Here is a 128,602-nt window from a genome sequence, read left to right as displayed (position 1 = left end):
GCCACAGTAGGCACTGTGTCAAGGGCCTACTCACTCACCCAGCCACCCACTCACCCACCCACCAGGGCCGTGTTATCCAATAGGCCACAGTAGGCACTGTGTCAAGGGCCTACTCACTCACCCAGCCACCCACTCACCCACCCACCAGGGCTGTATTATCCAATAGGTCACAGTAGGCACTGTGTCAAGGGCCTAATCACTCACCCAGCCACCCACCCACTCACCCACCCACCAGGGCCGTATTATTCAATAGGTCACAGTAGGCACTGTGTCAAGAGCCTACTCATTCACCCATCCACCCACTCACTCACTCACCCACCAGGGCGTATTATCCAATAGGCCACAGCAGGCACTGTGTCAAGGGCCTACTCACTCACCCACCCACTCACTCACCCACCAGGGCCGTGTTATCCAATAGGCCACATTAGGCACGGTTTTTAGGGCCTACGAAAACTAAAAGGGCCTACAACTAAATTTGCGTTCTTTTCATTTGTATGTATGTTAAAACATTTGAGTAACCAAGATATATTCTTGAATCAATATATTTATTTAGCAAGGATAGGCGCAGTACAGGGTGCTTACATTTTTTTTTACTTCTGAGAATTTGCAACAATACCACAAGAAATGTGCCTCCGGGCTCTGGAGACCACCTGGAGAAAATTCCAGGCATGTGTTGACAAAATGGTGAACAAGTGGAGACTCTTTGACTTTTTGAAGCTATGTGTTGACAAAATGGTGAACAAGTGGAGACTCTTTGACTTTTTGAAGCTATGTGTTGACAAAATGGTGAACAAGTGGAGACTCTGACTTTTTGAGGCTATTAAGGTACATTAGTTAACATGTTACAGTGTATAATCCGTTCTTTTTCCATTAAAAATCATAGTATCATATAAGTGTTAGCATTTTTTTCAAGCACCCTCTATATATAAAGAGGTACAGTCATGTCAATCGTTTTTGTTTTCATAAGGTGAGATCAATTAACACCGGAGATGAACTTTTCCAGATTGTTTTAATTGCAAAATTTGCAATAACATCTTCAAGTGGTGTTTTTTCAAATAAAATCTGCTAATCTGCGGCACACAGCGCGCTTCCGTCGAATTAGGGCAGAGACTAAATAGTGAACGTATCAGCAGCAACAACATCTGTCCTTTAGCTGGACGAAGTACGCTTGAAACAAGCGGAGTGACGGCAGAGGTAGTGACATGGGGCAGAAGTAACAACTGTAGAAAGTTATCACTGAAGGCCTATGAAACAGAGGTGCCTAGGGCCTACAAGAACCTGAATCCGGCCCTGGGCAGAGGCTCATCGGCCTTTTCGTTGATACTCTGGTGGGGAGTTCCTGGAGTACATGGGCTATCTTGTTTTTGATCTGCGAAGCCGACTCCGTGGATCAGATGTTCAGTCCAGCTTCCCCTTCCAGACGAAGTTAGACCACCCTGCTTTTTTTATTGGGTGCAATTGTGAACAATAGCCATATCAGACATTGGTACATCTAAGCAGCATAATCATTGGTTCACTGCAGCTCAAAGACTCGGTCCCTACAAGGAGTGTGGTGAAGATGCCCATGTGCTCGGCATTTGAAGGCCTGAAGACCAGAATCTGTGATTTCGCTGACAATGTGTATCAGGGAGTCTGGAAGTTCTGTGGGGCAGTGATTGAAAGTGCATTTTGCACAGGACTCTTGACAGCAGCGACTTGCAGGCTGGAGATGGTGAGGTGTGTGCTGGCGATGGCTTCATCAACACCGATTATTTTCAGCCCATTCTTCTGGATTTTGTCGAGAAGGTTGAGATGAGTTGGTGGGGCGTTCATCCAGCACGGGAAGTTGTGTTTAACCGAGAGCAGCGACGTCAACGTTGCGGCTCTGCTAACTCTCCGGACACGATGGTCGTTCTTCGCTCTGGGAAATCGTTCTCAATGTTGTCCACGAGTGGTCTCCCATTCCAGGTGGCTAAATGTTTCTTTTTTTTCCTTCCGTCCATTTAGTTGTTTACTTTTTCTTCGACAGCAAGTATGGTGACCCCACTTGGTGCGGTTTCCCAGCCTGTGTTGAGGGTACCTTTTCTAGCCCCTTCCCCCATTTGCGGGTGAGCAAGAGGGCATCCTACAGAGGACCGTTCAGCCACGGATGGATGTTGCTACTGCAAGACGCCTAGATTCCTGGAGGTCTCCATTCCTGTGGAGGCGTCCAACGACTGCCATGCACGCATCCGCCACCTACGTGCGGAGTCTTGTCCCGAGGGCTTCCAAGTCCTGTAGCCCTTGGCCACCACCCCCCTTCGCCGAATCGTTCCATCCCCGTGGGACTTTCCCCCCTAATCCGACAAATGCCCTGTACGTGGAGTTGATTTACGTGGGGACTTTGGTGCATGTGCAGGGTGGGATCCAATGTGATCTTGACGAGTCGGGGGCTGGGTTCCGGTGTTAAAATTTGGCTGCTGTACATTTCCACATTATAAGCCACTTCGTTGAGCTATCATTTGTGGCCAAGTGGCTTCTGAAAAAGAGCTACGTAGCTCAATGGGCCTTACCTGGTAACAATAAAAAAGTGCTTAATAGTTATTTTGTACGGCTGATATAGATGGCAGAGCAACAACTCCAATTTCACATTCAGATGGTCAAGGCAGATTACTGCATCAGTAGCGGAGTAATGTATCATCATCGTCACTGTGATGTCTCCTTCGTATTTGCGGATCGGGCATTGTGTTGTTACATGTTGTATGGAGTTTATAGTTTTAAAAACTTGAATAGACCTTGCCGCCATGCTGGGTGACCCTACCAGGAGCACGAGGCTCCCCAACGGCATTGCTCTCGGGATCATTGGGAACGCGCAAAAAACGTATCTGTAAAATACGTTTTTGTTGGGTTAGATCGCGTGAATATGAATGTGTCGTTAAACCCGCCACGACTACCCAACACTGCCAATCAGTAAGGGGTTTATCACGTAAACAAAACGTGGCCAATTCGTTACTAATTCAGCACTAGCCGGTTGTGTGTTGGAGAGTAAACCCACAACATCTACAATTAGAGTTACCGTGACGGTTTGCCGGTAATTACAACAACAGAAACAAGCATCATCAGGCGACGACAGGCAGAGAGAGTTGTGGAGAAATCCTTCGGTCTTAGAGCAGGAATGGTAAATGTGATGTCGTCACTTGTTAGCCAATCAGGTGCGAGGACCAGAGGTGGGGGAGGGGGGGTTAATGTATTCATATAAATTACAATGGATATATATTATTGGTTTGGCTATTCACAGTTAATCAACTTAATAGGTAGCGATCCTCAGAGGGGTAGGCGGGGGGCGGGGTCGCAAGTGCACCAGCCGCCTTTCAGAATATTTATTTGCACTTGAGGAATCTGATGAGCCATAAAGCTCTTTTTCACAGATGTCTAGTAGGGGCACAGGGTCAGAACATTACAACAAACAATACAGAAACACGACAGGAGGGCAAAGTATAGTAAAGGTATACACATCGCTTAAACATATATATATAAATACAACTAAACAATTTTTACCAATAGCGAACATGGTGCGAGAGGGTGAATCGCAGTGCGATTGTTATATTCACCTCGCGTCTTGAGTGAGTTTCACCGCCACCTATGATGCTCAACGCAGAACAGCAGCAGTGACACGATGGGCCACACGACGATGAAGACGAGGAGGTGGAGGAGGTAGCGGTGGCTGCCAACACTTCAGAGCCACTGGGACTCAGTGCGAGAACCCCCAGGTTCGAGAAACAAAGAAAACTGAACCACACATTTCCATAACCGCTTTATGTGGGACACAAACATGTGGTGGTAGTAGTAGATGCGTTACAAAAATGGGGCACGCAAAGCGAAACTGCACGAGCTGCCTAGCTTCTTGCTGTCCCTCCTCCACCCCGCGCCCAATCTCGCTTTCACTCCTTCTCTTTGCTTGCCCCCTTACACTGGAATAAATTCCCTCTCTACAAATCCGACTCTCCCCGTCGTTTTCCTCTTTTCTCTCACCTTTTCCCTTCCTCTTCCGCCACCCCTACCAGCACCACCTAACCCCCTTAACCCCTCCCCAGCCGCAGCCTTCACCTCGATTCCTCCACTCTCGTCACTAACCATTCCCACCCCTTATTATGCTATTTTGTGCTGTAGTTGGTAAGCATTGTCAAGCGCCTTGGTGAAAGGCGCTTTATGAATCCTAAAAACAATAGAATAGCCACTTGTTGAGTCACGCCCACAGTATAGAATATTGTAACTCTGTGTGTTCGTATGCATGTTGAACTCCTTTCGCACTGTACGTAGCCAAACGTGGCTCATCGGAGGTGCGGTAGGTGCATCTCTGTGTGTAAGCATGTCTCACAAAGCCTTGAAAGATTTGGACACATTCCAGTCAGTGAGTCCCTCCAGTAGGCGAGGGTGTGTTGGCTGGGTCACGTAGCCCGCATGCCCAAGCAGCAGCTTCTGTTTGGCTGGATAAAAGGGGCTAAACGGGCACGACATGGGCTGGAGAAGAGATGGAGGTGATGAGTGAGTGAGTGAGTGGTTGAGTGGCAAAAGCTGGAGAAGAGATGGAGCTGATGGATGAGTGAGTGGGTGAGTGAGTGGTTGAGTGGCAAGGGCTGACGAAGAGATGGAGCTGATGCGGCAGGGGAGGAAGTGGAGCTGAGTGGACTTGCCGATGACAGGTACCAGCAGTGTCAAGATCGGCCGCTATAGAGGAGGCTCATGAAGGACGGTCGATTCATTCACAACGGATGCAGCATTCTCACGACACTACTTTCCGACATCGCCCCCCGTGTTCCGGAAAAGAGACCTGATGAGGTAAAACCATGCAGAGAGCCGAACCACGTGTTCTATATAGCCCGGGTTTGGGCAAGGTTATTCCTGTACATACATTTACACGTATATATATATGACTTTTTTTCAGTTTATTTGTTATATCCCTAATACAACATCACACTACGGCTACTATATATACGACGGGCGAGCGTATTTAGGCAAAACGAAAAAAAAACATCGCTCGAAGCCAAATTGGGGAGGAAAAAGGGGAAGTAAAACAAAAGGAGGAAAAAAAAACCGCTTCGATTCAAGATTTCCACTCGGCAGCGTGCGTCCTAGAATGTCGCTTCAAGTGGCCGCTCTGCGAGAAGCCCTTGCCGCACTCGGCGCACACGTGCGGCTTCTCGCCCGTGTGCGTCCGCGCGTGCTTCTCCAAAGAAAAGCGGTGCTCGAAGCCCTTGCCGCACTCGCCGCACACGTGCGGCCACTCGCCTGCGTGCGACGCCGAGTGCGCTTCCAGGTGGGAGCGCCGGGCGAAGCCCCGGCCGCACTCGGCGCACGCGTGCGGCCTCTCGCCCGTGTGCGTCCTCGCGTGCACCTCCAGGTCGGAGCGGTGCGCGAAGCCCTTGCCGCACTCGCCGCACGCGTGCGGCCACTCGCCCGTGTGCGATATGGAGTGCACCTCCAGGTGGGAGCGCCGCGCGAAGCGCTTGCCGCACTCGGCGCACGCGTGCGGCCTCTCGCCCGTGTGCGTCCTCCTGTGCCTCTCCAGGTCGGAGCGGTGCGCGAACGCCTTGCCGCACTCGGCGCAGGCGTGCGGCCGCTCGCCAGTGTGAGTCTTGGCGTGCTTCTCCAGGTTGTAGCGCTGCGCGAAGCCCTTTCCGCACTCCGCGCAGACGTGCGGCCACTCGCCCGTGTGCGACACGGCGTGCGCCTCCAGGCTGGAGCGGTGCGCGAATCCCCTGCCGCACTCCTTGCACGCGTGTGGCTTCTCGCCCGTGTGTGTCCTGAAGTGGACCTTCAAGTCGTAGAAGCGCGTGAACCCCTTGCCGCACTCCTCGCACGCGTGCGGCTTCTCGCCGGTGTGCGACACCGAGTGTGCCTCCAGGTGGTAGCGCTGCGCAAACGCCTTGCCGCACTCGGCGCACACGTGGGGACGCTCGCCCGTGTGCGTCCTCGTGTGCGTCTCCAGGCTGGAGCGCGTCGCGAAGCCCTTGCCGCACTCCGTGCACGCGTGCGGCCACTCGCCCGTGTGTATTCGGAAATGCGCGTTCAAAGTGGACCGCGTCGCAAAGCACTTCCCGCACTCCTTGCACGCGAGCTTCCTCTCATCGGCGGTGACCGCCACCGTGCACGGCGCGGCGCCTTCCATCGGCTTCCCGCACCGCTTGCAGGTTCCCTGTGTCTTGCCGATGCTGCTGCTGCGTTGCGCTTTGTCTGTCTTCATTATTTCGAAGCCTCTGCCCTTCCCGCACTCGTCGCACAGGAGTTCTGTTTCTCCCGCTTCATCTGCTGCACGTTTAAAAAAAATTATATCAAATGCACACTTTGGTTAAACTGACACAAAGTAAATATGGTGATGAGAAGCCAGAAACGGTTCCAGTGACATTTGAGGTTTGCATTAAAGAAATGGTTTGCTTGTAAGAATTTTCTTCATTGCAAAATGTGTCCACCTTGCACCCTTCCACTGGAATCAACGTCCCCTGTATATGAGCAGCACTTCCCCAATAGACTCAGCACTGCACCATAGACTTAACACTGCCCGTAGACTCAACACCGTCAGTAGACTCAACACTGTAAGTAGACTCAACACTGCCCGTAGACTCAACACCGTCAGTAGACTCAACACTGTCAGTAGACTCAACACTGCCCGTAGACTCAACACTACCCATAGACTCAACACTTCCCACAGACTCAACACTGCCCATAGACTTAACACTGCTCGTAGACTCAACACTGCCCGTAGACTCAACACCGCCCGTCGACTCAACACCACCCGTAGACTCAACATCGCCCGTAGACTCAACACTCCCCATAGACTCACACTGCCCATAGACTCAACACTGCCCATAGACTCAACACTGCCCGCAGACTCAACATCGCCCATAGACTCAACACTGCCCATAGACTTAACACTGCCCATAGACTCAACACTCCCCATAGACTCAACACTGCACTATAGACTCAACACTGCCCATAGACTCAACACTGCCTATTGACTCAACATTACCCATCTAAATGAAGCAGTCCCCCTCCTTAACCTCCTTCCGTTCCTCTCTCAAAGCCTCACCTCTTCTCCATCATCCCCCATCGCCTTCCTCTTCCCTCCCCTTGCCCCTCCACTCATTCCCATCCCTCCCCCGTAGCCCCTTTCATGACCCCCCGTGCCCTCTGTTATGGTCACTCATTCCTTGGCCCTTGCACTTCCTCTGCCATCTAAACCACTCTGTAAAGCGCTTTCTAAGAATATGAAAAAAACATAAGAAAGTTTATGATAGAGTACGACTCAGTGTTAATGTTATTCTCATGTATCATCGTTACAAATAATGTTACCACTTTTAAACTATGTTATAGAGCAACTTGAGCTAAGCCGCTTTTATAAATATAAAATAACCTCTACCTATTTTATTTTAGCAGGTAAGGCCTCAATGAGGTATATAGCTCTGTTTCAGAAGCGACCTATCACAAATAAAAGCTCTAGGATGTGGCTTATCATGTGGTTGGGATCGAACCCACGAACTCCTGTATACCAGGCAAGGTGGTTAACATCTCCTAGCCACCGTGGCACCCCCCAAATAAGATAAGACGTGACCAAAGGGTGACGGCTCACCCGCGTCCTCCTCTGACAACTCCACCTCGATGAAGTTCTGGCCCGGCGCGGCCAGATACCCGCAGGACTCCGCTGCCTCGTGCTCTGCCACCTCGCCAGCTCCTTCGCCTTCAGCGATGTTCACATCCGGAGCTGTGATTTCGAAAAATGCACACAAACGTTCTCGGACGGGTGGAAGGATTGGAGGGTCTAAAAGAAACACAACTACTATAACACCATCTATCTGGTTGTCAGACGAATTGAGGATGGGTGGAATCCAGCTTGCAGATTGCGACTCCACATCTGGATTGTGGGACTGGCTGCCTGCCTGCAGGAGTTGAGTCCATGGGGTTTGTACGTACGTGTGTATGTTCAACTATAAACTAGGTTTTCTTTTTTTTCCATTTTCCAGGTAAAGCCCACTGAGCTATGTAGCTCTTTTTCAGAAGCGACCTCGCTACCGCAAATGATAGCTCCACGAAGTGGGCTGATCATCATCACCTGAAAATGTATAGTAGCAGCCAAATACTCTAAACACGTGATGACTAGTACTAGGCATACCCCATACCTAATCAACGAGTGACAAGTAACTAAGCCTAGGCCATACCTAATCAACGCAACTAAGCCTACTCCATACCTCATCAATTATTGACTAGGACTAGGCCTGGATCATGGCCTTGTAGAGGCATCGAAGAAGTTTTTTGTTTTATTTTCCGTGCCAATGCCTGTCTAACTTCCAAAAATCATTACCATTAAAAAAGAACGTTTATTTTAACAGGCTACCACAAATGATAGCTCAACGAAGTGGGCTTATCATCATCATCAGGTGGAAATGTATAGCAGCAACCAAATGCTGTAAACGCACATTTCTAAATGTGGAGGGAAGAACCGGAGGATGCGGAGAAAAATCCATGCCACCACGGGGAGAGAGAGGGAGAGACACGCAAACTCCGAATATACAGCAGGCGTCAGGGTCGGGGATCGAACCCACAATCTCCTGTATATCAGGCAAGGTAGTTAACATCTCCTAAGCCACCGTGAACTGATTTCGCATAATAAGTATCCAACCTTTCTAATCGGAAGTGTGGGGCAAGGGGGGGGGGGCCTTACCATTTTCCTCCACTTCGGTTTTTACCATTACGGCCAACTTGTCGCCGCTCCCCGGGCTCCCGCGAGGTCCTCGCTTGGCAACTGCGCCCGACACACGTTCATACGTTCACAGACAAAAAACGCCGACATCTCTCTCGCGTGTGGCAAGTCTGCGCCCAAATCACACGTCCAAGGAGTTTAAGTCTGTGAGCCACGCGATAGTTTCAGGAGCTGCAGTCACATTACCTGTCAACCCATACGGTTTATCCATATTTTTGTACAGGGAAATTTAGTTTTCAGGTCGATACGGCGCAGAGCCGTTTAAATACGGGCAAACTTTTTTTCTCTATTTGTTTGTATTTCCCCCCTTGTGATGGGACTTTGTAGGATGAACGTTGAGATTTATAAGGGCACGGTATGACCAATAAGGTCTGAATTTGTCTGTGATAAGGAAGGGCAACTGATAAGGGGTTGACAGGAATGCAGTCACACTGTGTGGAGTTGTCTTTGATTCTCCACTTGTGGAAGAGGCGTGGTGCAGCAGCGACCAGCCGCTGCTCTGAAGCGGTTGATGGAGCACCGTAGTGTTTTTTCGGCAGATCAAAGCCGTGCGGACATGTAGCAAACGATTCTAGATTTGAAGCTTTCGTGACTGCAAGGATTCATACTCTTTGGTTTTTTCGGTAAAGTCACGGAGATAAAACACAACTTCAACCGAGAGGATGGTTTTAAATTAAGCAACCACTGGAAAAATGTCATAAACCAAGTCAAAACTTCAGCTACCTTATAAGCGCACAGCCTTTTTTTACCATTTTTCATTGCCCCCGTGCAGTGAACCACCGCTTCCCCCGAACCCTCAACATAACAAAAGATGGATTAACTTGGCCTCGTCGTCGTTCCCTGCTTGGCTCCTCCCCCCCACCTTAACCTGTATATAAGCTCGAGGGTCTCAGAGCTCACCACTTGATGCAGCTACCTTGCTGTGACTGTTCCACCTGAAGACGGAAGCTTGTGTTGCCTCCGAAACGTTGTGATTTGATTTAGTTGTTTTCTTTTATTTTGATTTTGTTTTATCTACGTGACTTTACCGAAAAAACCAAAGAGTATGTAGCAAACGAGTTGCGTCTTTGCGAATCTGCCCGAGATAAAAACCGAAACCCTAGTACGGAATTCCCTCCTTGTTCGTGACGACGAAGGAATAAGTTCCGGAGATTGTTCGTAAAGAGCAAATTTCGCGCACAATGTTAGTGTCTGACGAAAACCCTGATTGTACGTAAATAAGCGATTCAACACCTGAACATTATCGTGACACAAAAACTTATAAAATTGGTTATAATAAACATAAAGTAAATAAAATAATGAATATTAAAGTATTAAATAATAGCACCTCCGATTAGCATAGTTGACTACATATGGTGCGAAAGAATTTCAACATACATATAAATTAACTTACCTTATCTCATCACATTAGCTCATCATTTTATCTCTCGTTACTTTATCATCCCTTTATCTCTCATCGCTATATCTCTCACCACTTTATCTCTCATCAATTTATCTATCGTAACTTTGTCTCTCATCACTTTATCTTGTACAAATGTAGAACTTATTTTGCACTGTATGCAGCCAACTGTGCTCATCGGAGGTGCATCAAACCCAATAATTGAATAGCTGACGTTCATGTGTTTTGTTTAAAGAAGCAGAAACATTTAGTAAACTACTTTTGATTTCACCAAGTGAGGCCCACTGAGCTATGTAGCTCTTTTTCATAAGTGACCTGGCCATCATAAATGATAGATCAACGAAGTGGCTTATCATGTGAAAATGTATAGCAGTCAAATACTCTAAACTTGTGATTTTAATTCTTAATCTAGAGGGGGAACCCGGAGGACCCGGAGACAAATCCATTAGACCACGGGGAGAGAGAGAGAATACGCAAACTGGAAATATACAGCAGGCATCAGGGTTGGGATCGAACCCACGATCTCCTATATACCAGGAGACGGAGTTAACATCTCTTACCCGCTGTGGCGCGATGCACGGGTGGTCGCCTATCCAAGCATTTATACAAAGTCAACTCTACTTAGCTTCCATGATGTGGACAAGAATCGGGGTGACATTGACCACAGAATCAGAATCTTGTATTTATACTGCAGGAGGAATCCAATGAGCGATAAAGCTCTTTTTCACAGATGTCCAGTAGGGCCACAGGATCAGAACGTTACAAATATACAGCAGGCGTCAGGGTCGGGATCGAGCCCACGACCTCCTGTATACCAGGCGAGGTAGTTAACATCTCCGAACCACTGCGGTGGCCCTGACATCAGAATCAGAATATTTATTCATGCTGGATGAAACTGATGAACAATGAAGCTCTTTATAATTTACATTTTTAATAGATGTCCAATAGAGGCACAGAGGTCAGAATGTTACAACAACAAACACACAAACAGAATACGCAAAAAAAACCACGATTGAAGTGCAGAGTACTGCCAAGGTGAGCAAATCAGTCCAAGGTAGACTTCCATCTCAAACCTCACCGGCATCGGCACCTTCACACTTCATCGTCGGGTCGGGGCCCAACGCTGGGTTTGGATTCTCTTCATTTTCTTGTTTGATGAACGGCGATGTCGCATTTGTGTCCATCTACCTGAGGAGCGCGCAAAGAAACACGCGCAAGTTGATATCGCGCCGAGTAAAGCCCCCCACAGCTCAGCTCTTCGTGAAGGGAGGGATGGGGGGTGACCCAAAATCAAAGCATTCCACGATTACAGATTAATTGAAAAAAAAACCACAGTAAGGTCTCAAGAGTACGCGGGCTCAGAGTACGCGGACCGCTCATACGTGACTGACCCCCCATTAATACATACACTTGTGACTCGTACTTTCGCTACACACACGGGGTGGGAAAAGAGTAAAATCACCGCCCTGCCATCACGAGAACGTGTATTTGAGCGCATGTTACTGTATCGCTCGTGCAAGAAACGAGTCTACCCAGCTAGCATCTTTCGTATTTATCATATACAGATGATCCGACACTTGAGGCACCGACCAGATAGACGTGGAAGGCCCAAACGAATAGTGTGGGTTTTCTGGTAACGTCTGCCGGAAGACCCAGTGCAGAAACATTTCAACTGCCACCTCCGGGAGAACTTCTCCTGCACTCCAAATGAGGTCGTGGACATTGAGTCCAAGTGGACGATGTTCAGGACCTCGCTTGTCGATGCAGCTGCGAAAAGCTGTGGCCTGAAGGCAGTTGGTGCCTGTCATGGCGGCTAGCCTAGGACCGGCTGGTGGCCACCAGTGGTGAGGGAAGCTGTCAAGTTGAAGAAGGAGGCTTTCCGAGCTGTGCTCGAAAAAAGGTCTTCTGACTCGATTGAGAGGTACCGGCTTGCCAAGAGGGCGGCAGCGGTAGCAGTCGCTGAAGCGAAAGCCTGGCTGTGGGAGGAGTTTGGAGAGGCGATGGAGAGGGACTATCAGGCAGCCTCAAAGATTTTCTGGCAAACCATCCGACACCTTAGGAGGGGTCGACGGGTCGTGGCCCAGGCTGTTCTCAGTAAAGGTGGCGTAATATTGAACTCAACGTAGGAGATAGTCGAGAGGTGGAAGGAACACTTTGAGGAGCTTATCAACCCTGTGGACATGCCCTCCTCTTAGGAGGCAGCCCTGGAAATAGCTGGGGGGGGGGGTCGGATCCATTACGGCTGCTGAAGTCGCTGCGGCGGTCGAGGGCTTCTGTAGTGGCAATGCTGCTAGGGTGGACGAGATTCGCCCAGAGTTGTTGAAAGCGCTGGACAGTGTAGGAGTGTCGTGGTTCACACGCCTCTTCAATGTTGCATGGAAGGTGGGTACAGTACCTCTGGATTGGCAAACTGGGGTCATGGTCCCCATTTATAAGAAAGGGAACCCGAGGTTGTGCTCCAACTACAGAGGGATCACACTCCTCAGCATCCCAGGTCAATCCTATGCCAGAGTGCTGGAGAGGAGGCTACACCCGGTTGTCGAGCCTCAGATTCAGGAGGAACAATGCGGATTCGGTCATAGTCGTGGAACAATGGACCAGCTCTTTTCCATCTCACGGATATTTGAGGGGTCATGGGAATTTACTTCTCCAGTCTACCTCTGCTTTGTAGACTTGGAGAAGGCATATGACCATGTTCCCCGCAATGTCTTGTGGGAGGTGCTGCGGAAGTATGACGTACCGGTGCCGCTTTCGCATGCTACCCGGTCCCTCTATTCCAGAAGTGGGAGCTGTGTCTGTATTCTTGGGGTTAAATCAAAGTCGTTCACTGTGGGTGTTGGACTCCACCAAGGGTGCGTCTTGTCTCCATTGCTAGTGTGATTGTCATGGACAGGATATCAAGGCGCAGCCGAGGTATCGAGAGTATCCAGTAGGGGGGCATGGAGGTGGCGTCGCTGCTTTTTGCAGATAATGTAATCTTTTCCTCATCAATCTGTGATCTCCAGCGTGCACTTGAACGGTTTGATGCCGATTGTGAAGCGGCTGGGATGAGGATCAGCACTTCCAAAGCTGAGGTCATGGTTCACTCCTGGGAGATTGTGGATTGTGCTCTTCAGGTGAGGGGGGAAAAGCTGCCCTTAGTAGAGGAGTTTAAGTACCTTGGGGTCTTTTTCACGGGTGATGTTAAGTGGGAGATCAGCCGGCAGATCGGTGTGGCGTCCGCAGTGTTGTGGGCGCTGTACTATTCCATGGTAGTGAAGCGGGAGCTCAACTTCGAGCAAAGCTCCCGGTTTACAGGTCGATCTATGTTCCCACCCTCACCTATGGTCATGAGCTTTGGGTAATGACTAAAAGGATGACATTGCGGGTACAAGTGGCCGAAATGAAGTTTCTCGGCAGGGTTGCCGAGCTCACTCTCCGTGATTGGGTGAGCTCGGTAATCTGGGAGGTCCGCAGAGTCGAGCCGCTGCTCCTCTGGATCGAGATGAGCCAGTTGAGGTGGTTCTGGCACCTGGTAAGGATGCCCCCCGGTAGACTCTCCCTGGAACTCTATCAGGCACATCTCACTGGGTGAAGACCCCGGGGCCGGCCCAGGACACGCTAGCAGGACTATGTCGCTCGGCTGGCCTGGGAACTCCTGGGAATTCCCCAGGAACAGCTAGAGTCTGTCACCAGGGAAAGGGAGGTCTGGACAACTCTACTCAACATGCTGCCGTCACGACCCTCACCAGGACAAGCGGATTGGGAATAATTTACTGCACAGTACTGTACTTTATTAAACATATATGTACATTATTATCATTTTCTATACACTCGTATAGTAATATAGTCGTATATAGTAATATATAGCAACACAGTAGTATATAGTAATATAGTAGTGTATAGTAGTAGTATACATACATTTTAAATACACTTGTATAGGCAAACCCCAACTTACGAGAATTCGTGCTTACGCGAGAGTACATGGAACCTAAACCCCGTCGTGTACTCTGAGACCTTACTGCACTGAATAATTATAGAAATTATGTTCTAAAATTATATGCACACTTAAAACTTTAGTGATGTTTTGTATTAACAGAGTCAGTTAAAATGTGGACAGATGTGGCAGAATGGAGATACCAGGAGACGGAACACTTTGAGATCACTTAGATTATATTGGCTGCTGGTATAAATGTCGAAATGATGATGGGCCACTTTGTTGAGCTATCATTGGTGATGGCCAGGTCGCTTCTGAAAAATAACTGAATACCTTGGTGGGCTTTTCCTTGTAGGATGGGGATGGTTTAGTTGTATTTGTTTGTATTTGTGTGATTTGTTTTCCTTTCTTGTATTTTGCACAACTATCGTGTTTGTGTAGTGTGTTTGTTGTTGTAATGTTCTGACCCCGTGTCTCTACTGGACATCATCGGATTCCTCATCCTGCAGTATAAATACAAAATTCCGATTCTGATTATTCTTTTCATCCCCAATTTGTGTGAGAAAATTTGGAACTATTATCCCTTTCCCATTCCGACAACGTACGTGTGGATCACCGGTCGCACCGCATCATCGAGCAGCGCTTCCAGACGCACTTCTGTGGCTGCCTGGAACGCTCTTCCGATTCGTTGACATACGCGTGTGTGTGTGTAGGTTATCGGAACCGAAACGGAAGTAAAACTAAAATAAAGTAACTCCATCGACACACCGCAGCTCCCACCAAAAGGCAACGCAGGATGGGCATGTGGTACAGTTTTGGTGCCCAGCTATCGTAGAGTGGCGGCGGTCGTGTCGCTACGGTTCTCTGCGGTGAGTAACGATGTCTTTTTCAAATCAACGGCGCTGTTGCTACTACGCCTCTCTCTCAATAAAATTAACGCTGAGCCACTTGCGCTGTTCTGAGATTTGGCAGTGAACGTGACACCACCCACCCACCACCCTGCAACTTGCCAGACGTCACCGGAAACGGGAGAAGGGTTAATTGAGTCTGGGTGTCTGTGAGTCTTCAGGTCTCTGTGTGAGTCTTCGGGTCTCTGACTTCTACTTTATACAGCTGATGTTGATGAAAAACATCAGCTGTGATTTTACACTGAGGTGGTGGATGAGGCAGGTGATTGGAGTAGCGGAGTGGTGAATCTTTGCTGTAATGATGATGTATGCATGTTGAACTTATTACGCACCATACGTAGCCAGCCGTGCTAATCGGAGGTGTGGCGAAAGGACAACAAACTAAACACAACCACAAACAGTTCTAAAGAAATGCGTTTGTCAATCTAGATGATGATTTAAATGTGCATAGCTCCCAGCGGCTTCCTAATAGCGGAAGAGCGTTCCAGACGGCCACCTTCATATCGTCGGTGCCAACGTTCATCGGCCGTGCAACAGCCCTTTGTCAATACGCACTGACAATGCGTGGTGAAGTATGGTCAAACCCCCCCCCCCACTCCGTAACTGACACATAGACGCATTTCCGCAGGTGAAAAATTTAACTCTCCGATTGAAATTAGGGATTTCGATCGGATCATTGGGATTTATTAGTAATAAATCGGCATTTTGCGACCTCCACTGCCACTGTGTAGCATATTATTATGTGCCAGGGACTCTTTGAGATGATATGACGATAGTCTGAGTCCATAATTGGCAATAAGTAACGGCAATGCAGTTATAAGCGACTCACAGAATTGTGCGCAGTTGCGTATACAGAGTCCACGACTTCCCTGAAGGCATCAGCACCTTCAGCGAGAGCGATGCCGATCACACCACACGGTTTGAATTCGACCCTAGATCGATGGCTGAGTCATCGCCGCACACGCGTCGAATAAAAAGCAAGGGACAAGTCCTTACTTACTAACAACTCCTTACTTACTATCAACTCCTTACTTACTAACTCCTTACTTACTAACAACTCCTTACTCACTAACAACTCATTACTTACTAACAACTCCTTACTTACTAACTCCTTACTTACTAACAACTCCTTACTTACTAACAACTCCTTACTCACTAACAACTCATTACTTACTAACAACTCCTTACTTACTAACTCCTTACTTACTAACAACTCCTTACTTACTAACCACTCCTTACTCACTAACAACTCCTTACTAACAACTCCTTACTAACAACTCCTTACTCACTAACAACGCCTTACTCACTAACAACTCCTTACTAACCACTCCTTACTTACTAACAACTCCTCTCTTACTAACAACTCCTTACTAACTCCTTACTAACAACTCCTTACTCACTAACAACTCCTTACTCACTAACAACTCCTTACTAACAACTCCTTACTTACTAACAACTCCTTACTCACTAACAACTCCTTACTTACTAACTCCTTACTTACTAACAACTCCTTACTCACTAACAACTCCTCTATCATTTTTCAATGCTGGAGGGGTTTCCCCCCCCCTACCTGAAGATCCTGGCTCCGCCATTGACGTCGGGAGGCATCATCAACCAACTCCGCTACACCTGACGCCATCACGTGACTCATCCACCACGTCAGTGACGTATCCACCACGTCAGTGACGTCACAGCTGCTGCTGCTGCTCTTCGAGGGACGCACAGAGGAGACGTGACGACTTTTGTGAACTCACCCCGTGGCGGTGGTGTCTGTGTTTGTCTTCCCGTCTCTCCCCGTGTCTCTCCCCGTGTCTCAGTCTTTCTATCCCCGTGTCTCTCTCCCCGTGTCTGTCTCTCCCCGTGTCTGTCTCTCCCCGTGTCTCTGTCTCTCCCCGTGTCTCTCTCTCCCCGTGTCTCTGTCTCTCTCCCCGTGTTTCTGTCTCTCTCCCCGTGTCTCTGTCTCTCCCCGTGTCTCAGTCTCTCCCCGTGTCTCTGTCTCTCCCCGTGTCGCTGTCTCTCTCCCCGTGTCTCTCTTCCCGTGCCTCTGTCTCTCTCCCCGTGTCTCTCTCCCCGTGCCTCTGTCTCTCTCCCCGTGTCTCTCTCCCCGTGTCTCTCTTCCCGTGCCTCTGTCTCTCTCCCCGTGTCTCTCTCCCCGTGCCTCTGTCTCTCTCACTGTGTCTCTGTCTCTCTCCCCGTGTCTCTGTCTCTCCCCGTGTCTCTGTCTCTCCCCGTGTCTCTGTCTCTCTCCCCGTGTCTCTGTCTCTCTCCCCGTGTCTCTCTCCCCGTGCCTGTGTCTCTCTCCCTGTGTCTGTCTCCCCGTGTCTCTCTCCCCGTGTCTCTCTCAACGTGTCTCTCTCCCCGTGTCTCTCTCCCCGTGTCTCTCTCCCCGTGTCTCTCTCAACGTGTCTGCGTCTCCCCCCGTGTCTCTCTCCCCGTGTCTCTCTCAACGTGTCTCTGTGTCTCTCCCCGTGTCTCTGTCTCTCTCCCCGTGTCTCTCTTCCCGTGTCTCTGTCTCTCTCCCCGTGTCTCTCTCCCCGTGTCTCTCCCCCCGTATCTCTCTCCCCGTGTCTCTCTCCCCGTGTCTCTCCCCCCGTGTCTCCCACCACACAGACGATGTCTTGTCAGTGGCGGTCCTCATTCAGCGACTCCAGACGCAGGCGACAAGATGCGGGGCAATGCTCAGCCACACTGCACCAATCCTCTCAAGAGGTTGGGGGATTCGGGGGGGGTGGTTGAGATGACAACTGAACGACTCCCAATTTTATATTTGTGACCACGTAAGGTCCACTGAGCCGTACCCCAGGTAGTCTTCAAAATAACTATCTGATATTTATATTCTTAGCTCTTTCGGTAAAGTCACGTTGAAGGGAAACAATAAAATAATAAAATATATAAAACAAAAAAAAATTCACGACGTTTCGACCATAACGCAAACGGTCATCGTGATGACCACCTTTGTGCCAGCGCTGGCCACCAGATCCATAGCACCACCCATGCCCTTCACCATTTTACCCGGAATCATCCAGTTTGCCAGGTCACCGTACCGTGGTTACACCTGATGATGACCGTCTGCGTTATGGTCGAAACGTCGTGAGAATTTTTATTGTTTTATATATATTTTATTATTTTATTGTTTCCCTTCAACGTGACTTTACCAAAAGAGCTAAGAATATGAATTACTGCAGTCACGAAAGCTTTAAATCAAAATTTATGTGATATTTATACAGCGGAATACCTGTCGTTAACGTCTTATCAGTGCCCTACATTATTACAGACCAATTCAGACCTTATTGGTCACCCCCATGCCCTTATAGATCTCAACGTTCATCCTGCAAAGTCCCATCACATGGGAGAAACACAAACAAATAGACAACATTATTATTGTGCCCGCATTGAAACGGCTGTAATGCCGTATGGATCTGAAAACTCAATTTCCCTGGACAAGAATACGGGTAAGCTGTCTGGATTGACACGGTATGTAGTTAAATTTCGATTTAAAGCTTTCGTGACTGCAGGGATTCATCTTCTTGGTTCTTTCGGTAAAGTCACGTAGAATGGAAATAAAATAATAAAAATAAAACATAATAATTTAAAATGCTCACGACGTTTGGGCCACAACACAAGTAGCCTTCTTCAGGTGAAGGAACAGAACTGTCGGGACGACAGTGCTTCAATGAAGAGAACTGTCGGGATAACAGCGCTTCATTGAAGCGTTGTTATCCCGACAGTTCTGTTCCTTCACCTGAAGAAGGCTACTTGTGTTGTGGCCCAAACGTCGTGAGAATTTTATTTTATTATGTTTCATTTTTATTATTTTATTTCCATTCTGCGTGACTTTACAGGTATGTAGTTAGTGTATAGTAGTATAGTAGCAAACCTGTCAACCCCTTATCAGTGCCTACCTTATTACTACAGACCAATTCAGAACCTATTGTTCACTCCGTGCCTTTATAAACCTCAACATTCATCTCACAAAGTCGCATCACAAGGGAAAAAAACACAAACAAATAGACAAAACATTTTTTTGCCCGCATTGAAAACGGCTGTAATGCCGCATGGACCTGGGAATTCAATTTCCCTTTACAAGAATACGGGTAAGCCGTCTGGGTTAGCAAGGTATGATAGCGCCTTTATCCAAGGTGCTTTTACAAGGGGCTATGAGTAGTACAAAGACGGTAGCTAAAGGTGATGCGTTGAATAGGGGATGGGAGGTGTGGGGAGGGAGGTTTAGTGGGTACGGGAAATATGGTGGGTACCTAGCGATGGAAGGGAAGGATGGGGCCAGGAAGAAGACGTTGTGGGTCTTGGGGGCCGTCCATAAATGACGTCACGCACATAGGGGGGGGGGGGTGGTGTCAGACACTTGTGACGATATGTGACGAAGGGGGGGGGGGGGTTGAGAAATGTGACGTCACATCAAAATGCGCAACTTTAAATACATATAGACAACACGTTATACTTAATTAAGTAGACTTTGTAATAAATGTTTTCTCCTACAATATCAGAGTTCAGCGCCACATTAAATACGCACTGCAATGACAATAGTTTAAAGCGATTTGAAGCATGTGTTTTTTTTTGGGGGGGGGGGGGGGGCAGAGCTTTGTGACGTCATATTTGAGGGGGGAGGTTTGATTTTTTGTGACGTCGTGTGACGAAGGGGGGGGGGGGGGCGGGGTCAAAAATCGTCCAAAATAGCGTGATGTCATTTATGGACGGCCCCTTGAGGGAGGGAGGAGCGGAAGCGAAACAGCAAAGGCGCTGCTTGCTTCATGTGGAGGGGAGGTTTGTTCTCGTAGCAAGGGGGCAAGTAAGGAGAAGGAGCGGAAGTTGGATTGTGCACTAACATACCTGTCAACCCATACGGTTGGAGTGCTCTGGCACACGAGGGGGTGGGTGGCCAGCAGCAACCACGCCAGGCCCCCTTTGTCCCCCCAGTGGCGATGTTTACAACACACCGCACCAGGTACTCATTTGAGGCTGAGTCGACCTAGTGGAAGAGGCCAAGGACCGGGTTCGTAGTGCAGCGCGCGAACCACGACGCTACCGCTCCCCACGTACACACACACACACACGTGTGTGTATACACCAAGACCCGCCATTCGCCACCAAGTGATAGTGTCGCCACCACGGCGCCTGTGCCAGGTCAGGTACACTTTGAGGCCACAAGTCCACTCAGCTCCACATCATCTTGTACCACATCCCTGATGCAGCCGATTAAAAGATAATGCCATTCGAATAATTTAGAGTGAGACCTCTGCTGTCAAACCGGAGCCGGTCATGAGCACACTGCCCAGGTATGGAAAACTCTCCACAACTGCCCCATCACCCATTGGGAGTTGTGGCGGTGGAGTGTCTGATGACACAAAATACGCAGGCAGGTGCTTAGTTTTGGTGGGGCTGATGGTACCTCTTAGTAGCACGCTCTAGATTCAGCGGCAGCACCTCCAACTCCTCTTGTGAGTGAACAGCAATCACCAGATCATCGGCATACAGAACATAGTTGACTAATAGGGAGCCATCCTTTGACCGCACCCGGGCATTGATCAGCCTTTCATTGTATCTGTACCAGATGGAAATTCCTCCGGTACAGCCATCGAAGTCTTCACAGATTACGTGGTCGAAATAGATGTTAAATCATGTGGGAGCCAGAGAACATCCCTGTCGCACCCCAAGGTGAACAGGGAATGGCTCCGACTCCCGGCTACGTAGTAGTACCCGGGCCTGCTCACCATCATGAAGGTCCTTAATTATTGTGAGCAGAGAATCAGGGAGTCCGAAAACACGAAGAACAACCCCGAGCCCAGGACTACTGATGGTATCATAGGCCTTGACCAGGTCAATAAAGCAGAGATGTAGGTTTTGTTGGAATCCCCTACACCTCTGCTGTAGCAGACGGACAGAGAATGTGGCATCTGTGCAGGACTGCCCTTTCCTGAAACCGCATTGGGGCTCCGCAAGCCTCTCTTTCATTCTCCGAGATAGGTGGCTGTAGACGGTTAGAGTGGACCTGTCGCTTTTTCTCAGCCAGCCGGAAAACCAATTTCAGCCAGGCTCACTGGGGAGGCTTGGACCATGTGCCCAAAGCAGCCATTGCAGCTGCGTGAGCCACAGTCCTAAACCTCGCCCATTTCACCTTCACATCAGGAGGAGTGGGGGATGATGCCAACCCCAGCTTAAAGTGATGATGAAATTCTTGCTTGCAACTTTCATCAGCTGAGACCAGGCCACTGTGGGTTTTAATGGGGTCCTGGATGTACACCCACCACCAGAGTGGAAGAATGGCAGGCAAATCTTACAGATGACAAGCCGGTAAGTGGGCAGATCAGCTCCACGGTAGGTCCTGGTGTCAAAGACATGGGCCCGCATCCACTGTTCCATCACTATATAGTCCAGCAGATGTTCTTGCTTGGACCCGGTGTGCATCCAAGATATTGTGTGGATGCACCGAGGCCGGAACACCTTATTGGTAATTACAAGCCCAAGGCCTGCACAAATGTCTAGCAGCCTCCTACCGTTATTGGGCTGATCTGGCCCATGCCTTCCAATCACTCCAGACCAGGTGCCAGCATCATGACCCACTCGGGCATTAAAGTCCCCCAGCAGAATAACTATATCCCAAGGGACCACTTTAGCTCGCACCTGTAACAGGAGCTCATAGACTGCATCTAACTCAGGAGTCGGGAACCTTTTTGACTAAGAGAGCCATGAAAGCAAAAAAATTGGAAATTTATTTCAGTGAGAGCCATATAATATATTTTAAAAGTGAATTCAACTAAATGTCAGTATAATAAGCCTCTGAATTTATTCTTTTAAATAATGTTGTTATAACACTCACCATTAATGCGACTTCTGGTGCTGCATGGATTTGCTGATGTCTTTGTAGTCGGGTTGGTACTTGGTGAGGTTAAGCTTCATGCAAGCGTTGAGGCTTTCATCCGTTAAACGTGATCGTAGGTTGGACTTGATGTTTTTAAGATGTGAGAATGACTGCTCACATGCATACGTAGATCCAAACATGGTCAATACAGCAATACTCACACGCTGCAGTGTGTGGTATGTGACAGGAAGCGCGTTCCAAGTTTTGAGAATCAGCTGGTCTTCGGGTTGGAGTTTTTTCATTTCTGTCCACATGTGCTTGCTCGCCAACTCCGCTTTCTGTCGTGTGATTCTTTCCAAATCTTCATTCAGTGACTTGAACTTATTCACCCACATGTCTGAGGCCTTCAGGTCAGCCACTTCTGCTTCAAAATCTCTGACGGAGACACCAGGGATGTAATTCAGGTCGGCTGTGTTCAGTGAACACTCGTTTGGATGGGTGATGAACTTAAAAAGACGAGTGTGCTCACGAAATTCTCCAAAGCGTGCTTTGAAGGACTGTAGGAGACTGGATGTGCAGCCAGCTAGCTGGTGGAGATCAAGGTTTTGAATGGGCTCACTTGCTGTGCATGCATCTTTAAATTGGCTCAGTTTTTCAAAATGTAGTAAACGACCTGTTTCAAGATCCGTGATGAAAAGCTCCAGCTTGTTTTCAAAAGCAAATACAGCTTGTTGAAGGGATAACACTGTATTTCCAATGCCTTGCATTTTCACGTTGAGCTGGTTCAGATGTTCAGTCAGATCTACGAGATAGTAAAACTTGAGGAGCCACTCGGTGTCGGCTAGCTCAGGATGCCCGACGCCTTTCATTTCAAGGAAAGTCCGGATTTCGTTCAGGCAAGCCGCAAAACGGCTAAGCACCTTCCCTCTTGACAACCAACGCACATTGCTGTGCAAAAGCAGACCAGGATAGTTATTTACAACTTCATCCAGCAGTGTTTTAAACTGGCGATCATTTAAGGCTCGGGCAACAATAAAGTTGATCACACGAATGACCAGCGACATCACTTCGCCAAACTGCCTGTCACACATCTGAGCACAAAGTGCCTCCTGGTGTATAATGCAATGGAAACTTAGGATGGGTCTATTTTCATGTTCACGGAGAAGCGCCACAAATCCTTTGTTTTTCCCTACCATACACGGAGCACCATCAGTACACACTGAGAGAAGTTTATCCATAGGTAGACTTTTTTCTTGAGCAAACTCCATGAAAGACTTGAATAAATCCTCACCTCTTGTGGACCCTTTTAATGGCAGAACAGCAAGACTTTCTTCGCGCAGTGTGTCACCAACAGCATATCTTGCAATCACGCTGAACTGCGACAAATGGCTCACGTCTGTTGACTCATCCAAAGCCAGAGAAAAGAACGGCGCTGCATTTATGTCCTTCACTTGCGTTTCCTCCACTTTGTTTGCCATCACGATGGTACGATCATGAACAGTTCTTGCCGACAGAGGCATGTCTTGTATCCGTTTGATTATCTTGTCTTTGTTCGGAAGATCATCAAAAAGTTCATTGGCTACATCCAGCATGAACGTTTTAGCATACTCGCCATCTGTGAATGGTTTTCCGTTCCTCACTATTGCTAAAGAACCAGCAAAGCTAGCCGAATTATAGTCACCTTGCCGGGTCCATACGCGGAGTTGCTGCTGGCTAGCTTGCACCCTGCTCAGAAGCTCTTGGCACGCTTTCTTTCTGCTGTCTCCCACAGGGTATTTTGATGCAAAGGTAGCGTGGCGCGTGTCGAAGTGCCGCTTTACATTCGACCGTTTCAACGATGTAATTTTGTCATTGCAAATTAGACACACCGCAGAACCCGCTCTCTCCACAAAGGCGAATTCTTCGGTCCATTCGTCCTGAAATGTACGATACTCGTCGTCTTTTTTTCTTTTCGCCATCTTCTTCGTCGAAGGGTTAGCTTTGAGCTAATGACCGAGCAGACGCAGTCTCAGACTGATTCAAAAGGGGGCGTTTACCTGTTTTACCCAGCAACGGCAAACGTAGGCCAGTATCATCCAATTAAAATAATGGACAATTGCTCCTGCAGCCCTGAACAGGACATGCGCAGTGAAAAATCGATGGATGGATTAAAACAAGTGAGAATATTTTGTTTTATCTGCGAGCCATATGCAATCATCAAAAGAGCCACATCTGGTTCGCGAGCCATAGGTTCCCGACCCCTGATCTAACTCATCGGCCTTGCCTGCATCCCTCTACTGATGTTCATCTTTGGTGGGAGCATAAGTAACCATGACTACCACTCCTCGTCTCAGGTTGATGGGAAGGCGAGCCCAAAGTCGCCTGGACCTTACAGCTTCCAACACCTCATTGCCACTCGGTTGTTTGGCAGTTTCCTGCCCCGAGTAGAGGACTGTCCACCCCTCATGGTGGCAGGAGCCAGAGCCAGTCCACTGGACCTCCTGAATACCCCAGAGATCCAGGCGGTACCGGTCCAGGTCCCGACAGAAGAGTGGCAGCCTTTCCTCAGCCGTGAGTGTTCGATTAATTCCACGTGGCTACTCGCAATGGCTTTGTACTGTTTCTGGAGGAGCCCCAAAGGTAAGGATTCAGTCTCCTGACTCCGCTAAATGGGGTTTGGCCAGGAGACTTCATGGACGCCTGTCCCCCCGGGGCCTCTGGCACAAGCTTCGTTTGATATTTTTTCTGTGGTATCGATGTAATTTATTTGAAGGTGGAGGGGTTACCAGCCCGTCACACCCGTCCAGAGCCCCCACTTGGCCGCTTCGGTGGCTACAAACGCCACGAGGGGAATAGTCAATCTAAATTGGCCCTCCCCCCACGGCACTGCTCACCACAGGGTTACCATACAGCACCACGAGGAGGTAGGGGGTAGTTTTACACACGTACACATACACGTGCGCACATGGACACGTGCGCACACGGGCACATGCGTACACGGGAACGTGCGCACACGGGCACGCACACACACGGGCACGTGCGCACACGGGCATGCACACACACACACACACCTACACACACACACGTACACACACGTACACACATACGGTACACAGATGTAATGACAGGGTGACACCTGCTGGGATGACAGGGTGATACCTGCTGGCCTGAGAAGAGATTCACGGGTACGGGCACAGAAGTAACAACTAATCAGGGAAGGAGGTGTATCTGGGGCAAAGGTAACATGGGTGGTGAGCCGAGATACTCCGGGAACCTGCTCGAACGGTTCCACGAGAGAGCGTGGCCAGAGGCGGGGCCTAGACACGCCTGGGGGGTATATAAGGGGGAGCGAACCCGAAGCTTGGGGGCTTGTGTGTGGGGTCTTGGATCCACACTGCGTCGCTGCTCGCCGACATCCCTCTCCGTCGTCCAGCCACGTGGAAGATCTCCTGCATGGTTTCCATCTCCGTCATCGTCATGCCGCCAACCAGCGGTGTAGCCGAGTGAGGGCGATGGGACCACGCCGAGTGATCGGCTGTGTGTAGCCAGTAGAGACGTTAATATCTAAGTGTTGTACTCAGTGAGGAAGAATAAGTGTTGGCCTGTGTTGTGCCCAGTGTGAGTAATAGAAGAAGTACGCTCTACACGACGTGTCGCGGAAGTTGCTCATTACATTGGTATCAGAATTGGGGTTGAGTGTTTCTCACGAAGGCCTTTGGCTTGGCCGCTGCCTGACCAGTCGGTGGCTTCAATTGCTGAGGTGTTTTTGTACGAATGCATAATGGACAAGGGGGCTCCTGAGCAGTTGCTCACTGATCAGTGACGGAATTTCTCGTCAAAACTACTGCGCGAGGTCTGCGGCGCTTTGGAAACTAAGAAAATTAGAACGTCACCATACCATCCCCAGACAGATGGGATGGTGGAGCAGTTGAATAGGACTCTGACATCTATGCTTTGTCAAGCAGTTGACGCGACGCAAACGGATTGGGATTTGCATGTTCCGAGTGTATTAGATGCATATAGGATGCCCCCCCCCATGCTTCCACGGCCTTTTCGCCGTTTTTTTCTCATGTATGGTAGGGAAAATGTACCTCCAATGGATGCTCAATTGGGTTCGTTGCAGGAAAAGGGGAAATCCAAATTGCCTGTGCACATGCAAATTACGCTGGAACGCATTTCGGTGGATCGGGAACCAGCCAAAGTGAACGCCGCCAAAACACAGGCGGCTAACGACCGAAATGCAGGGAAACGGGATCATGTACTGCCATGGTCCATAAGTGACAGGGCATGTTTGCATTGCCCGCAGGTGCCGATGGCTGTGTCCCCTAAGCTGCATAAGCCTTGGCAGGGTCCCGTGGAAGTGATCAAGGTCAAACAATCGCAGTGTGTGCGTGTACGGGTGGGCCGTCGCCGTTGGTTTGTCCATCCATCTCGGTTGAAACCGTTTGTTCCTCCTCGGGCTGAGTCTTCATCTCCAAAAATTAAACGGCCGGTGTCTGTCGTGTCCGACGAGCCGGGGGTAGTGCGAGCTGAGGGCATACGTCAGAAGGATTGTGTCATGCCGCCCACAGCGTCCGAGCCAATGACAGTGGACAGACTTCAAAGCCTCACCAAACGTGAGGAGTTGCCTGCTGCCGAGCCTGCAGCACCTATGAAGCCGATGTTGCCACCTACTTCTCTGGGGGATCCGGCGGTGTGCACGCCCCCTGTGCAGGAGATGAAGACCGTTCCCGTCGACGGACCGGCATCACAAACTCGGTCTAAATGCTAAAGATTCCGTTAAATATGAATGTCCCTGTGTGCTGTATAAGGGAGGGGGGGGGGGGGGGGGGGGGGACTGTGGGTTGTTCCTTGATTTGTGATTTTTTATCTCACCTCCATCTTGTTCCCGCTCGCCATTTTCTTGTTATCCATTGCCTTGTTAAGTGCTTCTTGATTGTTCCTGCAGATCGTTCCGCCTTGCTTCGTTAACTCTTTTATTGCTGTAACTTAGTGTTGTACAGGGGTGTTCTTAACGTGTATTAGCCGGGACGGCTATCTTTTTTTAATGGGGGGGGGGGGGGGGGTATGATGTAATGACAGGGTGACACCTGCTGGCATGGGAAGGGATTCATGGGTATGGGCATAGAAGTAACAACCAATCAGGGAAGGAGGTGTATCTGGGGCAAAGGTAACAGGTGGGGTTAGCCGAGATACTCCGGGAACCTGCTCGAACGGTTCCACGAGAGGGCGTGGCCGGAGGCGGGCCTAGCCATGCCTGGGGGGATATAAGGGGGAGTGGACCCGGAGCTCGGGCCTCGTGTGTGGGGTCTTGGGTCCAGGCTGCGTCGCTGCTCGCCGACACATGGAAGATCTCCTGCGTGGTGTCCAGCGGTGTAGCCGAAGGCGATGGAACCACGGCGAGTGATCGGCTGTGTGTAGCCAGTAGTAGAGACGTTAATATCTAAGTGTTGTATGCCGTGTGAGGAAGAATAAGTGCTGGCCTGTGTTGTGCTCAGTGTGAGTAATAAAAGAAGACGTACCCTCTACACGACGTGTCGTGGAAGTCGCTCATTACACATACACGGTACACATACACACGTACACACACACACGGTACACATACACGTACACACACACACACGTACAACAACAACCGCCATTCGCCACTAAGTGGCGGTGACGTCACCACGACGCTTGTGCCAGGCCATGTGCACCTTGAGGCCACGTGAAGTGTCGAACGCCCGCTGGCAGGTCACGGGGCAGACCCGAGTGCCACAGGTCGACTGAGATGACTGGCTGATGCACCACCTGTGCCCCCTACTGTGCCAACCTGCTGTGCTTTAGCCACCCGGCGCTCCGCTAGTTGTTGTGAGCGTCGCTCCTCCGCCATCCGTTGTTGTTGGAAGGCGACTGCCTCCAACTGCCCAGTAGCGTCCTTCATGAGCCTCCTCCACAGAGGCCGATCTTGACACCGATGGTACCAGTCATCGGCAAGTCCACTCAGCTCCACATTCTCCCGTACCACATCACTCCATCTCTTCTCTAGCCTGTGACGCGCCCGTTTAGCCCCCTCGATCCGGCCGAACAAAAGCTGTTTAGGCATACGGTGGCTGGGCATGCGGGCTACATGACCCAGCCAACGCAGCCTTGCCTGCCGGAGGAGCTCAACGATGGGACCTTGTCCAGATATTTCAAGGAATTGTGAGCTCCTCACACAATCCAGCCTGGTTAAACCCAGGATGGATCGTAGGCAGGCTAGCCTAAATGTTTCTAACCGGCGAAGATGTTCCATTAGGGGGGTCTACGTTTCGCAAGCGTAGAGAAGGGAGGGAATGACCGTGGCCGAGAAGATCTGAAGCTTAGTGCGGAGCGACAGACCAGGTAGCTTCCACACAGCGTTACACAACCGATGAAAAGATATTGCCACTCGACTGATTCGGAGTGAGACCTCTGCTGTTAAACTGGAGCTGGTCATAAGCACACTGCCCAGGTATGGGAAACTCTCCACTCTCTCCACAAATGCCCCATCACTGATTGGGAGTTATGGGGGTGGAGTGTCCGATGGTACAAAATACCCAGGCAGGTGCTTAGTTTTGGTGGGGCTGATGGTAAGGCCCCACCTCTTAGTGGCATGCTCCAGTCTCAGCAGCAGCTTCTCCAACTCCTCCTCTGAATGAGCAGCTATTACCAAATCATCGGCATACATAATGTGGTTGAGCAATAGGGAGCCATCCCTTGACCACACCCGGGCATCGATCTGCCTCCCATTATATCTGTACTAAATGGAGATGCCCCCGGTACAGCTATTGAAGGCTTCACGAACTACGTGGTCAAAATAGATGTTAAATAATGTGGGAGCCAGAGGACATCCCTGTCGCACCCCAAAGTGTACAGGGAATGGCTCTGACTCCCGGCCACGTAGTTTTACCCGGGCCCGCTCACCATCATGAAGGTCCTTAATGATCGTGAGCCAGCCGGAACACCTCTTTCAGCTAGCGGGCCTGGAAAGGCGATGTTGAATAATTTTTGGCAGTACCTTTCCCGGCACACTGAGGAGTGAGATGCCCCTGTAGTTGTTACAGTCTGTGCGGTCCCCCTTCTTAAGGAGGGGGACCACCAGGGCATCCTTCCAATCCTGCGGAACCCGTCCAGTGGCACAAACTGTTGTTATGATGTCATATAGGGCAGTCTGTGCACAAACGCCACCCTCCCTCAGCATTTCGCTTGGGAGATCATCTCTGCCCGGTGCCTTTCCTGGTCTCAGACTCCGGATCGCCTTCAGTGCTTCCTCAACAGATGGCACCTCAGCCAGCCACTCACAGGGGGTGACTTCTTCCAATATTTGAGGCACCGCAGCCTCAGCAGGGCCATCCCCACTTTGTGCCACGATGTTTTCCTTGCTGAGGGATTTCCGTACACACACACACGTACACACACGCACACGTACACACACACGTACACACACTCTAACGTGTACAGAGAGAAAGACAGAGAGACACGGAAACAGCAGTCGTGGGGACACGGAGAGAGAGAGATGGAGACAAAGAGGCGGAGACAAAGAGACAGAGACACAGAGACAGAGAGACACAGAGAGAGACACAGAGACAGAGAGAGACAGAGACAGAGAGACACAGAGACAGAGAGACACAGAGACACAGAGAGATGGAGACAAAGATACAGAGAGACGGAGACAAAGAGACAGAGAGACACAGAGACAGAGACACAGATAAAGAGAGAGACAGAGACACAGAGAGAGACAGAGAGATGGAGACAAAGAGAAAGACACAGAGACAGAGATACAGAGACACAGAGACAGATACACACAGAGACAGAGAGACACACACAGAGACAGAGAGACACAGAGACAGAGAGACACAGAGACACGGAGAGATGGAGACAAAGATACAGAGAGACAGAGACAAAGAGACAGAGAGACACAGAGACAGAGACACAGATACAGAGAGACACAGAGACATAGAGACACACAGAGAGAGACACAGAGAGAGAGACACACACAGAGACAGAGAGAGACAAAGAGACAGAGAGACACAGAGACAGAGATAGAGACACAGATACAGAGAGACACAGAGACAGATACACACAGAGACAGAGAGACACACACAGAGACAGAGAGACACAGAGACAGAGAGACACAGAGAGACAGAGAGATGGAGACAAAGAGACAGAGAGACGGAGACAAAGAGACACAGAGAGAGAGACACAGAGAGAGACACAGAGACAGAGAGACAAAGAGACAGAGAGACACAGAGACAGATACACACAGAGACAGATACACACAGAGACAGAGAGACACACACAGAGACAGAGAGACACACACAGAGACAGAGAGACACAGAGACACGTACAGAGAGAGACACAGAGACAGAGAACGTCTCAGCATCCCCTCGTCGCCTGTGACCGCCCTTGTGCCGCATCTTGTCGCTCGCTGCGGGGTGAATGGGTTGAGTGTGGGGGGGTCACCACACGGCGGAGACAGAGAGAGACACGGAGACAGGGACAGAGAGAGACACGGACAGAGAGAGACACGGAGACAGAGGGACAGAGAGAGACACGGAGACAGGGACAGAGAGAGACACGGACAGAGAGAGACACGGAGACAGAGGGACAGAGAGAGACACGGATACAGGGACAGAGAGAGACACGGAGACAGCGGCCGTGGGGACACTGAGACAGGGACAGAGAGACAGAGACAGACACGGAGACAGCGGCCGTGGGGACACTGAGACAGGGACAGAGAGACACGGAGACAGCGGCCGTGGGGACACTGAGACAGGGACAGAGAGACAGAGAGAGACACGGAGACAGCGGCCGTGGGGACACGGAGACAAAGACAGAGAGACATACAGAGAGACAGATAGACTGAGAGAGACGGAGAGACAGAGAGAGACAGAGAGAGACAGATACAGAGAGACAGATACAGAGAGACTGAGAGAGACAGAGAGAGACAGATACAGAGAGACTGAGAGAGACGGAGACAGACTGAGAGAGAGACGGAGACAGACAGAGAGAGACAGAGAGAGACATACAGAGAGACTGAGAGAGACAGATACAGAGAGACTGAGAGAGACAGATACAGAGAGACTGAGAGAGACAGATACAGAGAGACTGAGAGAGACAGATACAGAGAGACTGAGAGAGACTGAGAGACGGAAACAGAGAGACTGAGAGAGAGGGAGACTGAGAGAGACGGAGACAGACTGAGAGAGAGACAGACAGAGAGAGACAGAGAGAGACAGATACAGAGAGACAGAGAGAGACATACAGAGAGACATACAGACAGAAAGAGTAAGAGACAGATAGAGACAGATACAGAGAGACTGAGAGAGACAGAGAGAGAGACACATACAGAGAGACGGAGAGAGAGAGAGACAGATACAGACAGGCAGAAAGACTAAGAGACAGAGAGAGAGACGCTGAGTCGCAGACAGAAACACGCAGAGAGACAGAAACAGAGGCAGGCAGAGAGAGAGAGACAGAGAGACAAATACAGACAGAGCCGAGATACACAGAGAGATACGAAGAGAGAGAGAGACACACACAGCCACAAAGATACGGAGACAGAGACAAATATACATTGAGAGACACAGACACAGGGAGATAGACACATTCACACAGAGACAAATATACAACTACAGAGACAGGGATAGAGACGGACAGAGACTTGAGAGATTTAGATAGACGCGGAGGAAGACAGAGATACAGAGACCCAGAGATAACGATAGAGACATCGAGACACGGAGACAGACATTTAGAAAGATAGATAGGGACAGACAGACCCAGAGGCAGATACACACAGAGAGAGATATATACACAGACATAGCAAGAGGCTTAGACGTAACTCGGATCAAAGAGACAGAGATACATAGACCGAGACAAAGAGACAGGGGGGGGGGATAGATAGAAAGACGAAGCTACAGAGACACACAGAGACAAAGATTAACACAGAGAGAGACGAGACAAAGACGCACAGTGCTAAGAAAGATACAGAGACAGACAGATACCGACATAGACACAGAGACAAAGATACAGAATCAAGGATAGAGAGACACGTGGCCATAGAGAGACAGAGAGACAGACACAGAGACAGAGAGACAAAGACAGAAACAAGGATAGAGAGAGAGACAGAGACAGAGAGACAGAAACAAGGATAGAGAGAGAGAGACACGTGGCCACAGAGAGACAGACAGAGACAAAGAGACAGAGACAAGGATAGAGAGAGAGACGTGGCCACAGAGAGACAGACAGAGAGACAGAGACACGTGGCCACAGAGAGAGACACAGAGACAGAGAGACACAGACAGACACAGAGAGACAGAAACAAGGATAGAGAGACACGTGGCCACAGAGAGACAGACACAGAGACAGAGAGACACAGAGACATACACAGAGAGACAGAAACAAGGATAGAGAGAGAGACGTGGCCACAGAGAGACAGACAGAGAGACACAGAGACAGACACAGAGACACAGATACAGAAAGGATAGAGAGAGAGACACGTGGCCATAGAGAGACAGAGAGAGACAGACAGAGAGACAGAGACAAAGATACAGAAACAAGGATAGAGAGACACGTGGCCACAGAGAGAGACACAGAGACAGAGAAACACAGAGACAGCCACAGAGAGACAGAAACAAGGATAGAGAGAGAGACACGTGGCCACAGAGAGACAGAGACAGAGAGACACAGAGACATACACAGAGAGACAGAAACAAGGATAGAGAGAGAGACGTGGCCACAGAGAGACAGACAGAGAGACACAGAGACAGACACAGAGACACAGATACAGAAAGGATAGAGAGAGAGACACGTGGCAATAGAGAGACAGACAGAGAGACAGAGACAAAGATACAGAAACAAGGATAGAGAGACACGTGGCCACAGAGAGACAGCTCCACTGAGTATCGACAGAGGTTCGGCAAACACAACAAGTGAGGTAACCAATTAACATCCAGGATTCTGTTGGCTATTGTCACCGTAGCCTGTTGTCATTGACAGCTATAATCGATACTTGTGCCGGTCTTGTTTGTGTGTGCTGTTACGTTGGACTTCTTTCGCACCGTACGTAGGCAACCCGTGGCCAATCGGAGGTGCCGGGGGAAGGACAACAAACTAAACACCACAACAACAACAAGAAGCAGTTCTACAGACATTAGTTTTCAACTTGGTATAGTGGTGTAGTGTATAGTGTAGTGTACCGTTGTGCATAGTGTAGTGTGTAGCTTAGTGTATAGTAGTGTATAGTGTAGTGTGTAACTTAGTGTAGAGTAGTGTATAGTGTAGTGTGTAACTCAGTGTATAGTAGTGTATAGTGTAGTGTGTAGCTTAGTGTAGAGTAGTGTATAGTGTAGTGTGTAGCTTAGTGTATAGTAGTGTATAGTGTAGTGTGTAACTTAGTGTAGAGTAGTGTATAGTGTAGTGTGTAGCTTAGTGTATAGTAGTGTATAGTGTAGCTTAGTGTAGAGTAGTGTATAGTGTAGCTTAGTGTAGAGTAGTGTATAGTGTAGTGTGTAGCTTAATCTACCATAGTGTAGGGTGTAGCTTAGTGTATAGTAGTGTATAGTGTAGCTTAGTGTAGAGTAGTGTATAGTGTAGTGTGTATTGTATATTGTGTAGTATGCAGTGTATAGCGTAGTGTGTATAGTGCAGTCTATAGTGTATTGTAGTGCAGTGTATGTACGTTGAACTTCTTTCGCACCGTACGTAGCCAACCATTCTAATCGGAGTATGAATATTCTGCGCTACGAACCCGGCGATCCGGATTCGATTCCCGCTCACGGTCAACACCGGTGACGATTATCTGGACCGGTCCTGGCCCTCCCCTAGGTCGACTCAGCCTCAAATGAGTACGCGGTGCAGTTTACATAGTAAAAATCGCCACTGGGGGAGACAAAGGCGGCCGGGCTTGGTGCTGAGCACCCACCTCGTGTGCCGTGCTAGCCTTCATAGGTGCTTCCACTCGTTAACAGCATTTACCCCAGTAGTCTGTTAAGGCTCTACGGGGGATCTTTGTCTTCGAGGAGCGGTAGTGCAGCGGTTAGCGCGCTGCGCTACGAACGAGTGCGTTTCCGGCTCAGGGCCAACACCAGTGATGAATATCTGAACAGGCCATGGGCCACCCCTAGGTCGACTCAGCCTGAAACGAGTACCTGGTGCGGTGTGTGTCGTAAACATCATCACTCAGGGAGTCAAAGGCGGCCAGGCATCGTGCTGGCCACCCACCCGCTCGTGAGCCACAGTGCCGACCTTCATCGGCGCTGCTGCTCGCTACGGGACAGCCACTTGCCCCAACAGTCTGTTACAGGGTGGTTCTTTTGTTGTCTTTCTACACAAATTTACGTGGATGTCGAAAACATCGTTTTTTTTTTTCTCCAGATGGATTCACGAATCACGTTTCCGACCATCAAACAAGAGCGCGAAGAACATCCGTGTCCTGGTGAGTGCGCCGACTCTACGGCGAAACGTAAAGACGCCGATGATCACAATATCGCCACATCAGCGCCACGGCACCGAACGGCGCGCTGGCTCAGGGAGATGTTGACTCCCTCGCTTGGTGTACAGGACGTCGTGGGTTCGATCCTCACCCTGACGCCTGCTGCTGTGTATTTGGAGTCTGCGTCTCTCTGTCTGCCCCGTGGTATCGTTGATTTTTCTCCAGGTCCTCCGGTTTTACTCTCCACATTTAGAATCAACGTCATGCGTTTATCGTATTTGGCTGATATAAAATGTCCATGTTATAAGCCACTTCGCTGAGCTCTCTACTACTTCTTAAATCGCAGCTGCAGATGGCAACGTTCCTGAGGTTGACGAAGCCGCCGGGCGACCGGGGAAGGAGGTGGAAGAAGCCCGCGGCTGCGTGACCGCGACGAAGAAGAAGCTGGTCAAGGTGGAGGTGTGGTCGGAAGACGTTCAGAAATTCATCGTCGTCAAGTTGCTGGAGGAGGACATTGGTCAAGGTGAGTTCCCGCCCCTTTGAGAGGCAAATTTATTTTTAAAAATAGATATTTTGGCTTGTTTTACCATATATTCCATTTTACGCTACTATTGGGAGTCATGTAATGAGGTTAAGGCATTATATTATTTTGTACTCCATTCAGCAGCATTCTATTCAACTAACGTGTCCATAGAATACCATTGCACCCATAGAATAATACTGCCCATGGATTAACATTGCATTCTGTTCTTGTGTATGGCAGCAATAAGTTCACTGACTAAATGCCAATGTTGAAGGTCGGTCTGCTAGCCACGACGAGAGGGCTGCAGGAGAGGGAGAGAGAGTCGCGTGTAGTTTTTGCCGTTCTCCGTTGAAGGAACGCAGACTACAGTGGGTCCACTATTTGGTCCAGAGGCTAATGTTGTACGTAGAATAACACTGGATCCATAGAACAGCACTGCCCATAGGTTAACATTGCATGTAACCTGTTACATCCTTGCCCATGGCAGCAATGCAGTTCGGGAGCTGCAGGTGCCAATGTCCGAGGTCTGCTGCTCGCCGCGACGAGAGGGCTTCAGTTTTGCGAAGGAGCGCAGGCCACAGGTGGTGTTCACCGTATGGGTCCGTAGCTTTTGGGTTGCGTGGCCACAATCGCACTACTCTACCGCGATCCATCTTTTCAACAATCAACAACAACAACAGAAAAGCGTCCTCGTGGAAATGAATGGCAGGGCAGCCACGGGAAGGCCACTCGGACCACCGCACGAGCTACGGTCGTCAATCTCGCAGCGGCGGCGGCGGCTTTTGGCTCGGCCGTCGAACAGAGGCGGCGATCACCTTCCGATATGAGGAAGCCACTGGGAGTTGTGCACTTTTAAATAATCATCATCTAGTTTGAGAACTCATTTCTTTAGAGCTGCTTATTGTTGTTGTGTGTAGTTTGTTGTCCTTCCCCCGCACATCCGATTAGCACGGTTGGCTACGTACGGTGCGAAAAAAGTTTAACATATACACACTACAATATACACTACAATACACACTACACTATACACTAAATACTACACTATACACCACAATACACATTACACTATACTACGATACACGACAATACCATACACTACACGACTATACTGCATTGAAAACTCGTTTCTTTGGAACATGTTTTGTGTGTTTAGTTTGTTGTCTTTCCCCCGCACCTCCCATTAGCGCGGTTGGCTACGTAAGGTGCGAAAGAAACTTCGACGTACATACATCATCATCATCACAGCGATGATGATTCACTACGCAGTTACTCCTGACCCAATCACCTGGCTCATCGACCACCTTAGTGTGAAATCACAGCTGATGTTCCTTATCAATATCAGCTGTATGAAGTAGAATATTGAGACCCACAGACTCTCCGGTGAGTTTGGCGGCGGCAGCTGTGGTGACCCAGAACAGAACCACGGAACGGACGGCGTAGACTCGAAGGCCGATTCACGAACGCGGAAGGAGGAGGCTGGCCATCGAAATAATCATCTAGATTAATTGATTTAGAACTGCTTTTTTGTGTTCAGTTTGCTGTCCTTCCCTCGCACCCTTTGATCAGCACGGTTGGCTATGTCCCTTTATAGTGACTAATATTGGTCGCGAGAGGCCCACTGTGCGTTAAGCTCCCCATGCGTGAATGCCAACGGGGGCTGCGTTTTGAAACATTTTGCAGCTCCGGACCGAAACACCGCTCCGGTTGATGGAGGCAGCGAGAGGCCCGAGGAGACGGGGAACTCCCGTGGACGTGTTGACGCCCCAGACCAGAACTTTATCGAGGTGGAGTTGTCGGAGGACGACGTCGGCGAAGGTGAGAGGGGCCCCCTGCCCCCTCTGATCGCTTCGCGGAGTAAATCCAGCGTCGTCTTGGTTTTTTTTTTATTTACCGACCCAGTGTTCCAAGCTGTGCTGCTGTTGGAGTCGGTCATGTGCGAATGGAACTCATCCAATAAGTATGGTTTTTCCAATGTTTCGTAGAACTGTGAGTCTGCGGGTCTCAGTGTGAGTCTGTGGGTCTCGCTGCGAGTCTGTTGGTCTCTGTGTGAGTCTATGGGTCTCTTTGTGAGTCTGTGGGTCTCTGTGAGTCTGTGGGTCTCTGTGTGAGTCTATGGTGCTCTGTGTGAGTCTTTGGAGCTCTGTGTGAGTCTATGGGGCTCTGTGTGAGTCTATAGATCTCTGTGTGAGTCTCCGTGCGACTTTGGGTCTCTGTGTGAGTCTAACGGGTCTGTGGGTGATTCTATGGGTTTCTGTGAGTGTCTATGGGTTTCTCTCTGTGTGAGTCTATGGGTTTCTGTGTGAGTCTATGGGTCTCTGAGTCTATGGGCATCTGAATCTGTGGGCTTCTTTATGAGTCTATGGGCCTCTGTGTGATCAGTTCCCACCTGCTTGCCCTTCACATATATAACCTCTTGTTGTAACAGCTCTCTCGCTGTGTTCTTCCTGGTTCAGCAGTTCCACTGCTGGATTATTTTTTCCGCCTGAGGATGACTGCTTGTGTTGCAATCGAAACGTCGTGATATATTATTTTTTATTTTATTTTTATACCTACGTGACTTTACCGAAAGAACCAAAGAGTAGAGATCCAACTAATACTTTAGAACGTAAGACTACTGCAATCATTGCAAATTCATTAATCCCCAAGACTGAGCAATACCAAATTAAGCCAAGGGCCTTAAAACCACCTAGACTGTATGGGCTACCAAAGATTCATAAAATCGGCATCCCATTACGACCCATAGTAAGTACAATTGGCTCTGCCACATATAAATTAGCAAAATATATAACTAAACAAATACTCCCCTACATCGGTAGGACATCTTCATTCATACGAATTCAGAACATCTTATGAATGTGATTAAACTTAACCATAATGATATTCTGGTGAGTTTTGATGTGATTTCTCTATTCACTAAGGTTCCAGTTAATGATTCGCTTCAGTTACTTTATACACTAGTAAAGAATCCAGGTTTACCAAAAGATATTCCAAAACCTGCTGACCATTGTTTAAATAACACTTCTTATGGAGAGGTGATTTCTTTAAACAAAAGGAAGGAGCAGCAATGGGCTCTCCTTTATCTCTTGCTATAGCAAATCTGTACATGGAAAACTTTGAAACAAGAGCACTTGCCTCAAGTACATTTAAACAATCTTATTGGTTTAGATATGTTGATGACACTTTGGTTGTCTGGCCACATGGTAAAGATGCACACTTAATGAATTTCTAAATCATATCAATGCACAAAACCCGGCCATCCAGTTCACCATGGAAACGGAGGTGAATAACACACTCCCTTTATTAGATATTTTGCTTGGACATGGCATAAACGGTAAAATAACACACAGCGTTTACCGAAAGGGAACGCACACTGATGCCTATCTGAATGCAGATTCACATCATCATCCAGCTCAGAAATCCTCTCTTATCAAGACGCTCATACTTCGGGCTAAAACAGTGTCAGATGGTGAACATCTATGGAGAGAGATTAAACATGTTAAAGAAGTATTACGACAGAATGGCTACAATAATGATCAAATTCACAGAGCACTGAATGCCAAATCAGGATCGCAAAGCAACACTGCTGAAAGTGATCAGATTATTAAAACAATTAAAATACCATATATCTCAGGAGTAACTGACAAATTAGCCCCTGTTTTGCAAAAGCAAAACATTAAAGTAAGATTTGGTACAGTACACAAAATTCAAAATCTAGTATCTTGTACTAAAGACGAATTACCTAAATTTTCAACAGGTTTATATCGGATTAATTGATTGTGGCAGATGCTATATTGGACAGACGGGACGTAACATCAGCGTAAGACTAAAATAACACCAAAGAAATATTAAATTATCTCAAACACAACTGTCGGCAGTGGCAGAACATGCTTGCCAACAAGGCCACTCAATTGATTTTGATAACGTTGAAGTGTTGTGTAAAACGAATTATTACTGTCCAAGACTAATTAGAGAATCCATTGAAATTGAGAAAAATACAAATAACTTTAATCGCTCTGACAGCTACAGGCTTAGTGCGGCCTGGAAGCGTATTATTAAGTAATACATATTACAATTCCTTATAGGGGAAACACATACTAATTAACAGATTACTAACGTAGCATATAATCACTAACACACATTACAACTAATTACTAATCTACAACTCATTACTAATCATAACGATTGACTGATTACTAATCGATTACATAATTACAATACCCCCCCCTCCGCCTCAAATCACTGCACCTGAATGAGTTAAATGATGACGTCACCCTGCTGCTCTATTTAAGACCGGGAGCAGGTGGAGGGTCTCCATTAGTAGTGATGTGACTGTGGTCATCCATGACAGACGGTACACACTGCTCCCGCTGACGCTGTCCACTGGGCTTGACCACCACCTGAACGTGAAATTGTAGTCGCTGCTCTGCCATCGACGTCGGCAGCCATACGAGAGAAGGGCAATGGGGTGCGTTTTGTGAGTGGCAGCTCCGGATCCGAATGACGTTCGCGTCGAAGAAGCCACCGAGAAGCCGGAGGAGGTGGAGGATTCCCGTCGGTACGCGGACACTCCGGACCAGAACTTCATCGAGGTGGAGCTGTCCGAGGAGGACACGGGTGAAGGTGAGAGAGAGTGAGCGTGTGTGTTCCCCCCCGGTAGCGGTTAGCTCGCCGCACTAGGAACCCGGCAACCCGAGTTCAATTCCTACTCACGGCCAACACCGGCGACAATTATCCAAACTGGTCATGGCCCTCCCCTAGGTCGATTTCCTCAACCGAGTACCCGGTGTGGTGTGTAGTAACATCACCACTGGGGAGACAAAGGCGGCCGGGTGTGGTGCTGGCCACCCACCCCCTCATGTGCTGTGCCGGCATTCATAGGTTCTGCTCGCTAACAGCACTTGCCCCTACAGTCTGTTCAGGCTCTACAGTGGATCCATAATAGAGGGTTTTTTGGATTAGATCGAGTGGTGGATATCCATTGTAATTTATGTGTATACATTACCTCCACCCCCCCTGGCCTTTGCACCTGATTGGTTCACAAGTGACAACATCACATGTATCTCTGTATACAAGAACGAAACAGGAGTAGGATTTCTCCACAAATCTGGCTCTCGTCTGATGATACTGGTTGTTGTAATTACCGGCGAAATGTCATGGTACTCAAATCGTAAATGTCGAAGTGGGTTTACTCTCCAACACACAACCGGTCAGTGCTGTACTAGTAACAAATTGGCCACGTTTTGTTTAGGTGACAAACCTTACTAATTGGCTGTGCCGGGTGGTGGCAGGTTGAACGACACACAGTTATATTTACGCGATCTAACCCAAAAAAAACTCTTATGGATATTGGTCGCGAAAGCCCTACTATGTGTTCAACTATATGGGGGGTCTTTGTGTGTTCCTCCAAAACTTTTCTGTGTTCGCATCGGATGTAGCAAATGCAACGTGTAAAATATTAATTTATATCTATAAAAAATATATATCACAATAGCTTAGGTTGCTCAACTAAAACTAAACTAGTGATAGCTTAACGAAGTGGACTTATCATCATCATCATTGTGTGGGCATTTTATATCAGCAGCCAAGCACTCTAAACGCGTGTTTCTACAGACCCATAAAGATCCACAGAAATCCACAGAGACCCATACTCATCGAGACTCGTGCTAAAACTAAACTATTGTATTTACCAGGTAAGGCCGACTGAGCTATGTAGCTCCTTTTCAGGACCTGGCCATCACAAATGATAGCTAAACACAGTGGCTTGTCATCATCACGTGGAAGGTTATAACAGCAACCAAATCTATATCTGGGTGTCTGTCTGTCTGTGTGTATGTTTCATCATGTTTCTGTAAATATCTCTATCTCTTGGTATGTCCGAATGTTTCTCTGTCTCTCTGTATCGAGTTGTCTGTGTGTCTCTCTCTCTCGCTTTGTCTCTCTGTCACTGAGTCTGTACTCTCTTTATACGTGTCTACGTGTCTCTGTCTCTCACTGCCCCTCTCTGTATCAACATTCTTGACCACCTCGCTGAGAGAATGCAACGTTGCATTCCGGATGCAACGTGCCCACAGAGGGTTAAAACCACTGTCCTTCGGACTACGAAAAGCAAAAGGTTTTCCGGGAACGGATGACATAACTGGACATTATTAAAGAGGCTTGGACCAACCATTGTGTGAAAATTCAATGGACCTATTTACCGATTGTGGAATGTTAGCCCGCAAATTTGTTGCGATCAGAGATGAGACTGATTTAAAGAATTCCAGACCCACATTAGCCCCCTTTCTCAAGTGCAGCATCCCCTTTCTACTATATAACGCCTCGTGTTGTTTTTACAACGCGAATTGGACGACATAACGCGATGTATTAGGGCAGTGGTTCTTAACCCGCGGTGCACGCACTCCCTGGGCGTGCGAGATGCCCTTTCTGGGGGGCTGCGAGACATGGCCAGATTTTTTAGAAGGTAAATCATCGAAATAAATGAAGCACGGGCACGTAAGTAACAACTACTTTGTTTCATCAAACCCTATGTATTTATTAACATAAAAAATGTTAACGATCGAGAACCAAAGGGGTGCCAAGGCAGCAGTACAGTTTAAGAACCACTATACAGGGTGCTTAAAAAGAATGGATCCGATTTGAAATTGCTATATCTCTGCAACCACGAACCGCCCATGAATTAAACTCTTAGCACTTGAAAGGGCGGGGCATAGAGAGGGTGGGGCATAGAGAGGGTGGGGCATAGAGAGGGCGGGGCACAGAGAGGGCGGGGCATAGAGTTTCAAATGATTACCGCTAGATGCCTCTCCCAGCGCACAAACAGCCCCTAGCCTCAGTAATTTGCAAGACAACACTGCCTCAATGTTGGATAGGTCGCATGGATCCCCAAGACTTGGCACTACACTATTGGCCCTCAAAATCCCCAGACATCACACCCTTACGACCTTTTCTTGTGGAGATACGTCAAAGACCGTGTTTTTGTGCCACCATTAGCGACTAATCTGGATGACCTCAAAAACAATCACGGCAGCAGTGACTTCAGTGGAAGAAGAGACTTTGAGAGGTGTTTGGGACGAATTCAACTATTGTCTCGATGTTGTCCGTACAGCAGGTGGAGGGCACATAGAGCATTTATAAAATGGTTAGTAAAACTTGATATTATTTTATTTATCAATTTATTATTTTATTCTCATTCTACGTGACTTTACCGAAAGAACCAAAGAAGATGAATTCTTGCAGTCACGAAAGCTTTAAATCGAAACTTGATAACTCATTAAACCGTTTGTACCTTTTTGTGTAATTGTAACATGTTGCCATCGTTAAATATACTGCTTTGAAATTGGGTCGATCTTTTTTAGCGGAAGGCATTTTTTTTATAACGCGGATTGCGAATTGGATATAGTAAAGCGATCGAGCGAACGAAAACTGCGTCGCGCGAGTAGGAAGACGCTTTCGCAACGGATGCCTTGGCGTAGCATCATCATCGCCATCATGGCACGAGGCATTGGGATGCTGCTGGATGCTTCTAGATGCTACGCTACACACCTCAGTCTTTGTTCAGCCTGTGTACGCATCATCTCACGCGTTATCGCGGACTGCGGTTTACCCCGTACATTACATATTATCTATTGTAAGCGCTATTTTTTTCCATAACGCGGAGTTATTCAGGAATGCAACTACTACCACCGCCGCCGTTAAAGAACATCAGAATCTGACTCTTTATTTGGACTGGAAAGAATCTGATGAGCTATGAAGCTCTTTTTTGCAGTTGTCCAGCAGGGGCACAGGATCAACAGACTGCTTGTTGTTGTGTTTAGTTTTTGTCATCCTTCCCCAGCACCTCCGATTAGCACGGTCGGCTTCGTACGGTGCGAAAGAAGTTCAACATTCGTACATACATTCAAATTAATGACGTCCATCTCGCGTAGATCATGATGGCATTAATTTCTGCACGTAGGCTTTCGAGACCAAAATTATCCATAATAAAGGTGGGTTTTTTTTTGGGTAGATTGCGTAAATATAAATGTGTCGTTTAACCCGCCACCACCCGACACAGCCAATTCACAGTGAATAGCCCAACCAATAATAGGTACTGCATCGTCTCAGATCAACATAATGTTCATACATTATGCATGTTAATTAACTGTAATTTAACCCTACCGATAATATGTACTGCATATTCTCAGGTTAACATGATGTACATACATTATGTTGATCATGTACACACATTATGTATGTTCATTAACTGTGACTAACCCAACCGATAATAGGCACTGCATGTTCTGAGATGAACATGATGAGTTGTGACTTCTACGACTGCCTTAACCCCCCTCTGGTCTTCACACCTGATAGGCTCATAGTGATGCCACCACCTTTACTCTATTTAAGACCGAAGCAGGAAAACTTCTTCACAATTCTGCCTTCCGCCTGATGATGCTGGCTGTTGTTGTTATAATTGTTTGATGTCACGGTGCTCGCATTGTCAACGTTGTTGTGGGTTTAAACTATCCAACACACTATCGGTGTAGTTCCAACTAGTAACTAATTGGCACCACGTATTGTTTACGTGACAAGCCCCTGATTAATTGGTTGTGTTGGGTGGTGGGGGTGGCGGGTTTAATGACACCACATTTATATTTTTGCGATCTAACCCAAACAAAAAAACAGTCCAGTATATCATCGATTATACAGGAGATCATGGATCATACAGTATATAATCAGTTATACAGTAGGGGGTGGAAGGGTGCGCCGGATTTTCAAAAACGCCGTATAATTAACACTAATCATTATTTAAAATAGCTTTTTGCACTTTCTTAAATTACATTATGTTTGTAGGTGTTGTGTGTGTGTATTAAAATTCGTTTACTGTGTTAATTGGCATAAATGAACATACAAATAGACACAAATAAATATCCTGCTTTAAAAAGTTACCATATATACTGTACCGTACTTACCACTCCAATCTCAAAGACTTGGCATCACGGGGTGATGTAAATACGTGCAGTATTTTCATTGTTGAACTTGTAAATAAATAAATGACCTTTCTTTTGAACTAATAACTGCAGGCCAGCACACAGCTCGACATTGCCACTTGGCTCCCGAACAACATATCGCCATCATGCGCAAGAATGGCGTAAAATCGTCATCACCATCATCTGCGACGCGCGTCTGAGTGTCAATCCTGGGGGGTTCACTCCCCCCCCCCCGCACCGACCTCCCCTCCCCCACAACCCCACAAACAGCCAGACTCATTAAGCCCCCCCCCCCCGTCCCTCTCTCGCATTGAATCGGAAATCGTTCTGTAAGTTTACCGTGACCAAAAGAAAAATATGCCAACGTTAGAACGTCACTGCTGTCGTTGGTGGCGACTCGTCGTTTTATCTCTCGCCCCCCCCTTACCCCCTTTGCCGCCAAGTCTAACCAAACTGTCGCAATTTGCGTTTCGTGAAAACCTGCAGCCGACGACGACGATTGCGGCGGCGACGTCGGCGACGACGACGTCGGCGACGACGACGACGCTGCAAAAGAATCGGAACCGCCGTGCGACGAGTGCGGGAAGGGCGGAGCCTTCGAAGTGATGAAGACGGACGAAGCGCAGCGCGGTGGCAAGACGCGGGGAACCTGCAAGCGGTGCGGGAAGGTGGCGGAAGGCGCCGCGCCGTGCGCGGTGGCGGTCGCCGCCGACGAGAGGAAGCTCGCTTGCAAGGAGTGCGGCAAGGAGTTTACGACGCATCGCGACTTGAACACGAACTCCATCTCGCATACGGGGGAGTATGTGCACACGTGCGAGGAGTGCGAGAAGGGGCTCTCGAAGACTCCTGCGGAGGCGGCGGCGGCGGCGGCGGCAGTGGCGCCGCCGACGAAGAAGAAGCGCTGCCGGGCGCGCGCCGGCGAGAGGCCGCACACGTGCGCCGAGTGCGGCAAGAGCTTCTCGCGGCAGTCCAACCTGGAGCTGCACTCGAGGACGCATGCGGCCAGGAAGTCGCACGAGTGCACCGAGTGCGGCAAGACGTTCACGCGCCGCTTCAGCCTGCAGATACACGCGAGGACGCACACGGGCGAGAGGCCGCACGTGTGCGTCGAGTGCGGCAAGGGCTTCGCGGCAAGGGCTGACTTGAACAAGCACGGCAAGACGCACGCCGTTCGGAAGACGCACGCGTGCGCGGAGTGTGGGAAGACGTTCACGAAGCTCTCCAACTTGGAGGCCCACTCCAGGGTGCACAGTCGGGAGAACCTGCACACGTGCCTGGAGTGCGGGAAGAGCTTCTCAAAGCGCTCCACCCTGAACACGCACTCGAGGACGCACACGGGCGAAAGGCCGCACGTGTGCAAGGAGTGCGGCAAGGCGTTCTCGCAGCGCTCCAACCTGGACACTCACTCCCGGACGCACACGGGCGAGAAGCCGCACGTGTGCATGGAGTGCGGGAAACGATTCACGCGCCACTCCAGCTTGGAGATACACTCCCGGACGCACACCGGCGAGAGGCCGCACGTGTGCCTGCAGTGCGGGAAGGGGTTCACGGCCCAGGCCGACTTGAACAAGCACTGCAAGACGCACACGGGCGAGAAGCCGCACGTGTGCGAGGAGTGCGGCAAGAGGTTTTCCAAGCGCTCCAATTTAGAGGCCCATTACAGAACCCACACGGGCGAGAAGCCGCACATCTGCAAGGAGTGCGGGGAGAGGTTTTCGAAGCGCTCCACCTTGGAGAAACACTCGAGGACGCACACGGGCGAGAGGCCGTACATGTGCGAGGAGTGCGGCAAGAGGTTCACGCAGCGCTACAACCTGGAGATGCACTCCAGGACGCACACGGGCGAGAAGCCGCACGTGTGCGAGGAGTGCGGCAAGGGGTTCTCGCAGCGCTCCACCCTGGACAAGCACTCCATCACGCACACGGGAGAGAGGCCGTACATGTGCAAGGACTGCGGGAAGAGGTTCACAACGCGGACTTATTTAAACAAGCATTTTAGGACGCACTCCCATGAGAAGGTGCACATCTGAAAGGGGGTTCGTGTGGGTGGGGGGGGGGAAGCTTTCGACTTGGGTTGCAGAATTACGCACTGGTCAGAGGACGACACGCATGCGTGGATATTTTTTAGGGAGGTTGTTTTCAGGAAAGCTAGTCCTCCACGCTGGGAAGTTGAAAACCTCGAACTGAAAAAGGTGTTATTTCGGATTTAAATCGTGCTTTTTAATTAATTTATTCCCTGACTATAGACAGAGCAGAGGTGTGAATGTATATATTCCATAGGTAGTAACAATCTATTAACAGTAACAATCTATTAACAGCAATGACCAGTGATTTTTTAATGTGTGGGTTCTATGCATGTATCCGTAAATGTTGAACTGATTTTTTTAATGTATCGGAATTTTCTGATTAATGTCTGCTGTTTACCAAGTCTCCCGATCTTGTTGGAGACTCCAGAAGCCAAGCAAGGCTCAGCCTGGATAGTACTCGGTCTCCTCTGCTTATTAACATTCGACTTAAGAACTTTAGGAGATATGAACAAACATGTCCATATGTCCAGTTGCAGCTGTTCGGAATGAGATTCGTAAGTTCAACTGCTGCGCAATAGATGGCGGTGGTGGCACTTACGCCTGCAGAATATGAAGAACCAGTCGCATCTACATCTACAGGAGATTGTGCAACTTTTAATGCCATTCACCGTGTTTAGTGTACACGCCATACGACATATTTGGAATCGACGGGCGTAAAGTTGGACTTTCTAACAAATCGACTTACGAACAGACCTCTGGAACCTAACTCATTCATAAGTAGAGCAGTCCCTATACTTGGATGGGTAATCACCCTTCCCACAACGGGTTGCCATGCAACATAGTTGTCATTGGGCTGTAGCGGGCTATACCGTCACATGAACAGTAGGGGGCAGTGCAGAAAAAAATATGTACATTGTTGTACTGCACTTCTATGTTCGCCCCCCCCCCCCCCCCCCACATATATCCTCCTTGCTATTACCGACGCACAGCTGGACTGGCGTGGTTGAACCGTGGCAGAATGAATGCAATCGCAACCCGTCCAGGCGACATAAACTGGACTCGATTGGATTCAATCCCATGTAGAATGGACAGATAATACTCGTCCGCGCTTGGCTGTATCTTCTTCTGCTGGCGAACCAGGCAGGGTTTATGGAACCTCCTCGATGATACACATGGGAAGGGAAAGTTTTTGCAGAACAAATGATCCTTATGGCGGTACCCCGGGGTACCAAATAATACAAAATGGCCGAGGCAATTAAATATTTTATTTCTGGGACACTTTTTTTTTTCCGGGGGTGTTACTTAACTCCGCGATTGGGGTACCAATCAATCCGAAATCAGGGCTACTCCGCGATGTCGCAATGCCAAGCCAAGCATGAGCATAAAAAAAATCCGTTATCGAAAAATGCAACTTTGAATAGTGCATCGTGCGCAGCTCGTCGAGATGAGTCGATTGCCGCATCGCCGACCACCAACAGACTAAAAACGACTGCATCACGGACATTATGCGAGAGCCGGGGTACTATGGTACCCCGGGGTACCGCCATCAGGTTCACATGTTGCGTTTTCGGTGACCCACCCAACCCACGCTGCCTCGACGGTGGTCAGCGCCGCATGGTGATGTGGTCCCGAGTCTCAGTTTCTGTTCCGTACTTTTGCTCGTTGTTATCGAGCCGTAAAAAAAAACGGGTTGCCGTAATGAGCCGTCGTTCTTGCAGTCGTACTGCGTGGAACCACCGCGTCACCCCGTTCTGTTTAGACGCACGATTCAACATTTTTCTTGTAATTGTCTTTGTTTCAAAAAAATAGACGGGACAAGGTGCCTCCCTTTTTGCTTACGAAGCCTGGGCTTGATCTCCAAACGTTCTTGGCAATGTCCGTTTGCCCATCTCAAAAGCTGGTGCTTTAGAACGTGAACGTTTTTTTTTTACATTTTGTTATTGTTTATGATTGATATTCGTTCTGGGAAATTGCGGTCGCGATTGAACGGTTTTTGAAGTTGGAAATCGAAATTTACGGTCAGACCCCACCTCGATGCGTTGTTGTTCCTGGTGAGGTGAAAGCAGCGTTCATGGGGATGCGTTCCCGACGGCGCTGTGACCAACCTCGAGCGCTTCGTTGGCGTATTGGTAACATCGCCAGTAGTACAGACGGTCAAAGTTATTTCATGCATAAAATAATACGTTTTATATACTGTCCTCATGCGTTCATTCTACTGTACTTTATGCAAGGCTCCAATGATCCCTGTGATCTTAGCTATATCCTCAGTCTAAATCTCCGTGGGTTTGAGCCAGAGACTCCACCCTGGTCTCGCGAGTTCCAGACTGGCTAAACAAATCGGTAAAAAAAAATCGTAACCATGAATTGTGATAATCGAACTGTAGGGGGGTTGTGGTCTGATCGGCTCAGGGCATGCTTTGCTCTCATTGGCTGAATGATAGGCGGCACGGGGGTTCGTTAACCCCAGGCCAGCACTCCTGCTGTATGTTCTCGCATTCGGATGCGCTCTTTAGATTCCAGTGCAGTAGACTCGTGATTATCCGTGCTAATGACCGGGAGGACGTTCCACGGATACAAATATCCATTTTCCGCGGACCTTTATGCCAAAAAACACAAATATAGGTGTGAATTACCGATCGATGATGCACGTGCTCGGTGATAACTTTCCTGCTCCCACCCAGCAGAAGAGTCTGCCCACGAAGTGGACAGCAGGGCCACGCCAATCAACATCAATCTAACTCTGCCCACTGTTGTAAAGATATGGCAACTCCTGTACTGTAGGGGCCGACTGTGTGGATTTCAGATTAACCGGAGCAACATATTTGTTCAATTTAAGCACGTGACTTGTAATAAACATTTCCAAGAATAACAATGTGGAAATGTTTTTTAGATTATTAATTTGGGCTATTGAATTTATGTCAAAATTTCAGGTGTTCAGTTAATCCACAAATAGGATAAACCCACGCGCACGGATAATCGAGAGTCCACTTTATTTTATTTCATTTTTTACTAAAATAATCTCCAGGGCAAACATCGCTATCACTCATTGACGTTCCCTGTGGGGTCGCGCTAAGAGAGGTCTGCCTATATTTCGAGATGAAGAAATTACCCCAATTTTTATTTTGACTGTTTTCCAGGTCGTTAAATCGAGTCCTGATCATTTTTATTCGATGAGAACAATGGGCGGGGGTGAGGTGGGTAGTGGGGGGAGTGTTGTCAATGATCCTCAGAATTCCAATGTATTTAGTTACAACTCCTTGTTGTTGCTTTAGAGCCGGTAGCAAGTGTAAAGTTACTTAGAATGGAATGACTTGTGGTTGTCTAGAAGAGGTATATACAGTTTATCGTTGTCAAACGTATTTATCTATCATTTGATTGTTGAAGGTGGTCCCCTTGAGTTACTTGGTTATTTAGCGTATCACATACTTTTTGTTAGATTTTCATGAATATTTTGTAAGTGCGTATTGTGAGATCGAGGGGCTGATAAATATTATCATGATCTGAATTGTCAACCCTTTGTGTAATAAAATTTTGTTTGAGATCAGCGTTGTTTCAATATCATCTCAGAACTAATTTCTTTATAACTGCTTGTTGGTGTTTGGTTTGTTGTCCTTCCCCCACACGTCCGATTAGCACACCTCCGAAAAAAAGTTCAACATACACTACACTATACACTACATAGTCATCATAGGCCTTTGTGTCTCGAGAGACAATTCTTTTGCACCTTACGAGGTCAGCTGTAAGTTTTGCAGCGTCTAGAATGACTTAGTAGGCCAATCCTTGAGTGACAATCCTTGCCACAGCAATTGCAAGTGAATGCGGTGGCAGCTCCAGATGTATGTATTGCTGTTTCTTTACGTCGCTCCCTCTGGTCTGCCAAGCAGTGTGTATTTTCTCCTCGCCTCTCCTGAGGCCTGTTTTCATATCCTGCTGCCAGCTGAGTCGGTCGCCAGCAGTTTTCTCCCAGGCATTTGGGTTGATGTCGCAGCTCTTCATGTCCCGTTTACAGACATCTTTGAAGTGCAGGACCGGGCGACCATTGGCCCGTGTGCCCGATGCCAGCTCGCCGTACAAGACATCCTTGGGTATTCTGCCATCCTGCATCCGGCGCATGTGTCCAAGCCATCTCAGGCGCCTATGACAGAGTAGAGAGAACGTGCTGGGAATATTGGCCAAGTTGAGGACTGAGGTGTTGGGAATGCGATATTTCCATCTGATACCGAGGATGCGCCTGAGACATCGGAGGTGGAATGTGTTTAGTCGATGTGTTTGATGGGCGTATGTTGTCCAGGGCTCAGACCCATAGAGGAGTGTGCTAAGGACACAGGCCCGATACACCTATACTTTGGTGTTGAACGTTATGGATTTGTTCTCCCACACTCTTTTGGTCAACCTGAACATAGCTGTAGACACCTTCTCAATGCGCTTGTCAATCTCTGTGACAAGGGACAAATTGCAGGTAATGGTGGAACCCAAGTAGGTGAAGTCCTGAACGACTTCCAGGGTGTAGCTGCCAATGTTTATGGAAGGGGTGTCTCTGACATCCTGGCCCATGACATTGGTCTTTTTAAGACTGTCAGGCCAAAGTTGTTGCAGGCATTGGCAAGGTGGTTGATGAGTGTCTGCAGACCTTGTTCTGTGTGAGCTGCCAGCGCGGCATCATCAGTGAATAGGAGTTCTCTGATGAGGACTTTGCGGACTTTGGTTTTGGATCTGAGACGACCAAGGTTGAAGAGTTTGCCATCAGATCTTGTATGGAGAAAGCTCCCTCTTCTGCTGTCCCAAAGGCATGTGTGAGCATAAGTGAGAAAAAGATACCAAACAGTGTTGGGGCAAGCACGCACCCCTGCTTTACACCGCTGAGTATGGGAAATTCCTCTGAGGTGGTGCCGCTGTGCTGTATTGTTCCTTTCATGTTGTCATGGAAAGAAGAGATGACTGCCAGTAGCTTCGTTGGGCAGCCGATCACTTTGAGGAGTTTTAAGAGGCCTCCCCTACTGATGAGGTTAAAGGCTTTTGTAAGATCAATGAATGCCAAGAACAGGGGCATTCTCTGTTCTTGACATTTCTCCTGGAGCTGACGCAAGGAGAAGAGCATGTCAATTGTGGATCTTCCTGCTCTGAAGCCACACTGAGCCTCAGGATACGTCCTCTCAGCTAGTATCTGTAACCTGTTGAGGACCACACGGGCAAAGGTTTTCCCCACGATGCTCAGCAGGGAGATCCCACGGTAGTTATTGCAGTCCCCACGGTCACCCTTGTTTTTATATAGGGTGATGATGTTGGAGTCTCTCATGTCTTGAGTCATTGCTCCTTCCCAGCACTGGCAGATAAGTTCATGGAGTTTTGTGAGGATGGTGGGTTTCGCACATTTCAGTACCTCAGGTGTGATGCCGTCCTGTCCCGGGGACTTGCCGCTGGCTAGTGAGTTGATGGCGTTGTCAAGTTCCTTCAAGGTTGTAACATTGTCCAGTTCGTGTATCGTTGGTAGGGGCTTTACAGCAGCAAGGGCAGCTTCTGACACACCGTTGTCTTGTGAGTAGAGCTTTGAGTAGTGTTCTACCCACCTGGCCATTTGCTCTTGTTTATCAGTGATGATGGCCCCTGTGCTGGATTTAAGGGGGGCAGTCCTCCTGATGTCTGGACCAAAGGCTGTCTTGATGCCTTCATACATGGCACGGATATTACCAGTGTCAGAGGCGAGTTGGATCCTACTGCTGAGGTTCAGTCAGTAGTTGTTGGCGCAGCATCTGGCGGTCGTTTGAGCTGCAGAGCAGGCAGCTTTCAAAGCCCTTAATTATCCTGTACTTGGGACTTGCTTGTACTTCAGGAGCACCATGCGCTTGGCTTGGAGGATGGGTTCCAATATAGCCAGGTGTTCCTCAAACCAGTCTGTGTTCTGTCTTGTCTGCTTGCCGAAGGTATTGATAGCATCTGGTGTGTCGTGTAGGGACTGCTCAAGGCTGTGTTGGAATGATTAAGTGAGCTCTGGGAGGTCTTGGCAGAGTTGATGCGTAGGTAGTGCTTTTGTTTGAGGCGGTGTACCTTGCTGGATACCAGCGAGTGATCAGTGTCACAGACTGCACTGTGGTAGCTGCGTGTGATGAATATTGAGTTGAGGAGGGCTCGTTGGGTGATGACGAGGTCCAGTTGGTGCCAATTAAGAGACCTTGGATGTCTCCATGATACTTTATGGCATGGTTTTGTGAGAAAGAATGAGTTTGTGATACAGAGATTGTGGTATGAACAAAGCTCCAGTAGTCTTTGGCCACTGGCATTCATCTTTCCGATGCCATGATAGCCAAGGCATGTGGGCCACGCGTCGTGGTCAGCCCCAACCCTTGCATTGAAGTCTCCCAACAGAAACATGTGCTCAGAGCTGGGGATTTTGCAAATACTATTGTGAAACTCTTCATATAACTGTTCATGAATCTCCGCAGGTGAGTAGAGTGTTGGGGCGTAGACACTCAGGATGTTTACATGGCCAGAAGCAGTGAGCAGTCCCATGAGCAGAATCCGCTCGGAGCCTGTGGTCGGTGGTTCTATCATGCCAAGGAGCGTGTTTCTGACGGTGAACCCAACACTGCATTGCCTTGGTTTGTTCTGCTGTTTTCCTTGCCAGTAGAAAGTGTAGTCACTCTCGTAGTGAGCCACTGCCAGCAAGCCGGGTCTCCTGCAGTGCTGCAATACCCACATGGAGTCTCGCCAGCTCTCTGTCAATAACTGCAGTCTTGCGGATGTCCTCAATCTGCAATATATCTTCAGAGAGTCCAGAACACATTGTACGTACATTCCAGCTTGCAAAATGAAGGGCTGGAACCTTCTTTCGCTTTGTTTTGCTTTTGTCTGGTGTAGGTGTTGCAGCCCACTTGTTTGGTGATGAACCATAAGCTCCAAGCACCCATTGGAGCATGGAAGCCGTGGCGGGAAAGCACCTTATTGGCCGGGGGCTGCCCAGCTTGAGGCGGTAGCTATCCATTGGGGTGCAATGACCCCTCCCACCGACGATGGCAACCCGTGGCGCCCATTTTTTATGCCAATCTAAAATGAGCTTATAACCCGTGACTGCTGCCATCCGTGTTACTTGGCCACGATTAGGTGGCCGAGGAGGAGTGTCCTCTCCCCATTTTTGCACCTCTTGTTGGCGCAAAGCCCGGGCAGGTTACTCTGGAAATCCTGGGTTGCCCATGCATCAGGATCCCCCCTCGGCCTTGCAGGTGAGGTCCAAAGGAGTGCGTAGCACGACGTTTGGTACCAGTTTGGCTGCAGGGGCTGCCGGGAATGTGCCGCTGTGCGTCACAAAACCGCCTGAGGGGCCCCACTCCTGATTTTCTGTCGGGGTTCACTCCCTTAGCCATTGACTCTCCCGAGACACTCACAAGACAGTGAAAACACCACGTAACCCTGGGAGGGGCCCTTACCAGGTACTGACAGCCGGGCCAGCTGTGCCTGGGACTCACGTAAGGCAGGGTCGTCACGCCCTGAGGTAGTTTATCACAAACTACCCGCTACCATGACATAGTACACTACGCTATACAATACACTATACACGACTATACACTACTATACACGATACTAAATTCTATTCTTTCGAACTACTTTTTGTGTTTAGTTTGTGGTTCTTCACCCACATCTCCAATTAGCACAGATGGCTATGTACGCTGCGAAATAAGTTCAACATCCATACCACACCATACACCACAATACACTATACACTACATTGTACACTATACAATACGCTACGTAATAGTCTGTACACGACTGTACACACTACGATACACGACACTATACAGTACTGTACACTAGACTATGATACACTCCACTACTATAAACTCCACCACTATACTAAATTTAAATTGTATTTCTTTAGAACTGCTTGTGTTTCGTTTGTTGTCCTTCCCCCGCACCTCTGATTAGCACGTTTGGTTACATACGGCGCGAAAGAAGTTCAACATACATAGACTACATATATTATATACTACATACCACACTATGCACTACACTACATACTACACTATGCACTACACTATACACTACACTATACACTACATATTACACCATGTGCTACATACTTCACTATACACTACATACTGCACTATATACTACACTATATACTACACTACATACTACACTATACACTACATTTCGATTTAAAGCTTTCGTGACTGCAATGATTCATCTTCTTTGGTTCTTTCGGTAAAGTCACGTAGAAACATACATAGACGTGACTTTACCGAAAGAACCAAAGAAGATATACACTACATATTACACCATGTGCTACATACTACACTATACACTACATACTGCACTATATACTACATACTACACTATACACTACATATTACACCATGTGCTACATACTTCACTATACACTACATACTGCACTATATACTACATACTACACTATACACTATCTACTACACTACATACACTATACACTACATATTACACCATGCGCTACATACTACACTATACACTACATACTGCACTATATACTACACTACATACTACACTATACACTACATTTTACACCATGTGCTACATACTACACTATACACTACATACTGCACTATATACTACACTACATACACTATACACTACATACTGCACTATATACTACACTACATACACTATACACTACATACTGCACTATATACTACACTACATACTACACTATACAATACACTATGCACTACACTATACACTACATATTACACCATGTGCTACATACTACACTATACACTACATACTGCACTATATACTACACTACATACACTACACACTAACATCGATTATCCGGCTGCTTCCAACATTATCTGGCGGTGCCGGGCCGATCCGGCGAAACCGCTCCGAAGGCTGTAATCCAGTCTGGCAATCGTCAAACACAATAATCATGTTTGTGTTGAAACGAGAGCCTCGTAGGTAGCAACTACGTACACCATCAACCCCGTGATGCGGAATTTCCCGAGGTTTGAGTGGTAAGTACGGTCCAGTAAACACTGCGACTTTTACACAGGATATTTTTTCACAGAGTAGTATTCACGATTTAAAACGCAAAAAAAACCCCACAGATTTCCTGGAAAATTTTATCGCGTAATTTACGAAGCACTCTGGAATCTCCGTTATTCTGTTTCCTATTCGATATTAAATTAAACACAATTTAAAACGCAAAAAAAACAGATTTGCTGGAAAATTTTCTCGCATAATTTACTAAGCACTCTGGAATCTCCGTTATTTTATTTCCTATTCGGTATTAAATTAACCCCCCCCTCCTCTCTATCAGACATCACCACCCACCCCACCTATCAAAGAACTCGACAGAACCACCACCACACCCACACCCCACGCTGTTTTGGGCGCATTCATTAGATCCAAATGGCGTTACATAATTATCACCCGGGGCTGAGTAACATATTCTTTGGGTATTTCGGTAAATCTTCTTTGGTTCTTTCGGTAAAGTCACGTAGAATGAGAATAAAATAATAAATTGATAATATTGTGTTATTTTATTTTATCAATTTATTATTTTATTCTCATTCTACGTGACTTTACAGAAAGAACCAAAGAAGATGAATCATTGCAGTCACGAAAGCTTTAAATCGAAATTTATTTCGGTAAAGTCACGTAGATAGGTACAAATTAATAAAACATTTTTTTAAATAAATATAAACCAAAAACCACGACGTTTCGATCGCAACCCAAAGCGATCGCCATCAGGAGGAAAGAAGGGGAAAGCTTCTGAATGCAGACTTTTATAGGGTGTAGTCCTAGGGTCATACACGAAGTAGGCGGGGCTAGTGATGTTAATGTAAGTAACCTAGTTGCTGTACTTCCATGTACATATTGTAACTTCGTGGCCTTTAGCGTGGCAGCAGATGCGACTATTCGTCCAACTTATTTTGCTGCAATATTTTACACGCGAATTCTAAACGTTCGCTGTGGATTTTGTTTTGTTTTATTTCGCTTTCAGTTTCATGTATTATTAGGTGTAGCCCTGTGAGCCGTTCGGCTCTCGAATCGGGTGCAACCGCAACAAACAAACAAAAACACGAACAAGAAAACATCTTAAAGTGACTATGCGCAAACAGAAAAATCCAGGAAAAAAACCCAGCAAAGTCTTCTAGAAAAAAAGCAGCGTACATCAACGCTGTGTGCAAAAATCCCAGTGAGATGCAAGCCAAACAATAACAACCATAAGACATATTCTTGGTTCTTTCGGTAAAGTCACCACGTAGAAGGGAAACAATCAAATAGTAAAAATATAAAACAATAAAATTATCACGACGTTTCGACTGCAACACAATCATCATCATTTTCTTGCTGTGGTTTTCACACCTGATGACGATTGCTTGTGTTGCAGTCGAAACGTCGTGAGAATTTTCTTGTTTTATATTTTTATTATTTTATTGTTTCCCTTCTACGTGGTGACTTTACCGAAAGAACCAAGAATATGAATCTCTACAGTCACGAAAGCTTTAAATCAAAACCATAAGACAATTTAGATTAAAGTTATCACTCTAACTCTGCTACAACAAACGAACATGGCTAAACCAAAACGTTTTCGAAATCGAAATTTTGATTTAAAGCTTTCGTGACTGCAGTAATTCATATTCTTAGTTCTTTCGGTAGTCATTATTTTGTTGTTTCCCTTCAACGTGACTTTACCGAAAGAACTAAGCATATGTTTTCGAAATCGCCAAGCTATAAAAGCAACAGTGATCATAGGAACTGTGATTGAAATTTTAACAATAAACGATACACCGTAACATGTACTACCAAACTGCGGCCAATGCTGGCTGCATGAGTCACTCCATAAGAGCAGGAGTATCAGTAGGAATTATCCGCTGGAGCACGTCTCGAGACATTCGTCTTGTCTCGCATCTCGCCGTCTTGTCTCGCGTCTTGTCCCGCATCTCGTCGTCTTGTCCCGCGTCACGTATCTCGTCGTCTTGTCTCGCATCTTGTCTTGCATCTCGCCGTCTTGTCCCGCATCTCGTCGTCTTGTCCGCGTCTCGTATCTCGTCGTCTTGTCTCGCGTCTTGTCCCGCGTATCTCGTCGTCTTGTCTCGCATCTCACCGTCTTGTCTCGCATCTCGTCGTCTTGTCCCGCATCTCGTCCTTGTCTCGCATCTCGCCGTCTTGTCCCGCATCTTGTCTCGCATCTCGCCATCTTGTTCCGCATCTCACCGTCTTGTCTCGCATCTCGTCCTTCTTGTCCCGCGTCTCGCCGTCTTGTCCCGCATCTCGTCGTCTTGTCCCGCATCTCGCCGTCTTGTCTCGCATCTCGCCGTCTTGTCCCGCATGTCGCCGTCTTGTCTCGCATCTCGTCGTCTTGTCCTGCGTCTCGTCGTTTTGTCTCGCGTCTCGTCCCGCATCTCGCCTTCTTGTCCCGCATCTCGCCTTCTTGTCGCGCATCTCGTCGTCTTGTCCCGCATCCCGCCGTCTTGTCCCGCATCTCGTCGTCTTGTCCCGCATCTTGTCGCCCTGTGCGTGGTCGCTGCCGCTGCTGCGTTGGGAGGCGACGCGCAGAGGTTGGGTGGTGAAATTCACTCAAGACGCCGACATTCACTCTCTGTCTGTGTCTCTGGTATCGTGTTCACGAGTGGTGAATTCACGCAAGACGCCGACATTCACTCTCGGTGTGTCTGGTATCGTGTTCAGGAGTGGTGAAATTCACTCAAGACGCCGACATTCACTCTCTGTCTCTCACACTGTGTTCACGAGAGGTGAATTCACACTCACACCGCCATTCACTCTCTCTGTGTCTCTCTCTGGTACCGTGTTCACTGCTGTCACGAGTGGTGAATTCACACTCACACCGTCATTCACTCTCTCTCTGTGTCTCTTTCGCTCCGTGTTCACTGTTGTCACGAGTGGTGAATCCACACTCACACCGCCATTCACTCTCTCTCTGTCTCTCTCACACCCTGTCCACTGCTATCACGAGTGGTGAATTCACCTCCTGTAGCGTGTTGAAGCAAAGCAAAATTTGACTTCACTGTAGGAGACGTGATTCGCACGGTTTGGCTACGTACGGCGCAAAAGAAGTTCAACAAACGTCCATGATAAGCACGCACTAACAAATATAATTCTACGTCTAAATATATTTTGTGTGGGGTGGTCTTTGTATCCCCCCCCCTTCCTTCCAGATGACTTCTCAATTTCAATTGCCGCTCGTCAAACAAGAGTGCGACGACTCACGCGCCGGGACGTGGCCGCGCGTGGAGGTGAAACGTGAAGAGGACGAAGCTGATGATGATGATGCTGATGATGATGTTAACGCCGGTGAGCCTCTGTCCTCTGTGTCTACCACTTTGCCCCCCCCCCCCCCAGGGCCGGATGAAAGCGTGGGGGGCTTTAGGGGGTACGGCCAGCTGGAGGGCCTCCAGAGATCAAGTGGTGAACGGTTACTTCGTTTGTGAACGCTGAATTTTATTTGTTATTAGCCTCGTAAAAAATACAATTTTAGTTGTCTTTAACTTTGTTTGCATTTTCGACAATATTACTTGGGGGGGGGGGGGGCTCACAGTACCTGTAGCCCAGGGGACTACAAAATCTTAATCCGGCCCCTGCCCCCCCCTCTCATCGCTTCTTAATCCTCCGCACCGCCACCTTCGTGAGTTCCCCCGCTCGGAGAGAAGTCCATTTCTGGCCCACAATTTGCCCTGCGACGCGCGCCACGGTGGACCTGGAGATATTGACGACCTCGCACGAGCATGCAGGAGGTCGTGGGGTTCGATCCCGACCCCCCGGCGCCTGTACCCAGTAGACTCTCGATTATTATCCGCGCTCACGGCGGGGAGGACTGCCGCGCAGATAATTCAAAATCGCGGATAGTCCATCAAAAATATAACCGTCTCCCGCGGATTTTTATATGCCAAGAGCCACTAATGTCGGGATAAATTGCGTTTAAGTGTCTCTGCCATTGCACAGTTTTCGTAAATTAAAACTCACAAAATGAATGATCGGATAAATCACTCGGAAATGAAGCACAACTGACGATTGCGATTGTTACTCTTTCGATTCAGAACGAATACTGACGACGATCGACTGATCGATGGGCGTGCTCAGTGATGGTAACTCTTTCCTGGCTCCCCCCCCCCCCCCCAGCAGAAGGCTCAGCTCACTAAGTGGATGACAGCAGAGCCACGCCAATCAACATCAATCCAACTCCGCCCACTGTTGTAAAGATATGGCAACTACTGTGCTGTAGAGGCAATCGCGTGGATTTGGGATTAACCGGAGCAACGTATTTGTTCGGTTTGAGCACCATGTGGCTTGTAACAAACATTTCCAAGAATAACAACGTTTAGTTGTTTATAGCTGCGGTTCATCCGCAAATCGGATAAACCACAAGCGCGGATAATCGAGAGTCGACTGTACAAGGCCAAAGAAGTACACAGAGACTGGTGCCTTTCCTCTTTAGCTTCCTTTGTTACTGAAAGCATGAATCTCACAGACTTGGGCTCTTGTTCAATAACAATAATACGAATCGACTTATTTATCCAGGAGAGGCACACTGAGTCTTCCTTCGTACTACTGTTCCCACATTGGGATTTTTAAGAAAATAATGTTTTCAGCCAATGAATCTAGGTCTCATGCGTGCGACAGCTCCTAAGAGTCCTCACGTGCACACCGGTTTCGCGATCACATCATCATCATACACGTTCTCTTGTCTCTTGCACTGGCTACCAGTCCAGTATCGAGTGGACTATAAACTTTTTTTTTTTACCAGGTAAGGGCCCACTGAGCTGTTGCTATGTAGCTCTTTTTCAGAAGCGACCTGGCTATCGCAAACGCGACCTCAACGAAGTGGCTTATCATTATTGTCGCGTTGGAATTTACAGCAGCAGCCGAATACTCTCTTAAACGTGTGACGTTGATTCTAATTGCGAAGGGGAAAAACCGGAGGACCCGGAGAAAAAATTCACGTGAACACGGGAAGAGAGAGACACACAAACTCCAAATACAGTAGACTCTTGATTATCCGTGTGCGGTTTATCCGATTTGCGGATTAACCGCACACCTGAGATTTTTATGATAATGTTTTTTTTTTCCCTTCAAGCCCAAATGAATCGTCTAAAAACAGTTATACATTGTTATTCTTGGAAATAGTTGTTACAAGTCACGTGTTATCACTGAGCACGTGCACCATCCATCGGTTGATCGTTACTATTTGTTACTATTCATTCTCAATTTATATTATTTTGGTCTCAATTTATACCTATATTATTGTTTTTTGGCATAGAGATCCGTGGAAAATGGATATTTTTTGGGATTATCTGTGATTTTGAACTATCCACGGCCACCCTCCCCGTCTTTAGCGCAGATAATCGAGAGTTCCACTGTAAACGAGTCTACTGAAATCGAGAGGAGTCTACTATAATCGAAAGTCCTACCGTAATCGAGATTCCTACTGTAATCTCCGCCTGTCCCCTTTTTCTTCTAACCAATCCCCTCTGCTGCTCCCCTTCTCACAGCCTTCCAACGGACCGAGGCCCCCAACCCTTCCCTCTTTCTAAAATCTCCCCGCCTTCTTTCAAACCTTCCAACCAATCGCCATCTGGCAAGCTGCATCATCATTGTCACAGCTATCCTGGTGCATTTGCGCCCTCCCCCCCGACAAGGTCGTAGCGGTTATAGAATTTTTACGCTATCCATCTCACCCCCTCCCACCCCCCCCCCCCCCCCCCCGTATGTCCTACCAAAGACGCTATCCAAGAATGGTCTACCATCCTTGCATACGCATGCTCAGACCCTCCCATCCACCATTAACGCGGGTGCATTCTCTACCTTCACAGTTCGGGATCAGGGGATTGTTAAGGCCGAGGGAGTGATTGAAAGGCCGGAGGAGAGACCACTGTGTCTGAGCTCTCAAGGCCACAGCTTCGCTGACACGGAACCACCAGAGGAGGACGCCGGTCGAGGTGAGATCCCTTTCCCCAACGGAGAAAATTAAATGCTCTGTCGCTCTTATCACCGGTTATATTTACAGGGTGCTTCAAAAAAATGTTAACACTTCCGAGAATTTGCAACAGTACCACAATAAGTGTGCTGCTGCCTCCGGGCTCAGGAGACCACCTGGAGAAGATTTCGAGGCACGTGTTGACAATGATGGCGGAAAAGTGGAGACTATTTGACTTGTTGAAGCTATTAACATTGCATTTGTTAAATTTCGATTTAAAGCTTTCGTGACTGCAATGATTCATCTTCTTTGGTTCTTTTATCAATTTATTATTTTATTCTCATTCTACGTGACTTTACCGAAAGAACCAAAGAAGATTGCATTTGTTGTCATGCTACAGTGTATTATCCGTTATTTTTCCATTAAAAACGATAGTCCCATGTAAGTGTTAAAAAATATTTTAAACCACCCTGTATATCGCAGTCATGATCTCACCTTGAACAAAAACGGTGGGTACCGCATCGCTCAGCGCTTTCTTATGCGCTTCTGCGGCCGCCTGGAACGGCTCTTCCCTTCTGATAATAGGAAGCCACTGTGAGCTTTGCACTTTTAAATCATCATAATTTAGATTGACAAACTAATTTCTTTAGCACTGCTTTTTCTCTCTAGTTTGTTGTCCTTCCCCCGCACCTCCGTTTGGCACGGTTGGCTACGTACGGCGCGAAAGAAGTTCAACGTACACACGCGGCGTGGTCAACGCCACCACAACTCTCGGCCGCCTTTATCTCCCCAGCGCAGATGCTTTAAACTCTGCACCGGACACTCGTGTTGAGGCCGAGCATACTTGCAACAGGCGTGCGTGCGTATAACACCTCGAGCCTACAAATCACCACCACCCCCCTACCCCATTTTGCGTCACGTTTGAAAAATGTCGCGGCAGGCGAAGGAATGGGGGCAGACGAGGCCGAGCGGGCGGGGCGGCCCCTGCGAGGCTGCGTGGGGCACGGAAAGAAGCCGGGAGGCCCCGCGTCGCGCGGCCGCAGGGGTGCGCCCGCCGACGAGAAGCCGCGCTCGGCCGCAGCGTATGGAGGGCAGGATGCCACTGCAGCCACCGCCGCCGCGGCGGGCAAGTCGGGAGGGCCGGAAGGGACGAGGCGTGCCGGCGAGAAGCTGCACGCGTGCGGGCAGTGCGGCAAGGGCTTCACGCGGCGCTGCAATCTCGAGACGCACCTGAGGACGCACACCGGCGAGAACCCGCACCCGTGCCCGGAGTGCGGCAAGGGGTTCACGGCACGCGCTGAACTGACGAAGCACTCGCGGACGCACACGGGCGAGAGGCCGCACGCGTGCGGGGAGTGCGGCCGGGGGTTCTCGAAGCGCTGCAATTTAGAGACGCACTCGCGGACGCACACGGGCGAGAGGCCGCACGCGTGCGCCGAGTGCGGCCGGGGGTTCTCGAAGCGCTCCACCTTGGAGGCGCACTCGAGGACGCACACGGGCGAGAGGCCGTACATGTGCGACCGGTGCGGCAGGAGGTTCACGCAGCGCTACAACCTGGAGACGCACTCGAGGACGCACACGGGCGAGAGGCCGCACGTGTGCGACGAGTGCGGCAAGGGCTTCTCGCAGCGCTCCACCCTAAGTAAACATTGCGCGACGCACACGGGCGAAAGGCCGCACGCGTGCGCGGAGTGCGGGAGGAGGTTCACGCAGCGCTACACTCTGGAGATGCACTCGAGGACGCACACGGGCGAGAAGCCGCACCTGTGCAACGAGTGCGGGAAGGGGTTTTCCCAGCGATCCACTCTGAATAAACACTCCATAACGCACACTGGGTAAATGCCACGCGTGTTCTCGGGGTTGTGGGGAAGTTTTTGCACAACGAACTAAACTATTTTTTTTGTTTTGAGTGAGCCGTTGCGTGAAGTAGCACTTTTTTCAGAAGCGACCTGGCCATCGCAAATGATAGCTCGGCGAAGTGGCTCAGCATCGCGTGGAAATTTTACAGCAGCCAAATCATCTAAATGCGTTTTGATTTAAAGCTTTCGTGACTGCAGTAATTCATATTCTTAGCTCTTTCGGTAAAGTCACGTTGAAGGGAAACAATAAAATAATAAAAAATATATAAAACAATAAAAATTCTCACGTTTCGACCATAACGGTCGTCATCAGTGACGTCATCAGTGACGACCGTTATGGTCGAAACGTGAGAATTTTTATTGTTTTATATATATTTTATTATTTTATTGTTTACCTTCAACGTGACTTTACCGAAAGAGCTAAGATTATAATCTAAATGCGTGTTTGCAAATGTGGGGCGGGAAAAATCCACACTACCACGGGGAGAGAGACACACGCAAATTCCAAATATAATAAGCAGGCGTCGTCAGGGTTGAGGATCAAACCCACGACCTCCTGCATACCAGGCGAGGGAGATAACATCTCCTAGCCACTGTGGCGTTCGATCAGATTTAAAGACGCATTCTCGAACAAGCGACTGGTAACAAGCCACGGGCATGCACAGAGTGCGGGGAACGGCTTGACGATGCGTGCGTAGTTAAATGATCATTCCAGAACACGGAACTGGTCAGAAGCCTCACATCTGATCAGAGAGTGTGGGATGGGAGTCTACAAAATATAAACTACTACTTGAGACACCACAGCAGGTACAAAGATTGTGGGAAGGAGGTTTTAACACACAGGCTTTCTCGACCAATATCCATAATACTAGCAACGAATTGGCACGTTCTGTTTACGTGATACTAAACCTTACTAATTGGCTGTGTCTGGTGGTGGCTGGTTTAACGACACATTTATATATTTACACGATCTAACAAAAAAAACGTATTATGAAGCAGGTTTTCCCGGATCGTTCTTATAAGTAGTGGGTTACAGAGCACATGCTAAATGGGATATTTGAATGTCGGCATTTCCCTTTCGATTCAAAGCAATGTTGACTAAGTTTATTTCTCGGTGGTATGAAACTGTAAAAAGTAATTTAAAAAATATACGTACATAAACATGATTTGAAAATAATGCCTATAAACATGGTGTGTGATTCATGTATTGTAAGCATATGTGTTTATATGCGTGTGTTATGTATGTGGGGAGCGGTAGTGTAGCGGTTAGCACTACGAACGCGGCGACCCGAGTTCGATTCCCGCTCACGGCCAACACCGGTGACGATTATCTGAACTGGTGCCGGGCCCTCCCCTAGATCGACTCAGCCTTAAATGAGTACCTGGTGTAGCGGTGCGTAGTAAACATCGTCACTAGAGACAAAGGCGGCCAGGCGTGGTGTTGGCCACCCATGCCCTCGTGTGCCAAACCGGCCTTAATAGGCGCTCGCTAACAGCACTTGCCCCAACAGTCTGTTCAGGCTATACGGGGAATCCTTGCGTGATATATAGTGTACATATTGTAATCAAAAGTATATATAGTTTCCACACGTATGTACGTGTGTGATGACTCGGGCGTTTGTACGAATAGGCGAGGCATCATCAGAATGATTTCGATGTCAGGACAGGCGATCGTCAAGGTTGTATTTTGTCTCCCACACCACTCAATGTTGTGCTTGACTCTAAATTCACGAACACCGCGTGTATGTGTCATATAGGACTCCGGAGACAGCTATAGAGGCACCTTTATTTACTCGTACTCAACACTATTTCGACCCACTCGGCGCATGACGCAACGCTGACCGTCAAGCTCGACGGAGCGAACTGCCTGGATATCTGGCTGACTATCCAGCAGTGGCGACGTCGGGCGATGACAAGGACGGCAGCGAGGACGCCAGCGAGGACGGCGAGACGACTTCGATTCCCACCGACAGCCCCGAGCCCCGACTCTCACCCCCCTTTTATCCTTGCAGCGTGGCCAGGCACCGCCTGGCCACGCCCCCTTTCTGGAACTCTCTGGCGGGTTCTCGGGGCACCCAGATGGATCCCCTCAATGACCCTTGCCCTAGTTCCTCCCCCTCTAGCGACGCTCACGTGTGTGCCTGTCTGCTGCTCTTTATGTGCGGACTGTTTGAACACCCACGGTTGCCACTTGCGGCCGCCAGTTGGCGCCGCTACACTACACATGTACGTTGAACTTGTTTCGCACCACCGTACGTAGGCAACCGGAGGTGCGGTCGTGGGGGGGGGGAAGGACAACAAACTGAACACGACAACAAGTAGTTCTAAAGAAATACGTTTTTTCTTGTTCCATGGCTGAGCCAAAAGCCGCCGCTGCTGCTGCTGCGCGTATGAGCGGAGTTCGTGTGATGATTGTTTATGCTCCTTGATGAGATCAGCAGCAGCAAAGTAATTGTGGTTCGTATGTAGCCAGCACTTTGTGTTTAATGAGCGCGATCTTAATAATGACAGTTGAATTTATATAGCGGCTTTTCATCAAGGATGTCAAGGCGCTGTATAGGACACAGCAGCAGCAGACACGGCATGAAACTAATTTTCTATTAGATGTCACAAAAATCATTTTCCTAAATTAACTAAACGTTTAACAAGCGGGAGCGTATATATGAATCGGTTTTAAGACGCATTCTAAAAATGTAATTCCACGTTTGCAGAGCTTCCCTGATATCTGGTGGGAGAGCGTCTCGCACGGGGAAAAAGTCTGTCATCCATAAGACCGAAGAAGGCCTGGGAATGCAGAAAGAATGCTGACTGGTGTAGGCCAATAAGTTTCAAGTACAATGCGTAGATTATACCACAATTTCATTTTCATTTAATTGCATGTATTAGGTATAACCGCGTGAGCCATGCGGCTCTTGACTCGGGTGCAACCGCAACAAAACAAAAACATGAACAAAGAAACATCTTAAAGTGACTACACGCAACAGAAAAATCCTGGAAAAAACAGCGAAGTCTTCCGGGAAAAAAAACGCCGCATTTCAACGCTGTGTGCAAAAAAATCCCAGTGGGATGCAAGTCAAACAATAACAACCATAAGACAACATGGCTAAACCAAAAGGCGAACGCTACAAAGACAATACACGCTTGCAGAGCATTTGTAGCTCAGGGGTGAGCAACGATATCATGGGAAACCTTTTTGCGAATACCATGGCATCATAGGAATCATGGTATTCTGGCAATAAGGTATCCCAATGGCATCATAGGAATCATGGTATCATACTGACAAAAATATCCCATGGCATCATAGGAATCATGGTATCATACTGGCAATAAGGTATCCCAATGGCATCATAGGAATCATGGTATCATTACTGCCAAAAATGTATCCCATGGCATCATAGGAATCATGGTATCATACTGGCAATAAGGTATCCCAATGGCATCATAGGAATCATGGTATCATACTGCCAAAAATGTATCCCATGGCATCATAGGAATCACGGTATCATAGGAATCATGGTATCATACTGGCCATAAGGTATCCCAATGGCATCATAGGAATCATGGTATCATAGGATTCATGGTATCATACTGCCAAAAATGTATCCCATGGCATCATAGCAATCATGGTATCATACTGGCAATAAGGTATCCCAATGGCATCATAGGAATCACGGTATCATACTGTCAAAAATGTATTCCATGGCATCATAGGAATCACGGTATCATAGGAATCATGGTATCATACTGGCCATAAGGTATCCCAATGGCATCATAGGAATCATGGTATCATAGGAATCTTGGTATCATACTGACAAAAATGTATTCCATGGCATCATACTGGCAATGAGGTGCCCCATGAAATGTACTCGTAATGGCAAAACTCCACGACTCCAGGAAGTGGCCCCGAAGCTTGCCATAACGTAAGGGGCCGTGGTTATTTACAGCCAACGTCAGTTGAGCGTGGACAATTATACCCAAGCCGAAACATAACGTGCAAAAAAGATGGTTTACAAATATATTTTTAATGATAGAATATAGTATTGTCATCAGTATGACATACATATACCAAGTTTGCAGTCGATACCACACTGGAAAGTGGGTTAAAATTGAGTTACAAGATTTGAGGCTACGACAACAACAGAGTTAATAGAAAGCGTGTAATAATAATAAAAAAATAGTTTAGAATACCGTGGAAATGTCTGCCTAGTTGCCGCCCTGTTCTCCACTCATCCCTCCCTCCACTCCTCCCTCATCCTCCCTCCCCCCACTCCTCCCTTAACCTCTCGTCCTGCCACCAACCTCCTCGTCACCCTCCACTCCTTCCTCCCTCCATTCCTCCCTGCCCCTCTCCACTCCTCCCTCCTCCTCCCCCCCTCCACTCCTCCCTCCCCTCTCCAATCCTCCTCCACTCCTCCCTCCACTCCTCCACTCCTCCCTGCCCCTCCTCCCTTCCTCCACTCCTCTCTCCCTCCACTCCTCCCTCCCTCCACTCCTCCCTCCACTCCATCCCTCCCTCCCTCCACTCATCCCTCCCTCCACCCCTCCCTCCCCGTCCACTCATCCCTCCCTCCACTCCTCCCTCCCCTCTCCGCTCCTCCCTCCACTCCTTCCTCCCTCCACTCCTCCCTCCCTCCACCCCTCCCTCCCTCCACCCCTCCCCCCTCCCTCCACTCCTCCCTCCCTCCCTCCACTCCTCCCTCCCTCCACTCCTCCCCCTCTCCACTCATCCCTCCCTCCACTCCTCCCTCCCCTCTCCACTCCTCCCTCCCTCCACTCCTCACTCCACTCCTCCCTCCCTCCACTCCTCCAGTCCTCCCTCCCCTCTCCACTCCTCCCTCCACTCCTCCCTCCTCCACTCCTCCTCCACTCCTCCCTCCCCCCTCCCTCCACTCCTCCCTCTCCTCCCTCCCCTCTCCGCTCCTCCCTCCCTCCACTCCTCCCTCCCCTCTCCGCTCCTCCCTCCACTCCTCCCTTCTCGTCGAGCCGTTCCGGAGGAGAAGGGGGGGGGTGGTGGTGTTTTTTTTTGTTTGGCGGCCGGCGGGAATTTCACCGAAGATTCGCCGAGGAAGGTGAATTCACAGCCACGATTCACGTCTCTCACCCACGATTCACGTCTCTCCCACTGCAATGTCCATTTCGCTCACCCCACCCAGCCCACCCACCCCCGCCTGTCTTCATCATCATCAGCAGCAGCAGTAGCAATGTCGTCGTCATCTTTAACCCGGGAGTCCATCCCCTTTGTTGTGACGAATCCTGCCGCTCGCTAGCAGCACTTGCCCCTACAGCCCTGCTAGAGGCTACACGGGGGTCCTTTGTCTTTGTCTCCTTCATCTGAGCTGCTGCTGCTGCTACTCGCTACTAACAGCACTTGCCCCTACAGCCCTGCTAGAGGCTACACGGGGGTCCTTTGTCTTTGTCTCCTTCATCTGAGCTGCTGCTGCTACTCGCTACTAACAGCACTTGCCCCTACAGTCTGTTAGAGGCTACACGGGGGACCTTTGTCTTTGTGTGTTCATAGGTGCTGCTGCTACTCGCTACTAACAGCACTTGCCCCTACAGCCTGCTAGAGGCTACACGGGGGGGGGGGTCTCCTTTGTATTTGTGTGTTGCGGGGGAGCGGTGGTGCAGCGGTTAGCGCACAGAAGCCCTCCGAAGCCAGTGACGATGTTGACCTGAACCGGTAACCTGGGACTCACATCCCCTAGGTCGACTCGGCCTCAAACGAGAGTTACCTGGCGCTGTGTGTGGTGTAAAACATCGCTACTGGGGGAGACAAAGGCGGCCGGGCGTGGTGGTGCTGCCCCCCCCTCCCCCCACCACCTCGTGTTGCCACAGTTGCCGGCCTTCATAGGCGCTGCTACTCGCTGCTCACAGCCACTTGCCCCTACGGCCTGTTGGAGGCTACCCGGGGGAGCTTCGTCTTCGTCTGTAGGTGCGGCTACTTGCTACTAACAGCACTTGCCCCAACAGTCTGTTAGAGGCTACACGGGGGATCTTTGTCTTTGCCTCTTTCATAGGCACTGCTGCTGTTACTCGCAAACAACACTTGCCCCCACAGCCTGTGTTAAGACTACACGGGGGATCTTTTTTCTTTGTTTCCTCTCTAGGCGCGACTGCTATTAGCGAACAACACTCACCCCTGCAGCCTGTTAAGAGACTACACGGGGGACCTTTGCCTTTGTCTCCTTCATATTCACTGCTGTTACTCGCGAACAGCACTTGCCCCTAGTCTGTTAAGAGTACACGGGGGACGCTGTTTCCCATAAAAGTAACCAGCACCGCAGGCGAAGGAGGATGGTTTGGTAGGTTCCATGTGGTAGGTGACGGAGGTTGTGGAGGGGGGGGGATCAATGCACTTAGCATGCACTTATGTTCACTGTATCACTAAATTATAACTTAAAACACCAAAATGACACCAACTTAAACGTCACATTTTCCACTTAACAATGAATGTTTACTGAAACATTACATTGCTGTACACTTTCACACCACATTACTCGCTGCCAGACGACATCGGCCGACGTGGGTACACCAAAGTCCACAGAGGTGTCTGTGGGAGCATATCCAGAGACTGATGTGAAGGCACTGCGCTGGAGGTTTCACTGCCGCTAGAATGCAGCCTACGCCTGGGTGGCCGTGGCACGCAGCGTCGCTCCAATCGGACCACTCGGCACGGCAAATTCCGAAATGACGTTTTGCTGTACACATTTTGTGCCCTCGCCCCCCCTCCTCCTCCCCAAAAGATGGACCCGCGGACGGCATTGCCATTCATCAAACAGGAGAACGAAGACGGCACGAACGCCGGGACGTGGCCGGACACGGCGGTGAAACACGAGGACGACGATGCCGGTGAGATGGGTGAAGCCGCGTTGCCGTGTCGCCGACACCCCCGAATGCATTCATTCGGTGGCTGTTTGTTGTGGGCGCAGTTTTCTTCGTACCAAAAAAATAAAGTTACGCCTTAACCTGGTGGAGCAATACGTCTGACGCGCGTTTGACGTGTCTTGAATAAAAAAAAACAACGTTTCTTTATTTCTTAGCTGCACAAAGCAAAAGGCGAGTTATATCTCGCCTTCTACTTTATCGCGTTATCGCACGGTCAAAGACTGTGTCCACTCGACTCCTGGCTGGTTCTTCTCCTGGCTGCCCTTTTATACTGCCAGACCGGAAGTGACGACATGGGTTCAACCAAGAGCCTTCTAACCAAGGGGGATTCTAAACAGTTGGAATATTCCAAGTCAAGTATGCCCAGTCTTCAACAAATGTATGACAGATGTACATCAAATGTATACACAGAAATAATACATTAACTTTCTGTCTCATGGCTCTTACAGCTTCACCAGGATAGTTGTTGGGGGGGGGGGGGGCGCTACAGAAGGACTTGGCCGCCCACCGCCCATCCCCCCCCCCCCCAAATCGATTCGGTCTTTGAATTTGACACTCTCCTGTGTAGAGAGTATCGCTACTGACGACGATACTCGACCCTCCACGCGTAGACACGGATAGTCAGGAAGTAAAAAAACACACAACAAGCCCCCCCCCCACCCCTCACCCCCCTCTCTGATCGGTAACTTAACGGGGGCCTGAAAGGGGGATTGGCTATGTCGGGTGGTGGCAGGTTTAACGACACATTTATATTTCCATGATTTAACCCCACGTAAAAAAACAACAACTTTATTACGAATTAATAACTGCAGGCCATCCACACCTCGACATTGCCACTTAGCTCCCGAACAACATCGCCGTTGTACGCTCGAATAGCATAAAATCTTCATGGCCTTCATCTGCGACGCATTTATATTCACCCGATTTGACCCAAAAAAAACGTATGAGCTCTACTGACCCCATCTGCCACCGCCATCCTCTCCCCCACCCCTCTCCCCTTCCACAACTCCCACCACTACCAAAACCAGCCCCACCCCCATGTGTTGGGGAAGGGGCAGGACCTATACAGAAAGAGGCAGGGCCTAGAGAGGAAAAGGGGGTGGCCTAAAAAGGAAAGGCGTGGAGCCAAAAGAGAAGGAGACACGCGGCCTAATCAGAAAGTGCTGGTGCCATAGGGGTAAGGTGGCAGGGTATGCAGAGGAAGGAGGCGAGGCCTAATGGGTGACTTTTGGCATCACTGGTATAGTGCTTCAGGTGACATCACCGCAGTGGTGTGATTTTAAAATACTGGAATCGTGCTTTTGCTTTGTACCTTGCGCCTAAGCTTGTTTTTGTGCATTTTGTTTTTTGCAAATGTGCTGCAGATGAAGGACGTGCAACGGGAGCGTTTTGCACGGACTGCAGGAAGGACTTTGGCGGACGATTAAGAATGAAGGCAGATAGAGTCAAACGACCCAGCCACTCCCTGCGAGGCTGCATGCAGTGCGGAAGGAAGCTCGAAGGCTCCGCGTTGCACATTAACAAGAAGAAGGATAATCCCCCGGAAGAGAATGTCTGCACAGGTGCGCCACGAGCGAAGGATTCCGCAGCCGTGGATCTGTCGGGAGGGCACGAGGAGACGGGCGCCACCGGCGAGAAGCCCCACGAATGCAAGGAGTGCGGCAAGGGGTTTTCGCAGCGTTTTCACTTGGAGAGGCACTCCAGAATGCACACAGGCGAGAAGCCGTACGTGTGCATGGAGTGTGGGAAAGGGTTCACGCAACGCTCCAACCTGGAGACGCACGCCCGAATGCACACGGGCGAGAAACCGCACGCGTGCGAGGAGTGCGGGAAGGGGTTTTCGAAGCGCTCCACGTTGGAGAAGCACTCTAAAACGCACACGGGCGAGAAGCCGCACGCGTGCAAGGAGTGCGGGAGGAGGTTCGCGCAGCGTTTCCACCTGGAGAGGCATTCCGTTAAACACACCGGCGAGAGGCCGCACGTGTGCGTCGAGTGCGGGAAGTCGTTCACGCAGCGCTCCAACCTGGAGACGCATTTCAGAACGCACACCGGTCAGAAGCCGCACGTGTGCGAGGAGTGTGGGAAGGGCTTCTCGCATTCGTCCACGTTGAAGAAGCACTTGAGGACGCACACCGGCGAGAAGCCGCACGTGTGCCTCGAGTGCGGGAAGGGCTTCTCGCAGCGCTCTGCTTTAAACACGCACTCGAGGACGCACACCGGCGAGAAACCGTACATGTGCGTCGAGTGCGGCAAGAGGTTCACGCAGCGGTGCAATTTGGAGATGCACTGCAGGACGCACACGGGCGAGAGGCCGCACATGTGCACGGAGTGCGGCAAGAGGTTCACAGCGCGCACCGATTTAACCAAGCATTGTAGAACGCACACCGGTGAGAAGCCGCACATATGCAAAGAGTGTGGGAAGGGCTTTTTAAAGCGGTCCACTTTAGAGACGCATTCGAGAACGCACACCGGCGAGAAGCCGTACATGTGCATGGAGTGCGGGAAGAGGTTCACGCAGCGCTACAACCTGGAGATGCACTCCAGGACGCACACGGGCGAGAAGCCATACCTGTGCAAAGAGTGCGGCAAGGGGTTCTCGCAGCGGTCCACTTTGGACACACATTCTAGGACGCACACCGGCGAGAAGCCGTACATGTGCGTGGAGTGCGGGAAGAGGTTCACGCAGCGCTACAATTTGGAGATGCATTCCAGGACGCACACGGGCGAGAAGCCGCACGTGTGCGAGGAGTGCGGCAAGGGCTTCTCGCAGCGCTCGACCTTAGAGACGCACTCTCGGACGCACACGGGCGAGAAGCCGTACATGTGCGTGGAGTGCGGCAAGAGGTTCACGCAGCGCTACAATTTAGAGATGCACTCGAGGACGCACACGGGCGAGAAGCCGCACGTGTGCAAGGAGTGCGGCAAGGGCTTCTCGCAGCGCTCCACTTTGGAGAAGCATTTTATAACGCACACCGGCGAGAGGCCGTACATGTGCGTGGACTGCGGGAAGAGGTTCACAACACGTACTTATTTAAATAAGCATTTGGTCATACACACCGGTGAAAATCCACCCATCTGAATGGTGGACTGTTTGGCAGCAGGTTCAACACTGCGTAGCAATTTTAGATTCACGTAGTAGAACACACTGGAGAGTATGAAGCCACACACATGTTCACAAAAGAGTGCTTGGGCTGAATTGTTCACGGTGCCATAGTGTGGAGACACTGTTTGGATAGTCACAGCTGCCCCTTTCCAAGGATTGTGGGACGGGGTATTTATTCGTAACAATATTTATAAAGAGTCACCTTCGAGCTCGCACTGAGTGGAAACCTTAAATTGAAGTGTTTCGCCCTTGGGATGCTTTTCATCGTATTTTTTCCCCATCACACGGTGGCGGTGATCCTGTGTAACTAAAACCATATTAACAATAGTAGTTGTAGAATATTGATGGTTTGCCCCTCCCTGTATAAAACCATACCGGCCTCCTAGATCTGCGTTGAGGTGTTCGGAGTCGATAGTGGCACACGGATGTGGGGTTGCGAACTGGGGTTGCAAAAGAGATGAGCTAAAATTTGTGGACACCGTTCTGGGAAAAGATGTCACGCTCAATACACAAGAGGGGGAATGTGACCCTCGTACTGACTAACTCCAACGGGCCTGCATCAATCACAATCGCCATGCTTATTGACGACGACTGAAAAGAGACCTAGCCCCCTCCTCCTTCCTATCGCGCATCGAATGTAAATTTCCAGAGAGACGCTTGTGCGACGAGAGCTGAGAGAATGGCACTGTTTGTAAAATCAGACCCTGCCCATCACAGAGGACGACCAACTGAACTGAACTCTTAAGTCTTGGAGAGACACAGACGCGAAGACACACGGAGGGCGGAGAGGAGGCCAGAGCTGTTTAAAACTTTTTTTTTACTTGTTACCATGTAAAGTCCCACTGAGCTATGCAGTTCTTTGTTCAGAAGCGACATGGGCAAAAAAAATATTACTCAACGAAGCGGCTGATCACGTGGAAATTTGTCGGAGTAGCAGCCAAATAATCCAAACGCACGTTTCTAAACGTGGAGGGAAAAATCGGAGGACCCGGTGAAAAATCCACGCGACCACGGGGAGAGAGAGACATGCAAAATCCAAATATACAGCAGGTTAGGATCGAAGCAACGACCCCCTTGCATACCAGGAGTTGGCATCTCCTTGGAGATGCTGACGGGACACAGAAATCGGCTACAGAAATTGGATGCTCACTCTTGCCAGAGGGTGGCAGCAAAAGCTAAGAGGGGCGCCACTGTAGACATGTTTGTTATCTCCCTCGCCTGATATGCATGTTCAGTCCCAAACCTGACTATATTTGGGGTTTGTGTCTCTCTCTCCCCGTGGTTTGCCTAGATTTGTTTTTATCCGGAGTCCTCCGGTTTTTCTCTCCACATTTAGAATCAACATCACACGTTTCGATTGTTTGGTTGCTCTACATTTCTACATGATGATGATGATGACAAGCCGCTTCGTTGAGCTATGATATGTGATAGCCAGGTCGCTCCTGAAAAAGAGCTACATAGCTCAGTGGGCTTCACCTGGAAAATGGAATAGATTAGTTTTTAGTGTTAGATCACATTGGAACTCCTCCGTGTACTCGTGCGAGAGTAATTGGTTGTACCTACCTAGTTATGTATTTACTTGTGAGAGCAGCGCGACTTGAGAGAATGTAAACCGCATGGAGGAAGAGATGTGCGGTCACCGGGGCTTACCGACGGCCACCTATCGACGGCACTCGTTCACCCTTCAGCAGCTGCTCTGGCCAACCACTGCCGGTGTTCATCGCTTGCTGTGTGTTCCTCCGCGAGTGCCGACTGTTGCTTCAGTTGCCTGCCGTGTGGCTGTAAAGCGTCGTGTTTGATAGTTGTGAGCGTTACGGAGAACGACAACTTTGTTTAAGTGCCAAAATCGGCCTCCGGTCTTTTTGGGACAGGGTGATAGTGGTGGCGTGACAGAATTTTGAGACTCTTGCCCCCACTACCCTATCTTTAAAGAGACACTGGAGCCAGTTATTTGCCCTTGACAAAGATCATTCAGCCACTGCATCTGCTCTACCAACCACTGCCGGCGCGCATCACTTGCTCATCACTGATGCCGGTTACTCGCCGTACGTTCCTCCACGTGTGCCGACCGTTGCTCTCGCTGCCTCCATGAAGGCGCCGCCCCTTTACACCCCGTAGATGGTTGCTCGCAGTGCACTGGACGGACGATTGAAACGCAAGATAAAGATTGATGCTCGACAACGTTATTTGGAAGTGATGATATTGGAATGGCAAGTCTTCAAATCGGCCACGCACCTATATACCTGCCAAGACCACGTGTGGGCACTGGATCAAGCAATATTAACTCAATCGCTTGTTGTCACGACTAAAAAGCTGTCCACTAGTACCGCTAGCCCCCTAACGTTTTAAACAATATATGTATATATACAGGATTGCGCCTATGGGTTAGTGTTATATTAAGGGAGATTCTGCGGATTTTTAGTTCTGCCAGCTCTCGGTGACTTATTTATCTGCAAAGAGTTAGTGGTGGTGGTGGTATCACATAAATGTGTCCGGCAACAACGCCCAAGGTAGATCTGCTGTGAGTTTCTTTTTTTACTTAAGACTAGCTTGTTCGTGTTACTATAAAGAGTAGTTGTTTGATAGTTGTGCTCACGGAGAACGCCAACTTTGTTTAAGTGCAAACATCGGCCTCCAGTCTCTGGGACAGGCTGGTGGTAGCGTGGCAGAATTTTGAGACTTTCCTAAAGAGACACTGGAAGCCGTTATTTTCTCTTGACTAAAGGTGAATTAGTTATTAGTCGTATACGATATTAGTCCTCTATATTTTATGTTTAATATCCCTTTAGAAAGTGATTATTTCTTATAGTCGTTGCAGTATTTTTCATAGATAACATGAAAGTGCATTCCTATGTTTCTGTAGTATTGGTAGTGATACGATAACTTACGTGTTGTGTAATAAATGTACTTTTTATGAAAGTTAGTGCTACTGTGTAGTTTACACGATTGGTTATCACCCTTCCGTGATGCTTCAATAAAATCTTAAAAGACAACATGGATTGTTGTGGCCACTTGGATGTTTGGTGACTGCTGAATCATCGGTGACACTGAATGCTGTGCGCCAAGGGTAATTATTGTGACAGTATGAATTTAAGGTAATGCCTAGACACCCCTGTCCTCGCCCTCTTGCTGAGACCTTGTTATGGTGAGGATTGTGTACTTCAAAGGCCCTTAGAGCTCTGCTGGAGGGGGGGGGGGAGGTGGGTTTCTTGCTCCTTGCAGCCATACCAGACTGGTCTCAGGCGCGGGACCTGATAAACGACAGAATACCGGCCCTCCAGGTTGGGGGTTGGACGTAGTGCTAAAACGCTACCCCAGAAAAAAAAGGTTTGTTACGGAAGCCCCAATGAGCATGAGACAACACAAGGGCCACGATGGGCTGAGGCCTATCTACAGGCAGTATGACAACTCCTGATGAAAGCCTGTTGGAAGTCAGGAGTGTGAAGGAGATACTACTGGGTCCTAAAGCCAAGATAGGACGATGTACGAGAGACATCAAAGATAGCCAAAGTCCTCCGTGAAATGAATATATTCAATCGAGACATTCTGGGGATAAGCGAGTGCCACTGGCCTGGGTCTGGACGCCAAGTGGCAGGCGATGGATCAAGCCATCTTCTATTTGGGCCACAAAAACGCCCACACACACCGTGTAGTCATCAAACCGTCTCTGGAGAAAGCAAGAACGTTGCTGGAATGGGAATTACTCTTTGTGTTTTTTTTCGGTAAAGTCACGTATAAATAAGAATTAATAAAATAACATAATAGCGTACGAAATTTCAGTTGCAACACAAGCAGCCATCATCAGGTACAGAAGAGCTAAATTTATGAGAGAGGGGAAACACATAACCTCAGATGTATATACAGACACCCAAGTAGGGGGAACTAACACAGATACAACAGGGAACACAGAGAGAGAAGCATACCAGACAAACAGGGTTTAGCAAAATTTTGGAAACCATATAAAGCAACAGACGGTCGGTCAAAACACAATTAACGCATAGTCCGGTTGATCACGCTATTTCAAAGATTGCTAAAGTCGCCTATTTAAGGCGACTTCACTGTGGGCTTGTCTCTGTGCTGGTTCGTCTACTTGGATGTCTGTGTGTGTGTGTGCGGTCTTCGCTAAGCGGGGCCTTCGCTAAGCACTCAAGAATGTGTCGTTCTTTCTCCTGGAGTGAGAGCAGCGATAATGAAATCGGTGCTAAAAGGGGATCAACTATACTCCACTCCCCCCCCCCATTGCATATACGGGGGATGCGTTCCCAGCAGCGTCATTCCGTACGTATGAGCAATAAACAAGGGCTCCCTTGGGGTATCGGTCATAGCGCTAGTAATAATACAGACGGTAAACATTACTTAATGAGTAAAACTAAATCCACATCGGTATTATGTACTGGACCAGCGAGTGCATTATGCTGTTAGTCTTACAAGGCAGCAGTGGGAGCAGAGGTTGCAGGGGCTATTCCGCTCCCAATCCGGGTCTTAAAAAGCGATACCCTCAGTCTTAAATTTCCGTCGGCGAGGTGTCTTTTCGGTGAAGACTGAGAACCTTATCCTGGTCTCGTGTGAGTTCTTACCTGGCTGAATAAAAAAAAAAAATCTATATTTTTTATGCAATTGTCACTACAAATCGTCATAAGCACTGAGCGAAGACCCCGGGCCTGGCCCAGGACATGCTGGCGGGACGATGTCGCTCGGCTGGCCTGGGAATGCGTGGGAATTCCCCAGGAAGAGCTAGAGTCTGTGTATAGTAGTGTATTGTGTAGTGTATAGTAGTGTATAGTGTAGTGTATAGTGTAGTGTATAGTAGTGTATAGTGTAGTGTATAGTAGTGTATAGTGTATAGTAGTGTATAGTAGTGTAGTGTTTAGCAGTTTAGTGTAGTGCATTGTAGTGTATAGTGAATAGTGTAGTGCATAGTAGTATAGTGTAGTGTACATTAGTTTAGTGTATAGTGTAGTGTATAGTAGTATAGTGAATAGTGTAGTTTATAATAGTGTAGTGTACATCAGTTTAGTGTCTAGTAGTGTAGTGTATAGTACTATAGTGTGGTGTGTAGTAGTATAGTGTAGTGTGTAGTAGTATAGTGAATAGTGTAGTGAATAGTAGTGTAGTGTATAGTAGTATAGTGTATAATAGTGTATAGTAGTATAGTGTATAGTAGTGTATAGTAGTATAGTGTATAATAGTGTATAGTAGTATAGTGTATAGTAGTATAGTGTATAGTAGTATAGTGTATAATAGTGTATAGTAGTATAGTGTATAGTGGTGTAGTGTATAGTGGTATAGTGTATAGTAGTATAGTGTATAGTAGTGTCGTGTATAGTAGTATAGTGTATAGTAGTATAGTAGTGTAGTGTATAGTAGTATAGTGTATAGTAGTGTAGTGTATAGTAGTGTAGAGTATAGTAGTGTAGTGTATAGTGTAGTGTATAGTGTAGTGTATAGTGTAGTGTATAGTGTAGTGTATAGTAGTGTAGTGTATAGTGTAGTGTATAGTAGTGTAGTGTATAGTGTAGTGTATAGTATAGTGTAGTGTATAGTAGTGTAGTGTATAGTATGGTGTATAATAGTGTATAGTAGTATAGAGTATAGTAGTGTAGTGTATAGTAGCGTAGTGTATAGTAGTGTAGTGTATAGTAGTGTAGTGTATAGTAGTATAGTGTATAGTAGTGTAGTGTATAGTGTATAATAGTGTATGGTAGTATAGTAGTGTAGTGTATAGTAGTGTAGTGTATAGTAGTATAGTGTATAGCAGTATAGTGTATAGTAGTGTAGTGTATAGTAGTGTAGTGTATAGTAGTATAGAGTATAGTAGTGTAGTGCATAGCAGTGTAGTGTATAGTAGTATAGTGTATAGTAGTGTATAGTAGTGTAGTGTATAGTAGTATAGTGTATAGTAGTGTATAGTAGTGTAGTGTATAGTAGTGTAGTGTATAGTAGTGTATAGTAGTGTGTAGTGTATAGTAGTGTATAGCAATCGAGAGCTCTAGAGCAGTGGTTCTTAACCTGGGTTCGATCGAACCCCAGGGGTTCGGTGAGTCGATCTCAGGGGTTCGGCAGAGCCCCCGCCACGGAGGTCCGGACACACTTGAATTATTGTGTAAATTTGTGATGACACACACGGCCCGCTTGGCCATCACTGGCTGCAGATGATCATGCTACACTGCTTGGCCAATCAGCGCTGCGGGGAATTTAGTGCGTACTCAGTAGTCAACGTGTGACTGTTGTTGTCGTACGTCGTGTGATTTCTTTAATATTTTATCCATACTAACTATGTCGGGCAAAAGAAGAAAGTGGTCGGACGAATATGTACAACATGGATTCTCATGTATCACGGAACGTGATGGGAGTGAGCGTCCTATCTGCATGATTTGCAACGCCAAGTTGAGCAACTCTAGTCTTGCACCGGCAAAACTAAAGGAACACTTCTTGAAGCTGCATGGAGACGGGGAATACAAGAACACAACACTTGCTGAATTCAGGGTGAAGAGAGCCAGATTCGATGAAAGGGCCACTCTGCCTGCTCTTGGATTTGTACCTGTTAACAAACTGATCCTGACAGCATCGTACGAAGTTGCTTACCTGATCGCAAAGCAGGGCAAGCCACACACCATTGGTGAAACACTTGTGAAACCAGCTGCATTAAAGATTGCGAATCTGATACTCGGAACAGCGGCCGAAGGTAAATTATCCCAAATTCCCCTTTCAAATGACACCGTCAGTGACAGAATAGAAGACATGAGTAAAGACATCTTGGCTCAAGTAGTCGCGGATCTGATTTCAAGCCCGGCAAAATTCAGCCTTCAACTCGACGAAACCACAGACGTTTCTGATCTAAGCCAGCTTGCTGTTTTTGTACGCTATGTGAAAGACGACATGATAAAAGAAGAGTTTTTATTTTGTAAGCCTCTTACAACAACAACGAAGGCAGCCGATGTGAAGAAGCTTGTGGATGACTTCTTCAGAGACAACAATCTTTCATGGGATATGGTTTCTGCAGTTTGTACGGACGGAGCTCCAGTCATGCTGGGAAGAAAGTCTGGTTTTGGTGCGCTAGTAAAGGCCGATGCACCACACATCATTGTGACGCATTGTATTCTGCACAGGCATGCGTTGGCAACAAAAACCTTACCTCCAAAAATGGCAGAAGTATTAAAAACTGTGGTGGAATGTGTGAACTATGTGCGAAAAAGTGCTCTGAGGCACCGCATCTTCAGTGAGCTGTGTAAAGAAATGGGCTCTGAATTTGAGGTACTTCTGCTCCATTCTAATATTCGGTGGTTATCCCGGGGACAGGTGCTGAATCGTGTTTTTGCCATGCGTGTGGAATTAGCCCTGTTTTTGCAAGAGCACCAACACTGCCATGCAGATTGCTTCAAAAATCCTGAGTTCATTCTCATTTTAGCGTACATGGCTGATATATTCGCAGCTCTCAATCATCTCAATCAGCAGATGCAGGGTGGTGGAGTCAATATCATGGAAGCGGAAGAACACCTGAAGGCTTTTCAAAAAAAGCTACCGTTATGGAAACGACGAACAGAGAACAATAACTTCGCAAACTTCCCGCTTCTGGACGACTGTGCAAGTAAGATCGAAGATGTGTCTGGAATCGGAGATATTTCTGTATCCACGGAACTGAGGCAAACAATTGCCACGCACTTAGATGAGCTTGCAAAGTCTCTCGACGGATATTTCCCTACAAGAGAGTCATATCCAGCATGGGTGAGACAGCCGTTCACGTTTGCTGTTGAAACAGCAGATGTCAATGATGAATTCCTCGACGAAATCATTGAAATTCAGCAGAGCCAGGTTCAACAGCAACTCTTCAGAACAACAACGCTCTCAACGTTTTGGTGTCGACAAATGAACAAGTATCCAGTTATTGCTAAGAAAGCCCTGGATTTTTTTATACCATTTGTTACAACATATCTTTGTGAGCAATCCTTTTCGAGGATGCTGGACATAAAAACGAAGAAAAGGAACAGACTTTGCTGTGAAAATGACATGAGAGTGGCACTTGCCAAGGTGAAGCCACGCATATCTGAACTGATCTCTCAAAGGCAACAGCAGAAGTCACATTGATTTCCAGGTATGTCATTTGTTGTGAGTTTATGCATTGTGTTGGTTTTATTCTTTGAACAAGGTAATGTTCATGCACGGCTCATTTTGTGTACCAGTAAAAAACATATCTATGTCTTGAATTTGAAAAAAATCACATTTTATTTTTCACTAAAGAGGGGTTCGGTGAATGCGCATATGAAACTGGTGGGGTTCGGTACCTCCAACAAGGTTAAGAACCACTGCTCTAGAGTCTGTCGCCAGGGAAGGGGAGGTGTGGCCCACCACTGCTCAACACGTTGCTGCCGTCGCGACCCTCTCCACGACAAGCGGACGAAGCAACGAACGGACAAATCGCGGGTGGGGGCGGGGCCTGATTGGCTCAGAGCATGCGTTACTCTCATTGGCTGAGCGGATGAAGGGGGGGGGGTACCATTTCCTCGGTCGTCACTGATGCTGCATGTTCTCACCCGTAATCACGTGCATAGCCATCAACCCATGTCTATTGGTTTGTGTTTCTCCCATGTGATGGGACTTTGCAGGACGAACGTTGAGATTTATAAGGGGCACGAGGTGACCAATAAGGTCTGAATTGGTCTGTAATAAGGTTGGGCACTGATAAGGGGTTGACAGGTATGTAGTGGTGAGTGTAGTGGTGAGTGTACCAGTGGTAATGGTCTGTTTGTATTTCTCCCATGTGATGGGACTTTGCAGGATGAACGTTGAGATGTATAAGGGGCACGGGGCGACCAATAAGGTCTGAATTGGTCTGTGTAAAGGTAGGCACTGATAAGGGGTTGACAGGTACGCACTTTGGTTATCATTTAAATTTTTTTAAAAAACATTTTTAATCAACAAACAAAAAATTTTCAGTGACAGAGCGCTATAAACGAATCAGCGGGGGTCGTGCTAAAGCGTGGTCTGACCTGTGTAAACTCTCATCAATGTGCCGATTAATGAACAGCAGTCTTTCTCGTGGAAGACCGAACGCAGAAGATCCTCTGGCGTTTGTTCGATCTTCCGCGAATCTGCTCGTGGTCCCACTCCTTAACCGCATCACCCACTGCACAAACCATGGCACCAGCGGTAGCAGATGTTGCCTGAAGCACAGATGGCAAATAAATGTCGAGTAAATTATTGCTGTATATCTTCTGTCAGATGCGGACACCACTCACTCACCACTCAGCATAACGTATAACGACAATGCCACCGATACACAAATACGAAGGAGACATCATCGCAGCGATGATGATGCACTACTCCGCTACTGCTCCTGCTGACGCGGTTGTCTGCTGGGCTTGACCACCCGAATGTGATGACATTGTGAGATGTTGCTCTGCAGCAGCAGCATCAGCCAGGGTCTATCCACTGCTGGATAAAGTCCTCTCTGAGCCTTATATCATAATTCACCATCATCAGCATCAGCCAGTGTGTGACTGTGGTCATCCAGAACAGACCCCACACAGCGCATAACACAACGCAATGCCCCGGACACACAAGAAGCAGACATCACAGCGATGGTGATGATGATGATTCACTACTCCGCTACTGCTTGTCACGTAGTTGTCCGCTGGGCTTGACCACCCCAATGTGATGACATTGTGAGATGTTGCTCTGTGGCATCTACATCAGCAGCCGTACAAGGACAAGAAGAAGATTACCGATTAACAATGGGCCACGTTTTTTTTTGCATTGCCAATGCCCCCGCCGGAAATGCGTACATTTTATACAAGAATGTACGACTCATAGCGAGCAGCCGTGAAATCCTCCATTACTAAACTCAACTTCAATTATATTCTTGGTTCTTTCGGTAATGATAAAAAATATATTTTATTATGTTGTTTCCCTTCTACGTGACTTTACCGAAAGAACCAAGAATATGAATCCCTGCAGTCACGAAAGCTTTAAATCAACTTCAATTGTTTTTAATCCTTTATATATTTTGCAACAAGAACGCAGGCCAGTTCCAGCAAGTTGGATAACGTGTCGCAAACCAAACGTTCTGACCCCGTGCCCCTACTGGAGATCTGTGACAAAAGAGCTTTATAGCTCATCGGATTCCTCTTCCTGCGGTATAAATACTGATTCTGGTATCGTTCGCCAGATAGATCAATCCCATATGCGACTGAGAGCCATTTAAGGGAAGGGTGGGGGGGGGGTGATAAAGGATGGGGATAGTTTGGCCCCACTATCCCGTTCACGAAGGGGTATCGCGCCAGGGGAAAATGGGGGTTTAAATGAGAGAGTGGGGGTAGTGAGGAGGGAGGAGGTGGTGGTGTGGGGGTACAACCAACTTACGAAGGGGGAGAGAGATAGATGGAGGGGGGGGGGGTGGCATGGGGTTAAACCTAAAATAAAAAAACCATAAATGCGGCCATTGTGCATTGAGCACTTTCCCTCTCACCTATCCAAACACCGCTCCTGCTAGGTCCCTGAGGGATTTGTATATTTTTTAAATACCCCCTCTTCTTTGGTCCCTGTTACCCTCCACCCCTCCTCATCCTGGCTAGTTCACTTTACCCTCTACACAAGATGGGAGAGGGGGGGAACCAGCTGACTTCAAATTCCTTTTCGCTTCCCCTGAGCTCATGACTCAGCTGTCTTCCAGAGTGGACTATACCACTGTTTCCAATTTGGGGGGTGGCTCATAATTCTTCCAGTTGACCAACATTATCCTTCTGGATATGATGTTAATGATGTTAAAGGTCCGCCGCTGAAAAATTCAACTGTTATATATTTTTGTAATGAATAAACTACCTTTATCTTTGCAGGTAAGGCCCACTGAGCTATGTAGTTTTTTTTTCAGTAGTTACATTGGAGAAACCAAACGACATGTCTCGGACTGCATCCGTGAACACAAAGCAGACTTAAAACACGGTAGAACCAACACCTCGGCCATGGCAGATCACTGTTATAATTCAGTAGGCTCACATGACATTGACTTCTCCAAGACAGAGGTTTTCTGCAAGCTATCTGGCTACCATGAGAGATTCGTTCATGAGGCTATCCACATATACAAACACAGAGACAATTTCAACCGAGAAGATGGATTATAGCTTAGCAATCATTGGAAGGATTTGATAAACCATTTCGGGTCTTAATTGATTGTTCACGCTTACGGTGGCTTTCAGACCGCATCCATTATTTTCGTCTCCCCCCTCCTCTTTTCCGAACATAGATGGACTCAAATTTTGATTTGAAGCTTTCGTGACTGCAGTAATTCATATTCTTAGCTCTTTCCCTTCAACGTGACTTTACCGAAAGAGCTAAGAATATGAATATAGATGGACTCGTCCATCTGATTAACTTCGTGGTGCTAACGTTAAAAAAACGCCACTTTTTTCAAATTTTCTTGCTGTGGTTTTCACACCTGATGATGATTGCTTGTGTTGCAGTCGAAACGTCGTGAGAATTTTATTGTTTTATATCTTTATTATTTTGTTTCCCTTCTATGTGAATTTACCGAAAGAACCAAGAATATCAAATATTATGTCATCTCGGGCGTGTTATCTCTTTGGTTACCACTCCATCCTTAGTTTCGACCGTTGGGTTCGGCGTCCTCTCTCGCGACGTGTGTTCTGGCCCCAAGCCCACTTAAAAGTATATACTTTCTTAAAAATAAATTTTGAGTCAATAAAATTCGATCGCATTTTCTCCTCCGATCCCAACGTGTCTCCACGTCCGTGCACTTGGTGAAAAGAAAAAAGGCCACAACACGCGTGTGCAAACCCCCCCCCCCCAAAAAAATATACCGCCAGCACGTTACAAAAGAGCCTTCGCACGCTCATCAACACTAAAGCGTCATCAAATTTGTTCCTCTACATGAAGTGGGATTTTTTGTTAGTCTAACAGGTGAAATATAGATATGTTTAAATAAAACCACCCGGTGCTTTTATGTATCCTGCTCTGATGTGGCAGAGGTTGATGCTCTTCATTTTAATCGGAGAACAAAAGGAATCCAGTGAACGAGCTGTCGCGATAGCCGGCTTGAGAGAACATTCCATTGTAAGCATCGGCCACCTGAAGCCAGACCTTGTCACCCGCCTTAAGGCTGAGCACCGACCCCCCACTAATAGCATTGGCATATTTGTTCTCTATGTTGTTACTGCAAAAGGAAACGACTCTGTTGCCATCCTTGATGAGCGCCACGCACAGATCGTGTTTATAGACGTGGGCGTGCATCACGAAGTAGTAGAGGCCCGGGTGAACGCAGGTGAACTTCCCGCTCAGGGGATCGTAGTGGCCCTGATCGTTGCTGATGACGACGTCGAACTTGATGGGCGAGCCCGCGGGGGGATTGGAGGAGGAGATCTTGGCCGTGAAGGCCGACTTGGGGACCGCGGGGCTCCCTCCCTCGTCGCCCTTCGATCCGCGCGGTCCCGGAGGACCGATGGGGCCCGCTCCGCCGCTGGGACCCAGTTTACCCGGGGCACCTGAAAACAAATGATAATTGACATTTATTTGTAAGGCACCTTCCACTCATGTCTAAAAGCACAGGAAGCCAAGTGTTCTGACGTGGAGAGGGAGAGAGTTGCAAGGCCAGGGTGGAGAGAGAGAGAGAGGCAAGGTCTCGAGAGAGAGTGGCAAGGCCAGGATGGAGAGAGAGTGGCAAGGCTAGGGTATGGAGAGAGAGTGGCAAGGCCAGGGTGGAGAGAGAGAGAGGCAAGGACAAGGTCTCGAGAGAGAGTTGCAAGGCCAGGGTGGAGAGAGAGAGGCAAGGCCAAGGTCTCGAGAGAGAGTGGCAAGGCCAGGGTGGAGAGAGAGAGAGAGGCAAGGACAAGGTCTCGAGAGAGAGTGGCAAGGCCAGGGTGGAGAGAGAGTGGCAAGGCCAGGGTAGAGAGAGAGTGGCAAGGCCAGGGTGGAGAGAGAGAGGCAAGGACAAGGTCTCGAGAGAGAGTTGCAAGGCCAGGGTGGAGAGAGAGTGGCAAGGCTAGGGTATGGAAAGAGAGTGACAAGGCCAGGGTGACCTTGGTGCGTCACATCGCTACACTTCAGAATCTACTTTAATCAGAGCGGATGCCGAGCAACTACAATTTCACGTTCAGGCGGTGAAGCCCAGACAACCGTGTCAGGTGTAGCGGAGTGTATCGCTGTGACGTCTCCATTAGTGTATGGGTCTATGCACTTCTATGGGTCTCTATGAGTCTATGGATCTCTATGCGATTCTATAAGCCTGGGTCTACAAAAGTCTCTGGGTCAGAATCTCCACGGATCTCTGTGAGTCTCCGTGGGTGCCTACGAGTTTCTGCGAGTCTCTATGGGTCTTTGAGTCTCTGCGCGTCTCTATGAGTCTGGATCTCCATGGGTATCTATGAGTCAACAGCTGATGTAGACGCAGAACAAAGACCACAATTTCACATTCAGGTGGGCAAGCCCAGTCGACCGCGTTAGCGGGAGCAAGAGCGGAGTAGTGCATCATCATTGTCATCATCGCTGTGACGATGTCTCCTTCGTATTTGTGGATCGGGGCATTGCGTCATTACACGCTGTGTACGGTCTCTGTTCTGGATGACCACAGTCGCACACCAATACTACTGCAGAGTTTTACATTTTTCACGTGTGCATCAGGTAACCGCACTTCACGTGGCCTTAACGTGCACATAGCCGGGCCCAAGCGCCATGGTGATGTCACCGCCAATTAGTGGCAAATCGCGGTTGTTGCTGTTGTTGTTGTTGTTGCAGTGGATGTCATTCGGGTGGACCATGAGCTTCGTGGAAGATCAAACCCCAGGGATCTTCTGCATTGGATTTGCATTGGATCAGTGACGGTCTGTGATTCACCCACCTCGTTCACCAGCTTCTCCTTTGCTTCCATGAACTCCGGGCTCGCCTTTTGATCCAGTTACCCCTGAGTCCACAGGGATGCGTTCAGATTATGCATCGTTAAGCACTTTACAAAAAAAAAAGCAATAGACATGTCCTTTTAGCGCGGGTCTTAGCGGACATATTTTTGGGCGATCCTTAGATGACTTTCGTTGTTTTTGTTAAATCTTATCTAGATTTACAGTATTCCCTCGTTATTCGCGATGGATAAGTTCCGGACGGAGATACAGTTAAAGCTTGGATTGCGAGTAACTTGGTCTGCGAGTGTTTTGCAAGACGAGCAAAAAATTTAAATAAATAATGATTTGATAAACGAGCGATGTCTTGCAATACGAGCAGTACGTACACAGTATAAGCTTTGTCTGCCGAGCGTCACGTGATCACAACTGAGCCAATGGTTCTTCTCTCTCTCTCTCGCTGCGGGATTGTGGGTAATCGCTTTGTCTGCCGAGCGTCACGTGATCACAACTAGGCCAATGGTTCTTCTCTCTCTCTCTCTCTGCAGGATTGTGGGTAATCGCTTTGTCTGCTGAGCGTCACGTGATCACAACTGAGCTAATGGTTCTTCTCTCTCTCTCTCTCGCTGCGGGATTGTGGGTAATCATCTTCCATGCTCGGTCTCAGTCGGCGTGCCTCACTCGTATAGTCAACATCCGTGCGAATGTATACTGCTTACTATAGTACTATAGTGTTGTGACCACGTGTGTGTGCGTAAAGCATTTATTTTTATTTTGTGTCCAAATGTAGTGACTGTTCTTACTGCAAGTGAAAGTCGTCCTACACAATAACACTCCTCCTCCTCTCCTCTCTCTCGTCTCCCTCACACCAGCCACGATGAAATGTAATTAATAAATCTGATCACTTTAATATTAAATTTAAATAATACAAATATTAAAAGGTATTTTGTATTAATCATTTTTTATATGAATACAATGTTTTTGGGTGGTGGAACGAATCATCCGAGTTTCCATTATTTCTTACGGGGAAATTCGCTTTGATATACGAGTGCTTTGGATTATGAGCACGTTTCCGGAACGAATTATGCTCGCAATCCAAAGTTTTGCTGTGCTCGTAAATAGCAAATTTCGCGAATAATGATATTGGCCGATGAAAACGATATCTTTTATCGAATCGCTTTTTCTCTCATCACTTATCTCATTACTTTCTCACATCACATTCTCTCTCACCACTTTACCTGTGGTCACTTTATCTCTCATGGCTTGATCTTTCATCACTTTATCTCGTAAATTTTATCTCAACACATTATCTCTCATCGCTTTATCTCTCATCACTTTATCACATCACATTCTCCCTCATTACTTTGTCTCTCATCGGTTTATCTCTCATCACTTTCTCTGCCATGACTTTATCTGTCATCGCTTTATCTCTCATCGCTTTATCTCTCATCACTTTATCTCATCAATGTATCTCATCACTTTCTCTCTCATCAATTTACGTCATCACTTTCTCGCAACACATTCTCTCTCATCACTTTATCTCTCATCACTTTATCTCATTACTTTCTCACATCACATTCTCCCTCATTACTTTATCTCCCATCGGTTTATCTCTCATCACTTTCTCTGCCATGACTTTATCTGTCATCGCTTTATCTCTCATCGCTTCATCTCTCATCACTTTATCTCATCAATTTATCTCGTCACTTTCTCTCTCATCAATTTACGTCATCACTTTCTCGCAACACATTCTCTCTCATCACTTTATCTCTCATCACTTTATCTCATTACTTTCTCACATCACATTCTCCCTCATTACTTTATCTCCCATCGGTTTATCTCTCATCACTTTCTCTGCCGTGACTTTATCTGTCATCGCTTTATCTCTCATCGCTTTATCTCTCATCACTTTATCTCATCGATTTATCTCATCACTTTCTCTCAACACTTTACGTCATCACTTTCTCGCAACACATTCTCTCTCATCACTTTATCTGTCATCACGTTATCTCTCATCACTTTATTGCGCATCGCTTTATCTCTCATCGCTTTATCTAATCATAACTTTATTTCTCTCTCTCGATGCGGTAGTCGTGTACAGTTCCAAATGCAATTAGCAAATAGCTAAAATCGCGGATAGCCAAGTTCGTGAATAATGAGGGAATGCTGTCTATAGAAGCGCATCATTCAAAGGCACTTTACAACAACGATTATACAAATAATATACTCGTACCCCCGGGTGAGAACCAATGCCCTAGAGGAGCGGCTCTGGGGTGTGGGGGGTTTTGAGTTGGGGGTTTTGGTGGGGAAGGGCCGGAGAAGGGGGTCACCTTTCTCTCCGTCCCGGCCGTCCCTGCCGGGAGCGCCATGGTGCCCTGGGATTCCCGGAATCCCGGCGACGCACGACCCCAGCGGCTCCGGGGTGCGCGACCCGCCGGATTCTGCCAGCGTGACGACAAGAAGCGACGCCAGCAGCGGGCACAGGCGGAAGAACATCGCCAACATCGCTCCTCCCCCTCGTTCTGAACCGACACGAACGGTGGGCACAGGTGGAACAACATCGCCAACATCGCTCCTCCCGCTCGTTCTGAAGCGACACTAACAGTGGGCACAGGTGGAACAACATCGCCAACATCGCTCCTCCCGCTCATTCTGAACCGACACGAACAGTGGCCACAGGTGGAACAACATCGCCAACATCGCTCCTCCCGCTCGTTCTGAAGCGACACGAACAGTGGCCACAGGTGGAACAACATCGCCAACATCGCTCCTCCCGCTCGTTCTGAAGCGACACGAACAGCGGGCACAGGTGGAACAACATCACCAACATCGCTCCTCCTGCTCGTTCTGAAGCGACACGAACAGTGGGCCACAGGTGGAACAACATCGCCAACATCGCTCCTCCTGCTCGTTCTGAAGCGATACTAATGGTGGGCACAGGTGGAACAACATCGCCAACATCGCTCCTCCTGCTCGTTCTGAAGCGACACGAACAGTGGGCCACAGGTGGAACAACATCTCCAACATCGCTCCTCCCGCTCATTCTGAAGCGACAGGAACAGTGGGCCACAGGTGGAACAACATCGCCAACATCGCTCCTCCCGCTCGTTCTGAAGCGACACGAACAGTGGCCACAGGTGGAACAACATCACCAACATCGCTCCTCCCCAATGTTCTGAAGCGACACGAACAGCGGGCACAGGTGGAACAACATCGCCAACATCGCTCCTCCCACTCGTTCTGAACCGACATGAACAGTGGGCCACAGGTGGAACAACATCGCCAACATCGCTCCTCCCATTCGTTCTGAACCGACACGAACAGTTGGCATAGGTGGAGCAACATCGCCAACATCGCTTCTACTTCTGCTGGACCGACACAAACAGTGGGCACAGATGGAACAACATCGCCAACATCGCCAACCTCACTTCTCTTCGTGCACCTCCTTCAGCAGCGGCAATAACAAAAATAATTTACTTATTTATCCAGGAGAGCCACGCTGAGTCGTAGGGCTCCTTTTCAGGAGGGTGATGCAGATACATTTTCTTAACCCTCTGCCCGTTCCGAGACGCCTGCAAGTCGCTGGGTGGTGTGTGGGTGGGTGTCCCGTTCACCGCCGTATCTCGGAACGCGCGAGCGGTTCAGCTTTCATTTATGCAGAGAGAGGCATGGTAGTAGCAGCAGCAGCGCCGTTATTTTCACAAAGACGTCGTTCCTCACCGCAGAGAACCATAGTGACACAACCACCGCCACTCGACAATAGCCGGCGCCAAAACTGTGCCACACGCCCCTCCCCGCGTGGCCTCGAGGGGAGCCTCGGTTCGTCGTCAGGTCAAAAGACGTACCGATGAAGACATTTTTTTGACGTACGTGCGCGTCTTCGGAACGGAATCAGAAGAGCCACTGATGACGTACGTACGTGTACATCATCGGAACGCGGAATGGACTCAGATGTTTTCAGCCCAATTGATTATGCACGAGGGAGGAGATCACTGGAGCAGCCGGAGAAAACTCACGCGCGCGCAAGGGGGCAACGCTACAAACCCGCCGCCCAGATGGAATGAGATGGAGATCAGTTCACTTGCTGCACTGCCTTCCCCCTGGCGAGCCAGGATACGCCACCTCCTCGACGCCCCCGCGGTGGGGTTGATGCGCAGCCGCGGCGATCCGGCGACGTCCGCTTGCCGCCGCAGTGCTGGATTATGGGCGGCCACCACCGCCCACCGGTTCATTCACGCACTTGCCATTGACGCAGACAGAATCAGGGTCAGAATATTTATTTATAGCGGAGGGATCCGACGCAGACATTCCAACAAGGTTCCCACGATCCCCAAGCAATGGGGTGGGAACTTCGTTAATGTCCAAGTTCATGATATATAGTATAGCATAACAGGTAGGCACACATATATGTTAAATAGTAAATACTCCCCAAAAAATTCACGTTGGAAAGCATTGCATAATGCATGCATGCATGCATACGTGTGATTTTTTGTTTTGTTTGTATGGCCATAGGTGACCAGGCTAACCCAATCTCAGGATATTTGTCAATCTATTAACAAACGTAACAGAACTGAGGTCGATATGAAGATTGGGTCGACCAACAACCTCCATTCACGTCGACCTATAGTGTCCGATTGTAGCGAAAATCTACAGTCGAAAAAATATATGGGGGGGGGGGGGGGCGGTGGAAATAGATGGGAAGAGATTAAATTTTCTTCACATACTGCAGCTTTGTTTTTTGTTTAATTAAAAAAAATCAATACCGTTTCAAGAAATAATTACATTCGTGTCTTAGTTGTGCATACAACTGTCCTAACATTCATAATGCTTTTATTTTCTGATACTTTTGCCATTAATGCAAAATCGCTATCAGTAAAAAAATATATAGAAATCCACCGTTCACCTTTCAAGATGAAAATGTAGAGGTTGGACAGAATCTTTGGGGGTCGCCGAGGTCTTGGAAGTGTATGCAGAACTTAGAACGTTTTTTTCTAGAGTGGCTTTCCTCCAAATTTCGATAGCTCTTATGAAGGACCTTTAGAATTATATACTCTCCCCCAAGCACCAAATGTCGTGTCGATGGAAACACAACTTGTGTTGGTAGCAACACGAATGTTTGGTGGTGTGCAGGTGCTAAGCAACGAACATATAAAAATCAAGGTCACACGCTCCAGTGATCCACCAGTGGTGGATGATTGCATGGGCTCGCTTGGTCGGCTTTACGTTGGAGACGTCTGCGTCCGACTTAAAGTGCTCTTGCTGTAAACAACAATTTCGGTTTGCTCGATGCATCCTCTTTCTTTTGCAGTCCCTCGGGATATATCCACCGATAGATTATGCAATTCTACGAGCCACGCCCTTACTCAAATACTCTCAAGAGATCATTGGCCTTCCTTCCCATTCAGCGTCCACGCCAGCGGGGGAGAATAACTCATGAAGGGGCAAGGTCGGGCACGTGGTAACTTGGCATGAATTCACACTCAGCGGTCCCCGTTATTCACCAAGCATCATTCTCGCTGCGCCAAGATGCACTCGCCAGGGCAACCACAGCCTACCAAACTTTACAGGGAAGATTGTCCTGCATATTGGGGAGCGCTTGCTTAACTTTTTAAATGTCTTTGAACTTGAAAATAGCAGAGCGCGCGCCCCACCCACTCGCCTCTTTCAAGCAAACGGGTTTTTATTTTTTTTCCGCTTTCGATTTGAACGCGATGGGGAATCCCCCTTTTCGAGAAAACTGCGTGACAGATTTGAAGTTGTGGGTTTCTTCAAGAGCCGAACAAACGCACCGGCTAACATTTAATAGCGCGGACATTCGCATCAGAACGAAAGACATACGTATCAAATAAATGGATCGTAAGTACATATGTCGGGAGTAAAGTGTACGTTTGGCGTACCAGTTTGATGTGCTAAATATGTGAACGATTACATTCTGGGCTTGGCATAGAGCTATAGAGAGTATACTTATTGTAGTGTATTTGCTTGCCCATCGATGCAGTTACTTCACAAAGATGAATACGCTGTATGTCGTGTTTAATGAGTCCATATTATTCTTGTAATCCACGACTGATTAAATGCGTACTGTGTTTTGGCTGTCGCATACCCGTCAATCCGTATGGCTTACCCCGTATTCTTGTAGAGGGAAATAACGTTTCAGGTCCATACGGGCAAACATTTTTGTTGACTATTTGTTTGTGTTTCTCCCTTGTTATGGGACTTTGTATGACGAACGTTGAGATTTATAAGGGCACGGAGTGACCAAATAGGTCTGAATTGGTCTGCCCTTGCTACCCAGGAAAAAGAATTGTGTTACATAGTGCACTCAAGGGCGCCGTAAAGGGGTGGAAGGTTAGGACGATTCTAAGGGCCCAGGCTGATTTAGGGCCCAGAAGAGCAGACCCCCTTTTTCTTTTCTTATTTATTTTCTCTTTTTTTGATACATACATTAAATGTGCTAGGGCCCCTCGTGCACTAAATGTGTATTTTGTCCGTTTTGACCATAGATTTAATATTTAAAAAAACAAATAATGTATTTACTGTTTCAGTCACACCCCTCCCCCTCACAATGGTTCTTTCCACCTGCGCTGTCCGAGCTACGATCGAGAGTGTAGCGTCTCTTGCTTATTGCACTTGCTATGATGCAGTGCAGACAGTGACACACGCAGGCATGTCACATCAAAAGTCAGGGCATCAAAAACGGAAAGAAAAGAAGGAAAGAGAAGACAGCGAACGCCGAAGGCGACAGTATGTCACACAGTTTTTCAAAAAGAAAGGTAGCTTGCCCTATTCCTGTATTCCAAAACTTTCAGAGTTACTTATTTTTGTTGCTACATGACCTGCTTTTATCTAGCTAGCTTAGTAAAATAATTACTGAATTATGATTTACATCCAACAATAATAACATCTCTGCTGTCTCCGGGGTTATCATGTCTCGTAGACACAGATTCAGCGGCTGCTGCACACCCACGTCCTTCTTCCCCCACGTCCCCCGTCTCAGCCGAACAAGGTGAGCCTGAGCGCGAAACTTCACGAAGATTGAAGCCTCTAAACACGTCTTATCTACTGTGTTCGCCACATGATGATAACTTTACAAAACAAAAAGTAATCTACACGCTTCAAAAATTACAAAATCAGTTTGCCGTGTGTGTGTCGTGTGTTCTGTGACGTGACAGTGCTGCTGCTACGATCGATGCTGTCAAACTTGACGTTCTTAATGTGAATAAAATGCCCCAGAAAAAATAATATAAAACTGAATAAAACATGTGTCTGTAGTAACCATTGGCTATAAGGAGTTTACAAAATAGATATTTTAATATTTATATTAAGAAAGCTAAATAGGCCAATAAAAATAATATGGTTATTATTACGTGTGTGTGTGTTTGACTTATACAGATGCAGAGTCAGCTTTATTGTCTGCACCTCGTTCTCCTACTAATGACCCAGTCCTCTCAGTGTCAGGTAAGGTGAACATGGTCAGCTACCAAGGTAGTAAAAAACTAATTAAGTTTTGGATTGTCTAATTTTTTTCTTGTGTTGTATAGTTATATGTTTCATATAATATTATTCAACAATGCAGTTAAGAAAATATTAATTCTAAGCTGTAACTTGTTGTTGACTGGGGGACAAAAATGATTTTGCTATCCTAACCCCACAGAAACAAGAGAGAGACAGAGAGTTTTGCCAGGAAAGAGTGTGGAAGTTGAGGAAGCGGTGAGAATAGTGGAATATGAGAGCACAGAGGGAGCCCTAAGTGTAAAGGAAGATAACAGAAGAGAGGAAGATGAGAGAACAGAGGAAGCCATGAGAGCAGACTCAGAGGAAGATGAGAGAACAGGGGAAGCCATGAGAGCAGACTCAGAGGAAGATGAAGAAGAGACTGTTGTGTCAAATGATCCTGGTTTGTGGCCAGCAAAAAATTAGCAATGCAGACAGAGAAAAAACTGTGGAAAAAATAGCTTCTTCTAAAGATAAAGAACAAGAAATGCCACATGATTCAAAAGGTAAATCCTTCCCCGAATACCCCAAGTACACAAAGTCAGGAAATTGCAGGGAAAAGATTCAGAGAGACTGGGTCATTTACAGCCAAAGCACAAATGCACTATTTTGTATTCCTTGTGTAGTATTTGGTCATGAGCTAAAGAAACCTTGTATGAGCACACTCAGCAGTCAACATGGTTATAAAATCAAAGACATAACATGGCGTCGAATGTATGATAAATTCCCTAACCACGAAAGCAGCAAAGCCCCCAGGGAGTGCTTCTTAAAATGGAAAACCTTACAACAGTCTGTAATGGCAGCTGTCCCTGGGGGAATAGACAGCAAGCTGAAGAAGCTCATACAAACAGAAATAGACAAAAATAGAGCTATTCTGAAGAGGATACTAGATGTAACCTTGTTCTTGGTCTCTCGAAATTTACCCTTTAGGGGTAAAACAAAAGACTTGGGGGACATTCATAATGGCAACTTCTTGGGCACCCTTGAGCTCCTGTCCCATTATGACCCACTACTCAACGAACATCTACAAAAAGTCAGAGACAAAAAAAACAGGAACAAGATTGACACACTATTTAAGCTCAGATATTCAGAACGAATTTATTGAGTTATGTGGAAAACGAGAGTTAAGTAGTATTCTTAAGGAAAGGGAGGAATCAGTCTATTATTCAGTCATTTGCGATGCTACTCCTGATATTTCACATACAGAGCAAAATGTATTACTCTTACGATATGTAGGTTTTGATCAAGAAAACAAGAAATGGGAGGTTGTTGAAAGGTTTTTGGAGTTTAAAGATTTTCACACAAAAAACAGGAAGTGAGATTGCAGACATGATTGTAAATGTGCTTAACAGTCATGGCATAGATCTGAATGACTGCAGGGGCCAAGGCTATGATAATGGGGCAAACATGTCTGCAAAAATCAAGGGGGTTCAAGCCCAATTATTAAAAAAGAATAAGCTGGCTACTTTTTCCCCTTGTGCGTCTCATACTCTGAACCTTGTTGGTGTGCATGCAGCTCAATCAAGTCCAGAGGTTACCAACTTTTTTGGCTTTGTCAATCGCCTTTATGCACTTGTTAGTGCCAGCCCAGAGCGATGGTCCATCTATAAGGCAAAAACGGGTTGCACTTTACATCGTCTGTCAGACACTCGGTGGAGTGCAAGGGTTAAGGCTGTTCAATCTATAGCCAAGCACCTGCCCAGTGTCCTAGAACCTCTTGATGCCATCCTCTCAACCTGCAGTCTGACACCAGAGGCTCGGTCTGAAGCCAGCGGCCTAAGAAAGTATTTTGAAACTTTTGATACTGTTTTTATGTTGACTGTTTGGGTCAAAGTTCTGCAAGCCATTGACAAAAGGAATATTATTCTCCAGTCAGGGAAATTAACTCTTGAGACAGAGGCAGAAAATATCAGAGCATTGCAAGAGGAGATGCAACATCTGAGGGATGAATGGGAGAGTTTCTTTTCTGAAGCATCACTTGTTGCCCAACAGATGAGCATTAACCCTCTGTTCAGGTCAGGATTCAGCCGCCAGAGGAAAAGAAAACGGTTTCACGATGAGACAGAGGTAGAGGGAGAAAGGGAGCACAGTGCAGACACCATATTCAGAAACACTGTGTTTCTTCCCATGATGGACCACATAATCAATGACTTAATTACCAGGTTTGCCACAACAGCTGAGATCTTGGATCAGTTTTCTGTAGTTGTAAAAATGGGTCAGTTACGTGATGATCAAATCCATTCTGTATGCCAGCCATTGATTTCAAAATACAACACTGATCTGACTTCTGAATTTGAAGATGAAGTCAGACACCTCAACTCTGTATATAGGGCCACTTTCCCAGGGTGTCTGTCACCAATTTATCTGCTCAACAGCATTTACAAGATGCAGCTGCAGATTATTTTTGGGCAGGTTTGCATAGTTTTGCGAATATATTGCACACTGCCTGTGACCGTTGCTGGTGGCGAGAGCATTCAGTAAGCTGAAACTGATAAAAAATTATCTGAGGTCTGCTATGTTGCAGGATAGACTTTGTCACCTTGCCATACTATCCATTGAAAGCAAACTGGCAAGAAAGCTGAACTTTGATTATTTGATACGTGATTTTGCCAGCAGAAAGGCATGCCGCTGGGCCATTATAAAGTGATGTTGAACATAACTTTGTTAGACCTGGATAACAAACAGTTGATGTCTGGTTCAGTACTTGTTTAGTCCTGGACTGGTTTAGGCCTGGCATTACTCCTGGTGTGTCTTCATTTTGAGCCCCTTTGGCCTAGCTAGTTTTATTCCTGGACTGATTTAATTATGGGTTAGTTCTAGCTGATGTTTCCTGATTGAGCAGTTTGACCCAGCTAAAGCTTGTTCATGTAAAGTATATGTCAATATGTGTACATTATGTTCTGTTGTGCTTGCAATTGCAATTGAGATAATAAATGTTCTCCCTTTTATGTAAACAAGTACATATTTCTATATTTTTTTCTTGTTTTTGTAGGCTTTGTACTCATCTTTAGACATGTTAACTATGCAATGTGCTAAGTATATTTTTTAAAAGTATACTGGGCATGTTTATTGGGTTAAATTTTATCTGTAAAAAATGTAGGGGGCCCAGAAATTTTGGTTTCCATAGGTCCCAAAATTTCTGGCGGCACCCCTGACTGGGCACTATGTAACACAATTTTTGTTCCTGGGTAGTAAGTGTTATTTTCGAATTGCTTATGCCTAAAAAGTATCGAAAATGCCTATTATTCCCCACAAACTTTGCTTTTGTGACCAGGACAGTGATATTTTGAAATGTACCTATTTTCAATGAGAAAACGGGCGAATTTGTGTCTTTTCGTTCACGTAAAGCCAGAAAAAAAAACAACATGAATCAAAATTAACATGCATTTATACTAAAGTAATACAATTCTTACTACAAAACATTTAGAAGTGAGTAGTTTTTCGAGATTTACGATTATACTGTAAATCACTTTCACGAATCAGCCCCCAAATGTAATCTCCCATCATGTTCTCGTTATGCTGTCCTTCGTAGCGGCGTTCAAAGTCCAGTACAGTGAAACCGTTGGATTGCGAGTAACTTGGTCTGCGAGTGTTTTGCAAGACGAGCAAAATGGTAAAAAAAATAATAATTTGATAAACGAGCGATGTCTTGCAATACGAGCAGCACGTGTACAGCATAACGCTTTGTCTGCCGAGCATCACGTGATCACAAATGAGCCAATGGTTCTTCTTTGGTTCTTTCGGTAAAGTCACCACGTAGAATGAGAATAAAATAATAAATTGATAAAATAAAATAACACAATTAAATTCTCATGACGTTCCGGCCACAACACAAGCGGCCTTCATCAGGTGAAGGGACGTCCCTGTTGTGGCCGAAACGTCGTGATAATTTTATTGTGTTATTTTATTTTATCAATTTATTATTTTATTCTCATTCTACGTGGTGACTTTACCGAAAGAACCAAAGAAGATGAATCCTTGCAGTCACGAAAGCTTTAAATCGAAATCCAATGGTTCTTTTTTCTCGCTGCGGGATTGTGGGTAATCATCTCCCATGCTCGGTCTCAGTCGGCGTGCCTCATATAGTCAACATCCGTGCGAGCGTATACTGTTTACTATAGTACTATAGTGTTGTGACCACGTGTATACTGTTTACTACAGTACTATAGTGTTGTGACCACGTGTATACTGTTTACTACAGTACTATAGTGTTGTGACCACGTGTATACTGTTGACTATAGTACTATAGTGTTGTGACCACGTGTATACTGTTTACTACAGTACTATAGTGTTGTGACCACGTGTATACTGTTTACTACAGTACTATAGTGTTGTGACCACGTGTATACTGTTTACTATAGATCTATAGTGTTGTGACCACGTGTATACTGTTTACTACAGTACTATAGTGTTGTGACCATGTGTATACTGTTTACTATAGTACTATAGTGTTGTGACCACGTGTATACTGTTTACTATAGTACTATAGTGTTGTGACCACGTGTATACTGTTTACTACAGTACTATAGTGTTGTGACCACGTGTATACTGTTTACTATAGTACTATAGTGTTGTGACCACGTGTATACTGTTTACTATAGTACTGTAGTGTTGTCACCACGTGTATACTGTTTACTATAGTACTATAGTGTTGTGACCACGTGTATAGTGTTTACTATAGTACTATAGTGTTGTGACCACGTGTATACTGTTTACTATAGTACTGTAGTGTTGTCACCACGTGTATACTGTTTACTATAGTACTATAGTGTTGTGACCACGTGTATACTGTTTACTACAGTACTATAGTGTTGTGACCACGTGTATACTGTTTACTACAGTACTATAGTGTTGTGACCACGTGTATACTGTTTACTATAGTACTATAGTGTTGTGACCACGTGTATACTGTTTACTATAGTACTATAGTGTTGTGACCACGTGTATACTGTTTACTATAGTACTATAGTGTTGTGACCACGTGTATACTGTTTACTATAGTACTATAGTGTTGTGACCACGTGTATACTGTTTACTATAGTACTATAGTGTTGTGACCACGTGTATACTGTTTACTACAGTACTATAGTGTTGTGACCACGTGTATACTGTTTACTATAGTACTATAGTGTTGTCACCACGTGTATACTGTTTACTATAGTACTATAGTGTTGTGACCACGTGTATACTGTTTACTACAGTACTATAGTGTTGTGACCACGTGTATACTGTTTACTACAGTACTATAGTGTTGTGACCACGTGTATACTGTTTACTACAGTACTATAGTGTTGTGACCACGTGTATACTGTTTACTATAGTACTATAGTGTTGTCACCACGTGTATACTGTTTACTATAGTACTATAGTGTTGTGACCACGTGTATACTGTTTACTACAGTACTATAGTGTTGTGACCACGTGTGTGTGTAAAGCATTTTTTTTTATTTTGTGTCCAAGTGTATTGACTGTTCTTTAGTAACTACTGCAAGTGAAAGTCGTCCTACACAATAACCCTCCTCCTCCTCTCCTCTCTCTCGTCTCCCTCACACCAGCCACGATTAAATGTAATTAATAAATTTGATTACTTTATATTAAATTTAAATAATAAAAATATAAAAGGTAAAATAATAAATTGATAAAATAAAATAACATAACACAATAATATTCTCACGACGTTTCGGCCACAACACAAGCGGCCTTCATCAGGTGAAGGGACGAGACTGTCTGGTAGGACAGCGCTGACATTGTTTCATAAGCCCCAGTTTGATGTGCAGTGGTGGCATTAGCACCTTCCGGGGGTCCACCAGTGGCTCCCACTTGATGTTGTTCCTCCCCACAGAGACCTCGGTCCGCTGTGGAACAGTCCCGCCTGTGGTAGTGCGCCTTGGTGTCCCTGCTGTCTTAAAGGCAAAGATGGCTGGGAAACTTGGTAAAACCGCCTTGGAAACCGATCAGGAATGCCACCATTTTGAGTCTCCGATGACCTCCCAGCCGTTTTCATAATACTTCAAGGGATCTAGCAAGGTCTTGATGCTGTTGTAATCCTATTTGAGGTGCATCGAGTGAGCCAGGGGAAGAGACGGGTACTTGTTACCATTATGGAGCAGCACGGCATTGAGGCTCCTGGATGAGCTGTCAATGAAGAGGCGCCACTCATTCTGGTTACAGGCGATTCTGATTGCCTCGAACAGACTGGTGACATTGTGGCAAAAGCTGAAAAAAGGTTGGTGACGCTTCCTCTGATCTGCGACTTGCACACTTTCATCCAACAAGTTCCACTGCGTGAACCTAGACGTCAAAAGCTCGGTATTGGACTTGGTGAGACCAAGATCTCTGATCAAGTAGTTGAGGTCTTTTTGGTTGGGGTAGTATGGGTTTCTCTCCTCAGCTCCACTTCTGAAATTGTCATCTGGATCTACAACATCTTCCTCGCTCTCTGATATGCTGCTCTCTTCTAAAGACGGCTGCTCTCTGTCCAGAGGAGTGGGTATGGGGAGCTCGTGGCAGTGTGGCACTGGGGCGATGGATGAAGGAAGGTCCGGATACGTGATAACAGGTGCATTCATATTCTTAGCTCTTTCGGTAAAGTCACGTTGAAGGGAAACAATAAAATAATAAAATATATAAACAATAAAAATTCTCACGACGTTTCGATCATAACACAAACGGTCGTCATCAGGTGTGTCACACACACCTGATGATAATGTTTATTGTTTTTAATATATTTTATTATTTTATTGTTTCCCTTCAACGTGACTTTACCGAAAGAGCTAAGAATATGAATTACTGCAGTCACGAAAGCTGTAGATTCAAATTTAACAGGTGCATTCTTGCCAGTCCGATGTTTGGAAGGGTCCACCATGCAGAAGTACCAGTTGCTTGAGTGGTCAGTGGGTTCCTGCCAAATTATTGGGATAGTGAACTTCATGGCTCTCCTTTTCCCCTCTGTACCATCCTACAAAAATACATTTATTTCACCCATTACTAATGTGTAAGAGATTATCGCAACATTTTTCATACATGATATATTTTTTCAATAACATTGAAAATTGTAAAACATTTTAAAATTAAAAACTTTTACAATTGAAGAAATGTAAACAAATTTATAACATACAATTCTTAGCAACAATTGTCCATCTTACCTTCCAGGGTTTTTTGCATTGCTCGCAGGTGAAATGAGGTGCCCAGGGTTTGTCTTGATCCCCGACAGGCATGCCGAAATATGCCTTGTAGGCCTCACATCTTAGCAGATGCTTCCACAGACTACTTTTTCACCGCAGACATAGCAAAATGCGTCTGCCGGATGCTTGCAGCCTCTTGATGCCATTACAGAAAAATGCAGATATGTATCCACTTAAGCAGCTGGAAATAAATTGAACTGGTGGGCTTAAGGCCCCTGTATTTATACTATTTATATTACTGGAAAGTTCTATAATGTTCTAGAAGTTACTCCAAGTTTACTCAGTACTGAATTTATCTGGAATGTTCTGGAAAATTGGTAAATTTCAAAATATCACTGTCCTGGTCACAAAGGCAAAGTTGGTGGGAAATAATAGCCATTTTCTGTACTTTTGAGGCATAAGCAATTAGGAAATAACACTACCCAGGAACAAAAAAAAATGTTACACAGTGTAATGTATGCATTGTCTTTGGAACTCATTGGTCGACACCAGAGGCAGCCTTCTTCATGGCCTTGTCTCTGCACCGCCAGTGTTAGTAGACCAGAGAATAACGCCAAGAGGCGAACAGTACAAGGACAATGCAAACAAACATGCTTTGTGTAATAATGTAATGACAGTTGAGTCAACCTCGAGTGCGAGTGGACTAGTGGCCACGAGAATGATCGAGAATAGGGGCGCGGCCAGGTGATGTAATGGGACAGTGGAGTCAACCTACAGAGTGAGCGGTCTCGGGCCAGCGAGAAGGATCGGAAATAGGGGCGTGGCCACGGGACAGGGGTGTGGCCACGCACCGTATATAAGGGAGACTCGGGGCTGCTGCAGTTGGGTCTTTGCCGGTTCGAGGGTGAGCACGTGGCTCCTTCATAAATAATTCCATAACCGGGCAAGTGCGTCAAAGTCGTCTTTATAATAATGTACGCATTTTCCCCTGGAGCTGATGGGGCATGCATGTTTGGTTTGCATGTTTTACCACGAGCATGATGTGTGGGTTAATGCAGCCGTGCCTCACAATGGCTGTGTGTCCATTTGATGTTTGAAAATCTTTTAACAACTCTTGGGGTGTTATCGCTGGAACGGGCAACAATGCCCTGATATTGTTTTTGAATCGGCGTCGAGGCAGGTTGCAATAAACCATGGGTGGTGGTTTCGCAAGGAGAAAGTAAGCTGTATTACCAAAGCGGACACTTGGAAGTGGTTGTGTCTTTGCCCATATATAGTGTAATGTCGTCGGTCCCTGGTGCCAAAAAGGTTGGGGACCGCTGTCAGATATTGAATTGACTCTGTGTGTGTGGTGTGGCATTGGGGGCGGGGGGGGGGAGAGTGAAGGTAATTAGAGTGTCTCATGTTGTACGCATGGATTTGGGAATTAACCTGAAAGAATACTTTGAAGGGGTTGGGTACGATGTCTCGGAGGTACGTGTATTTATAGATGGAGAAAATTTGGAGTATATTAATGTAGTTGAACATGATATTGAGTTTATTAAACATAGGGGCAGATGGAGCCAAGTAGTTAGGTGAGGGGGCCATTCTTTCAAATTTCTTTTGGATGTGTAATTTACAGATTGTTCCTTGCTGATTTCAGTACCGTGTGGTAACACGCGTGTTTGATTACTTTGTGAATCATAATAAAGGTTTTTTGGTTAGATCGCGTTATTTTTAAATGTGTCGTAACCCTCCACCACCCGACACGGCCAATCAGCAAAAAAGTGTCACGTTGACAAAAGACAAATATTCTTTGGTTCTTTCGGTAAAGTCACGTAGAAATAGAAAAGAATAAATTACATATTTTCTATTTCTACGTGACTTTACCGAAAGAACCAAAGAATAATTCCTGCAGTCACGAAAGCACCTAATCAAGTTTAAAAGACAAATAGTTCACTACTTTAGCCCACCGGTGTGTTGAAGAGTGAATCCACAACACACCGGTCGTCTAAAGTAGTGAACTATTTTTGTCTTTTGTCAACGTGACACTTTTTTGCTGATTGGCCGTGTCGGGTGGTGGAGGGTTACAACACATTTATAAATAACACGATCTAACCCAAAAACCTTTATTATGAATAATATTGGTCGCGAAAGCCTACGTATTAAACTACTTTGTGATTGATTCTTCTCTTTTGTTGTATCATTTAGGACACGAAGAAGCCACAATCGCCAACCTTTTACATGGGGTGTGCACTCGCGTTGCGGTGGTCGTGGATATATCTAACATCTCTCATCGAGTTATCGAGAAGCCCTGGTAAGCATATCAACTACCTCGCCAGGTATACAGGAGGTCGTGGGTTTGATCCCGACCCTGACGCCTGCTGCTGTATATTTGGAGTTTACGTGTTTCTAAACGTTGAGGGGTTTTTCTCCTCCACGTTTAGAATCAACGTCAAACGTTTCGAGGATTTAGCTGATATAAATATTCCACAGGATGATGATAAGCCACTTCATTGAGCTATAATTTGTGATGGCCAGGTCACTTATGAAAAATAGCTACATAGCTCAGTGTGCCTTACAGGCCTTACACCTGGTAAAATAAACATTGGAAGACTACAAGGACTCCAGGGGTATGTTCGTAAGTCGATTTGTTCGTAAGTCCAACTTTACTCCTGTCAATTCCAAACATGTTGTATGGCATGTACACTATACATGGAGAATGGCTTTAAACGTTGTGTAGTGTAACCACACGGAGACAAGGAATGTTACTCGGGCTGCTTGCCGTTTATTTACACACACTGCATCCTACACTCATACCAGTTGTAGGTGCACGCTACCCTCGGTCCTTCACACGGATACCTCGCAAATGATACAATGCCCTGCTACGGCTACCCCTATCTCTACTCCCTCGTCTGCCCCGGGTGGGGGATCAGCCAACACCGCCTGGCGACGAGGTGAGATGTCTTCACAGCAGGTCCTCACCCTTGCCCGAACGACGACCCCCAGCTCAGGCAACGGGGTCCCTTTTAAACCTCCTGCGTGGCTCCTCTCTCCGGCTAGGCTCCACCCCCTTTTGTAAAGTACTTTCGGGCTCCACCCACTTTCGGAAAATGCTTTCCGAAAGTTACGTCATCTCTCAAGGTTACATCATATATGCTCTCACGTAACCTTTCGACCAACCCGCACTTCCCTACGCTCGCCCCTCATTGACTACTCGAGGTACTCCTCTTCAGTTGTAAAATCTCCTTTAGCTGTAGATGCCACTTGTTCTTCATGTTCTGCAGATGTAGATGCCACCACTGCGATCTATTGCGCGGCGGTTGAACTTACGACTCTTGGTCCGAACAGGCAATTGGACATCCAGACGGGTTTGTTCGTGTCTCTGAAAGTTCGTAAGTCAACTGTACGTAAGTAGAGTCCCTGTAGTATCTACTCCACATTTTAAGCGATCATCCACAGTAATTTGTTATTCGACTGCTTGCGCAAGTCGCCGAGGGTTTACACTGGAAGAGGCAGCGATCACTCTAGCTCCCGGATAGAGGCAATGCTCGCTTCCTCGGGGGTAGATGCCACGCGTGGAGAGTGCAGAGGTGTAGAACTGGGGGAGATTGCAGAGTTACATAGAGTTAGGGCGCAGTTATCCGAGGAGTGAATTGTGTTAAGTGAAAACCTCGTTAAACGGACATTGTTTTCCCATTGCGTTTGAGCCCCAAAATTTTCCACTCCTGAGCAATTTTTTTTAACGTGAGAAATGCAAATTATAACTTTAAAACAAAGTAATAAAACATCAAATGTAACACTCACCTACCCCTGCAACATCAGCTCCTTTCCTAGCCCCTGTCCCTCCGTCTGTTCCGTCACCTACCTCACTAACAGCCGTTCCATCCCACCCGTTCCTCCCCTTTTTCCCCTTTGTGTACCGCCATCGGTTTGCGTTGTAAAGCGCCATAGAAAGGTCGCTAGATAAATTCTAAATAGAAGGAAGAACCAGCACGTTGCAGTGTGCCTGTCCTCAGCGCCTGCAATTAGTGCCGCTACCCTCCCCATCCACCCCACCCACTTCACCACAGCACGTTGCAGTGTGCCTGTCCTCAGCGCCTGCAATTAATTAGTGCCGCTACCCTCCCCATCCACCCCATCCACTTCATTGACAGCTTCCAACGGAAGCAGCAAATCGTCACGGCACTTACGATTCGACGCGGAGATGAGAACCTCGGCAGCGTCATACCGTGTGTATCCGAAACCGTCGAGAGTCAAAACACGTGTTCAATAAAGCTGCGCTGGGCAAGGTTTTCCTGTATAATAATAACGACATTTATAACGCTGCAGATTTTGCACGCAACAACTCAGAGGCGCGGAGCCAAGCTCAGGGCTGCTCGAAAGACTCAGCAAACAGATTAGAGGACGCATTTAGATGTTTATGAAAGTCCGAGTGCATTTGATGTTGCGGATGTGCAAAGGAATTGGAGAGTTCCACACCGAGGGGGCGACAGCAGAGAACCGACCTGAGGGTTTAACAGTATAGTGTAGTGTATAGTGTAGTGTACAGTGTGTAGTGTATAGTAGTGGTGTATAGTGTAGTGTATAGCAGTGTCATGTCTAGTAGTGTATAGTGTAGTGTATAGTAGTGTTGTGTATAGTGACGAGAGGCTGTAATAATTCGAGACCTTTGGTGTCTGAAGCAGATTTTGAGTGACGCTTTGCGTAGGGTTCTACCATGAGCCTTCATTGCAAGGCGAGAGTAGTGAGGCGAAGCATGGTGGGAAACCGGTGGTGAAGGCGCGGTGACAAAGGCGTTATAGCTCTTCCATGACAAGGTCCACAGAGATCGTTGCACCAAGCAGATGGAAGTAGAATTGCTATGACAGCTCTTGTTGGAACGAATATTTATACCGCCGATGTTATTTATTGTTGGCGTTGTTGTCCCACGTTAGGACGTACATGGAAAATGGTGCTGTTGAAGAGGCTGCAGCCCCATCCGTCCCTGTTGGCGGGAGGATGCTGTGCTGTTTCCGCAAGAGGTGCTACTCGTTTTATGGATGCTTCGGTATTTTGAGTTACCGCATTGCAGGCAGCAGCAAGCGCCTTCATTTGGTGTTCAGCAACCCTTTCTTCGTTCACTCTATACAGCTCGCCATGAAGATAGAGGAATACGGTGTTGACAAAGAATGGCTAGCGGGTACTTTACACGTCATGTACAAGTCGGCATCGGAAGGCAGAAGGAGTCAATTTTGCAAGATCTTTGCTGGCTACAACGAGGCAATCGTTGTCGACCATGACCTGAGATTACAGGTCACAGCAAGCATAGAAAACAAATGCCGTTGCGTCATTAGAGTCGCGCTTTCTTCTCTACCATAATGTTGGATACGTGTGGATTTTAGCTTAAAATAATTTTTGGTAGAAATGGCACTTTACAATGCCTCTCCCGGCCTGTAAAAAAACTATATATGTTATTTGTTTTCCTCACTTTATCTTTGTTCCCTACGAACACTTTCTGCGCTACTTCAGCCTCAACCTCACGCATCGGTCATATCCTGCCTATGCATAATGTACGCATACTCCATATATAGTGGTGGAAATGGGCCGGTATATGATGGTATGCCATACCTGCACTTCAAAAAAAAAACACGGTTGTATAAAGGTTTCCCTTGGTTTGTGCGGGTTCAGTTTGTGAGATTACGTGCAGTAAATGCGGTTAACCTATTTGTACCCAAAAATTATATTCTGATAAGGAGGCAACTGCCTGCCGATGAGTGAATTTGAGTGGAGTGCTAGATGAGGGCGCCTCGGTGGCAAGATGTTAACCTCGTCTGGTTTTCAGAAGGTTGTAGGTTTGTTCCCGACCCTAACGCCTGTATATTTGGAGTTTGCGTGTTCTCCCCATGGTCGCGTGGATTTTTCTCCAGGTCTTCCGGTTTTTCCCTCCTGTCTACCGGTTTTATGCTGATTTTACTCTTTTATCAAGCACGTAAATTATATATATACACACGTACATAAAGACTACGAATGATAAATGAGTCACAAAGACATGAACACGAAGTTTGACACGCTGGTGTATACTGAATTTGGGGTTTATTTTAAAATTGGGAATTTTTGTTAACAGTTCATGCCTACAACAACAACAAAAAACACCCAGAATGCACCCGATCTCGTCAGATCTCGGAAGCTAAGTAGGGTCGACCCTGTAAAGTGCTCGGATGGGCGACCACCGCGCGTAAAGGATGTTACAACAATAGGTAGGTTGTGGGCCTAACGTTGTGGGTATCAGAGGGCAACTGCAGCAAAATTGCTGTACCGTACCATGCTCATCTCTACGTTACCCAACGTGCGTTAACCGGCGTTAATTAACCACCCCCCCCCCCTCCGCAACCCACACGGCTAGTAGAGGCCCTCATCCAGCAATGATGTGATAAAAGTGCTACAACGATGATAAAAAAGGATAGGATTTACCCTTTACAGCAATAACACAGGAGGGTGTTGAGGCGTTCAAACGCCAAATAGACACCTACTATTGCAAGACATGAAGCCTGCATGAACCACACATCATGCTTGTGGTAAAGCATGCAAAACAAACACGCTCTGCTGATAATGTATGCATTGTCCTTGGAAATTATTGGCCTACACCAGAGACAACCTCTTTATGGCCTTGCCTCTGTACCAGTGTCAGATCAGAGAACAACGCCGAAAATAGCAAAGCATTAATAGCTCGGATTGAGCAGTGTTTGAACATCTTCACATCTGTATTATTTGCTGCAAAGGGTAAAGCCTATTATTTTTTCATAATCTGGATACCAGTAAAAAGGGGTCCCACAGATAAAAGTGCTACACATCTACACGTTACAACAGCTTCTAAGCGCAATAGTGATACGTTCGTACGGACTACAGGAACACAATAACATTGCATGTTGGGGTAGAGAGCACCATTCACAAGAACGACACGGTAACTAGTAGGCCCGTGGCAGCATCTTCGTCATTGCATTCATGCTGCCCTGCTGCACTTATTTTTTCTACGTGTTATTTTCCTTAAATCAATACAGTTCACAGTTAGGAGCCCCCCTCTATATGCAGATGGGGTGTTTTTTCTTCTCCTGCCTCTCCATCGTTTTTAGGCCCCAACCCCCTGCTTGAGACACGGTCCGAGATGTGACGATGTGTGATTGGCGGCTGGGAATGTGGCAACAGGGATGAGGGGAGATGGAGGAAGTGGGAGGGAACCGTGGGGACAAGAGGGCACGTCGGAGGGGGGTCGAAAGGAGAGAGTTGTGGATGAAGGAGGGTGCTTATGTTATCTAGGATTTTATCTAGCGCTTGTCAACACGCTTTACAAGAATTATAAATGGTACCTTAGTAAAGGATGGGGTTTGAGTGTTTGGGATGGGAAGGGATGGCAAGGGAGGGTGATAATAGGGAAAGGGAGGGGCGAGGTTAGGAAGGGGAAGATGGTTAAGAGGTTCGAAGGATGAGGACAGGAAGTGGAAGAGGGGTATGCTATTGAAAAAAGATTAGTCTTCAGGGAGGAACGAATTTTTTTCGTGAAATTGCCCTGCTTGATGTGGAGTGGGAGTTTATTCAAATGGAATGGAGTCAGGAGGGAAAAGGAGCAGAGACGTGACTGGGCACAAGGGAGGGAGGAGGCGTAGTGAGGGACAATAGAGACTGTGAACGCAGGGGCCTGGATGGAACAGTAAGATATAAGAGGAGCGAGATAAGGTGGGGCAGAAGACATGGAGCGATTTGTAAATAAGGGTGAAGAATTTGAATAAACAGCCGTAGTAGACGGGAAGCCAATGGAGTTGGACAAGGAGAGCAGAGGAATGGGTGTGATGTGGAAGATTAAAAATAATCCAGGCCGAAGCATTTGAGTTTGCTGGAGGAGAGCAAAGGAGCTGTGTGGAAAGAGCTGTGGATGAAGGAGGGATCTCTGTGTGGAGAGAGCTGTGGATGAAGGAGGGAGCTCTGTGTGGAAAGAGCTGTGGATGAAGGAGGAATCTCTGTGTGGAGAGAGCTGTGGATGAAGGAGGAAGCTCTGTGTGGAAAGAGCTGTGGATGAAGGAGGGATCTCTGTGTGGAGAGAGCTGTGGATGAAGGAGGGAGCTGTGTGTGACAGAGGTGGAATAAACAAACTGGAATCCTGACCTGTCTCCGCGTGTTGGTGGGGAGAGTGCCATACGTTGATGTGTTGCGTAACATAGTAGGCCTAAACAGCTTCAGTATTTAAACGTATTGTTTTGTTACTTTAAACTTGGTGCGAATATAATGGGGAAGTTACATCAATAAAAACGTTCTGCTCAGCTGGACCTTCGAAGGTCACCCAGCGCCTCAATGTCTCGGGTTCCGGCTACATCTACTCATGGCGACGGCTGGACTGACCACCCAGACACACCCATGGGAACCCGACACTACGCACGCATGTTTGAAGAAATGGATGTCAAGCAAGAAGAAGAAAATTCAAGCTATGCCAGTAAGACTCTGTCTTACATTTGCTACACTGTTATACACGGCGATCCATTATCTATAAAGCCCCTCTTATTCTCAAGAGGTGATTGAATCATGATATCGCGGCAAACCTTACCAGTGTGTTCTAGAGTGAGCCATTAAAGCAGAGGGGAACAAAAATCCTTTCCCACACTCCTTGCACACGTGCGGCCTCTCACCCGTGTGTGTCTTCATGTGCGTCCTCAAACCGTAGACGTCCGCAAAGCCCTTGCCGCACTCTTTGCAAACGTGTGGCTTCTCGCCGGTGTGCGTTCTGGAGTGCGCCTTTAAAATAGAGCGATACAGAAAGCCCTTGCCGCACTCTGCGCAGATGTGCGGCCGGTCGCCCGTGTGCGTCTTGGAGTGCTCCTTCAAGCCGGACGCGCGCGTGAATCGCTTCCCGCACTCCTCGCACGCGTGCGGCCTCTCGGCGGCGTGCGTCTTGGAGTGCTCCTTCAGGCCGGACGCGCGCGAAAACCCCTTGCCGCACTCCTCGCACGAGTGCGGCCGCTCGCCGGCGTGCGTCCTCGAGTGCGCGACCAGGCCGACGGCGTGGGCGAACCCCCTGCCGCACTCCCCGCACGAATGCGGCTTCGCGGCGCTGTGCGTTTTCGAGTGCTCCCTCAAGCCGGAGGGGTACAGGAACCCCCTCCCGCACTCGGCGCACATGTGCGGCCACTCTTTGCCGTGCGCCACGGAGTGTTCCTTCAAGCCAGACAGATGCGTGAACATCTTCCCGCATTCTTTGCACGCGTAGGGCTTTTCGCCGGTGTGCGTTCTGGAGTGTTCCTTCAAAGCGGAGGGGTACAGAAACCCCTTTCCGCACTCCTTGCAGACGTACGGCCACTCGTTTTTGTGCGTTCTGGAGTGCGCCTCGAGGGCAGAGGGGTTCAAGAACCCCTTTCCACATTCCTTGCACGTGTGCGGCCTCTCGCCCGTGTGCGTCCTGATGTGCTCTTTCAAGCTGAATGGGCGCGTGAAGCCCTTGCCGCACTCCCCGCAGAGGTGTGGCCTCTCGCCGTTGTGCGTTCTCGAGTGCAGCTTCAAAGCGGACGGGTAGGAAAACCCCTTGCCGCACTCCTTGCACACGTGTGGCCACTCGCCTGTGTGTGTTCGGAAGTGCTCCTTCAAACTGCACGGATATGCAAACCCCTTGCCGCACTCGTGGCAAACGTAGGGCTGTTCGTCAGGATGCACTGGCCGATCCACTTCCAAGCTATTGTCCTGCACGGAGCCATTCATAAACTCCTCGTACACGTACGGCTCCTCTCCAGCTTGCGTCCCAGACTGTTCCTTGTAGTGGGGATCGTCGTCGACGAGGCTCTTGCCACATTGCTTGCATGACTGCGGCCTCTCGTCGGTGTTTTCTATCAAAGGGAACTTCATGATGGAAAGTCTATCAAAGTCATTTCTGCACTCCTCACATAGGTGTCCTGGTCCAAGTTCATCATCTGCCACACACACACACACAGTGCAAAGCAATTGCCTCTCTGGTTAAACGATCTAAGATGTTAAGCACTTCTTTAATAATAAGAGCTGTCAATGGAAGCACGATATGTCTGGATATAACTACAACAGGTTAAAAATGGCACAGCAAGACTGATTTTTAATGTTGCTATGCGCAACTGTGGCAAAATCTTTTTACCTTTTAATACATATTTGGCTAATTTCTTCATATAATCTTCGTGTGGCTGTTCTGGTTTTTGCAAGTACACATTATTTCTAAATGTTTATTTAGTTAGGCTTTGGTTTGCGAAGGCTTGTAATTGAAATTGATTTGATATTTTCCACAATCTGATTAATGGCGTGTGGTCAATGGTGGAGAAACCTTTCCTTAAACCCCTGCTTACTCCTCCTGTGGATGGCTGGCCTCTATTCCGCTGACTATTCCGTTCCCGCGATCTACATGAATAATGCATACGCATGTGACAAGAGACTAAACGGGTCTGTACTTGTTCAAGTCGGATCGCAATTGCATGCCAAAATCGCCAGGCAGGCAGGCAAACAGGTGGGTGACTCACCGAAGACACTGTCTGCTTCCCACACCTCCATTTCGGTGAAAACCTGGGTCGGAGTGGCTTGGCTTTCACGACAGTCCAACATCTCTTCACCGTCGTCTCCGTTAACATGAAAGTCGCTGACTCGAGCTGGAGGAAAACAAAATGCGAAAAAATGCGAGCAGCCCGGACTTTTACCCGGACGGAAGATACACCATTTATAGACGACTTGGTGTGTACAAATAAAAATGCCTAACAGGGCAAAGGCTCAGCACTGCAATTGCCCATGCCTGCCACTGCTGTTGATAGAAAACGCCTCCACTAGGGGGAGCTCTGGGGAAGCGCTCGAGAGAGCAGTTGGGCCCAGTCCTTCCACAATGGCCGGACGCTTTGAAAGTAGGAGTAACCCACACTTTACCCTCGCCTGGTATACAGGAGGTTGTGGGTTTGATCCCGACTATGACGTCTGCTTTATATTTACAGTTTGCATGCCTCTCTCCCAGTGGTTGCGTGGACTTTTCTCCAAGTCCTCCAGTTTTTCCTTCCACATTTAGTATCAATATCAACGCGTTTAGAGTATTCAGCTGCTTCTATACTTTTCCACAAGATAAGCCACTTCGTTGAGCTATCATTTGTGGCCAAGTCGCTTCTGAAAAAGAGCTATATATATCTCAGTGGGTCTAACCTGGTAAAATAAAAAATGTTTTAGTTTAGTTTAGAATAACTGGTGTACCAAATTATATTGCTGGGTGGACAGAGGCAGGGCCGATGTGATTTAAGAAACTTTCCCCATTTAAAACTGCCGAACTGGTGACTCCTGGATTGCAAGTCCAGTGTATTAATCACTACACCGTGGCAGCATCCCTTCTACGTATATAAATAAATAACATTTCATATCCAGGTGGATACATTTATTGACGCACCTCAAAAGTAACATTACAAAGCGTCTTACACGTCTCAATGTGCCAACCTCGATGTACATAAATAACATCTGCAAGATATGACGCTACCCTACCTCTTTTCAAACCAGACAACCGAGCTGTGCCGAGTCAGGCCTTGTGCAGCTCAGAAAGACACCAGGCTTTAGTTTTTTTTTTCCCACAACAGAGCCGCGAGTCATGTCACTCACATTACCCTCGCTTGTACCCCGTGCCCAATTCAGATGTCTTTATGAGGGCCATCGTATATCACTTGTCTGGTTCTGGCACAGTAAATAGCCAGTGGGGGAAAAAAACCCCACCATGCCGTTTATCGGCTACGTACGGTGCGAAAGAAGTTCAAAGACTCCCAGTATAGCTTGCAACGGACTGTTGCGGCACGTGCTGCTAGCGATCAGCACCTACGAAGGCCAGTGTAGCACACAAGGGGGTGGGTGGCCAATACCACGCCCGGCCGCCATTGTCTCCCCAGTGGCGATATTTACTATACACCACACCAGGTACTCATTTTAGGCTGAGTCGACCTAGGGGAGGCCCATGACCGGTTAATCGTCACCGGTGTTGGCCGTGAGCGGGAATCTAACTTGGGTCGCCGGGTTCGTAGCTCGGTGCGCTAACCGCTACGCTACCGCTCCCCACTGCGCACTGTGAAAAAGAAGTTCAATGTACATACAGTACATAAGTACGTATGTTAAGGCCCCCGTGCTGGCTCGGCTCAGATGTGCCGGTGGAAAACGGGCTCTAAGATGATCATGTCTACAAATGGATCATCCCCGTAATAACGTCGGAAAACGTAAGCGGAAATAGTCTTACTGGCATTTTCCATGTCGTCCTTCACGATTACTTTCAGCACCTCATAGCTGGGCTCTTGTTCATCTTCCTGCTTCATGTCCATCTCTTCAGACATGCACGCATGCACAAGGCGAGCGTCAGAGAAACGCGACCGCAAATAATCGCCACCGATGTTGGCCGTGAGCAGGAATCGAACTCCGGGTGCCGGGTTTTGTAGCGTGTTGCGCCGACCGCCGCACTACCCGTCCCGCCACTACTGCGCCACACGGGTTGATGTCGCGGATCGGCGGCACAGTCGTCCTAACGAACACTCGGGAGACCCATGGGTGTTTTTATCGCCACCATCGCCAGTTGACATTCGCACCGCACCTCCCATACGGGGACGCCTCAAAGGACGCTGGGGAACTACCCCGTTGGCAGCTGTCCCTGCGTGGCATGGGACGAGCGCAGGACCAGCCTAAATGTGGATGCGGAGTCTGCCGGTAGGTTTTTGCGACGTCGCCATTCGGCTTTTTGCCAAATTTGAGTCAAGTGCGTGCGGCAACTCATCAAATTTGTCAAATTTTGGATCATGACACCAACCCCCCACACAGCCGACCATCGTTCGAATAAAATCAATAGGTCCTCAGCGTCCGCTGCGAAGCGGAATGGTGCGTCATATTATTGAGAGTGTTTTTTTGGCTGCTGATATAAATACATTTCCACATTATGAGCCACTTTGAGCCATCATTTTGTGACGGCCGTGTCGCTTCTGAGAAAGAGGTATATTCTAAAATAGTTTTTCCCCTTTTTTCTGGCAACAAAACTGAAACCTTTTTTACAAACACTGAAACCTTTTTCCAAGGAATCATGTCTGCATTAACCACAATACTTGTGGTCAGAATGCAAACAAAAAAACACTGATAATATATGCATTGTCCTTGAAACTGATTGGTCCACACCAGAGACAGCTTTCAGAAAGCTTGCATTCTGACCACAAGCATTGTGGCTAATGCAGACATGATTCCTCGTAAAAAGGTTTCAGTTTTGTTGCCAGAGAAAAGGGGAAAAACCTATTCTTATATTTTGGTACTGGCAAGTGGGGCCTTACCTGGTAAAATAAAAATAGCTTAGTTTAGATATGAACCTCTTTCCGAATAATGATGATGTACGCGTACGTCATCGTTTTTTCTTTAGATTCCGTTCCAATTATGTAAATAAAGTAACTTTATATCGGTACCTAGCCTCCCACAAGGCCATGCGGGAGGTTGCGTGGCACAGTTTTGGCACCAGCTATCGTAGCGTGGCGGCGGTCGTGTCGCTACAGTTCTCTGTGGTGAGCAACGACTTTTTTTTATAAAACCAATGGCGTTGCTGCTGCTGCTGCTACTACGCCTCTCTAAAATTAACGCTGAGCCGCTAAACGCATTCCGAGTTTCGGGACACCACCCACACCCTGCAACTTGCAGACATCACGGAACAGGGAAAGTGTTAACTAGGCCAGCCCCTGGGTTCGAACTGCTAACCGCTACAACAAGAGGCAAACGCCATGCTTGGCAGATGAAAGCGGAGAAGATGTAAAGAGGGGGATCTCACCAGCATCAAACTCTTCGCATTTCACCGCCCAGTCAAAGCACAGGCCAGGGCCCGGCGTTTCCTCTTCCTCCCGCTTGATGTGAGGATGCGCGAAGTTGGACGACATCTGAAGGGGACGGGGACATTTAAAAAAATATTTATTTAAAAGTTATCCCGTTCAGGAAAGTTTCCACGGTATTAGGCAACTTTGGTTCATGATTTAAACTGCAGCGGACTCTTGATTATCCACGCGTGCGGTTTATCCGATTTGTGGATGAACCGCGCACCTGAGATCTTGGCAAAAATTCATACACTCGTGGATTTGCCCTTAAGCCCAAATTGATAATATAAAAAGCAGCTAAACATTGTTATTCTTGGAAATGTTTATTTAAAGTCACACGATGCTTAAACAGAACAATATGTTCCTCCGGTTAATCCGAAATCCAAATGATTTCCCCTACAGTACAGTAGTTGCCATATCTTTACAACAGTGGGTGGAGTTTGATTGATGTTGATTGGCGTGACTCTGCTATCCACTTAGTGGGCCGAGTTTTCTGCTGGGCGGGAGCAGGAAAGTGTTATCACTGAGCACGCACATCGATCGGTCGGTCGTATTTGTTCTAATTTATACTTATATTCCTGGTTATTGGCATAGAGATCTGCGGAAAAGTTATATTTTTGGATTATCCACGATTTTGAATTATCTATGGCCGTCCTCCCCGTCATTAGCACGGATAATCGAGAGTCCACTGTAATCCGTTCGAGATAAAATCAAATCACAGGAGCCCAAAGGTTCTGAACACCAAACATCCAGCAACAAGCAGAAGTCTTGAAGACGTAACAGATAACCAGCCAGATGACTCAGCAGTAGAAGGACCAACCCATGTGGAATCATGGCAGACCCATGGGGACCAATGCGGCCCCAAGTCTCTATGCCTTCTGTGTTGTTTGTTGTCCTCCCGCACCTCCGATTGGCATGGTTGGCTACTTACGGTGCGAAAGAAGTTCAAGATACATACGTACATGTGGCTCGATGGGGACATATGAGGATCCATAGGGACCCATGGAAACCCATAGGAGACCCACGTGACCCATTGGGGACTCAAGAGCCCCATGTGGACTCATGAGGACTGGTGTGGACCCACAGACCTGTAACCTACAGCCCCATCGAAACCAATGTGAAAACCACATGGACCCATAGAGCCCCATGTGGATCAACGCAGATTCTACGTTGACCCAGAGACCAGTAAGCATTCAAACCTATTCAGAACAATGCAGATGCGTGTAGACCTATGGTGCCCCATGCAGACCCATGGGGTCCCACAGACCCATTGCATTCACACATCATACACTGGGAGTGTCGTGCTGCCAGCTATGGCTGCAGTTTTTTGTCGTCCGTGTTATGTATGTCGTTTATTGTTAAATTTAAAATCACAGTTCCTATGATTACTGTTGTTACATTGTTTTCTTAGCTTTATTTTGGTGATTCGAAAACATATGGTTAATCCAAATTGTCTTATGGTTATTGTTGTTGGCTTGCACCACATTGATTTTTGCACACAGCGTTTTAATACGTTTTTTTGTGTGTGGAATATTTGCTGGTTTATTCCAGAATGTTTCTGTTACGCGTTGTCGCTTTAAGATGTTCTGTGTTCAAATTTTGTTTGTTGCGGTTGCACCCGACTTAAGAGCCGCATGGCTCACAGGGCTATACCTAATAAATGAAACTTGAAAACTTGAAACATACAAAACCCAAAAGATGCAAACCCATGCAGACCAATGTAGAAGCATGATGACCCGTGGGGAATCCACAGAGACTCATAGAGACCCATGTGGTCCAATGGGAACCCATGCAGGCCGGTGTGGACTCACAGGCCCCGTTGCATACAAACCCATCAAGACCGCTGCAGACGGGTGTAGACCTATGGGGTCCCCATGGAGACCTGTGGGGGGCCCACAGCACCCAGTAACCTACAAACCCACCCAGAACAATGTAGAACCACGGGGACTCATAGGGACCCGTGTGGACCCACGAGGACCCTTGGCGACCCACAGAGACTCATAGAGACCCGTGTGGCACCCATTGGGGATCCTATGCGAACCCTCTTGAGTACCCAACGTGGGCCAATGCCGACGGGGTGTGAGCCCACACTGACACCCGTAGCGTACAAACCCATCCAGAACAATGCAGACGCATGGGTGGGGGGGGGTCCCAATGTGGGGGTGGGAGGGGGGGTCCCAATGTGGGGGGGGGAGGGGGTCCCAATGTGGGGGAGGGGGGGTCCCAATGTGGGGGAGGGGGGGGTCCCAATGTGGGTGGGGGGGGCTCCATTGGGGGTTCCAATGGGGGACCCCCCACGTGGGTTCCCCAATGGGGACCCACGGGGATGGGGGAGGGTGTATGGCCGGGTACCCCCCCCCCCCTTACCCCATCTCCCACTTACAGCGCAGAGGGAAGAACCCCCCCCCCCAACGCCGCCTTGGACTCCCCGCCGGATTGCAGAAGAAGGGGCAGCAGCAGCAGCAGGAGCAGCAGCGGCAGGAGGAGGAGGAGCAGGAGCAGGAGGCGACGCGAGACGGAGGCCCCGAAGATGAATTGAAGAGCGCGCAGCGGCGGATAGATGCAGCGCAAGGCCGGTCACGTCAACCACACACACTCACACACGGGCACAGACAAAGGGGCCCCCCGTGTAGTCTCTAAGCGGGTTCAGGGGCAAGTGCTGCTAGCGAGTTGCAGCAGCAGCAGCAGCAGCGCCTATGAAGGAGACACAGACAAAGGTCCCCCGGGTAGCCTCCAACACCCTATTGGGGCAAGTGCTGCTAGCGAGTTGCAGCGGCGCCTATGAAGGAGACACAGACAAAGGTCCCCCAGGTAGCCTCGAACACCCTATTGGGGCAAGTGCTGTTAGCGAGCTGCAGCAGCGCCTATGAAGAAGTTCACAGACAAAGGTCCCCCGGGTAGTCTCTAACACCCTATTGGGGCAAGTGCTGTTAGCGAGTTGCAGCAGCAGCGCCTATGAAGGAGACAAAGGTCCCCCAGGTAGCCTCTAACACCCTATTGGGGCAAGTGCTGTTAGCGAGTTGCAGCAGCAGCGCCTATGAAGTTCACAGACAAAGGTCCCCCAGGTAGCCTCTAACACCCTATTGGGGCAAGTGCTGTTAGCGAGCTGCAGCAGCGCCTATGAAGTTCCCAGACAAAGGTCCCCCGGGTAGCCTCGAACACCCTATTAGGGGCAAGTGCTGTTAACGAGTTGCTGCAGCAGCAGCGCCTATGAAGAAGTTCCCAGACAAAGGTCCCCCGGGTAGCCTCGAACACCCTATTGGGGAGTCCCAATTTGGTTTCAGGAAAGGGCAGTCCTGCACAGATGCCATATTTTCTGTCCGTCTGCAGAAATGTAGGGAATTTCAACAAGACCTACATCTCTGCGTTATTGACCTGGTCAAGGCCTATGATACCATCAGTAGGCCTGGGCTCTGGGTTATTCTTCGTGCTTTCAGAGTCCCTGACTCTGCTCAAGATCATTAAGGACCTTCATGATGGTGAGCGGGCCCGGGTAAAACTACGTGGCCGGGAGTTGGAGCCATTCCCTGGTCACCTTCGGGTGCGACAGGGATGTCCTCTGGCCCCCACATTATTTAACATCTATTTCGACCACGTAGTTCGTGAAGCCTTCGATTGCTATACCGGAGGAATTTATATCTGGTACAGATACAATGGGAGGCTGATCGATGCATCGGTGCAGTCAAGAGATGGCTCCGTATTGGTCAACCATGTTATGTATGGTGATAATCTGGTAATTGCTGCTCACTCAGAGGAGGAGTTGGAGGCGCTGCTGCTGAACCTGGAGCATGCACTAAGCGGTGGGGCCTTACCATCAGCCCCACCAAAACTAAGCACCACCCCCACAACTCCCAATTGGTGGTGGGGCAGTTGTGGAGAGAGTGGAGAGCTTCCCATACCTGGGCAGTGTGCTCATGAGCGGCTCCGGTTTGACAGCAGAGGTCTCACTCCGAATCAGTTGAGCAGCATTATCTTTTCATCGGTTGCGTAACGTTGTGTGGAAGCTGGTCTGTTGCTCCACACGAAGCTTTTAGGTCTTCTCGGCCACAGTCATGCTGTCCCTTCTCTACGCTTGCGAAACGTGGACCCCCCTAATGGACCATCTTCGCTGGTTAGAAACATTTAGGCCTGCCTATGATCTATTATGAGTTTAACCAGGCTGGATTGTGTGAAGCGCTCACAAATCCTTGAAAGGTCTGGACAAAGTCCCATCGGTGATCTCCTCCGGCAGGCAAGGCTGCGTTGGCTGGGTCATATAGCCTGCATGCCCAGCCACCACATGCTTAAACAGCTTTGTTCGGCCGGATAAAGGGGGCTAGCTAGATGGAGTGATGTGGTACAGGAGGATGTGGAGCTGAGTGGACTTGCCGATGACTGGTACCAGCGATGTCTAGATCAGCCTCTGTGGAGGAGCCTCGTGAAGGATGCTACTGGGCAGTTGGAGACAATCGCCCTCCAACAACAACGGAGGGCGGACGAGCGACGCTCACAACAACGAGCAGAGCTCCGAGCGGCTAAAGCACAGCAAGTTGGCACAGTAGGGGGCACAGGTGGTGCATCGGCCAGTCATCTCAGTCAGTCGACCTGTGGCACCTGGGTCTGCCCCGTGACCTGCCAGCCTGGCACAAGCGCCGTTGTGACGTCACCGCCACTTAGTGGCGAATGGCGGTTGTTGTTGTGTGTGTATGGGTCTCTGCGAGCCTATGCGAGCCTATGCGAATCTACGGGTCTCTCTGCGAGTCTATGGGAGTCTATGGGTCTCTGTGTAAGTCTATAGATCTCTGTGTGAGTCAAAGGGAGCGGTAGTGTAGCGGTTAGCGGGCTGTGGGAGGAACCTGGTGACTCGTGTTCGATTCCTGCTCACGGCCAAAATCAGGGACGATTATCTGAACCAGTCCTGGTCCTCCCCTAGGTCGACGCAGCCTCAAATTAGTACCTGGTGCGGTGTTTAAACATTGCCACCGGGGAGACAAAGGCGGCTGGGCGTGGTGCTGGCTACCCACCCTCTCGTGTGCCATGCTAGCCTTTATAGGTGCCCACTAACAGCACTTGCCCCTACAGTCTGTTAGGGCTATACGGGGGATCTTTGTCTTTGCCTTGTGTGTGTGTGTTAAAGGTGAACTTGGCCCAATGAGTCTCTCCAAGTTGAAAGTCGAAAACCCGGTCCAGAGTTGTCTCGTATTGAAGCAATACTGATGAAATTATGCACACCCAGAAGGCTGTGCAGATGATGGTACGTGTAAAAACATGCTCATATATATCTGCAGGGGAAAATTTGTAAAGGATTCTTATTTTGTGTGCTTATCTATTTGTTACTTATATTCTCCACAACAATGCTAACAATGCGTGTTGTGTTAGCTGATGATGATAACCTTGCAGGAACTTAGAGAAGTTCTATTATGAAGCCAGATGTATCTCAGTGTTGACGCCTCTTAACAGATTAGGAAAAGTCTGACAAAAGGGCTGATATCCGTTTGCCTGAACTGCATTTGGTCCCAGAAATGTTTAAGTCTGGGCAATAAATTGAGAGTCTACCAGTGCTGTGTTTTGTCAGGTTTGTTGTATGGTGCGGTGGCCTGGACATTGCTTTAAGCTGATTTCGATCAGCTGCAGTCCTCCCACAGGCAATGCCAAAGTCGCCGTCTGGGCATTCGACGGTTCGATTTTGTCAGAAATGTCACCGTTGCGTCTGCGACCGGTCTCCTTAGCCACGGGAGCTTAGTTCGAGGGAGACGGCTGTCACTTTGTGGACACATCGACCCGTCTTGATGTGCAAACTCCTGCAGGAAAATTGTGTGCTCGCTTCAGTTGGCGGTCGACGTTCGAAGCGGACTGCGACCCTAAAAGAAAATGGCGCTGCCCACGTGGTCGCCTCCCCCCCCCCGCCCCGTGAACCAAATGAATCATTCGAGACGCCGGTGTATGGCAGCAAGAGCAGTTCATGCAAATGCCGTCGAAATAGGTTACACGTTTGACGCAACAATTCCTCGCTGACTATGGGTGATGAATGTATATTTAATTGCTCATGCAGAAATATACTCGATTGGGTTACTGTAGTGGTGTAGTCGTTAACAAACTGAACTCGCAAATCATAGGTTGGTGGTTCGATTTGGTCTCCCCACACAGCACTCGACTTGTGGGGAAGTTTCTTAACCCCCCTCCCCTCATCCCCTCCCCCATCGCTCTCCACGGCCCCTGTCCACCCAGCAGGGTGGTGTTAGTTTACGGATATTATCCTGCAACAGGCTTACACCTCGGGGTCAGGGAGAGAGGGAGGAGTCTTTCAACATCAGAGGGCGGGCCCAAGCCCAACCCGGAAAGTTCCAGAGGAAAAACCGAACTATGATTGGTCAGCTTAGTTCAAAAGCGAAGAGAGCGGGAAAGTTGAACAGGGGGAGGAGACAGTGGCGAGTCGGTTGGGAGGCAGAGGGATGGGATTGGTGGAGCAAGAGCGGGGGGGGGGGGACGAGAGGGAGGGGGATAAAAGGAGAGGTCGAGAAGGGGGAGACGGTTGGGAAAAAATGGTGGCTGGAGGCTTGTCAGTCGATGTGCTCAAATTAAAGTCCTCATATCTGACGTTGGCTTCCCGAGTCCTTCAGTGGTATGCGGGTGGTGGTGGTAGTACATGGTTGCATCACAGTGTTCCAAGCCGTCTGGCCAGCGTATAAATGGAGACCAGAATGCCCTCTCGAGTCTAAAGTGACCGTCTAGACTGCAGTGGGTCTTCAACCTTGCTTGGCTACGACTGTACTACACCCGTTGTTGAATGTGTTTCAACCGAGTAGCAGCCCCGCCTCCCCTCTGGCCTGACCGAACATGATTGAGAAATAAATGTACGAATGATGAATGTAAATATTTTCAACAATAATGAACCTAATGGCGGGACCCTTCCGTTCCCGTATGAACGGAAGTAAAAATCGTAATTTATGTATTTTTGGCGACTCCATCCCACCACGCGGACAAACGCCGCGAAACCACCTGGCACGGGTCATTCACCAAGCACCCGTTGTTGCCAAAATTGCCGTAGTCATAAGAGGAATCGATTGCCGTATCTTTCGCCTTCAACAGACATAAAATGACGTCATAATGAAGGTTTTTGGGTTAGATCGCGTTATTTATAAATGTGTCGTAACCCTCCACCACCCGACACAGCCAATCAGCAAAAAGTGCGTCACGTTTACAAAGGACAAATAGTTCACTACTTTAGCCCACCGGTGTGTTGAAGAGTGAATCAACATAATTTAACATTTTTATTTTGTACTGTTTGGCCGTGTTGGGTGGTGGAGGGTTATACGACACATTTATAAATGACTCGATCTAACCCAAAAACATTTATTATGAATAATATTGGTAGCGAAAGCCTACGTGTTAAAATAAAATGACGTCGCAACGCAGTTTATGCGAGAGCCAGGGACTTATGGGACCCCGAGGTCCCTCCATAAGGTTCCATTTTCCATTTAGTGAAGTATCCTAATTAGCTCGTAACTGCATTAAAAAAATATACAACATATGCTTTGCTTGCATGACGTAATCTCTCCATGCTCGCTAATTACTCTTTGAAACGACATTATTTATGATCAATAGGTATTTTACATAGTTCTAGATTACCATATGGTTTAAAATGTTACATATTTTGTCAGATTAATTCGTGATTTATTCACCAATTATTCCCACGTATGATATAATTTCACACATTTATGAATCGCCTCAAGTACCCCTCCTGGGACATTGTCACGTACCCACTCAGGTTGAGTCACCTGGCCAGTGTGGAAAATTGGAGACCAGAATACCCTCTATAGCCTCGAGTTAGGGGTCGTCCATAAATGACGTCACGCGATTTTTGACGATTTTTGCCCCCCCCCCTCGTCACAAAAAGTCAGACCCCCCCTCAAATATGACGTCACAAAGCTCTACCCCCCACCCCAGTGGCTTGATCGTGGCTCATGATATCTTTGGTCTTGTTGGGTAGTCCTAGTTACCGTCACTCAGTCAATGTTGACTCAAATAAAACTAACAATTTTGTTGACAAGGTATTGTTGTCATCAAGGAGGAACAGAGCATAGGAATAGGTTTTACCCTTTTAACTGGCACAAAAACTGACACCTTTATTCAAGGCGTCATGTTTGCAATAACCGCAACACAAGCAGTCAAAATGCAAACAAAAAAGACAACTCTGATAATATGCACTGTCCTTGAATTTGATTGGTCCACACCCGAGACAGCTTTTCTTAGAGCCCTTAAGTCTCCACTGGTGTTGGACCAGACGACGCCAAAAGGCGTACAACTCAAAAACAGCGCACTATCAGAGTATTGAGGGCTCGGGGTGAGCATTTACATTATGAGACCTCCTTTGCCAGAAACAAGATATAGAAATAGGTTTTTACCCTTTTAACTGGCACAAAAACTGACACCTTTATTCAAGGCATCATGTTTGCAATGTGGTTATTGCAAACATGATGCCTTGAATAAAGGTGTCAGTTTTTGTGCCAGTTAAAAGGGTAAAACCTATTCCTGTATCTTGTTTATGGCAAAGGAGGTCTCATAAAGGAACAGAGCAGCCAAGCTTAAAAAGCTATTGGCCCAAAGTGCACATAGCCTGGCACATCGTCACAAATGTCTGACCCCCCCCCCAGGTGCGTGACGTCATTTATGGACGGCCCCTGACGCTCTATAGGGGGCACCCTCTTCCTATAATGAAGTAAATTCTGCCAGCAGTGACATTAGCCAGGAAATTGCTGTGCCGCACCCTAACCCCAATTGGCCAGCAACAACCCGCAAGGCTATTCATTGGAACCTGCGAAAAGAGATAGGAAATCGAGCAGTGTGAAGAAATAAAGTTTCGATTTAAAGCTTTCGTGACTGCAATGATTCATCTTCTTTGGTTCTTTCGGTAAAGTCATGTAGAATGATAATAAAATAATAAATTGATAAAATAAAATAACACAATAATATTCTCACGACGTTTCGGCCACAACACAAGCGGCCTTCATCAGGTGAAGGGGGCGAGACTGTCTGGTAGGACAGCGCTGGAGTGAAAGAGCCACATTCAGATACAGCCTTTAAGCCTCAAATTTCAGCACCACGGATAGCTACGGGCCCCGTTCAGACGGACGAGTTCGTCCATGGTCGGAACAGAGGAGGGGGAGAGAGACAGCTGCGAGGCCCTAGTATGCTCCATATTGTAAAACTATACCATTAACCGTGGTGTGAGAGGTATTAAGAGGCAATGCTGGCGAAAGAGCTGCGGTCTTTAAGCCTCAAATGCTGAAATTTGAGGCTTAAAGGCCGTATCTGAACGTGGCTCTTTCACTCCAGCGCTGTCCTACCAGACAGTCTCGCCCCCTTCACCTGATGAAGAAGGCCGCTTGTGTTGTGGCCGAAACGTCGTGAGAATATTATTGTGTTATTTTATTTTATCAATTTATTATTTTATTCTCATTCTACGTGGTGGTGACTTTACCGAAAGAACCAAGGAAGAAGAAGAAATAACGCGTTCGTGACCTGCAAGTGTGGTGGCTGAACACAGCACGGACGAGAACGAAGCAGGCGATCTGATAGACGGAGTCAGCAATTGTCAATAAACGATTAACATACACGGCTCTTTATCAATTCACTACTTGGATTAACGCCTTGCCTGACCATACCCAGTGTAAGCTCAACAGAGGATGTAGCGATCATTGAATCCATCCTCACCTCCTCCATAACCGTCTGGTACGCTGCTGCCACTGCCAAGGACAAGAGCAGACTGCAGCGTATCATCCACACTGCTGAGAAGGTAATTGCCTGCAATCTACCAACCCTCGAGGACCTGCACACGACAAGGTCCATGAGGCGAGCGAGAAAGATTGTGGCCGATTACTCCCACCCTGGACACTCTTTGTTTCAGCTACTCCCCTCCGGCAGAAGGCTTCGGTCCATCAGGACCAAAACCTCACGCCATAAAAACAGTTTCTTCCCATCTGCTGCTGGCCTGTTAAACAAGGCCAAGGGCTAACACTGTTTTTAACATTTGATTTACAGAACGACACCTTGCCGATATTAACTATGTTACCCTATTTGTATTTTTTATTTTTAAATTATATCTTAAAGCTATTTTATATTCGATATTTATTTAATTTTATATACTTCAGCCCCTTGGTGTTAGACTTTTAACCCTTATTATAGTAAGACTTGTTTAAAACTTATTTAAGATTTTAGATTCCTATATGTTGAATGTATGCACCATCCTGCCAAAGTAAATTCCGTGTCGGTGTGAACTTACATGGCGAATAAAACCCTTTCTGATTCTGATTCTGAAGGGGGTTACCAAGACCCGTTCAGTTATCGCTCTCGCCACCAATGTTAGCCGTGACCTTCAAATCAACCGCAGGTTGCTGAATTCATCCCTGGGCCAAACGCTTCAAGCTTAGTACAAACAATTCATGAATAAAGTTCACAATAAGAGAAGTAGCTATCGACTTCGTGACAGGTTTCAGATCGCTAACGATCCCCCGGCACGTACTGTAATTGCCCCCTGGGCTCGTGGCTATGGAGATAAGCGATTTTGTTTGTGGTTAGCTTGAGCCTCCTAAACCGGTTCTGTGAGCAAACAGGGACTGATTTTAACTTAAAACGATCAACTGTTCCCCTTCAGAGAACCCCAAGTAAAATGTCTCCATGACTATTACTTAACGAACCAAAGAAGAGTCAAATTTGACGAAACAACATCCCCTCCCAAGTGCCCACGATGCCCCCCCCAACACCCCTCAAACATACAGACAATGCCTTTTTGGAATGTTCAGGCATTAACAAGTTTTTATTTTCGAATAATCACTTTGCTCCTTTAACCACATTCATAAAAACAAGCATCTCACCCTCACCAGAAACGTCGCTGTTGGGGGTGAAAACTTCAAGGCATTTCCAGGGAGGCAAATACATTTTTCCACATTTGCAATGTTATGGCAAAACGCCCAATTATAGCAAAAACGAAATAGCACACTCCCCCAACACTGCAGGATGGCGCCATTACATTGTAAAACAAACTGCCGCTCTAGAGCATCTACGTGCCAAACTAAGCAGGAGGGAGGAAGATTACTTCATGGGACCTCCTTTGCCATGTTGTGTCTAACACCGTTTTGAGATGAGCCTCAAAAGAAAACTGTCTCTGGTGTGGACCAATCAGTTTCAAAGACAATGCATATATTATCAGAGGATGTTTTTTTGTTTACATTCTGACCACAAGCATTGTGGTTAATGCAGACATGGTTCCATGTTAAAGGTTTCAGTTTGGTGTTTTAACATTCTAACACAGCTGTTTTGTTGCCAGAAAAAGGGGAAAACCTATTCTCATTACAGGAAGATTACCACTAAACACGGAACGCCTTCACTACCTCTCCAGTGGCCATTAATTCTTAAGAGCATTCATGGGGTATTCAGGCACTGTCCCCCTCCCCTACCTTTGGTTTTCCGACAGGGGTCTCAGAGCTTAGGAAGACACCAGGGGGTTGTAGAGTTTATTGAAATAGTTTATTGAAACATGCGGTTTAGACACGTTTTCGTTGCACTGTAATCCGTAATGTGTTTATGTTGGTGTCAACCCCCTTTCATAAACTCCGTTGTGTACCTGAATCGTTTTCTTTATAAAATGCTTTTGGATACAAGATGGCGCCGATGATGGCAGCCTCGGCCGGTTGGTGCGCCCTGTTTTGTCCAGTTTTGTCTTGAGAGGGGCTTGCTGTTCATCACACCCGTGCTGGTGAGAGAGGCCTGATGTTCAGCACACCCGTGCTGGTGAGAGAGGCCTGCTGTTCATCACACCCGTGCTGGTGAGAGAGGCCTGCTGTTGAGGGGCCTGCTGTTCATCACACCCGTGTTGAGGGGCCTGCTGTTCAGCACACCCGTGCTGGTGAGAGAGGCCTGCTGTTCAGCACACCCGTGCTGGTGAGAGGGGCCTGCTGTTCAGCACACCCGTGCTGGTGAGAGGGGCCTGCTGTTCATCTCACCCGTGTTGAGGGGCCTGCTGTTCAGCACACCCGTGCTGGTGAGAGAGGCCTGCTGTTCAGCACACCCGTGCTGGTGAGAGGGGCCTGCTGTTCAGCACACCCGTGCTGGTGAGAGAGGCCTGCTGTTCAGCACACCCGTGCTGGTGAGAGGGGCCTGCTGTTCAGCACACCCGTGCTGGTGAGAGGGGCCTGCTGTTCAGCACACCCGTGCTGGTGAGAGGGGCCTGCTGTTCAGCACACCCGTGCTGGTGAGAGGGGCCTGCTGTTCAACACACCCGTGCTGGTGAAAGCGGCCTGCTGTTCAACACACCCGTGCTGGTGAGAGGGGCCTGCTGTTCAACACACCCGTGCTGGTGAGAGGGGCCTGCTGTTCAACACACCCGTGCTGGTGAGAGGGGCCTGCTGTTCAACACACCCGTGCTGGTGAGAGGGGCCTGCTGTTCAACACACCCGTGCTGGTGAGAGGGGCCTGCTGTTCAACACACCCGTGCTGGTGAGAGGGGCCTGCTGTTCAACACACCCGTGCTGGTGAGAGGGGCCTGCTGTTCAACACACCCGTGCTGGTGAGAGGGGCCTGCTGTTCAACACACCCGTGCTGGTGAGAGGGGCCTGCTGTTCAACACACCCGTGCTGGTGAGAGGGGCCTGCTGTTCAACACACCCGTGCTGGTGAGAGGGGCCTGCTGTTCAACACACCCGTGCTGGTGAGAGAGGCCTACTATTCATCACACCCGTGCTGGTGAGAGGGGCGTGCTGTTCATCACACCCGTGTTGGTGAGAGGGGCCTGCTGTTCACTCCCATGCTGGTGAGAGAGGCCTACTGTTCATCACACCCGTGTTGGTGAGAGGGGCCTGCTGTTCACCACTCCCATGCTGGTGAGAGGGGCCTACTGTTCAACACACCAGTGCTGGTGAGAGAGTCCTGCTGTTCAGCACACCCGTGCTGGTGCGAAGATGGCGCCGATGATAGTAGCCTCAGCCGGTCGGTGCGCCCTGTTTTGTCTTGTTTTGTCTGTCAATTCAGTGTTTTGCCAAGATTTTCGGAGTTCTCTAACAAGAGACGAACTTTTAAATATCAGGGAAACAACTCCTGTGGATTTAATTCCTACTTTTCTGCTTCCAGCGGCAGAATTAGTAGGCATTCTAGTCAAAACCGCGCTAGGCTTTGCTCAAGCAGCGAAACGCCGCCCAAGGGGTAAACGGTCAAGGGCTCTAGTACGGCTACGCAGACGCGGGATCCGAACAGTGCTTCCGAGCTTTTTCCTCTCCAACGTACGTTCACTGTACAACAAAATTGATGAACTTCAGCTACTGATGGTAAAAAACAAAGACTTTCTTTCAGCTTCTGCTTTGTGCTTCACGGAGACATGGCTGTGTGATTTGATTCCGGACACTTCGCTACAACTATCAGGATTCCATCTTGTAAGATCGGATCGTGACATAGCACTCTCCGGCAAGACGAAAGGCGGTGGTATTTGTTTTTACATTAACAGTGGCTGGTGTGTAGATGTCACAGTGATTCTGCAACATTGTTCTCCACTCCTTGAATCAATTTTTATAACCTGTAAACCGTTTTACTCGCCTCGCGAGTTCGCGTCGCTCATTTTGGTCGGAGTTTATTTGCCGCCTTGTCCTCAGGTTAAAGAGGCTCAACGCATGCTCGCCGATCAGATTCTGAGTGTGGAGCGAGCAAATACAGATTCGTTGGTTATCGTACTTGGCGACTTTAACAAAGGTAATCTCAGCCACGAACTCCCCAAATACATACAATTCATTAAATGCCCAACCAGAGAAGGGAACACTCTGGATCACTGCTACACTACAGTCAGTAGAGCCTACCACGCCGTCCCCCGAGCAGCACTAGGACACTGACCATGCCATGGTCCACCTGATTCCAGCATACAGGCAGAAACTAAAACTCTGTAAAC

The 128,602-nt window shown here is 47.9% G+C and overlaps 4 protein-coding genes and 1 long non-coding RNA gene across 11 annotated transcripts; 2 read left to right on the top strand and 3 right to left on the bottom strand.

Moving 5' to 3' along the window:
* Positions 1-4,889: 4,889 nt before the first annotated feature.
* LOC116956622 (uncharacterized) lies at positions 4,890-18,122 on the bottom strand. 5 transcript variants are annotated; one of them, XM_032978377.2, is made up of 6 exons: positions 17,540-18,122; positions 16,507-16,639; positions 11,191-11,296; positions 8,675-8,755; positions 7,586-7,717; positions 4,890-6,267 (listed from the first exon to the last, which is right to left on the bottom strand). In XM_032978377.2, the coding sequence occupies exons 1-6, from the start codon at positions 17,572-17,574 to the stop codon at positions 5,063-5,065; spliced, it is 1,692 nt and encodes a 563-aa protein (XP_032834268.2). In that variant the 5' UTR covers positions 17,575-18,122; the 3' UTR covers positions 4,890-5,062. The 5 variants fall into 5 exon arrangements, with proteins under 5 accessions (XP_032834268.2, XP_075910723.1, XP_032834270.2 ...); XM_076054608.1 differs by having other exon boundaries at positions 4,890-6,264; XM_032978379.2 differs by lacking the exon at positions 16,507-16,639 and having other exon boundaries at positions 11,191-11,300.
* A 12,050-nt stretch (positions 18,123-30,172) lies between these two features.
* LOC116956574 (uncharacterized) lies at positions 30,173-75,429 on the top strand. Its single transcript, XM_076054542.1, has 14 exons — positions 30,173-32,668; positions 34,108-34,168; positions 34,512-34,688; positions 36,369-36,503; positions 39,174-39,308; positions 44,144-45,684; positions 57,102-57,215; positions 57,834-57,969; positions 60,486-60,611; positions 61,530-62,424; positions 64,461-64,581; positions 67,356-67,517; positions 69,192-69,297; positions 70,698-75,429. Exons 2-14 carry the CDS (start codon positions 34,108-34,110, stop codon positions 72,410-72,412), a joined length of 5,424 nt encoding a protein of 1,807 aa, XP_075910657.1. The 5' UTR covers positions 30,173-32,668; the 3' UTR covers positions 72,413-75,429.
* A 5,911-nt stretch (positions 75,430-81,340) lies between these two features.
* Positions 81,341-91,678, bottom strand: LOC116956632 (complement C1q tumor necrosis factor-related protein 5-like). 3 transcript variants are annotated; one of them, XM_076054623.1, is made up of 5 exons: positions 91,181-91,678; positions 90,322-90,516; positions 88,608-88,799; positions 86,283-86,345; positions 81,341-84,930 (listed from the first exon to the last, which is right to left on the bottom strand). In XM_076054623.1, exons 3-5 carry the CDS (start codon positions 88,780-88,782, stop codon positions 84,434-84,436), a joined length of 735 nt encoding a protein of 244 aa, XP_075910738.1. In that variant the 5' UTR covers positions 88,783-88,799; positions 90,322-90,516; positions 91,181-91,678; the 3' UTR covers positions 81,341-84,433. The 3 variants fall into 3 exon arrangements, with proteins under 3 accessions (XP_075910738.1, XP_032834291.2, XP_032834290.2); XM_032978400.2 differs by having other exon boundaries at positions 90,400-90,516; positions 91,181-91,677; XM_032978399.2 differs by lacking the exon at positions 90,322-90,516 and having other exon boundaries at positions 91,181-91,640.
* A 25-nt stretch (positions 91,679-91,703) lies between these two features.
* Positions 91,704-109,012, top strand: LOC116956628 (uncharacterized). Its single transcript, XR_012930351.1, has 5 exons — positions 91,704-92,133; positions 93,215-93,283; positions 93,670-93,735; positions 103,086-103,191; positions 105,812-109,012. It is a non-coding gene; the product is annotated as an uncharacterized LOC116956628 (long non-coding RNA).
* LOC116956623 (uncharacterized) lies at positions 106,931-117,993 on the bottom strand. The gene is made up of 5 exons (XM_032978381.2): positions 117,078-117,993; positions 114,655-114,760; positions 113,101-113,184; positions 111,374-111,499; positions 106,931-110,803 (listed from the first exon to the last, which is right to left on the bottom strand). The coding sequence occupies exons 2-5, from the start codon at positions 114,758-114,760 to the stop codon at positions 109,446-109,448; spliced, it is 1,674 nt and encodes a 557-aa protein (XP_032834272.1). The 5' UTR covers positions 117,078-117,993; the 3' UTR covers positions 106,931-109,445.
* Between the last annotated feature and the right edge of the window lie 10,609 nt (positions 117,994-128,602).

Source organism: Petromyzon marinus, chromosome 66 (genome assembly GCF_048934315.1).
Source record: "Petromyzon marinus isolate PM22_M1 ecotype Great Lakes invasive population chromosome 66, UKy_Petmar_22M1.pri1.0, whole genome shotgun sequence".
Lineage (NCBI taxonomy): Eukaryota > Metazoa > Chordata > Hyperoartia > Petromyzontiformes > Petromyzontidae > Petromyzon > Petromyzon marinus.
Note: the sequence above shows the minus strand (reverse complement) of the source record. Positions and strands in the feature narration are given on the sequence as shown.

Bases quoted from the DNA above. Each gene is read 5' to 3' on its own strand.
- LOC116956623 (XM_032978381.2), bottom strand. From the start codon at position 114,760: ATGTCGTCCAACTTCGCGCATCCTCACATCAAGCGGGAGGAAGAGGAA. The intron at 113,185-114,654 runs GTGAGATCCCCC...GCATGTCTGAAG, and splicing joins ATGCGAAGAGTTTGATGCTG to AGATGGACATGAAGCAGGAA. The intron at 110,804-111,373 runs GTGAGTCACCCA...TGTGTGTGGCAG, and splicing joins GGAAGCAGACAGTGTCTTCG to ATGATGAACTTGGACCAGGA.
- LOC116956632 (XM_076054623.1), bottom strand. From the start codon at position 88,782: ATGTTGGCGATGTTCTTCCGCCTGTGCCCGCTGCTGGCGTCGCTTCTT. The intron at 86,346-88,607 runs GTGACCCCCTTC...CTGTGGACTCAG, and splicing joins CGGCCGGGACGGAGAGAAAG to GGGTAACTGGATCAAAAGGC. The intron at 84,931-86,282 runs GTGGGTGAATCA...ATTTGTTTTCAG, and splicing joins AGGAGAAGCTGGTGAACGAG to GTGCCCCGGGTAAACTGGGT.
- LOC116956622 (XM_032978377.2), bottom strand. From the start codon at position 17,574: ATGAGGACCGCCACTGACAAGACATCGTCTGTGTG. The intron at 11,297-16,506 runs GTAGGGGGGGGG...CTCCTCAGGTAG, and splicing joins GGCGGAGCCAGGATCTTCAG to ATGGACACAAATGCGACATC. The intron at 7,718-8,674 runs GTAAGGCCCCCC...TCGAAATCACAG, and splicing joins AACCGAAGTGGAGGAAAATG to CTCCGGATGTGAACATCGCT.
- LOC116956574 (XM_076054542.1), top strand. From the start codon at position 34,108: ATGGATTCACGAATCACGTTTCCGACCATCAAACAAGAGCGCGAAGAA. The intron at 45,685-57,101 runs TGAAAGGGGGTT...TGTCGCGCATCT, and splicing joins CCCATGAGAAGGTGCACATC to CGTCGTCTTGTCCCGCATCC. The intron at 69,298-70,697 runs GTGAGATGGGTG...AATGTGCTGCAG, and splicing joins ACACGAGGACGACGATGCCG to ATGAAGGACGTGCAACGGGA.